The sequence below is a fragment of the Taudactylus pleione genome, unplaced genomic scaffold (assembly GCF_031769625.1).
Source record: "Taudactylus pleione unplaced genomic scaffold, aTauple2 ptg000374l, whole genome shotgun sequence".
NCBI lineage: Eukaryota > Metazoa > Chordata > Amphibia > Anura > Myobatrachidae > Taudactylus > Taudactylus pleione.
The window spans coordinates 1,000,498-1,144,676 of NW_028284775.1; the positions used below are offsets into that span (position 1 = coordinate 1,000,498).

The 144,179-nt window shown below is 44.2% G+C and overlaps 2 protein-coding genes across 5 annotated transcripts in view; both read right to left on the minus strand.

The window, feature by feature from the left end:
* Positions 1-22,338: 22,338 nt before the first annotated feature.
* Positions 22,339-104,436, minus strand: EFHC2 (EF-hand domain containing 2). 2 transcript variants are annotated; one of them, XM_088444916.1, is made up of 15 exons: positions 104,364-104,436; positions 90,063-90,251; positions 82,569-82,719; positions 81,678-81,901; positions 75,473-75,724; positions 70,436-70,543; positions 70,032-70,170; positions 56,983-57,148; positions 52,304-52,446; positions 48,775-48,971; positions 34,761-34,894; positions 30,396-30,593; positions 28,855-28,947; positions 27,881-27,980; positions 22,339-22,573 (listed from the first exon to the last, which is right to left on the minus strand). In XM_088444916.1, the coding sequence occupies exons 1-15, from the start codon at positions 104,403-104,405 to the stop codon at positions 22,478-22,480; spliced, it is 2,232 nt and encodes a 743-aa protein (XP_088301042.1). In that variant the 5' UTR covers positions 104,406-104,436; the 3' UTR covers positions 22,339-22,477. The 2 variants fall into 2 exon arrangements, with proteins under 2 accessions (XP_088301042.1, XP_088301043.1); XM_088444917.1 differs by lacking the exon at positions 90,063-90,251 and having other exon boundaries at positions 104,364-104,411.
* Positions 104,437-137,555: 33,119 nt separating this feature from the next.
* FUNDC1 (FUN14 domain containing 1) overlaps positions 137,556-144,179 on the minus strand; it is a 12,962-nt gene continuing 6,338 nt past the window's right edge. For all 3 annotated transcript variants that reach the window (XM_088444931.1, XM_088444929.1, XM_088444930.1), the window contains exons 3-5: positions 142,532-142,607; positions 140,862-140,990; positions 137,556-138,208 (exon numbers count right to left, since the gene is read on the minus strand). In XM_088444931.1, coding sequence (XP_088301057.1) covers positions 138,131-138,208; positions 140,862-140,990; positions 142,532-142,607 — 283 coding nt within the window. In that variant the 3' untranslated portion in view covers positions 137,556-138,130. The remainder of the gene's footprint in view (positions 138,209-140,861; positions 140,991-142,531; positions 142,608-144,179) is intronic.

Here is a 144,179-nt window from a genome sequence, read left to right on the forward strand (position 1 = left end):
CCCTAGCACGGTTGAGAATCTGGGCTGATTTAGAGGTGAACATATTTAAAACAATGGGTACAAGCGCCCGATATTTTTAATCTGATTACCGCCGGGGGAAGCAGATCAGAATTGCATACACACGGGGGATGTAGTTGGCATCTCGGCGGTAGGGATGCCGACGCTCAGAATACATGCACCGGAATCCCGACAGCAGTCAGAAATCTTACGCTAGAATCCCGACGGTAAGTATTAGAGTTAGCTTTAGGATTAGGCACTAGGGGGAGGGCAAGGGTTAGGCTGCAGGGGGGGGGGAGTTAGGGTTAGGCTGTGGGGGGGTTAGGGTTAGGCTGCGGGGGGAGGGGTTAGAGTTAGGCTGCGGGCAAAGTGAGTTAAAGGAGGGTTTAGGGCTAGGCTGCTTACCTTTGGGTGGTGTGGGGAGGACTGCTGCTGTCTGGTTGGACCTGGAAGGTAGTTGGGATTGTGACTGTTCAGATGATGCTGTTGGTTTTCTGGTCGCTGGGATCCCATACCCTGATTCTTCCCATAATAACCTATTCCTCTAGTCTTCCCCTATAATGCCCCCTATTTTTCCAGTCTCCCCCTATTTCTGCTGTGTCTCCCTATTCCATTCATCTACACTATTCATCCTGTCTCCCCCCTATTCTCCCCCCACCCCCCAGTTTCTCCTGTTTTTCTAATTTTTTGTACTGATTCTGCACTTATCTTACCACATAGGAGATGTACTAAGCTCTGGAAAGTGATAAATTGGAAAGTGATAAACTACCAGCCAATCAGCTACTAACTATCAAGTTACAGGCTGTGTTTGAAAAATGACAGTTAGGACCTGATTGGCTGTTAGTTTATCACTTTATAATTTATCACTTTCCAGAGCTTAGCCATCTGCCCCTGAGAGGTAAACTAGCTGTTGTGGTCGGTGTTGTTTCTCCCTTTTCCCCCTTTTCTCCTGTACCTTGCCCTCCTTTCCATGCATTTTACCCCCTTCCCCATTTCTGTGTGTCTCCATCCACATGTCCTATCCCTTATATGGCTCTCTCCATTCCCCCTTTCCCTATCATTCTCTCTTTACCCTGTTCCTCAACTATCTATCCCCTTCTTGCCCCATCTCTCTTTTCTTTCTCTTTACCACCTCCATATTCCTCTTCCACTCTTAGCTGGTCTTGTCCTGTTCTGCTGCAGCTCCCTTTACTTAAAGGTGGGAGGGAAATTGCGTAGACCCACTGTGCTGTGCTCCAGACAAATTGACAGGCACGGCTGGAGGTGTAGAGAAAGGGAGCTGGTCCGGCTCTTTATGCTTACATAGGCTCGACAGATTGAGAGGCAGACAACAGTTCAGGTGGGAGGTGTGTAGGGCATGACTGGATGGATTTACAGACGTGGCTGGTGAGAGCTGGGTAGCACATCCTCAATTATGTGTGTGTGGCAGCTGTGCCGGCCAATAAGAGGGCAGTATTTCTCTTAATCTCATCTTCCTTCCCCCACCCATTGGCTGTTCTGTTGTTAAGAAGGGGAGAGATGGGGCTGTATACACACACTTAGCAGCATTATTATATAGATTTTGATTTATTTAACAGTAGTTGACAAAATAGCATTCATCATCCAATATAAAATAATACATTTTCTTAATGATTAAACTGTTTAGCATATTTATAAATGGAAGTATTTATGTTGTTTGATCATTTTTAAATCAGGCTTCCTTTTTGGTCTAAGTACACTTAAGTAGATACTAGAATAAAGAGAAAAGCTGGAAGACTTCTGAAGCACTTTAAATTGACAAATAAGACAATTATACTCCATGTTTCCATTTAATTGGACTAAATGGCATTGATAGTAAAACTGAGAAAAGTCAGCATAACTGTTCATATGCTATTAATATCCTTTGTGGAACAATATGGTCTATCTAGATTGGAACACTGTGTTATAAATGTCAGCATACAAAAAGTGTTGGAAAACAGATGGAATGATATTGATGTGGGAAACAGCATTAATCTGTCAGGTCCAACATTAGGAGACTGTTCATTTATTTCAGCAAATATAAGCGTCAGTGAAAGCTGCAATGGGATTTATTGGGACAATACTGAGTATTGATTGTTGCTCTGTCTCTGACACAGATACAGTTATGCAGTGAATTCATTATCTAACTACATGATTTTAAAGAGGTAGATAGATAATGTAATGGTTTAAGATAAAGAGGTGCCATAGCCAAAGTAACTACTGAGAGAGTTCTGTGTTTAAAGATTTGTCCACATTTTTGACCAGAGTCTTCCTATTTTTAAAATTATACTACGGCACAGTGCCACCTCTAGTAATCTCAGTTACTCAGTAACCTATCTATAGGGGATCACTACCAAATAGTCAGGGCCAGCGCAAGGTTTCTAGGCACCCTAGGCAGTTACAGAATAGCACCCCTGCTCCCCCCAGTACTCTAAACCCAGCCCCACACATCATACACATAACCAGTCCCCATCCCATCCCCTTCGTCGTACACAGTCACAAGTCAGACTTGTGGCTGGGAAAAGACGCGCAAGCATACTACAAAAATACAATTTGTGGCTGAAAAAAGCCATAATCTTTCTTTATGTCTGATTCTGAATAGGGTTCTTAATATTTAAAGATAATTAGAAAAACAGACATGTCTAGCTACTATATAAAAGCGAAAATGTGTCCTTCTACCCTTCTGTCTTTCTATACAAATCCACAGTTTACAAGCCAAGATCGTGAAATTTTACATACGAGTATTAAAACACGGCTTAGGCAACTAAAAAAATGTGAAATCAAAATGAATTACTGTTCATTTTTAATTAATTAAAAAACACAATTTTTGCTGGACGGTCATTGTGGGGCCTTGCACTCAGTACTGCTATCTGCTGCCTCCAGTGATGATATTTAAGAACTTTCTTATCTCTACTATCTTTCTTTTCTAGCTACTTACTACATAAAAGCGAAAATTTGTCCTTCTGTCTTTCTATATAAATCCACAGTTTACAAGCCACGATCGTGAAATTTTACATACAAGTGTATTAAAACACGGCAGAGGCAAGTAAAAAAATTTGAAATCAAAATTAATTACTGTTAATTTTTAATTAATGAAAAACCACAATTTTTGCATAGCATTCACCCTCTACAGGTCAGGTACAGAATTACAAAAGGATTTAGCTTATCTACTATTTTTTCTTTTCTATCTTCTCTACTAAATCGAAATTAATTACTGTTACTTTTTAATTAATTAAAAAACACAATTTTTGCATAGCATTAACCCTCTACCGATCAGGTACGGAATTACAAAAGGATATAGCTTATCTACTATTTTTTCTTTTCTATCTTCTGTACTATATCAAAGCAAAAATTTGTCAATCTGTACTTCTTTCTTTCTATACAAATCCACAGTTTACAAGCGAAGATCATGACATTTTACATACCAGCATATTAAAACACGGTGGAGGCAACTACAAAAATGTTAAATCTAAATTAATTACTGTTAATTTTTAATTAATTTAAAACCACAATTTTTGCTGGACGCTCATTTGTGGGGCCTCACGGCATATGAGTAAGGCCTCGGAGCAAGCGTTTTGTGTTGTCATGTTTTGTCATCATCTTAATGTTTATTATCGAAGAGAGCTTTAGCAAGCTTTGCCAGCATTTTCAGCTCTCTGACTATACCAAATTATGCAACAAGATTTACTTCTTCCAACTGTGTGAAAATGATGACTTTGCAAGGACCCTGCTGTACTGTGAGCTTCCAAAATATTACACATGGAATGCTTCTCCCAAAGTTTTTCTGCCCAGAAAACAGGGAGTCGCTGTAGATGGTCATCCTGGTATCAGAGCGACAGAAGCTCTTGGCCATGTTTACACTGTACATCTTACACATTTTGAATGCTTCTATCTCCGAAGTTTGCTTTACACCGTTACAAGTTCTACTTCCTTCGAAGATCTTAGGACTGTTGATGGGGAAGTTTGTCACACTTTTCGTGAGGCCTGCCTAAGGAGAGGTTGGTTGGAGGATGATGTGTAAACAAACATTCTTAAAATCCCGGGCAACGGCAGGTACTCTAGTTAGTGTTAAGTAATAGCAAATAAAGTTGATTAATAATAAAATATACAGTACACTCTCATAAGCCTAGGGAAAAAAAATATATAAATCAATATACAGTGCAAGAAGTCCCAACAAAGCAAATGTTGGATTAGTGATAAATATATTACTATTGTACTCTTCAAATTGATTCCTGCTCCACCTATGTGAGTACTGGGTAGCGAAGAGGGATCTCTTCATCTCCCTCTATGTACATGCATGAACTCAGTTCACACATATGTTGTAACACTTTCCTTGCTACCAATTAGCAGAGAAAGTGGCAGTGTAGTGTAGCAGACTTCTGGCTGCACTAATAATAATACATAACTCACAGGGGCATTTTTAAGAGAGGAGGGGGTCCGTGTGCAGATTCAATGCGGGTCCCCTCTCTCTGGCGGTTCTGCGGTGCAGTAGATTCTGGCTTAGTGTCAGAATCTACTGCGCATGCGCAAGTCACCGGGAAAGTGGCCACCACCATTTTCCCTGTGATTTTTGCTGCTCTACAGTGCAGCATTGCCGGCTTGGTGCTGTAGAGCAGCGCTTTGGACAGGTAAGTATTAGGCGTGCCAAATGGTAAAAAGGGCGTTTAATGGGAGTGCATAATTAGTAAAGGAGTGTCATCAACCACGTCACTTGGTTGTCTTTTAGCCTGAACTGCTCACAGTGATAGCGGTAAGAAAAACCTACCACAAGCACTGCGAGCATTTCAGATGCCTTTCGATGTACCCGATCAATCTAATAAATACCGGAGATGACATGTGTTGCGAATGGCAAAGGGTCGTCTTTACAAAATAGCGAGCGCATTTTTCGTTCGCTCGCTCAGACATAGAGGCGTCAACAAACCGCAAAGAGCGGGCGCTCAATTTAAATAGCCGGCCCCTTTTTTGGAGCGACCGTCCGCAAATAGCATCCGGCTCTGAATCAGGCCCTCAGTGCGCTACCGACAGCCAGACAGAGAGGAGTGGGCCCAGGACGGAGATTGCACACAAGCCCCCTCCTCTGTTAAAATGCCCCTGAGGGGGAGCTTCTTTATGATGACTGAGAGGGAAGGAATGGGAGGTCCGGAGCAGAAAGCAGGGGTCATGGCAGCACTGACTACATCACAGCACTCTACAGACATGTAGCCATGTGGCCAAGCTGAGCTTTCTGCTAGTGGTGCTCATTATGCTTAGGTCCCATATTGAACAACAAATACATTTTAATGCTGGTACCCAATGTACATAGCATTTCTTAAAAAAGTGCATGGCGGAATTTATTGAAAGTCACATGATCATATCAGTTTGTTATCATGTAGAAGCAATAACTATAGATATCAAACTTAAAACAATGTACAAAGAGGGATTTGATCACTCATGTTGTTGATAGCCCTGTCAGCATTAGTCTGTGATCTACAATTGAGGCTTCAGGCCATGACCTCCGTCTCCTGCTTCATGGGCATAAATGACAGTTTTGTGGTGATGCAGTTTGAACACGTCAGCAGAAGGGCCATCATTCATTGCTTGGGGCCTCTCAGCATGAGGTATGCCCAGATGTCACTGCACATACATGTCTAGGACACACATGTTATGCAGGAGTATATACTAGATGCTCATAGTTTTCATTAGAAGTTGACAATGGCATTAGCTAATGAGACTATTGTAAAAAATGACATTAGACTGCTGTGTGAAATGTTTTCCTATTCAAACAACTAGTGGCATTTTCTCTCTACCTTTATAAAGCCTTTTAAGTAAAAAGTTAAAAACAGTGATGGTTGCGTGTATGCTATACAAATATTGCAATTCAATATGTGTCTCCCAAACTGAGTGCTGTGGCACGGGCATTTGCAGGGGGCCACAGGTTGGTGGTCCCGAACCAAATCAAATTATATATGTTCAATGTGTTTGGCAAAACCCGTATTGGTGGCTGACAATCATAAAATATGTGGACAAAGAACCATAACCTGTCCTCCACCACATAACTGAACATAAGGGTGATGGGTAAGCACAATTTACCTCATTTATCATTTTTGCTGACCTTCTCCAAAACAAACTTTGACGTGGGGGTGCCATGAAAAATATTCTGGTGCCATGATACAAGAAAGTTTGGGGACCACTGCTTCAGAACCTTTGTGAGTGAAGAATATAAATATATTAAAATGTGATTAGTGTCTGTCATTCTGCAGCCTTCATGGATTTGAAGATAGGCTATATCAATTATACCATTCTGAGACTATTCCTTAACTGTTTCCCTTTCTGGGCTGTACTCTGTAGGGTACAATAAAAGTAAAATACTTGCACAATTCTACAAAGATCATAACACTTAACATAACTGAGAAATGCATTGAGTAATTTAAAGGCAGTCATTGAAAGAGACAGATGATCTCTATTGACTGTGGACTATCTACACAAGAAATGATTAATAGCCTTTGGTCTGAGAATATAAGAAAATGGAAGACATATTTTACAGCTGCATAGAGGTCTAGGGCAAACTGATTAGCCATTCACAAATCATACTGGCGGGCAACATTGATTTAAAGGTGCATTATCTAGGAAACAGTCTTACCCCTGTAAATATGCCCTTCATGTTTATTTTTTGAGAATACTCTAATTAATTAGAGAGCTTCAGCAGAATGTTGTCATTGCTTCTAGACTATAAAGACTATTTACAACTGCCACATGTGTTAGCAAATCAGGTGATGTGGCATGTACTATGTTTATTTGCAAAAGACTTATCTTTAAACATCTTTATTTTTACTAGTGTTGTCTAGCACATCTGTCAGATGGGACATATTTGTGTGGGTGCAGCCTAACCTTTGATCTCATGGTTAGGAGACTATGGCCAACTTTTCAGTTCTTACTGTCTCCTCATTTAGCAGGCAGATCATTTTGAAAAAATAATTTCCGTCAGAAAAAAAAAAATCTCCTTAAAGTAACAAAGCTGGTCATTTGGCTGTTCTGTTTGGCACTGGTGTGTTGTTAAATGAAGGACTGTCAGATTTGAGAGAAGAGCATGACTTTGCAAGCCAATAATTTTACTGTGTCACATGTTAATATGATGATATACAGATGTGTCCTCATACACTGCTGCTCAAGTCGCGGCAAATAGCCCCTCTCAGCGTGCCAGGTCCCGTGCCTTTTTTGGCTGAAAATGCGTCTTAGTTGCAAAGCGATGCTACCAAGATGTACTAGGAGACACTTGTATATCTGTGCGACTGAGTCTCCTGGTACATATTCTGCAGTCTCCTGGTGCATCTTAGTTGCATCGCATTGCTACTAAAGCTGGGTGCACCCTAGACGACCGGCAAATCTTGCAGATGGTCGGGGTGATTTACGTCCACCCCGGACAATACAAGATTGCCGGTACACACTAGAAGATTTACTGAGCGATGGAACAATGTTGTTGCGTTGATCAGTAATATACACAGCACCACATACGATATCTTCAGATTAGCCTGCACTGCAGGCACAACTGAAGATGAGATGAGTGACGCACAGGAGCACGTACAGTCAGGGCCATCTCTTCCATTGGGCTTATCGGGCAGTTGCCCAAGGGCCCAAGCTTCAAGGGGCCCGCCAGCCCCCCTGCAGCAGCGTCCAGTTGGTAAATGTTTTTTTTTTTTTAAGCACTATGTCACAATCCGCCAGCCCCCCCATTTGAGCGACCCTCCCGCGGTTGGCGAGAACTCACAGCCGTTATTAAACTGTGCTGTCCACGACTTCCGCTAGCGCCAGTCAGACAGAGTCTCTCTGAGAGACAACTGCTGATTGCTTACCTAGGTGCGTGAGCCGAAGCAGCTCCGCCCAGGCCAGCTGTTGCTGGCTCCTTCGAGTGTGCCACTCAGCCACCTGCCGCGTATCTGCTCCGTCTCTGGTGCCGGACTGAATCTGATCACTGAAGGATCCGTGACCCGTCCGGTCCGTCATCGCCTCCGAGTCCTCACGAGTCAGGTGGGTCATGACTTCTCAGCCAGGCGAGCTACTGCCTCCCGACCCGACAGGTATTAAGAGCCAGACTGTTTTCCGTGACAGGGTCTCTGACTGGCCATTGGATTTGGGAATGGATGTTACATTCTCCACTCCCACTAAAAATAAAAATAAAAAGTGCAATAAATACCACCAGGCTAGAATATGATGGCACCAACACGGGCACCAGGCTCTCTTGTTTACTATATGGTGGCTGTGTCATATCATTGTTCTGGGCAGCATATGTATAAAGGTTTTATTTTATTGACCATTTTAATTTTTTTACCTGAATGGGTGGAAGGGGCCCCAGTGCATTGCTTTACCCAGGGCCCACACTGCTGTTAAGACAGCCCTGTGTACAGTAATAGTGCATACACACTAGTCGATGTAAATGATTTGTTGTTCCAATTTGTATTAAAACTTCAAATCATCCAATTTATCGTCTAGCGTGTACCCACCTTAAGATCCATTTTTTGCCAAAAAAATAAGCTCAGCGTAAGTAGGGTCGCACAGGACCTGGCGGCTCACTCACACCAGGCATCTTGCACTGCATGGTGTATTAGGCTAGGTGTACAAGGACACATCAGTATATGCAAACTGCATTACCCCATCCCAACCTTGTGGTTGTAATAGCTTCTGTATTTTTCTGAATTAGTCAATCTATTGCAAATTGCTTATTCTGTTAAAAAGAGAGGGAAGAAGTCCCTCCCAAATATGATAGTGGGACTACACTGCCAAACTTGTAATAGTTGTCAGAGTGTACTGCTCCCTCTTACCAGTTCTTCTAGCTTTGATTGCCTGATGCTGACCCTGAAGGGCACCGCTGAGCCACCTGACAAACATAATAAATGGGATGATGTCTGTGGTTTGTCGGTCATTGGAATGCAGTCTGTGTGGTACAGCGGACACTGGAATGCTGTCTGTGCTGTATGGTGGCCATTGGAATGCAGGATGTGCTGCATGGCAGACACTACAATGATGTCTGTTTTGTTTGGCGGTCACTGCAATGCTGTCTGTATTTTATGGTGGTCACTCTGTTTGCTGTATAGTATTGTGAATATTCGTATGTAACACATGGTGGTCGTATAAGGAACCTAGGGGGTGCCTTTTGCTCCAATTTCATTTAATCTCTTTGACTGCAATATCATTTTACGGTAGGAGGCCCTCTCTAACAAAGGCAGAATAGATGTGTGCACCAGGACAGTACGGTCAGATATTCTATAATGTATTACCAACAACACGATGGGCTATCAATTATCTGTACCCACTGGGGAGCAAGAGCAATATTATGTAGTTTTGCTTAGGGTGCCTAGATACTTTGCACTGACTGATAGCCATGTATTAAGCTCAGTTGCTGCTTAACCAAAACCTGGAATATTGGGAATCTGTTTGGAAAAGATATAGATACTATTCACCTCCTGCAAAGCCAAGCTATAAGTGACACTGCTACAAGAACAGTACAGAAATCTCTCAAGCAATGAATGTCAACTAACCAGGATGTCACGATCCTGACTCATTTTTGCCTATTTTCCTGTTTTACCTCGGCTGTGTTGTTCCAGCTAGCTCTGAGGTTTGATTGCACTGTGACCGCACATCACTTCTGGATGACGAAAAGGTCCGCCTGCACTGCACATCGCATCCAGCTGGCTATGAGGTCTGTCTACATGGTTCCTGCTCTGTGCTCTCAGTGTGTTTACTCAGCCATGTTGGATTCAGTCACATGACTCTCCTCCACGATTCAGAGTGCTGCTCTCAGACCAGCTGATCCAATCCCTGGGGATCACCCCTATAAATTCCATTTCCTAACTGGCCTCCATTGCCAGTACAACGTCGCTTCTGCTGAAGTTACAGCTCTGTGCTGCAACTCATCATCATCGGTACCAAACCGATCCAGTACTGCAATTCATCATCATCTGTCCCAAACCGATCTAGTACCTGGTCCTAACCAATCAAGTTCATAAATTCTTCAACTTGGCACTCTTATCAATTAAGTTATTCAATTCATCAACATCGGTCCCAACTGATCAAGTTCATCAATTCATTAACATCAGATTCAATTCCATCAAGTTCTTCAAATCATCAACATTGGTCTCAAACCGAACCAGTGCTCAATTCAGCATTATCGGTCCCAATCCGATTCTGCTTATTCATTCAGTATTATTTATTCAGCTCCATTCCAACCTGCTGTATTTTGGTTTCTGGTATTTTAGAGAGCGACTGTCTGTGAAGCATTTGCATGTTAATTAGGCATTTGAGGCCAGGAAGATGTTATTACTGACCAAACACATTTCTTTAACTTCAATGCACACCAGGTGGTATCCTGTGTGCTTGTATGTAGAATTCGCTGTGAAAATAACCAATTGATTAAGTTATTTTAATGAATTGTGTATCTTCTGGATCATCATCAGTGCCACAAACTTGTGAGTAACAGCTCTTGTCAGAGCAACAACATCATTCTGCTTCAAGATTCTGCCTGAGTTTTTTGCCTGCTGAAAACCTGTGAATACAGATACAAATAACACTCCAGTCTGTTCCCCAGCTGTCCTGCATTGAACCCAGCACCCGGAATGAAAGCTTAGCCTCATTGCCTGCAGTCCTGATCTATACTAAGCAGTCAGGAAGAAACAGCCATAGTTACTAGCAAAGAGGTACTGTAGCAGCTATACCAATTACCCAGAAGTACTGTAAGTGATTCCCTGTGGTAGTTGCAGCAACTACTCTCCTACAATGAGTGCGTAGTAAGCACTTGTCGCCTCTGCTGACAGTTAAGAAACCCTAAAACCAGTTTTAAACTATCGATGAGAGGTTCAGTTTTGCTGAAAACCAAACACATCCGAACTTGCATGTCTCAAATCGAGGTAAAACAACATAATGCCGTAAATGTCAGATCGTTCACGCTTTGGATTGCATATAAGTCCCTCCCTGTCTCTTCCTACTCCACCCTTAAGCAGCTATGTCTTTGTGGGTGGGCTGCTTAGGTATGTGTAAAAAAATGTGAAAAAATGGTTCCCCCTACCCCCCTCCAAAAACAGCCCCAGACCTCTCAGCCTGGGCTTGGTTTGGAAAATAGGGATGAAAAAAACGTTGTGTGGTTCCCCCGATCCAGGTGCGTAACTAGTTCTTTGGGGGCCCCATAGCCAAGGTACACTGTCCGCTGCTGCCCGGAAGTCGTTAAGTTAAAATAAAGGATAACAAACAAAATAAAAAAGTCTGCACAGTGCAGTGGATTGGTTGCTGGGCCGGCAGGCCGCCTAAGCCACCGGGCCCCATAGCAAGCACACCCCTTGCACCGTCTATAGTTACGCCAGTGCCCCTATCCTCCAATAAGCTGCACTGGGCTATACCAGCCGTAGGGATATTGTCATAATGATATTTTCCAATACCAGACGAGGCTCAGAGGTCCAGGGCTGGTTAAAAAAAAATAATAACTATTTCGCTGCTACCAGCAGCATCTAAAGTAGGTATATTTCTATTAAGCTTTTCATTTTAGGCTATTGGTTCTTGAATTATGAAAACTGTATATAGGCCCGTATTCAATTAGCTGCGAAAAGTCAGAATCCGTGAAAAAGTATCACCGATTGCGACTCTTCGCCTGTTGGAAAAGTATCGCCGTATTCAATTGCATCCGCTTTTCGCGTACGCGAAAACGCAATGCAATGTAATAGGCGAAAAAGATCCGCCTCTGAATAGGTGGAGAAAAGAAGTGCAACATTTTTGTTTGGGGTGCAAAGGTGGGGAAACCACTCAGAACCCTTGGGACAGCCCCCCAAAGGAGAACTGCATAAAAAACATAAAAAAACCTTAAGAACGCCCCAAATAAGTACTTTGAATTTGCGAAAAAGTGCAAAGTGGGGGGACAAGTTCGCAAACTAGCGAAATAAGGTACTGGGGGTGCACTAAGAAGGGTGAAGTGTTTTGGGGATTGTAGGTGCTTTTTTGGGGTGCAAACTAACTTTATTTAAAAGTTCACTTTATAGACATTAAAACATACTAGCACCCATTTTCAGGTACCCCAAATTTGACAGGACTACTTATTTTCTCCAAAAAATACTGCTTTATGCTATTCTTCACCAACTGTGCAAATACGCCAATTAGCGGCAATTGTGTGAACTATAGTACCCCAAATAGTTTTATTAGGGCTAATCGGGCACTACTACATTGATCCCCAATGTTTCTGCATCTTTTTGGGGGGTTCAGGCTGATTTCCCCAATTCTGACACCACTTTTCGCCTGTTCTGACTTCACATATCTCTGTTTTCGCGCTTTTGGAATTGAATAGGGCGAATGGTGGGTACAAGCACAATAAGTTTCCGCGGCTAATATACGTGATGTAGGCAAAAAGTACGGCATGCAAAACTTTATAGTGTACGCGAAACTAATTGAATACGGGCCATAGTTGTATAGTTCATTAAACTGCCATTCTGTCTGCCACTGCAATGCCACTATATGTTTCTTTTAAACTGTCATGCGTTTGTGCTGCTGTTCTGTCGCTTAGTTTAGCCAGCCAGTTCGCTGCAGCCTTTGGCCAATATGGGTGAAAACAATATTGTAAGCCGTGAGGTGGTCCATATTGACTGGAAATGAATGTTATTGATGTTATTAACACTGTAGGTACAAAAACAAATCCACATTACATGATTTTAGCTGTTTTATCAATTTTTTAAAGAAATCCAGATCAAAAACAAAACTTTTGAGGACAGCTTTGTCAAAACTAAAACACGATAATGATTTAGAAGAAAAACTAAAACACGGGTATGGTCTGTGCACTCCTCTATTTCTATCTAGTAGCTGCAGGGTGTTGGGTACAGGATCCTGGCGGTCAGAATCCCGACGTTCACAATGCCGGCTGCGGAATCCTGACTGTGAAAATTCCGATGTATATTGGTGAGTATTCTAACTCTTACCCTAACCCTCCCCCTAACCCTAATCCACCCCTTCTGCAGCCTAACCGTCCTCTTTGACAACCTAACACTCTCCTCCCGCAGCCTAACCCTAAACCTCCCATCCCACAGCCTAACTCTAACCCTAGTGCTAAACCCAACCCTAATCCTAATACTTACCGTCGGGATTCCGGAGCCGGTATTCTAATGATCGTCGGGATTCCGAAGCCGGCATTCTGACCGTCGGGATCCTGACTAGATTGCGCTGCAGACAGAGTTGCACATAATTTCAGGTTATAACTGGTGACAACAGTGAAGAGATAAAATAGACAGGGTGGTGGAGTAAACTCATCCTGTCACAAGCAGCCTTCCATTTTATTTTCAGGGTGGCAAACAAGATAAAAGTAAATATCCAATTTCCCCTTGGTGCTCGCTAGCACTAATCTAACACTGTCTCTAAGATTCATTAGTTTCTCCATCGTTGATCACCCAACCCACAGGTAACACAAGCTCTACCTAGGTACCTACTAGACTCACTTGGTAAATTACTGACTTTGCACTTTGTTTATAATATATATATATATATATATATATATATATATATATATATATACAGATCCCACCAACATGATTGGACACACTCAATCACATGACCGTGCATTATTTCCCAACGCCCGCACACCTCACGCCTGATCTGCTTTTCACTATTATCAAAACCTCATCACAGCTGTATCAATCCACAAGTGTAGACAATAACATCTCTCACAGAGGCACTGCTCACAGAAAAGCAGCGTATCATTGCCTGACTGACAGAAATACACATTTCTGCTAGAAAAATTTCAAAAAAGGACCTGACACTAATCTTCCCCAAAGATTGACTTGTGCAATGGTGATCTATTCACCTTCGACAGGACTTATCTGAGCAGCCACTTCAGAATCCAGCGCAGCAAACAGTGAGCAGACATACCAGCCCTGACCTTGAAGAAGTGTTAAGCACTTCCTGCCAGTATAATTCACTGTTCAACACGTTTTCTTTCCAAAATGAACCACTCCTAAATTGACAGTAGTCATTAATGTTCAAATGTTTAGACAGCTAATTCTGAATGTTCAACTGTTTTATTCACCTACAGTACTCTTATCCAGTTATGTTTATTCATTTAAAATATGTAAATTAAACAGCCTATTCTGAACTATTTTTTCCTTCTATTCTATATCTGTTTCACCCTAAATCATCTCCACATAGAACTGTTTTATCACAACAGGGGCTATATTATAATATATTGTGACAAGAATCACATAGACTGGGTAAAATCCACAGAAGCTTGATTTTCTCACCACAAGCAGGTATACAGGCAAGATGTTACAGGCTTTTACACATTCTTCTAAACAGCAATATAGTTCTTTTAGTGGACTCACAGGTCCAGAATCCCTAACACTAGCAAACCCCCACGCCCATAACCTGGACGACCACCTCACCTTCAGGATCATCATCCCTGTGCACAAAGACCATTTTTAAAGCTAGCTAACAGTTACTAATCAGCCTAGCTGCAGTTCATCTCTGACCTGAAAGAAAACCTGGACTGGATCGATGTTCAACTGCTGTTCCACATTTAAACCAGTGAAGTCCTGCTGTCCCTGTCACAATATATATAAATATATATATATTGTGATAGGATCACTGGTAAAGTGGTCTGTGACAGGGACATTTATCCCAGATTCCTGTCCTATGTGTTTAAAATCCCCAGGAGAAAGTCTGCAGTGTAGCAGGCTTGAGTTTCGGCTTTTTGAAAAGCCGGTTTGGGACCTGGGGGTTGTGGGTGAGAGGAGAGGGAGGGCTCCATCCACGGCCACTCCAGGTTTTGGTTCTCGTAGCCTGGTAACAGGTTGTTAGGATTTCCACCTGAGAGTGGCCAATATAAGCCTAGTGTGTTGAAGGCTGATTGTCTCACCTGGGAGAGCAGACAGGGAGTTTGCTCAGAGACACTTGGAAACCTAACTGTGAGTGTTGTGCTGTGCTTTGTTGCTGGCGAGGGTATTAGGCCCTGCCAGGTTCTGGTAGTGAGAGAACTACCTTTGAAGTTAGTGCCCCGACAGGGCTAGGATTTATATTCATGTTTTCTTTATGTTTCTGACATTGTACAATAAAGACTGGCGCCGACCAGCTTGTACTTGCATCCAGACTGGTGTGCTGCTTCCCTGCTGCTGTCTGTGTGTGTAAGGAAGGAGTCCTCTACCCAGGAGAGGGACCCCCTAACCTAACTGTGTCACAATATGGTGGAGAATGCGGGCAACCACACACACTAAAGTTGCAGCAAGAGGAAAACTTTCCATTTAAAAATTAAAGGGACAGACACCCAATTTGTGAGTGTGGAAATAACACTGTGTCCTTGGAGTCCCATAGAGGAGGCATCAGCCAATGCTCAGAGAGGCAAGGTTCAGCTTCCAATCTACACCCCAGGACAAAATGGAGGAAATTATTAAGGTCTTGCTCCAAGCTACAGCAGCTCAGCAGGAAGCTACCAGGGCTCAGCAGGAGACTAACAGACTTCAACAGGTCTCCATTGAGGAAAACAGCCAGGTCATAAAAGAGGTGATACAGCACCTGGTCGCCCGACCCAGCGATGTTAATACTGGTCCTCCCACCCCCACTCACTCCGTACGAGCCAGTCACTTCCTCCAAAAGATGACTTCGGGCGATGATGTGGAGGCCTATCTCGCCGCATTTGAAAGAACGTCCGAAAGGGAGAGTTGGCCCAAGGAGCAGTGGGCAAGTCTGGTGGCACCTTTTTTGTCTGGGGAGCCACAAAAAGCAAATTTCGACTTATGCCTGGCTGATGCCAAGGACTATAAAAAACTAAAACAGGAGATCCTAACTCACTTGGGAGTCACCACCTTTGTTTGTGCCCAACTGGTCCACCGCTGGGAGTTCCATATGGACAAGCCTCCACGTTCACAGATGCATGACCTCGTCCATCTGTCCTCAAAATGGCCACAGGCCTAGACGCTGACGGGACCACAGATCGTGGAAAGGGTCGTGATGGACCGGTACCTGCGATCATTACCCACGACTCTGCACAAGTGGGTGAGCCATGCAGACCCTAAGACCGCGGACCAGTTGGTCAAGCTAGTGGAGAGGTACGTGACGGCTGAGGAGCTGAGTATGCCCCACCAAGCCCTGATGGCGCACCGGCGAACTCCCACAGACACTGGTAAGACTGTTCCAGGGGAGAAGGGTGCTGGGCGGTGGAATGTACCTAAGACTGAGGGTGTAGAACCTGGAGACAGGCCTGCCAGGCCAGGAAGGTTCTTGCCCCGTAAACGACTAGACATTAATATGATTCAGTGTTTCCAGTGTGGTGACTTCGGCCATATTTCCGCTAATTGTTCACTTACAACTGAACCTATGCAATGTGATACTGCTCATGTCTACCGCAGGGCGTCTTTCTTTGCACAGACAGCCTGTACGGCTGACCGGCAGGCTGAAACTGATAAGCACATGTGTGTACTCACTGTAGGTGGCAACCGAGTAGAGGCACTGTTAGACTTTGGTAGCTTGGTGACACTTATAAAAGCTGAGCTGGTGAACCCCTTGAGGCATACAGGGAAAACTGTTGGTGTGACCTGCATACATGGGGATACTCGATATTATGTTACTGCCGAGGTGAACATCGAGACACCATGTGGTTCTGCTATAGTTTCTGTGGCTTTGGTGCCTGGTCTGATGTACGATGCAATATTGGGGAGAGACTTTGCTCACTTCTGGAAGTTGTGGGAAAGTCGTTTTGTTCCAGAAGTGAACAACCCCGGTCCATTTGAGAAGGTTGTCGATGTAGTGGAGGAGGGAGTTTCTTCTGAGTCAGAGTTATTCCCTTTTTCTACTATGATTGGCGATATAGAGAATGCGGAGCGTGACGGTGGCCCGCCAACTGATGTGCCTACCATTGAGGTGGGATGTGTTGTTGGGCCAGGTGATCGTCTGCCTGATTTAGAGGTCAGAAGAGAGGTCTTTGCCGTGGAGCAGTTGAATGACCCTACTTTGGTAAAAGTCAGGGAGAATGTAAAGGTAGTTGATGGTAAACCCGTAGACCCTGATAGTCCTTTGTCCTATCCCCACATGGCAATGTGTCAGGATTTATCCTGCCCTGAGTGTCAGTATCATGCTCCCAGACCACATTTTAAGGGTCCACTAGTTCCATTGCCTATTATAGAGGTGCCGATAGTGAGAGAGCACCTGGAACAGGCTCAACAGGCACAGCAGAGGGTATACAACCGCAATGCTCGGTTACGCAGCTTTGCTCCTGGGGACAGAGTGTTAGTATTGGTTCCCACTGTGGAAAATAAACTTTTGGCTAAATGGCAAGGCCCCTTTGAAATCTTAGAAAGAGTGGGACAGGTCAATTACAAAGTTTACCAGCCGGGGAAAAGAAAGTCGGAACAGATATACCATAAAAATCTGTTAAAGCCCTGGAAAGATAGAATGGTACTGTCGGCCGTCCGAGCCCCTCCAGTAAGTCCAGGGCCCTTAGTTCCCGAAGTGACAGTGGCAAAAACCCTGTCGGCAATTCAACAACGAGAGGTCAAGGAGTTTCTGGTTAGAAATAGGGTGCTGTTCTCTGACGTACCTGGGAAAACCTCGGTCGTTAAACATGACATCATCACTGACCCAGGGGTTAAAGTTAATCTAAAGCCCTATAGGTTACCAGAAGCACCAAGAGCATCGGTGTCGAAAGAAATTAAAAATATGCTAGAGTTAGGGGTTATTGAAGTATCACATAGTGAATGGTCAAGTCCCATTGTGTTGATTCCAAAGCCCGACGGGAGTGTGCGTTTCTGCAATGACTTCCGAAAGTTAAACAGTGTTTTAAAATTCGATGCCTACCCGGTGCCACAGTGGAGAAGGAGGCGTTGGCCATAAAGTGGGCGTTAGAGGCTCTCAGGTACTACTTGGTTGGTAGAAAGTTCAAATTGATCACTGACCATGCCCCTTTGAAGTGGATGTCCGAAAATAAGGACAGTAATGCGTGAATTACGAGATGGTTCTTGGCGTTACAAACTTTTAAATTTTCAGTGGAACACAGGCCAGGGGACCTGTTGTCTAAAGCAGACGCGTTGTCACGCGTTCATTGTTTGGGGGCTTCAGTTGTTCCGCCCCATAGGTCGAAACAAAGGGGGGGGGATATGTGATAGGATCATTGGTAAAGTGGTCTGTGACAGGGACATTTATCCCAGATTCCTGTCCTATGTGTTTAAAATCCCCAAGAGAAAGTCTGCAGTGTAGCAGGCTTGAGTTTCGGCTTTTTGAAAAGCCGGTTTGGGACCTGGGGGTTGTGGGTGAGAGGAGAGGGAGGGCTCCATCCACGGCCACTCCAGGTTTTGGTTCTCGCAGCCTGGTAACAGGTTGTTAGGATTTCCACCTGAGAGTGGCCAATATAAGCCTAGTGTGTTGAAGGCTGATTGTCTCACCTGGGAGAGCAGACAGGGAGTTTGCTCAGAGACACTTGGAAACCTAACTGTGAGTGTTGTGCTGTGCTTTGTTGCTGGCGAGGGTATTAGGCCCTGCCAGGTTCTGGTAGTGAGGGAACTACCTGTGAAGTTAGTGCCCCGACAGGGCTAGGATTTATATTTATGTTTTCTTTAGATTTCTGACATTGTACAATAAAGACTGGCGCCGACCAGCTTGTACTTGCATCCAGACTGGTGTGCTGCTTCCCTGCTGCTGTGTGTGTGTGTGTAAGGAAGGAGTCCTCTACCCAGGAGAGGGACCCCCTAACCTAACTGTGTCACAATATATATATATATATATATATATATACACACCACTTGTGTGTGCGGTCGCACTCTGATATACACACGCCTTGGGTGGTTGAACACAAGATTTGCATATATCAAAGTGTGACCACACACCAGGAGTGGTATATCTATTACATAAATATATGTGTGTGTGTCATTAATTGCATGTTACAGCTGCGCTTTTTAAAGTGCAGTTTGCTCAGCATACTAGCCATAGATGGTGGGTTTGTCCAACATAGTAACCATGACCTTGAGGAATTGACCTGCCCTATACTCACCACCAGGCTTGGGAAGAATATATAATTCTGCATACTATAAAACTGAATGAATCTGTGTTGTGCAGGTAGTTGTGTTAACTAATATACAGAGATAAAAATAAATACATTTACATGAAACATTCCAGTGCATCTTATGGTGTGTTGTATTTTATAATATGAAATATATAGTACATGCCTGTGTAACGCCACAGTCATTATGAAACTATAAAAATGTGGTTGTTTTTTTTTTAATGCACAGGTGAATGACAAACTTGCAAAGAGGGCAAATTATTTGCTGTTGGGCAACTAATGGTGGTAATATGGCAACCAAAGATTGCTAGCAAATAACAGACTCACATGACACTAAGGACCTCATTCAGAGTCGGTCGTTGCGGCCGCTCGGTCGTAAGGGAAAAGGGGCCGGATATGCAAATGAAGCGCTCGCAAGTTGCGTCGTTAAGATGGGATCGTTAGCTGGACGAGCGAGGGGAGGATGCGGTCGTAAGACTAAAAGCACGCCCTCTTCTCGTTCGCAATACATGTCATCTCTGGGCATATAAGGGTTAATCGAGACCATCGGAGCTGGTCGTAGAGCTTAAGGTTGTCCATACCCTCTCTTAAGCACTACGATGAAGTCAGTGTATAAACCTCCCATGTCACATGTGCCATGACACTACTTTGTTAATTATGCACTCCCATAAAACGCCGTTTGCATAAGGCACGCCTGCGTTCGGATCTCCACTCCCCCGTTCACAAGCACTTTCCCCTGTTACCACCCACAAACGCCTCATCCTGTCACTCAAACTAACAACCTGGCCAAGTTGAAGGAGAGAGAAATTTCAGATCGCAACAGCTAGTTTGCGCACGCGCATTGCGAAACTTATGCATGCGCTGTTTTGCGAACATCGCTGGGTACGACCGAGCGGCCGCTTACGACCGACTCTGAATGAGGTCCAAACTCCCTGCAACAAACACAGAAAAAGGGCCATGAATAGAAAAAAGGTAAATAAAATAAAACTTCATGTAGACAATCTATGCGCAGTTGTTAAGTTAACTTGAATACTCTAATGTTTTATTTATATAAATGTCAGTATTTTCCACAAAACTATACTTACTTTCTTCTAATCATACTGTACTTGCTACAGATCCCAATTTATCGGCTACATGGGAGGGGTTACCTTTGGTTAATCTGTAAATAGCAGCACTAGAGAACTATGCATGGAAAATCAGGAGGTGTTGGGGAAAAGTAACGCAAATGAAGATAAGATCAGGGCTGTATACATACTACATAAATAAGCAATAACGGCAGGGAAACATGATGTAACCTTTATAATTTTCCCAATGTTGTTGATTTGGCATGACTTCAGAGCCACCACACTGTTATAAAACAGAACCTTTACTTTACAGATGTGTTTCATCAACTTGAGACAAATTTTATACAGAGAATCTTTGTGTTTTGAAGAGAGTACAAAATAAAGCCTTAAACCAAGAACATGCAAATTGACTACGGGCTCATTTTAAAACATTTCAAACAAACAATAAAACTTTCTAACTTGCTCAACTATATATCCATGAAAAGATGTTGTTTATTCCTTGTGAAATCCATTATTCATTTTTAAGAGCCATCAGTAACAGCTCTGCTTATATAATATATATATCACACACACAGAGGGCCTGATTCAGAGGTGGACAGATACGCATGCCTCCCAATGCTTACTGCTGGGGAATGCAGATCGGAAGTGCATGGAGATCCGGGATCAGGGTCTGTGTGGAAAGATACAGTTCCACTGACATCCGGCGGACAAATTCCGTCTGACATTTTGAGCAACCATAAGATTGTACAAGCAGTTCGACGGTGTGTTCAATGTCCAACCGATGGTGTGACTTTTTGCGAACCATGGCAGATTAGAGCCGCGGTGGTGCACATCTCAGTGGACAGGCCATTGGCTGCAGCATTAGCAAATATTTGCAGTATTGGCTGCGAGCTACTGCATATCCGCCAACCTTTGAATCAGGCCCAGAATCCTTATAAACGATTTAAGCACCAATTTACAATGTGTTATAGGTCTATATTAGATCAAGTGTGCACACGGGCCATTTAACGCATTGTCCCATCTGCTGTGCAGCACAGCAGATGAGACGAAGCAATGATCGACACCATACTGCTAAGTGCAGCATGGAACTACACGCTGCGCCGTCATCCACTCTGGACAAAGATAGCTCATTATTACCTGCCAGGCCCCATGTAGCATCCTATGTAGCTCCAGTAAAGAGTCTATAAGGATTTGGGGCCTGATTCATTACCAACTGCAATAGGGATTACGCACACAGTCTCACCGAGATAGTATGCTAATCAATTGCAATCGCTGTCCTGTCGCAGCATAAGGTAAGGAAAACCACTTTACCTTACACACATCCGTTATGCTAAGCAAGACTGCAAAACCATTGGTACTATCAAGTACCATTGCAGCCTCACGCACACTTGCACAAGCCCTGACCTTACTCAGAAATTGGTAACTTCCACGCATGCTATCAGGCATCAGGCTGCATAGGGCATCACAGTGGCTAATTTATGCACGCCCCTGCAACGGCGTTCAAACACCCTGGCACGCCTGAGTTTCGCCGACTACACCTACGTCACCTCTCACAAACGGCACTTCCTGTCAATCACTCTGCAATGCATCTGCGTAGTCACTGCGATCGCAGTCCCGATCGCACTGGCCGGTTCGCGGACGCGCACTGCGATGAATACGCTAGCGCAGAACGCAACACTCGGCAAATTGTGTGTGTAATCGCAGTTGCGATCGGTAGTGATACAGGCCCTTGGTCCTCTCTTGCTGAGAGCTGCAGTGTAATACGGACATCCAGCTGCAGGTAATGGGTTAGGGTTCTCAGCCATGCATCCTCCTATTTGTTACACGTGGGTAGAAATTAGAGGGGCTCACTCCACAGTGGACAACTCTTTTGTAGGCAAATATGTTATTATGTATAAGATTTTTGCATCATTATTCATACTGAAAATAGATGGTTTTTGTTTGTTTTTAAGCTTACAGTTAGTTTTTTATCGTAATCTGAAATGCTGATTTGACTAAAGAAAAGTCAGTTTTTTAATAGAAAGCAAAAAAAAAGAAAAAAATATAGAAAATACACAAAGTATGCAGGTTATTTTGTTATGTCTTAGATTAGTACACTGACTACAAATGGAAATTCTGGCCTGGGGTTGTCAAGAGAATACAATTATATCTAAAATGTTTTGAAAATAAAACATTAGATTATTTTCTTATTAATGGACACAGAGAACGCAAACTAAAGGTCAACATCTCCATATGATTTTATCTGTCACATTACAAACAATAACATCATACAGGAGGAACCAGGTTATCTTCTAAGATCTTTTATTTTGCTCCCCAAAACAGCAGTACACGCATTCATTAGTACATTGATGTCTTTCCATACCATGTTCTAATGAGAGACACACAGGAAATACAGAAGAAAGGGATGAATTACAGAGCAGAGAACATGAAAATGGCTGTAGGTTTATTCTTGGGAACCAAACAGATCATCAAGAAGAAGTAAGTAGTTCACGCTGTTTACTGCATTGCTTGTAGCTTGTCCACTCCACTCAGCATCAAACTGAAAATAAAGGGGGAGAAGTGCCTTGTTCATTATTTTAGTAGAAAACAAAGAATATACTCAGAATATGATGGTATAAATTATACAGGGCATGGACAGCTACTCAGTTCTTGACCACACGCCATACTTTCTCCTTGGCACTGATATCTCCATCTTCTGTTCCACTGAACAAAGTACTAGGACTATTGTAACATGGACTATTATAACAAGGGCTGCCACATGTATATCTGGGAGACAAGTCAATAGTATGTAATATATTTAATATATGGCAATTCCAGGGGCACAACATTGAGCTCCAGTTCATTATGCACAGTCACTATTGAGCCTAATCCTACACCACACATTCCTTCCCTAAGGCTACTGTACCTTTTCTCTGGCCTATTACTCTGCACGCATAGAACTAAGCAGTTCACTGGTAGGCAGAACATGTGTTCATGGGATGTGGTTATAATACTGACAGCCGGGATGCTGGCGCTTATAATGCCGGCGCCGGCATCCCGATAGTAAGGACTGGGGTTATGAGGAGGGTTAGGGTTTAGGGTTAGGCACTAGGGGGAGGGTTAGGCAATAGGGGGGGAGGGTTAGGCACTAGGGGGGGAGGGTTAGGTTTAGAGTGCGTGGAGGGGGAGGTTAGGTTTAGGCAGAGGGGAGGGAGGGGTAGGGGGAGGGTTAGCTTCATGTTCAGTCATGTTTATATTTATATTATCATTTATTTATATGGCGCCACAGCGCCTCACAAAGCATAAACAAATAGGTGACCAGCGACTTACAGTACAATACAAGACAAGGACATGTATAATATACTGTACATTGCTACATTAGTGACCATAACACCCACATAAGCAGCAGAGCATAAGCAACCAAGTGTTAGGTGCCCTAGTGGGGAGTAATAAGTAGATGAAAGTAAAAGTAGAGAAAAGCACAAGAGGGTAGAGGGCCCTGCTCGTAAGAGCTTACATTCTAAAAGGGAGGGGCAGACAAACAGGTGTGACACAGATGGGATAGGTGGGGAGGGAGGAGCATGTAGCAGAAAGTTAGGATGACAGCTGGAAGGCTATAATGAAGTAGTGGGTCTTGAGAGCTTGTTTGAATGATTGTAGAGAGGTGCAGAGTCTGATGGGGAGAGGGAGAGAGTTCCAAAGGTGGGGAGCATCATGAGCAAAATCTTGGCAGCAGGAGTGGGAGGAAAGGAGTTTACTGAAGACACTCGAATAATTGTTTAGTCAGCTTTACCTGCTGCATATGCCATTCTATGTTACATTTATTAAAGGCTTTGTTAGTGACAGGAACACTAATTGTGGTCCTGCTAGGTGTATTTTGCCTTAAATGATTGCACAATACATATGAAGTGATAAAAGGTGTGCATAGTCTGTCTATTGAGCATGACCAGAAAATGATATAACATGGACACACATGATAAGCCATGATGAAAATATATTTATACTGTATGTTCAAATAGTACTGAAACTCTGTTTCTTAGTTGGGCTTACATTTGAGACAATAATAGTGTAGAGAATCCTAAAACCTCTGATATCAGTTGTCACAATTGTGTCCCAGGATTAGAAGGGAATGAGTTACACATTCATTCCAAACTGCTCACAGTCTGTATATTTTCCACCATACAACTAACGGACAAAACCAATTAAATCATGGTGTGCTTTTTACATCTTATGTCTGTATGTTTACTCCTTTTAAAATAATATGAACACTAAAATGTACAAAATGACTGCAAAAGCCGTAAACCTGTGGAATGCACTCCCACAAGAACTGGTATTGGCAGACACTATAGATAAATTTAAGAAATGACTGGACATATTTATAACAGAAGGTGACATACAGGGCTACTGGCATTAATAACACATTACAGTATGATGACCAGGGAACTGTCCAATCGCCAGTATGGGGTAAAGAAGGAATTTCTCCCCTCCTAGGGCAAACTGCTTTATGGGTGTTTTTTTCATAGTCTGGGTTTTTATCAGTGTGAAAGGTTGAATTTGACGTACATACTGTATACCTCTTCTCAACCTAGACAAATCATCGACTGTAACTGGAGGGAAGATGGTTTCCCCAAAATATATGGTTTGGGTGTTTCGCTGTAGGAGCAGTCAGGCCGAGATTTCTGTATGTGCTACTTTCATATTTTATTTAATAAAAGGTTGCATACAATACAAAAGCAAAAAGAAATGACATTGTAAAATTCAATAGCATTGAAGGTTTTACAATGATATCAGTACAACAACAAGGAAACATAATATATAAAGAAGAACATGGAGGGGAAGGGAGAAGGAGTTAGGAGGGAGTTGCCACGTCTAGAGGGTAAATTTACTAATAGTCAATTTTAATGGATTAAAAATTCAATATAAATCTATCTAAATCGCTGTTGTGTTTCCGGGGATAAATCACACATTTACTAACAGACAGTTTTTAATATTGATTTTTAAGTGTTAGTACATGTGCAATCTAGATCGATTTTTAATTGATTAAAATCAATTAAAATAAACCTTTAGTAAAAATTTACCTCTTGGTCTACAAATTAGGAAACCAGTGGGAGATTGCTTAGTGCCAATTAAAAACGCGTCAGGTTGTAGCGGTTCAGAGTATCCTTAGTGTGTAAGGTCAAGTAGAGTGACTTTATGAAAAGATAATAGATGATATCTCCGGCACTGAGAGGGGAATGGTATAAGAGTGTCAGTGACACTATAGAACAGTGGTTCTCAAACTCGGTCCTCAGGACCCCACACAGTTCACATTTTCCAGGTCACCCAGCAGGTGCACAGGTGTAGTCATTACTCACTGACACATTTTAAAAGATCCACAGGTGGCGCTAATTATTTCACTTGTTATTCTGTGAGGAGACCTGGAAAACATGCACTGTTTGGGGTCCTGAGGACCAGGTTTGAGAACCTGTGCTATAGAATATAACTAAACAATCCCTTACTCCTCGTGTAAAAGGAATGTAATATGATAATGATGTGTAATATGCCATTTAATTTAATAAAAATATTTGAAATGATACATGCCTTTCTCATTTTGCATTGCAGCTCACTCACTGAGCAAGAGGTGTGACCCTCTATATATGAGGCTGTGATGGTTTTCTGAACAAAGGGCCTGATTCAGAGCCGCTTGTAAGCGGCCGCTCGTTCGCTCCGAGCAATGTTCGCACATCTGCGCATGCGTATGGGTCGTAATGCGCATGCGCCAACCAGTCAGTGCGGTCGGAAATCGAGCGCTCGCAAAATAGCGAGTGCCTGCTAATTTGAGGCGTTTGTGGGTGGTAACAGGGGAAGGTGCTTGAAAACGGGGAGTGGTGATCCGAACGCAGGCATGCCAAACGGTCAAAACGGGCGTTTTAAGGGTGTGCATAATTAACAAAGCAGCGTCATCAACCACGTCACTTGGTTGTTTCTTAGCCCGAACTGTTCGCATGATTGCGGTAGGAAAATCCTACCACAAGCACTGCGAGCAGTTCAGATGCCTTTCGATGTACTCGATTAATCAAGTAGCGGAGATGACGTAGGATGCGAGCGGCCAAGGGACGTCTTTACAAAATAGCGAGCGCATGTTTCGTTCGCTCGCTCGCTCAGACATAGAGGCGTCAACAGACCGCTAAGAGCGAGCGCTCAATTTAAATAGCCGGCCCCTTTTTCTGAACGAGCGAGCACAAATAGCGTCCGGCTCTGAATCAGGCCCAAAGTCCCACTATTACTAATTAGCTCTTGTAGATGAGGAGTAAAGGATTCCTTAGTCACATCCTATAGTGTCACTGACAATCTTATACCATTCCCCTCTCAGCGCTGGAGATACCTTTTATCTTAGCTCCATATCCTGGGGTTCAGTTGGGAAACCACTATCTCTCATTAGGCTGCAAAGAGAGGATTCTTTCTTGGCGCCACCCATAACAACATTTTATGAAAAGAGCCACGGGGCCCATACCTGAGTGATGGCGATTTCTTTGACGTATAAATGTTATGAGATCTTTTCCATGTGCGCTATATAACATGTATGTCCTATATGTGCTATTTTGATGTTATCAGAATGAGACAATTGAAGTTTAATGTGATTTTTAGAACATCTAGTAGGCTGGGGCCACTGCGCATGCGCACGCCGGAGCCGACGTGCGCATGCGCGAGACCCAGCTAGCGACGGGCGCTCCGTCGCTCCGGGTCTCGCACCAAAAGGGGGCGGCTGTCGATTTTGATCGACAGCTCGCACCGTTTTGGAGGCGGGCAGGGGGGGTGGCTGGCCAAACGGAGGCGTTCCCGACGGAACGCCTGCTGTTTGGGGGCGGCCCCACTGACTTCACGAGTGATGTCAGTGGCGAGCTTCCGGCTTTATTAAGAACCAGAAGCTCACTGGGGCATGCGGGAATGAGACCCTACCGCAAGGGTCTCGTTGCAAGCCCCGATGGTCGCGATGGTCGAGACCATCGCGAGCATCACCTGGCCGCTCGCAATAGCTGTGGGTGGTCACCCACAGCTATGCGAGCGGCCTGGAGGCTGCACCAAAAAAAAGCCCTGATTCAGAGCGAGTGCTCTTTCAGAGCGTCCGGCTCTGAATCAGGCCCAGAGTCCAGAGACTAGGTGGCATCATAAAGGTGACAGTAGTGAGGCTGCACCGAGGGCCTCACTACTGTCTTGTCATATGACTTGTCACCTTGTCCTCATCCATGGTGCAAAACACCCCCAGGAATTTTTTTTTAATAAATAAAATATTTAAATATATTTTTAAAAATACTTTTTAAACTTTATTAACTAAAAATAAAACAACAATTTATGAGCGGTTAATTGACTAATTTATATGATTGTAAGTGTATATGTTTTGTTATTCTTGTGCATAAACAACATGACACTACAGAACACAACATACCCTGTTGTAACAGCATGTGTAATCAATAACAGCACACCAAAACATGATGAGCAACTCATACAATAAACCTGCATTTATTATATTTCTTACTATAACATACCAATGCTGTTAATGTGTCTCAATTCTATACATGACAGAAGTAATAACTAGGCATATAATAAATAAAATGTAATTTGCAATGTATGTTATATTGACAGGATGAACATGTTAACTTTGTAATGTTTTAACTAGATATGAGATTGTATAACAATGGTGATTCCTAGCTTATTGTTCAAGCTATGGCAGTGGTTTAATCCCAAGTACCATAGATTTGTTTTGCTAATTGTTATGTTGCTAAGCATATTGCATAGGTCAAAATACCATACAAGCCTGTAATAGGAACAATACACTTCGGCAGAGCAGGCAGAAGGCACACGTACGGAACAGTCCCTTTCAGTTTACCTTAATTGGTGTAGCCTGTCGTACTGTACTTGGATTTTCTCTCCAGTTAAGACCAGACACCAGTTTGACATAATTAATTTGACCATCATTTTCTTCATGTCTGTGTAAAGCAAAAATACATATTTAAGTTCTGCACAAAACGGGTGCAACCTTGTGTCAATGAATACATATTTGACTATGGACATCGGAGCCTATCCAACATCAAGACCAATGAATGTTACAGAGGCCAGGTCTACAGTTTCATTACTTTTTTTTCCGCTATCTGATTTAGTACCAAGCTCAGAAACTTCACAAACTAGAAACACATGTGAACACTGTGCAGTTGTTGCTTACTACACATATTTAGTTACATTTGTTGACATGGCGCGTTTGTTACACTGTTGGGAGACTAGTGTCTCTTTGTACTGTTTTCACTCTCTCATCACTTTCTTCTCTGCGTCTTATTGACTCATGTTTTTATAATATTCCATGCCTATACATAACAAGAGAACCATTTGTCTCCCATGTACGTTTCAAGTAATGTTGTCCACAATGCATATTGAGATTATTTTATGAACTACAAAATAAAATGATCCATTCTGTATTCATTTCATACTGTATGTCTATCTTACAATGCCAGTTTCCTAAAGGGATATATGTCTCATTATCAATATTTTCTGTAGTCTTTTTATAATAAATGGCACCATGTAAAAGGTACTTTCCCAGCCAGTAGCATATTTGAGGGGCTGTAAAAGAAGCTCAGATTCACTACAACCAGGTTCAGTGACCATAACATGATGGGAATAATAGCGTAGCGAGGTGCTCTCAGTTTCCATCCTGTGTGATACTCAGATGCAGCAAAGTGCAGCTGGAAGTCATTGTATCTTATAGGCAAGTAGGACATTCTGGTACACTTAGCATACTGATTCTTGCATTGTGTCATATAGATCAGTAACAGATCAGATATTTCCTGAAATTAAATTGAAATAACTTACTTTTCAAGTATTACTCGAAGGACATCGTCTGCTAAGGGTAATTTGAAGGCTTTGCAAATTGTTCTAGTTTCTTGGAGTGGAAGCAAGCCTTTCCTACAAGCAGTGAATATAAATGAAAGTTTGATAAAATATATTGAATTAAATAATTCATGAGTTGCCTATATTTTATATGTGAAAGGGTATACTTAGTGGAGGTATTTTCTTTTTTGGAACATAAGATTTTCAGTAATTTTATTGAAGAAAGCAGAACAAATACATACAGTATATATAGATAATAGCTTTCACTTAGTGCTGTACAATAAGAGTACATACAGATTCAAGTATATTAAACTCAGGCATTCTTTTAGCATCTTACATATATTACATTCTAGTAATATTAGCTATTACTATTAATAACATATGCAAATGAAATATCTTGTAGTTTAGCTTTAGTGGCTAATCAAATAATAAATATCAAAATCCACCTTTATCTACAGTAAAAATAGAAACTTACTTTATCAAACAATAAGACCTGTATTCAATTTGAGGCGAAAAGGCGTTTTCTTGTGTTTTTGGCGGAAAATTTTCGCCGATGACGTCATTTTTGCCTGTTTTAACTTTACTCTGTATTGAATTTGGAAGACTTTTCGCCTAGTCGGAAAGTCAATGCAATGTAATAGGCGGAAAAGTTTCCTCTATGAATAGCAGGCGGAAAAAAGTGCAGAATTGGGGTTTTGGGGTGCAACGTTGCGGGAACCCCAGTGCAGCCTTTAGACAGTCCCCCAAAGGTAAACTGCGTCAAAAATTTTTTTGAAAAAGACTTAAGAACACCCCAAAAAATCACTTTGAATTTGGGGGCGAAAAAAAAAATGTTGGGGGACAAAGTTAAAAACTAGACAACTTGACTCTGCGGGGTCCCCAAGTATGCCTCAGAAGTTTTTTTCATTGCAGGGGCTTGCGGCAGGTGGATTTTTCACGATTTTTTAAACTTAACTTTAGCAAATGTAAAATATGCTGGCCCCCATTTTCAAGTACCCCAAATTTGCTGGGATAAGTTATTTTCTGCAAATAAAAATCCTGAATATTATTCTGCACCACTTATACAAAAACGCTATTTAGCAGCTATGGAGCCCGTTTAAAAACACCAAATAGCAAGCCAAATCGGGGGGGTACCATAGAGAACCCCCAAGTCAGAGCATCTTTTGGGGGGTGTCAGGCTGATTTCCCCAAATCTGACAGTACTTTCCGCTTGTTTAAGTTTCACCGGGTCCCTTTCTCGCCTACCTTCAAATTGAATATGGCGATACGCAGGCACGCGCGCGATACTTTTGTGCCTGCAAAACTGGCGAAGTAGGCGAAAAGTCCTGGGAGGCGAAAAAGTATCGTGGGTCCGCTCAAATTGAATACGGCTGTATTAAGTATAAGTGTTAAAACAGGGACATGCAACTTAGGGCACTTTATCTGTTTTGAAGCTATACCTCCCAAAATGCACAGCTACGTCTACAATATGATTGGCTTCCGTCCCCTATAAATGAAAGCCTTGCCAATGAATTTGTTTTTACCTTTCACGATCATTGTAAACAAAGGCATCAGAAAGTTTTCCAAAGTTTTCAAATGACTTTTTCTTCAGTTGTTCTTGGGCAACAGCCATCAGAAGACCTAAATCAACTTCTGGCTTCTCTCTTATACTGTAGTAGCGTCCGACAGTCATTATTTCATGCTCCGTTAGTTTTCTGTCTGAAATATCTACAATGACATTTCTAGGGAGAAAATAAACAAAATGTATAATTCTTTTTTCCAGTGAAAATTATAGATCAGTCATTATAATCTACAGGCTAATGGTATATTAAGCTTGCCCCGGAAAGTTCAGCAGGTGGGTCTGTAATCTTCTTTTTACTTTTCAAAACTAAATAAAGAAGTAGTTTTGGTTAACATGCAAAAAAGTGATAATGCACAAAATAGTCTATATAACACACAGCAGAATAGCCTTTATAATTCTTATTAGGGTATACTGTTCTCAGGACTATGTCTCACTATTAAAAGAACATGGTGTACTATGTAGTCACTGCTTATATTTATTTATCCTTATACAGGTTTTAAAGCCAGTACACTACATGACAACATTTAATTTGACAAATGAGTTTAGTATGAAGAACTAAATTTGTGCAGATGACTCTACAACTTCATTCAAACAAAACAACTGTTCCACATTTGCTGATTTACTATATATATATATATATATATACGAACACATTCATACATACATATATGCAAACATACATAAATACATACAGATGTGTCCTCATACACTATTGCTGCAGTCGTGCCGATCAGCCCTTCTCGGTGTGCCAGGTCCTGTGCGGTTCGACTTGCACTGAGTGTCTTTTTTGCATCTTTTTCACCTCAAAATGTATCTTTCACCTGAAAATGTATCTTGTATATCTGTGTGCGACTGAGTCTGAATCTGTATATGAAGTGTTACAATGCAGCAGCCGTGGCTTTCTTTGCATGCCAAGTGCTGTTGTGCTTTGTATACACACAGATACACAAGTGTTGCATATAAAAGTAATTAGTGCAGTCTTGTGATGCCAATTCCGAATAAGATGCATTTCTGGGCGAAAAAGACGAAAAAAAGTTGCACAAGACTTGGTGGCTTACTCGCGTCATGGCGTACTGAGGCTAGGTGTATGAGGACACATCTATATACCTGGAGATTGTCTCACAGCCCCAGCGTTCATCTGGGTCTTTGATATAAATCATGGGTATTTTACCAGTTACAGTACAAAGCAGTCAATATGCATGTAACATTCAACCAATGGCACATGAGATTTGAAGCAAAATCTCTCTGATTTACTGAAATATCAAAGGCAAAGGCTAGTGCTTTACCAAAACTGGCCCATAAATGAGTCTAGAGGTAATATTTACTAAAGTGCGGGGTTTTAGAAGTGGAGTTGTTGCCCATAGCAACCAATCTGAACCCACTGTAAAATCTCCAGGGGCACCCAATCTTTTGCTGCACTGGGAAGAAGCTTATTTTAAGTTTGAATTTATAATATGAATTTGGTAATGGACAATTTTAATATCCTATTGATAATTCCCTCCATGCAAAAGAAAACTGCACTGCATGTATGAAATGGAAGTGGGACATTGTGTCCTGCTCCTCCTTTTACACAGAGCATTGCACAAAGTCAGTCTGAAGCAACTCTCTGTATGCCAGGGAAGGACAGAAAAAGAAAGCTGGTTGTTTAAAAGAGGAAACTGCCTGTAACCGAGCCAAGTTGAATTTAGAATTACTGTAGTACAATGGCCTGTAGAGGAAGAATGTGAGAGCTGCATTACCACCCAGAAGAGAAGATATGACCCAGCCAAATAGTTGTTGGGCTTTTTTTTTTTAGGCAAAAACTATTGTTGCATGTCATCCTAGCCACAGCTGCCCATGCTGGTGGCATGTCTCTGTCTCCTTGTTTTTACTTGTTATATTCTTCTCCACTGTAAACACCTACCTTGTTATAGAGCCTCACAAAGGGTTCCTTTTATTGACTATAATTAGCTGCAAAGAAAGATGTATGGTACAGTAGGTGGAGATCTACATAACCTGAGGTAATTAAAACTGCTATGGGTCTGAGGTAGTGTCTTCACATCTCTGGATACACTTAGGGATATTGCACTACACCTGCTACATTTTAAAACTCACAATTTTTGACACAACCACCAAAACAATTAAAGCTGGCAGATGTTTCCATCTGTACGATGGCGCATAGCCCAGCGGCAGCTGTAGCTAATCCTGAAATCCGTTTGCAACCGTTCAAATGAGGGCAGACATAACGTCAGAAATCTGCCGGACCACCAGCATCAGTAGCAATTTATATACAGTATTATTATGGTGAGAATGACAAATGTTTCTCTAGTCGTCTCTCAAATCATAATTTGACACAGATGTTTCTGAATTCAATCAGGGTGTCATCATAGTTTCCGTAGAGCAGGAGGTCAAATGTAGAAAGCCAACAACATTACCAACACCTTAGATTAAAAAAAAAAATCCTTTCTCTGTTTGTGAGAAAGTCTCTGGTTATGATCTGTGCTGTGCCGCTGAGAGCTGGTCTAGTCTAGGTGGGGTTATGGCTGAATGAATTAAAGCCCTTGATTGTGCCTTGACAAAAAATGTGTATACAGTATGTTAAATGTATTTATATTTATTGATTCTTGGTGCATTAATAAGATATACAGACCTATTTATCAAATGGAGAAAAGCTAAATCCCTTCCAATCTATGAAAGGTTGCCATGTCCGTAGAAGTGCTATCACCCCTGGCAGCCCCAGCCTGAATACTTATTTGCTGGATCTCGCTGGTCAAAGCTTCCTCTTGATTTGCAGCTTATCTAAACAGGATCACCATGGAACAAGCAGAGACAGTAGAAGAATATTAATGTGAAAATGCTTTATTATTTAAATAAACCATTTTCTTCCCATGGGGTATTGATCAGTATTTTTTTTTCTGCTTTCTATTATATGTAATTTTAATTTTTTAACAAATGGAAATGAAAGCCAAAGTCCAGAGTTTCAGTTCAAATGCGAATGTTTCCTGCGAATTGGAAAGTTAACTCTCGCCCATCATGGCAATGTTGTATCATAAGGAAGAGTAAAATTAGAACAGTGAAGTTGATTTAAAAATAATCTGACAATAGTTCAAAAGATATTTTGGTTATTATGGTCTCATTACAATCTAGGCCCAGGGACTAGGAACCAGAATGAATAGGTTCAGACAGAGAACGTTAAGAGATATACTGTAACTTTATACATCTGATTCCAGAACGTTGGAAGTGTACTGTAAGAAAGATACAATGGGGCAAATGTATGAAGCTCGTGGAAGTGATAAAGTGGAGAGAAATATACGACCAACCAATCAGCTCCCAACTGTAATTTTTCAGACACAGCCTGTAACATGACAGTTAGGAGCTGAGTGGATGGTCGTTTATCACTCTCCACTTCCCAGAGCTTCATACATCTGCCCCAATATGAGGTGGTAAGTAGAAAAGTAAGCATCCATTAAATACATGCTTATACATTACCTCACCTGAAAATGATAAATAATAAAATAATATTAATGATAATATTGTATAACAAATATACATATAAAGTGTTACTATATTTTAATATATTTAAATGTAAATAGAGCCAGAAATATTTAAAGTCACATTTTAAAAGTCACAAATATTTGACCATGATGGAAAATGATACCATACAACAAGACTAAATTTAATTCTAATCCCCATTCATGAAATTTAAGATATGTTTTTTAAGTTCTGTCGCAGATCCCTAATTGACATACTGGACTGCTGAGCATTTAAAGTACTGTCCATGGAATTCACCATCTTCCCACAATAGATAACTAAGGTGAAAGAGCTAAAAAAGATATTCGTAAGTAAAGGCCTAACAAATTCATATTACAAGATTGTGCTAAAAATGATTCAGGATAGAGACCTTTAAAATGATCATGATAAAGGGGCTTGTAGCAACAAGTGTTAGTAGCTGTTCAAAGATTCTCTAAGTGATGACATTTTGGACATATATATATGAAATGTCAATTGCTACGTGTTGCACTACATACAAGAGTTATGGCTTATGAATACTTAGGAAATGCAGCTGTGAATACACTACAAAAAAACAGGCTGATGCTGTACGGAGGACGATTAATTCATCCCATAGCTTCCTAAATCATGATGAGAGATCAGACCTCTCAGCACAGTATTCTAAATAGAGAAATGTTCGAAACCAAAGAGAGGCAAGCGTAACCTCTCCAGCAATTCCGGTCACTATGAAGTCATCGCCCACATAGTAAAAGCATTTCTGTGATAGACTTCCTTAAAAAGTGATAAATATAGCACATACTAGGAGCACACAGCCATGTTTTGCATTCACATACTATACCTTAATGTTTCATAGGTGATCTCATTTCTGTTTCCAGCATCATTAGCGGCAAAGAGTTGCTTGATTTCTCTGACTTTTGATTGGCCGATACTCCTTAGCTTGCTTTTAATTGAAGCAATATCAGCCACAGGGAACTGAAAAAAGAAATAATGTAAAGATACTTGTGAGTTTCATCTGTAAAACTGTATGTCATAGATATGTACATAAGCGCCATATTATTTACAGTACAGCGAACTTCTCAACATTTATCCCTTTACCTCATAAATGCACTTGATCACTGATGTTGGCCATGGATAATAAATGAATAACAATAAAATACTATTGTTGCTAATTTGTAAGGCGGCATTTGCACTATGCAGTGAGGAAAATGGGACACACACAACCAACAGCGGCTCCTATAACCTTAGATGCCTGCCACTGCCTATGCTGCAGCAGCCCTAAAGGAGGAGAGAAGGGGAAGGAGCTTGGCAGGCTGGGTCCTGGTGCTTGTACAATGGATCTGTCAGGTGACCGGACAGGTGCATGCGCACAAGTGGTGGTGGGACCGTGCCAGCACATATCTCCGGCTTCTAGGGACTATATCGGCTGCAGCCCCTAGAAGTCAGGTAGGACAGTTGCAGAGACTGCCTGTCCTGTGTGTGATTGGCAGGTGGCGCTTCCAGTGAGAAGCCGCTGCCAGTCACAGTGTAGCCAGTGTTGTCACAGACTGCAACTGGCTCACTGAAGTGGCGGATTTTACTGGAGGGCTGCAGCCCTGCAACCCCTCGGTAAAATCCACAACTGCATACAAGAGTGATATATAAGAAGGGATATTTGTCAATAGGAAATCAGGACCTCATTCAGACCCGCTCGTTAGATGCGTTCGCTCGCTCGATACGTATGCAGATTTGGGAAGGCAAGCGATCGCACGGCAAGGCATTAGCACGTCCACTATTATTATTATCCTTTATTTATATGGCACCACAAGGGTTCCGCAACGCCTCACAGAGTACATAGACAAATGAGCAAATACGAAAACAACAACTTACAGTACAAAACAATGCAGGATAAGAACATAGGGCCTGATACAGAGGCGCTCGCAAAAAGCGAGCGCTCGCTCTGAATCAGGGTCGGGCGCTGGTTTTTTTAGTTGCGGCCTCCTGGCTGCTCGCATAGCTGTGGATGACCACCCACAGCTATTGCGAGCAGCCAGGATGATGGTCGCAATGGTCAAGACCATCGCAACAATCGCGCTTGCGACAAGACCCTTGTGGTAGGGTCTCGTGGCCGCAAGCCCCAGAGAGCTTCTGGCTCTATTAGAGCCAGAAGCTCTCTCACTGACATCACGGGTGATGTCAGTGGGGCCGCCCACAAACGGCAGTCGTTCGCTTGGGAACGCCTCCGTTTGTGAAGCCACCCCCGGCCACGCCTACAAAACGGGGCGAGCTGTCGATCAACATCGACAGTCGCCCCTTTTGTAGTGAGTCACGGAGCGAGTGCTTTTTGCGCTCGCTCCGGGGCTCGCGCACGCCGCACTGGGCCACCATCGGCCCGCTTGCGAGTGCTATGCGCTTGCGAGCGCTATGCACTTGCGAGCGGGTCTGAATTAGGCCCATAGTTTTATAATCATTTCTGCAATAGCAATCATGACACCCAGAATAAACAGTAGGGCGTCAGCTACCAAGTATTTGGTGCCCTTGTGGGGTGTTTGGAGTAGATGATCGTATAAATGAGGGAAGGAGAAGCACATAAGGGAAGAGGGCCCTGCTCGTGAGAGCTTACATTCTAAAGGGGAGGGGCATACAGACAGGGGTGACACAGATAGGATAGACAGTGAGGAAGAAGCATGTAAGCAGCAGGTTAGGATGAGAGCTGAACGGCTTTGAAGTAATGGGTCTTGAGAGCTCGTTTGAAGATTTGTAGAGAGGTGGAGAGTCTAAAAGGGAGAGGGAGAGAAATCCAGGGGAAGGGAGCAAAACGGGCGAGATCTTGGAGGCGGGAGTGGGTGGAAGTAGTCAGTAGGCAAGAGAGGCGGCATGCATTTGTAGGAAAGGGAGGGAGTTTAGTGTGATGAAGATTAAAGTGTAGTGAGATGATAGGCAGAAGAGGGTGGGTGCAGAACTTAGTGGTGGGGTAGTAGGACCATTGTGGGGGAGAAAAGAATGAAAGTGGAGTAACAGAAGAAGAGGGGAAGGGAAGCAGACAGAGGAAAGGAGACAAGGGGAGGAAGAAGTGGAGGAGACTAGGGGGAAAGGATAGAGGTGGGAACAGGGAGCCGAATAAAGGATTAGGTAGGCACTGAGTAAAGGGAGAAATTGAAGAAAACATGGTCATGGTGTGGAAGAGGTAAGAACGGGGAGGAAAACTGGAAGTAGGAATAGTGTCTGTATGAGAACAGCAGTGTTAAAGATTTTGTAAAAATGCTGGTGAAAGGACACTGTTGGTGAATATGTATGCTCGATTCCAAAAGTTTTTTTTATTTTTTATTTTATTGAAGGGAATATATGGGATCTAATGGGTTTAGAAAGTTAGTAATAAAATAAGAGAGACTGTATTAGTTCGAAGTTGTGAGGCTAGGCAAAAAGCAATGGTAAATCAGATCGTATATGCAAGGTTAAAGAGGTTACTTGGCATTGATATAAATATAAAGTTAGTTTTTAGTGAAAAAAAGTGAGGGAGCACAAATAGTAGCAAGTAGCGTGGTAATTTATTTGCAATGATCAACTAAGGAGTTCAGTGTTGCATGTCCTGGTTATGCAGGCAGCAGGTGTTTGTTGTGACAAGGTAGCGAACTCACACTTGCTGCTCCATAGGTGTCCATATGCAGTGATGATGGTAGTTTAGTTTTGGATGATGAAATGTTCTCCTTCTGTTTTCCTTCGGTTTAACGCCGGTGTAACACTGACATTTTCCCTAAATTCTATTTTACACTTGTGAAATCTGCACTTATTACAATCTGCTAACTACAGCCATAGACTACAGCCTAGTGAATGATATTTAAGTAGATATGTAGCCAATTGTGCACCCTAATTAATAACAATCCCCCACTGGCCAGCCAATACAAACATAGCAATAAAATGGCTTAAACAAACATGTAGCACATACCAAACATGTAGGACTTAAGACCAATCATGCCTACACTCAATCTAAAGACTGGAGATAGTACTTTATATACAATAAAATATTATAAGGCACCAGCAGACTTCAGATAACAATTGCTGATTACCTAAATATATAATTCAAATAAAGCAGCACATCAGGAGTACTGTTCTGCAGCAGAGTTCAGATAACAATTGCTGATTACCTAAATATAAGCTTGTCTTGCGTGCGATCGCATTGTGTATGCAGACACCCACCAGCTTGTCTTAAGACGCCCAGTTGCGCACGTCATCTCCAGGAAGTGTATGCAACCATCAAGTACCATCGGATGTGATCGCAGCGCTTGTGGCTGACCATACCCTGCTGCAAGCACTTCAGTGTAAAATCCAGCCAGGAGATGTGTACTATGACGCTGTCTGTAAATTATGAATGTCTCTGAAATGGCGCTGAGACGCTCAGGCACGCCTGCGTTCGCACTTCCACTCCACTGTTTCTAGCAGCCAGCCCGTCACTACTCACAAACGGCTTCTCCTGTCACTCACTCTGCCGGGCTGTCTATGTGCAGCGAGCGAACGCTTCCCGATCTCTCGCAGTGGTTCGCGCATGCACACTGCGATGCATACACATGTGTAAAACGCAAAAATCGGCTGGTTTGTGAACAAACGCATCCTAGCGAGCGGATCTGAATCAGGTCCTCAGTTCCTGAATCTCTAATTTACTGTCCTGAGCCAAAATGTATTTTAAAGTCTCTTTTGAGTTGCGTCTTCTCTAAATTCTATATATATATGTATATATATTGTATATCTAATATATAAAATTGTTTTTCTATAGCTCCACCCCTAGTAGCTCCACTCACAGTTCCTGTACCTATTTTTCCAGGAAATTAGCCCTGCATATAAGGTAAACAATATAAACACAGATAATGTAATAGCCTGTGGGTCGCAGGTACAGACGAAAGGCTGGTGATTCAGCCAGTGGATTTAAAGCGGCAAAAATGTTAATTATTGCTACTTTCATTAATTGCCTCTTTAAATATACTGGCAAAATTGACACAATCACGCCTGTGTCTGCAACCTGCAGGCTGTTACATAAGGATCATAGGGTGTAAAGGGCCCTGCACATGAGACAGTTTAATTGGTAGAGGGCATAGCTGAAACAAGAGTGATAGTGGGTCAGATAGGAGACTGGGGCAGTTGTGTTGGGGCATTAGTGTGGGTAGTATGGGAGTAGAATAAGCTCTAATAATGAGATGGGTTTTCACTTTGCTTTCTAGTATATTTTTTCAACTATTGCTAATCAGTCCAGATTTCATGTAGATAATTGTTTACAGTATTTTGAGGTTCTTCATTCTCCAACTGCTGAAAGATAGCGGGGGGGGGGGAGGGATTATATAGATGGCAGTGTTTATGTTGTCTTTATGGAGGAAAGATAAGGCTTGTAGATCTGGGGGAGATGTATCAGACCTTTGAGGTAGATCAGCATCTAACTATCATTTTATAGACTGGGCTAGATAAACGATAGCTAGAAGCTGATTGGTAACTGTGGGCAACTTCTCCACTATATCGCTCTCAAAGGTTATACATCTCCCCTCTAGGCCACTGTTATTACATGAGAATATAAACGACAGTTAACAAATTTGGAGCCGGTTACTGGTGTCTGACTAGGGTTACAGCCCCTACTGTTTATTATACCCCTTTTACACCAGAGCAAAAACCTGGGTTTTTGCTGGGTTTACCCAGGTCACAGCTCAGTGTAAAAGGGTCCCTGAAAAATAACCCAGGTCAAGTGACCCAGCAATCCAGCCCAGGTAGCTACCAGGGTTGGACCCAGGATGGATCTGGGTAATGGTGCAGTGTAAACGGTGCAACCCGGGTTAAATGACCTGGGTCATGCCTAAAATGAGCTGATTGGTTGTTGTGGGGTATTCACCTCCCACTTTTTATGATCTCACAGGTTTAGCATGGCAGACCTGAGTTCAGTGTGAACAGGGCTGACCTGGGAGTAACCCAGATCGAAGGTGCAGTGTAAATGGGTCTGACCTGGGTCTGACCAGAGTTGGAACTATGTCCAAAAACCCAGGTCGGACCTGGGTTTTTGGTGGAAAAGAGGTATTAGTCTTCATCCCCTGCTTGTCTTTTTGTCTTGTTTAGAATTGGGAATAGAATAATGCACAAGAGCAGTTCATGAGATGAGGGAGTTAATCCTGTAGCAGACAGTGACCCATTAGTGACTGAGTAGTTGCGGACAGAAGTGCAGGTGGCAGGGGCAGTGCCATGAAGTGCGGAGGGTAATGGAGGAAATCAGGAAGCCACAGACAGATTCATAGCTAAAGGAAGGAATAAGGTCTTCCTACAGCACTTTAGTAATGTAATATTGTATAGACACTGGCAGATTTATTGGCAGTTTAATTGATATATCGTGTGTGTGTGTCGGCCAGTGTGTACAGACGATATGTCTGTGAACGCCGTCGTTCACAAAGACATATCGCGTTAGCTGTGCTGCACAGCCGATGGCAGATATATCTGCAGATATACTTGTACATTGTGTTGTGTGTACGGGAGGTCAGCCGACCACCAGTACACTTGCTGCAGAGGTCGGGGGTGACTGACATCACAACTGTGCGGCACATGTAAATACCCACCCAGATGTGATGTCGGGCACGACCTCCTAGTGTGTACCCACCTTAAGACTCCTGAACTGAGCAGATTCTTGTGTCATAACTCACCAGTATATTATAACTCACCAGTATATCATAATTCACCAGTATACATTTTTTAATACATTATGGGTTGTTTATGTGATGAAGAATATGTTGGTCTTCATGACAGGTCACCATGAAATGACTGCTTTAATGTTTCTCTGGTTCTAATTGAGATTACATTTAAAATATACCACAAAATTCTACACCAACTGCTCATAGAGCATAACCATAAATGCTTTTTCATTCAATAAATGAACTGAACAGCTAGATTCAGCAATCATTTGGATTAAATATATTTTGAGGTTTTCTAGTAATAGTTTTCAAAAGCTACCACATATTTGACTGTAAAACTGCATTTGCCTCAGCTACACTAAACCTGCATAACAGTAACAATTCTGTCCTTCTCGTACCATTCCTTATACTAGCTCTCCACCTAGTGGTATTTATTGGCCAATTCAGAAAAGCATCTTTTTTTTTTGTTCTGTCAATTTGAGGGTTGAGCCAATATTATAAAAATGAAAAGCCACATCTATCTGTATTATTCATCTATGGTGTGCAAGTCCACACTGTCTCTGAAATGTTACTGTGCATAACAGTGAGATCCGACTAGAGAAACCTCTTGCTGTATTCATTAAAACGCTCTTTTCTACTCCAATCCTCAAGTACCACCAACAGGTCATGTTTTCAGAATTTCCGTCAGTGAAAGCAGGTGGGATAATTACTGACTAAGCAAAATAGTGTAACTCACCTTTGCATGATTAAAGAAATCCTAAAAGCATAACATGTTCAGTGTACTTGGGAGCTTATTCAGATCCGGACGCTAAGCTGCGCTCTCATGCAGCTAAAAGGGTCCGGGTATGCAAATGCTGCGATCGCACTGTCTGGTGAAAGGACGTCCTGTATGCCTTAGAGAGGCACGCCGCAGTATAAAGACGCCCACCTTTCTTTCATAGCCCACGTCATCTCCAGGAAGTGTGTGATTAATCGGTGACATCGAGAGCCATCGGAGCTGCACGCAGCGCTTGAGGTAGACCCTACCCCACCGCAAGCACTGCCATCATTGCAGACTGAAATACAACCAAGTGACGGGTTCAATGACGCTACTTTGCTAATTATGCACACCCATAAAACTCAGTTTTGACGGACAGACACGCCTGTGTTCACAGCACAACTCCGCGGTTCACAAGCACCTTCCCCTGTTACCACCCACGAACGGCACATTCTGTCACTCAAAGTAGTGGCCAGTCTGTGTACTACGAGCGCACGATTCCCGGCCGCAGTGACTGGTTTGCGCAAATGTGCGATAATCGCCCATAGCATGCGCTCGCAGCTTAGCGAACAAGTCTGAATCAGGCCCTTTGTGTCTGCCTCAGGCTCTCAGCTAATTAGTGATAACAATGCTAATTATTGGCTTGTTGCACAGTGAAGAGTGAGACTAAAGGTGGGAACATACTATACAGATATATCTGCAGATGATGGTTGTTCGTACACACTGAACAACCATCATCTGTGCCTGCCCGCAGGTCCCAGCGACCAGGGGGCGTGTCCCGGTGGGCAGGGGCGTGTCCTGCCCCCCTCCTCGCGACTGCCACTGTGTGTGTACGGGCGGTCTGCCAACCGCCCGTATACACCTGCCAATGGACAGTTAAGTCTGCAGACTGTGCAGCACAGCCAATGCGATATGTCGGTGAATGCCGATGTTCACCGACATATCGTGGGTACACACTGCCCGACGGGCAGCAGATACATTGGCCGATCAATTGATCGGCCAATATATCTGTCAGTGTGTACCCAGCTTAAAGGTGGGTACACACCTGACAGATATATCTGCAGATAGAGTGATCTGCAGATATATCTGCAGATGATGGTCGTTCATACACACTGAACGGCCATCATCTGCTTGTGCCCTCGGGTCCCGGCGGTCGGGGGGCGTGACCCGGTGGGCGTGTCGGGGGCGTGTCCTGCCCCCCTCCTCATGGCTGCCGCTGTGTATGGGCGGTCTGCAGACCGCCCGTACACACTTGCTGATGGAGAGATATGTCTGCAGAAATATCTGTCCATCGGCTGTGCAGCACAGCCAATGCGATATGTCGGTGAAAGACGATGTTCACAGATATATCGCTGGTACACACTGGCCAACGGGCAGCAGATATTTTGGCTGATCAATTGATCGGCCAATATATCTGTCAGTGTGTACCCAGCTTAAAGGTGGGTACACACCTGACAGATATATCTGCAGATAGAGTGATCTGCAGATATATCTGCAGATGATGGTCGTTCATACACACTGAACGGCCATCATCTGCTTGTGCCCTCGGGTCCCGGCGGTCGGGGGGCGTGTCCTGCCCCCCTCCTCATGGCTGCCGCTGTGTATGGGCGGTCTGCAGACCGCCCGTACACACTTGCTGATGGAGAGATATGTCTGCAGAAATATCTGTCCATCGGCTGTGCAGCACAGCCAATGCGATATGTCGGTGAAAGACGATGTTCACAGATATATCGCTGGTACACACTGGCCAACGGGCAGCAGATATTTTGGCTGATCAATTGATCGGCCAATGTATCTGTCAGTGTGTACCCAGCATAAGGGAAATATAAATAAAAATTACATATCTGGTGACAGTGTTCCTTTACCGTATGGTAAGAACTACTGTACCTCCGAGGTAACATTGCTAATTTGGGATGGTTAGTTTCAATTTTTGAAAATAAATCTATTTATGGTTGAAAATTGTCTATAACAAAGGCAGAATGATAAAAATATACTTAATAGAGTGATTAACAGAAAATTAAAAAATTTGGTAAAGGTATGGATAATGGGGGTGATTCAGCAAGGATCGCAATTGCAAAGCTGCAGGCAGGCTGTAGATAGGATGTAGTGCACGCAGGCAGCTTTGCAATTCCGTCCTTGCTATTATGCAAATGCAGCAGGAGGTGTATGACACCCTCTGCTTCATTTGCGATCCCAGCACTGCGATGGAGGTCGCAGGCTGGGATCATCATCGCGACCATCGGTGGTCAATGGTCGCGATGTTGGACGGCGCTGGGCCGCCAGCCAGCTGAGTAAGCCTCAGCTTACTCAGGCTGGCCGGCTTGCAAGACCAGGACACTGCATTAGTCGACGTAGTCCCTGGCCTTGCCACTCCTGGAAAACGGGATGGACATGCCCCCATTTCTGGGAAAGCAGGCTGACTCCGCCCCCACACCCCCTTACTCAGGCAGCTTTGCAATTCTGTCCTTGCTATTATGCAAATGCAGCAGGAGATATATAACACTGCATTTGCGATCCCAGCACTGCGACAGAGGTTGTAGGCTGGGATCACTATTGCAACCATCGGTGGTCGATGGGCGCGATGTTGGATGGCGCTGGGCCGCCAACCAGTTGTGTGAGCTTCGGCTTGCGAGGCCAGGACACTGTGTTGGTCGACGCAGTCCCTGGGCTTGTCACTCCCGGGAAAGCGGGGTGGACACGCCCATGTTCCCGGGAATGCCGGCCGCCCCTGCACCGCCCCTTAGATGCCTCTGCCTGTCTATCAAACAGAGGCACAGAAGGGGCTGCATGTGACTAAGCAGGACCCATTCTGCACACTCGGATCCTGCACACTCACAGAATGGGTCCTGCGCATGCGCAGATTCCCGATAATCAGGAATCTGCGATCAGCGGGGCACTGCTGAATCAGTCCCAGTATCTTGTAATTAAGTCTGTACAATTGTTTAAGGATAACATTTTTGTTTCGACTATAAAGTTTGAATAACTAAAGCTGTATTGAAAAGTATTGTTAAATGTAACTAATTAGACTTACACTGAAGTGTAAATATTCATTGATAGCAGCATTGCCATTTTAACGTATAGGCACATTGGGCAGTTGCACAGGGCCTAACGATTCTAGGAGCCTTCAGGCAGGGGCAGGCTGGGCCAAGGGGCGTCTACATGGAGTGTACGGCCGCATGCTCTGTGCATAGGGCAGCAAGCTGAGGGGCAGGCAGAGAAAAATGCCTCTCGACAGCTCTGATAGTGAATTACACACAATCAGAGCAGCCAGACAGCATTCTCTACCTATCTCCCAGCCTGCAGCCACACAGCTGGATTTAGGGGGTGGGCTCAGGGGTGCAGGTGCAGAGCAGGAACTACAATGTGAACTGGAGAAGAGAAGAGGGATGTGGAATTCGTAAACCTCACTTTACATCATGTAAGTTTATTTTATTGACGGTTTACATTTGTATTCCCGTGAATGAGTGGGTAGGGGCCCCAGTGGAATACTACAATACGGTTAAGCAGCATGGAGAATTATTGGAGTGCATAAAGTGCCGTAACACGGCACCCTTTGAACGCATGAGGTCATGACGTCGCGCCGAGGGAGTGGGGCTACCAGCGCCAGGAAGTCCAGCACTGTCTGAAGAGTCCTCAAGAGGCTTCAGGCTGCTATAGAATTTGCAGGTTGCATGCCTAGAGCGTCCAAAGGATGCTATGGGCGGCACTGCGGCAGCGATACTGGCTGCAGGATGCTGTAAAGCTGGATGCTTAATGAGACACGTAAACTGAACATAAACATGTAAATGTACTTTTTGAAGAGCAAGAAAGGTACTGTACATGTTTTTTGGTATTTTTTTTTTTAATTGCAAAACTAAAAATAATGAGTGGAACTCATGGGAATACTGGGCCTAATTCAGACCCGCTCGCGAGCGCTGAGCGCTCGCAAGCGGGTCGATGTTGGCCAAGTGCGCATGCGCACGATGGAGGCAGCTGTCGTGCGCATGCGCGAGACCCGAATAACGACGGCCAAGCCGTCGTTATGGGTCTCGCACCAAAGGGGGTGTGCTGTCGATGGTGAGTGACAGGCTGCCCAGACGGAGGCGTTCCCATGGGAACGCCTACCGTCTGGGGCCGGCCCCACTGACATCACAAGTGATGTCAGTGGGAGTGCTTTTGGCTCTGATAGAGCCAAAAGCACTCCAGGGCTTGCGGCAATGAGACCCTAACGCAAGGATCTCGTCGCAAGCCCGATGGTCGCAATGGTCTTGACCATCGCGACCATCATTTTGGCCGCTCGCTATAGCTGTGGGTGGTCACCCACAGCTATGCAAGCGGCCAGGAGGCAGCTCTTAAATTCAGAGGGACAGCCCTGATTCAGAGAGCGAGCGTTCTGTCAGAGCGTCCGGCTCTGAATAAGGGCCACTGTTAAGAAACAGTGAGTACATTCTATAAACTGATAGCTAGTAGTCCGGTTTAGTTTGGTGAAACCCGGTGCGCACTCTGACTATCCCTACGCGCCGGAGGACCACCAGTGCCCAAAATGTGGGTGTGGTCTAAAATAAAGGGTGTGGCCTCTCTGGGGATCCCGACCACTTCGCTCTGGGAAGGGGCAGCTCAGCATCGCCGAAATTGCTGGGTTGCCCCCTGACACTGAGTTGTCAGCACTGTCAGCTCCGCTTCTATGAAAGGAGCCTGATGCTGCAGGAGAATGTCACACTGCAGCATGACTCCTGTCACTGCAGAGAACCCAGCATTTTGGTGTCACCCCCTCCGAGGATGACACCCGGGTGCGGCCCACACCCCCCGCATGACGCCACTGGCTAGTAGCTTGATTGGTTGCTATGGGCAACTTTTCCATCTGTTCTCTTAAAGAGTTTGATACTGTACATCTTCCCCATGTAGATTTTCTAACTGTACCTATTCATCAGCAGGTAAATCTCTTATTCTGTGTACCTTATAGAAGGGCACACCCATTTTGTAATGTGTGAAGTTGATTTACTTGCCCTTAAAGCAAAATGGCTTAAAAAAAAAAGTCCAACATTATAACAATGAAAAAACAAGTTTTAGTGTTAGAGAAATGGCACGTATTTCTCCATGCCAAACATAAATTGAAATGATAAATGTCTATATTTGAAAACGCGGTTAAGGAATTAAATTAGCTGTTTCTGGGCAGAAAAAAAATGCATTAATAAACCATGGAATGTCGTGGAGAATAAATTGCAACGTTTGGCCTGCTATGCTGCCTGGTGATGTTTTTATAGATTGTGAATATTTTAAGATAAAGTATATAAACTTTTCTTATCTTGTTAACTTTCTAGCCAAGCTCAACTTTCAGATGATGTTTAGGATTTTTGAGTGGTTATTTTTAACTGTCACATTTGAGCCAATGTCAATGCCTTGGGTAAGAGCTGATGTGGAATGCTGATGTGGAATGGAGTTATGTGGCATATTATGTTACCTGGTATGGGATAGCTAAAATTGTTTCCCAAGCATATTTTTTAATTTATTAAAATTGTTTTGCTTTTTTTATTATTTTGTTAGGGAATTCATGTTATTCAACATAAAAATGTTTTTGTTTCTATGAAAATAAAATGTAATTATTTCAATGTGCTCTTTTTAAGCACCTTTTACCAGGGTCGGAGCACCTTCTGTTCTAGTTATTTTTTATCATACATAATTTTGGGTAGGCCAATATGAACCAACTGGTAGCCAATCAGAGCACTACAACATTCGTAGCACAAGTGTGCAGCCAATCAGAGTATTAGAGCCATCAGGTAACAGTCAACTGAAAATTTGTTGAAAATGTAGTAGACTGAGTGGTAGATGGGCTCTGTAACAGTGACTAATAAATATGTTGCCTACTGTAAGTCCCCTTTACGGCAGGAACAGCAGTGACACTGGACCTCTCTCAGAGTTGGACGCAAACGTCCAGAGGAAAACAGCTGCATTATACAACCTAATCTCAGCTTGCAACAGATTCCAGTGACCAACTCTGCATACCGACGCCTATCTTAATCCTGATGTTGTAAGACTGACCCCCGCCATCCCGATCGTTGTATGCCGGGTAGGTATAACACTTAGCCCGGGGACTGGGGGGGGTAGGTTTAGGGACCCTCGGGGAAACTTATGGTTAGGCACCCCACCGGGGAAGGTTAGGGTTAGGCTAGGGGAAGGGGGGGTTAGGGTCAGGCACCACCAGGGGGAGGTTAGGGTTAGACACCCCTGGGAGGGTTAGGTTTAGGGTATGGGGAGGGGGGCTTAGGTTTAGGCACCTCTGGGGGGAGGTTAGGGTTAGCCACTAGGGGGGGGGTTAGTGTTAGGCTCCCCTAAGGGAGGGTTAGGGTTGGGAGGGTAGAGGGGTGGGTTAGGATACTAACCACCAGGCGTCGGGATCTTCTGCTGTCGGCCTTCCACTGTCGGGATTTGAACCGGCGGCTATTGAGCCGTCGGTCTTTCAATCCTATTCCTCTCATACAACTAATAGTAGCAGGTGAGCCAGGAATGCCACAGGAGGTATGGTCTCACTGTGAGCACAGAAATGCTAAAAAGATAATTCACATTATAGTAAATGGCAGGAAGTGTAGAAGAGAAGTAGCAAGGGGTATGCGAGCGGTGCCTGCCACACAGAGTGCAGAGCCCTGCGGACGGCACAGTCACTCACCCACAGTCACTGCATTTGGCTAGCAGGGTGCCTGGAATGGTACCCTGCAGCCAAAATGTCTGCAGCAGTGCCGCCTGGAGCGTCCTTAGGATGCTTCAGACGTGCACACCGCTGCCCTTACAGTCCCCCGAAGCATCCTGAGAATGCTCCGGACATTGCTGTCATTCCCTGTGATTGTGGCCCTGCCCCCTCGGCAAGACGTCATGCGGAGGAAGCGTGCCCTGCACCGGGCGCCAGAACACACAGTTACGTAACCAAGTCACTTGGCGAGAATATAAAACTGACCTATTAAAACTAATAAGCATTTGGATAACCTTACACTTCCGAAACAGTGTAAGAAAGATACTTTGTTTTTTTTAAACTAAGTATTCAGTACACTACAATCTTGCTTTTAAATCACAGCGGCAGCAGTTTTATATCACTTGCATTACTGGGTGTGTCTTAGATGCAGTTGACCAATCCAACGCAGTCTGCGACAGTCATCATCATCATCCGATTATAACTAGCACCAGGGTTTGAGTCATCTCTCTCCAAACAGGAATATTTGAGCTTTTTCTGCAGCCATTTTAGCAGATTCATATTGACAGTTCTAATTGGCCACTGGTCATTTCTACTTTAATATTGTTTTAACAGATAATCCACAATCTCTAGCCATCAACTGTGTACATAGCAGCTTACTGTACATCTGTGTTACAGTTGTCTTCATCATCAGCACCTGAGCAGTCTGAAGCTTATGGCATTGGTAATTAGGAATAAATCCAAATGAGAATAGTTAAATAAAATAATGAAAGAATATTTCAAACAAATTAAATATTATGCTGACCTCGTTTACATTCTTCTCCATGTAGTTGAATACATATTCATCTGCATCTACTAAAATAAAGTTGTGTCCATGAAAATTCACCCTGGCTCCAACAAACAGGTCTGCAGCTTTGAAGTAATCAGACAGTTCGCTTTTGAATAACTCTTGTCCAGGTTTCTTAACACGACACCTTTCCAAAAACTTGCCACCCAGGACTCCTAAAAACATTATTGTGCAAACAAAATAAACAATGAGCACAATGAAGTGGTGTGATAAAAGACAAGTAGCTGCTTCTAACATTTTGCAGTCAATATATAGTTGGATCAAGTCAATACAATCCATTTTTTATTAAATATATGTATCTACAAAGCAGAGTTTACGATCATAATCATAGCTGGAGTGAGGTTAGCAGCGCTCCAGTCCAGTCAGATACTGTGAGCCATACTGGAAGGGCTGTAACTAGGGGTGTGCGAGGGTGCCGCCGATCACAGCGCAGGACACCGCCCCAAAGGACAGGGTTGTATGTAAGCTCTAGTGGAAATCCATCTCAGTTAAGCTACTGGACACAATGGGGGCGATTCAATTTAGTGTCAACTGAATAGCGCCTGCCGGGAGGGAGCTCTCGGAGCTATTTAATTCAGCGCGCTGTTTAGTCCGACCAATGATTTTTCCTGGCATCCTCCTGAGGGTGCCAGGAGAAATCCGACCAAAGTGCCGGGTGCAGGGCCGTTTTCAAGCTTAGCATGGCGCTAACAGCCTTGCAGCCGGCACTTTAGTCGGAGAATGCTAGTTCTTGCGACTAAACACTCAGGTTAAGTCATGAGAACCGACATTCTCCGACTTAAATACTTCCCGTCAGAGTAAACATTGCGGTGAATTGAATTGCTCCAGGATCTCCCTCCAGGCGCTATTCAGCTCCCGGTGAATTGAATCGAATGTGTCATCATACAATGTGGCTTCAGTCACACTGAATAGCCCCTCTTAGCTTGCCAGGTCCCTGGACAACTCGTCCGTGCTGAGCGTCTTTCTCGCTTGAAACGTGTGTATTATTCGCATAAAATAACTTGGATCAACAAAACTACATTGCACTGATCAAATTGATGTGCGACATTTGTACATCTGCGTTCGAATGAGTCTGAATCTGTGTAAAAATGATGTGAGCGGCCACAGCTTTTTCTCATTCCAAGTTCCGTTTTTAATCTGCGACTTTGTACATATGTAAAACCAATTCCTGTGCGGTTAGTGTCGCAGCCCAGCGTCTCTAGTACACTGTGAGAGGCTTTTCGCTGCATCTGCAATGAGTATAAGATGCAAAAATTAAAGTGAAGCATAGTACTCTACTCCTGTCGGAGCGTCTTACGCTGTATACACGTGTACCATCTCTGTTTCTCCACTGGTGAGCTCCACTGCATCTGTGAGCATGTGGCCAGCAGAGAGCATGATGTCCAATGACAAATATTGAGCACACACTTACTGTGCGCGGGCCACTGACTACAGGAGTTACTATGATGATTGTGGCAAATGATCAAATGTGCTACTAAACTTCTAAGTACCGGATGTAATGTATGGACATCACTCAGACAACTGATGAAATTACGTGGGGACTTTAAGTGCCAAACACTGATTAAATATTAAGAAGACATAACGGGTCTGATGTAGAGTGAGCACTATGCCATTTGCATAGCATATCTTGCGCAAATTCTCAGAGCAGCAGGCACACACATATGTGCTCATGTAGATTTGTGTGACTCTGACACTTATACCTGGACAGGTCGTACAGGGTGTTCTATTGTAGTACAGTACAGATGTGTTTGCGGAATCATCAACCCATTCAGCCTGGAAAAGATGAACGCTTGAGGAAAGTCGCATTATTTACAGGTGACCAGGAGCAGATACACATAGCAGATGATGACAGTTCCCAGCACTAACAAACTGCTTCTAATTAGCTGCTTGTGAATGCTCTGCTGATGCTGATTGGTGATATTTTTGTGGCTCTGACATTTATTATGTTATGTTGTGTGCGTGTTTAGGCTTTTTTTTTTTAATACACGAGACACAGTTGTTTGGTTGTATTACAGAGGTTTATTTAAGTTCTATGGATAAATAGCGAATGTGTTTGTTGCACATAAAATAAATGGTTTAAGACACGGGCACAAGTGGGAGGTGTAAATGTAATGTAAACCAGCTACATACAGTATGCTCCCCAGTAACATTTCAACACTTTGTATATGGTCGCAATTGGGTGTTTTTTTAGTTAATGCAATTTGTGCCTGCTAATTGGGGCACAATTGCCTTATATGAATGTCCTGCTCAAAGGCAACAGTCTCATTCTCCTGTGAAAATGATGATCTTGCCTCTACACCATTGGTGTTTGCAGGAGCTGGAATAGGGGGTGCCGCAATGGCCCCTCTAACCCACTCGCTCATGGACTACAAACTCCAGGGGAGTAGATGAAAAGAATAGTCAAACAAACTAGATCAATCACTAAGAATTACAATGGAAGCTCAGGTAGGAACTGGAAGCTCAGGAAGGAATTTAAAGGCAAATGGGGCTTCACACTTTGGCGCACCTGCCCTGCGTGTCACTATGGATGCCACAGTCGCTCTCCAACAGCCGCCGAGGAATGGCCATCAGTGTGGTTACCATCAATGACAATATAGCAAGTCGCCATCAATGGTTACCAACTATGCAACCGATGGTCATCCCTTTGTTTTTTTGACTAACTAGTCTGTGGGCCACTCAGAACTTGGGGACGGGGCTTCATGGGTGTCAGGGGAAGAGCTATGCTCCGTGTCCTGGCACCTTGTAAAATAAAATAAAAAACATTTGGTTATGCTTTGCCACCGATGGAGGGAAACCATCTGGTTGTCCCCCATCGACGGTAAAAGCATTCAACATAGCCCATAAACCATCGATGATTATGAATCATTGATGGTCAATGGCCATCCCTAGAGCAGAGAGACTTGCCGACAGCCCCCACAGCTGCTGGGGAGCAGGCAGCGGGGAAACATCACTTGGATGGACTCTGGCCAGTAGGAGGCCAGTGCACGCTGTAGTCCTGCAGCCACCCAGAGACACCCAGCGCCGCCAGACCCGGTAAGAGGGAGCCGGGCTCCGGCGTGTTGTGACCAGTCTCTGAGTGGGGGGGATATGGGCCTATTGCAAAATACTGTTGCCGGTTCCTGTGCATGCCTATGCTCGTCACTGACTTTAAAACAACTACAGTAAGTGTTAACCCACCTAAAAAGAGCTACCATGGGGGATCTATACTGTCACACCTCATCATATCTCTACAATCAAACATTATCATCCACTAAAGAAACACTAGGAAAAAAAAAGACAGCTGTGGTGGGCAAAACATTGATTATTTTATGTTGTACTTTCTTATATCACTATCATTGTTTAGTTAGTTAGTTGTTTTATTAGGGTCAAAGCATGATAAATGCCTAGCATGTTACTGAAAGTAACAAATTACCAAGCTATACATTTTCAGCAGTAATTAGTTCTACATATGGTTATTAAAACCAGTAAAACAGTTTAGCGATAATACCTGAGTTTCGTTGTGTGGGCTCAAACACAACTATGGTGTCATCACTTAAGAAATAGGAGATGATGAACTTTCTTTCTTTATCAATTGGATTGTCACTGATAAGTTTTGCAACAAACCTAAGAATATTGCTTTCCAGACCATTCCTGGTGAGAGAGAAATGAGAAGGAAGTTAGATACATAAGTCAGAACATGCACAGTACTTGCAAAATAATAATACACTGGCTGAACATGTCAATATATGCATGTAGGTATGTATGTATGTATAAGTTGAAGCTTGAGTTCACTCTCATAGTAAGCTCCAAATATATCAAATTAACAACATATAGATACAAATTCCAGGGGCATTGTGAAACAACCGTGCCCTTGCATGTTGATGCTCATACACGTGGATGTTTGTAGTGGTATGCTTCCTTATTCTACAGTCACCAAGTGATGAATACAGAGTGTACAGTCCTTAAAATAGTGATCTAATGCTCAATAATAAGACCACATCATCAATTCTCACCTGAACGTTGGGAAGACCCTGGAGACAGCAATCTGTTTTTGGCCAATATGCCATTAGTTGATGCCTGCCTCATCAATACAGTAAGAGAGGAATGCAATTAGAGGTGTTAACTTTGCCTCGATGGAAAAGGGAGGTAGCCTTGGGCTTTATCGCCTGAGGCTATTCAATTAGTCTCCTTTTTTCACCCGAGCCCCCTTTTAACGAGTGTTAAAAAGGGGTATTAAGTGCAGTTAACGAGTGTTAAAAAGGGGTATTAAGTGCAGTTCCGTGAAAAGTTCATGGACCTATGCATTAACTGGGTGTTTTCACCCGTTAACTGTACACTTATAGGGATAAACCTGCAGGTTTAAAACAGTTTTGACTATAATAGACAGTAAGTATGTAGCTAAGTATAAAATTAATAAAAAAAAACATTAAAAAAATAACATACAGTGTTGGCATAAGATCATATAGACCAAAAAATAAAATAAAACACAAGAAAAAATTTTAATATTTCTCTCTGATAAGTAAAACTGGATGCCTTTCACAGCTCCTTGCCGCTTTCTCAAGCAGTAAAATCAACTGTTATTTATGCTGAGTTTACCATTTCTACTTAATTAATCTGTGACAGTCTTGTGGCTCCTCCCAGATACTGAATATGTGCTCTCCCTAAATGGGTGAGTAAGGTAATACCTAGTTACAGCTGTGTGTCATAGACACATATTTTATATTTGTACCCTCCAAGCACCCAGAGAGTACTCTTGTATTTCAATTTGTGCCATAAGGGTTGAGGAAACCCTTATATCACCATAGGCTGCAAGTACAGGATACCCTTTGACGCTGCCCATACCCCCTGAATCTCACTCTAAAATTTAAGTCTGGAACCTGACCACTAGAGGAGGGGACAGGCCATCAGGCAGTGGGGCCCACTGGGGATTTCCCCTGTACCCCTGTGGGCCAGTCCGACCCTGGATAGAGGCAGTCAATGAAGCTGATCAAGAGCTGCATGCCTCAGAGGAAAAGCTGATACTGTACGTTTCTGACATCAGTACTCTTGTTTTGTGATGGTTAAACAGTGGATGGTGTGTATAGGCACAAAGATGACAGCTGTGTGAATGGATGCAGAAATCAGTAGGACACTGAGATGATCAGGGCAGTCCAATGTGTGACCAGTTAGAAAAACAGTTAAAAAGCAGAAAACCAATACAGTTTTTCATCTCTGATTCGATGCAAAATAGTTGATCAAAACTTTAAGGCATTTCCTTAATTCATGAGAATTTATTGCAGCTTGCTCAGCAACGTAAATAAATAATAGATTAAAATATAAGATACCTGCCACACAAATTTGACCCTTTCTTTCTCAACTTCATTAGTATTAAATAATATAACAATATCATATTTAGTATTAAGGTACTGGTACTAATTAGGGAATATAACCAATGGAAATCATACAGTTGGCTCTTAGCCATGACTTTACAACAAAGTTCATAGGATGTGTACATCTTTAGCCACAAAGAGCTTTCAAAATCATCACAGCCACCAGTGATTGTGTGCCAAGCAGAAAAGCTGTTATACTGATACAAAAGTGAAACACACACTTTTTGCTGTCTGTCCTAAATGAACCCCAGAGTCTACTGTTGGATGAGTCAGAAGATCAAGCCAGTTCAGTCATCTACTAAGGTAGGCATATTCTAAGCAGCATTGTCACTCTATCACTAAAATGCCTTAGCCGTGAGATTTCACTTACAAAAATAGAGCAGACAAAAGTTTAAAAGAGACAAAAATAATAGTCTTTGTATTATGTGAATATGAAGCTTACTCCTGAAGCCAAACCAGGCCACTTGTACTTGTCAATCAATTAATTTTCCACAGCAATGTGAGCCAAACAACTTCACTCAACAAGGTAATTGTATTACAAAGTAGCTGCAAACACCAAAATAAACAACATGAATAATGAATTTATATGTTTGCACTTAGTGTGACAGAAACAATAGATCATATATATTTAGGAACAAAGGGCCTGATTCAGAGCCGCTCGTAAGCAGCAGTACGCTCGTTCCGAGCGATATTCGCCGATCTGCGCATGCGTACGGTTTATAATACGGATGCGCGAACCAGTCAGTGCGGACGAAAATCGTTTGTTCGCTAAATAGTGAATGCCTGCTATTTTGAGTGACAGGAGGAGGCGTATGTGGGTGGTAACAGGGGAAGGTGCTTGAAAACGGGGAGTGGAATTAAGAACGCAGGCGTGCTTAAAGGTCAAAACGGGCGTTTTATGGGTGTGCATAATTAAAACAGCAGCGTCATTGACCACGTCACCTGGTTGCTTTATAGTCAGAACTGCTCGCAATATAGTGGTAGGAAAAACCAACCACAAGAATAGCGAGCAGTTCATACGCTGTTCGATGTACTCGATTAATCTAATAAATAGTGGACATGACGTATGATGCTAGCGGCCAGGGGGCGTATTTTTCAAATAAACGTCCGCATGTTTTGTTCGCTCGTTCAGACATGGAGGCGTCAACAGACCGCAAAGAGCGAACGGTTCATTTGAATAGCCACCCCCTTTTTCTGAACGAGCGAGCGCTATATGCGTCTGGCTCTGAATCCCTAATATTATGTCTGAAATTGGAGAGTGTCATACGATTGCTGTTGAGAACAGGGATGGCTAAAATTCTCACACAAGCAAAATGATTGTGTTAGTGCGTGAGTGTGTGAGTGCGTGAGTGTGTGAGGGGCCACAGTCAAACATTCTCAGTGAAAATGTTTTTTTTTATTTTTTTTATTTTAGAAATTCATAAAAAACATTATAGAAAATATAATTTTGGCAAAGCGTCTACGTAGGTAAAAAGTGCCTCTAGGTATGGTTAAAAAGTGTCTATACAGGGTTAATGCATGTATCGGGAAATACCGCAAAAGCTATTCATGGAGGGGAAAAAAAAAAAAAATAGGAAAAGCAGATTTTTCAAACGCAAGCTGCCACAAGATGCCATCCAGATTGCTTTTAGTGTTTTACATACAAATCACCAATAACCACGCGCGGCAGAGAAAACATACAGATAAAGGTGGCTGCAACGGCTGCTTTCCGGCCTGTGATATGTAGTTAGAATAAAAGTAAAAGAAGAAACGGGCCCCCCCCCCTTTATCTAGAGATAACCTGCCCAATGTTGTGCATACTAAGGTAATAATAATTAAAATTGCACCTTCTTGTAAATATTATGTGGTATGCAATAATAAATTAGTGCCCTCTTTTAAAGTATAGAAAATATAGTGCCCCCAAATAAAATGGCTTATAAAATATTGCACCCTTATAAATACTGTACTGCTTTATTAGTACAGTAATTATTGCACATAAACAAAACAAAACAAAATGTACTGGCAGAAAAAAATTAAAAAATTCCTAATTTGGGGCCTGATTCAGTCAGGATAGCAACTGCGATCGCGGCTGTTATTATGCCCGTAGTCTCACTGTGATGATATGCTAATCCATTGCGATCACTATGCCGCCGCAGCACAAAATAAGGACGCCCACCTTACCTTACACACATCCGAATACTTTGCAAGTCTGTGAACGCATCAGTAACATTGAGTACAATCGCAGCCTCACGCACACTTGCACAAGGTCAGACCTAACTCAGGAATTGCTAACCGAATTGCACGCAGTGGAAGCCCAAGCTGCATATGGCATCGCAGTGCCTAATTTATGCACGCCCCTGCAATGGCGTTCCAATGCACTGGCACGCCTGCGTTTCGCCGACCACCCACGTCACCTCCCCAAACTGTACTTCCTGTCAATCACTCTGCGATGGGTCTGCATAGTCACTGCGATCGCAGTGGCTGTTCGTGCACATGCAGTGTGATGCATACGCATGCACAGAACGTAACAATCGGCCGATTGGGTGCGTAATCGCAGTTGCGATCCTTGGTGAATCAGACCCTTAATAATTACCCGTTTCCTGATTCCCAGCTTAATCCAATGTAGTCCAATGAGAGTTGAAATATAAAATAAACATAACACATAAACCAAACCCCCAGCAGTGCAATGATATAAAATCAGAGAGTCCGATTTGTTAATAATCGGACAGCCAATCAGGTGCTTTGTCTTATCTCCAAGATACACAGCCAATCAGGACTTTGGTGGACTTTAAAAAGCATAATGGATTCAATGAATTATGAATTAAAGTAACCACCCTACCTGTCTTTTTCCATAAATTTTATGAAATCCCGCTGTGGTGGTTTTGGAAGCAGTCCCAAACAAGAGCAAAGAGAATCTTCCTCAGAACCAAAACCATTGTATGGTGGAATCTGCTTCTCAACTCTTACAGGTTGGGGAGTTTTGTGCTGAATCGGAGTGAAGTCATCTGCAAGGTAAAATAAAATGTAATGCTTAAAAACGAACATCAAACAGTAAAATAATAAACAAGCCAGTGGAGGATGCTGTAGTAATACAGCATTAGGAAGTGTATTTAGTTAAAATTTAACATTTACCAACAGAGAGCACATGAGATGTATGAAACCTTATACATTTTATTTCCTCTGGTTCCCCATACAGTTCTCGGTAAGATAAGAGTGCATGCTGGCAATACTGTAATTTTAGGGTGGAGGTGACAGGGAGGGAGACTGGATAGAAGACTGGATAGGAGAACTCAAGTGAGGCACCAAGGTCATGGGCTTGGCAAACTGAGTAAATAGTGGAGATATTGACGATGAGGGAGTTATCATTATTATTATTATTATTAATTTTATTTATAGGGCGCCACAAGTGTTCCGCAGCGCCGTACACAGGGCAATACAATAAGTTAATACAGGGTAAAACAGTACATTACAAATAGCACTAAAGATCTCCACACTGATACAATGTGTGCAATGTACAGCGTCAGCTGAAACCTGTATGAGTCAGCGTGGGCACAAATAACGGGTCTAGTTTGTCTGAAAAAACAAAAACATAAGGAGGATGTGTGGCAGGTGTGCAGGAAAAGTAGGTGTTGAGAACAAGATGGAGGAGGTCCCTGAACATGGAGCTTACAGTTTAAAGGGAAGGTAGAGACAAACGGAAGACATAAGGAGTGAGCCAGTTTAAGGGGAGCTAAGGGCAAAAAGCAAGAGTAAGAGAATTGGAGAGAGCAAAGGAGTGAGGTAGACATGGTTAAGTGGTAGACGGCTATGCTTTTATGAACAGGTGGGGTTTCAGTGCCCGCTTGAAGCAATCCAAGCTGGGGTACAGTCTGATGGAACAAGGGAGATCGTTTCAATGGTGGGGGAAGCTCAGGAGAAATCTTGAATTCTGGAGCGAGATGTTGTAACCAGAGCGTAGGAAAGGCGGTGGTCATTGGACAACCGGAGAGGGCACGAGGAAGTGTTTAAGGAGATGACGTTGGGGATCTAGGAAGCTGTGGAGTTGGAGAGGGCCTTTTACGTGATAGTTAGGAGTCTGAAAAGGATTTTGTCGGGGAAGGGGAGCCAGTGAAAAGCTTTACAGAGAGGGGAGGCAGATGTGGAGAGGCGGGAGAAGAAGATAAGTCTAGCTGCAGCGTTTAATATAGATTGGAGAGGAGCAAGATGGAAGTGGGGGAGTCCAGTGAGGAGAAGGTTGCAGTAGTCAAGACAAGAGATGATAAGTGAGTGGACAATGGTTTTGGTGGCATCCTGGGAGAGAAGGGGTCTGATTCGAGCGATGACTCCCAGGCAGTGGAGTTGGGGAACAGAATGACTCCCAGGCAGTGGAGTTGGGGAACAGAGGAGATTGTGGTGTTGTTAACAGTAATAGAGAGGTCGGGAGGCAAGGAGATTCTAGATGGAGGAAAGACAATGAGTTCAGTTTTGGCCATATTGAGTTTGAGAAAGCACTTGGACATCCAGGAGGAGATGGCAAAAAGGTAAATAGACACCCTAGAGAGAAGGGAAGGTGAGAGGTCTTGAGAATAGATAAGCTGAGTTTCATCAGTATAGAGGTGAGACTGGTGGCCCATAGGAAGGATGGATGGAGTGGAAATAGAGGTAGGAGTTGAACCAAGAAAGGACGGTGTCAGAGAGGTCCATGGTTTGAAGGGTGCACAGTAGTAGAGGGTGTCAAAGGCTGCAGAGAGGTCTAGAAGGATAAGGAGAGAGAAGTGGCCTCTGGATTTGGCTGAGAGAAGATTGTTGGTGACTTTGGTAAGGGAAGGTTTAATGGAGTGGAGGGGGTGGAAGCCATATAGGAGAGGATCAAGGATATAGTTGTCTGAGAGGTAGCAGGTGAGATGGTTTTAGACAAGCCGTTCAAGGAGTTGAAGGGAGTTGGTATCTCTGGGAGGAGTGAAGATGATTAGCTTAAATATGTTAAGCTTTATGTAGCATTGGGGCATCTATGTGGACATAGCACAGAGACAATTAGTTATAAATGCATAGCAAAGAAGGGGAGAGTCAGGTGAGAAAGATTTAGTAGTTATGACAGTAGAAATGGTACCAAAGAATGAATGAGTGAATTAGTTCACCGAGAGTAAAGATGCACATTAATAATCGAGCCTTCTAGGACCCCAGCAGATAATGGGGTGGTTGGGAGAATGTGACAGAGGTAGAGACACTAACAAACAGTTCTTTCTATTGGTAAGAAAAGAGCCTTTTGAGAACAGTGTCATGAAGGCCAATAAAGTGAAGGGTGTGCGGGAGAAGAGGGTGATCAACAGTGTAAAAAGCAGCAAAGAGGCCCAAGATGACAAGTGTGCCACAGTGACCACTAGGTCATTATTACTGTTTTTCTCACGTCTGGACCTCATTGGTGAGCCTCATCTGCTAACTTTTTATGTGCGACTGTATTCTATGTGATGTGCAGCTCTGACTATCTGCTGCCTTAATAAACAATGATGATACCTTCAAACAAACTATTTTCACCATGGCCAAATGAAAAGCTGATGTAAAAAAAAACAACATCTATGAAATAATTAACTCACAGGTTTTTAAAACGGAAAAATAAATGGGTAACACAAGAGCAGAAAATAAGCTGCTTGACAGACTCTACATTTAGATGTAGCAAAAGGTCTGTATTTGCCCCATTTCTCCTGGCTGTACTAAACACAGCTACTGTATTATGTGCAGCTCCTGAAAATGTCATGCAAGCCATCACAATTGAACTGCACTATTCACGTTAAGGGTTAATGATTTGACATTTAGATGAAATTATTTGAAAGGAATGTCAGTAGTCTGCACTGTACTGCAGCTGTGGGGCTCCAAGAACCTTATCGAAACCAGAGCTGCAGGGTATAGGAAATAAATTTGGTGTATAATACAATATTTATGTTAATAAGCATTTACTGTAATTCAAAACACAACAGAGAACGGATAACATCAGAATGTGTAAAACTGGATAACGGTTATGTTTACATACTTTCTGGAAATGTATTACATCTTACTGGAATACATGTAAATAGTATGCCACCTAGTGTTCATTGCCAGAACTACAGGTCTACTACAGTAATGCAGTGGTTCCCACACTTTTCCCGCACTTTATCGAATCACGACGCCCTATAGAATCAGCATTTTTTCCACGGCACCCCTGCGCCAAAAGTTTCTTACTGAGAAATTCAGCAAAAATTAAATGAAGTAAACAGTGCATATATGTCACCCTTAGGTTCAGTTATGTGGTGGCTGACAGGGCTGCACTTCTTTTTGTCCACATATAATTTGATTGGCAGTCATTAGCACTGGTTTTGCCTATCACACTGACTAAATATAATTTTATTTGGCACTGGACCACCAACCCGAGGAACCCCTGCAAGTTTGGGAACCACAGATAAAATGTAATTATAATACATATTTTAAAACATAATTTTAAACATTTAACACATTTTATAAATATAGATAATATTTTCAGAAACAACTTCTCTTATAAAATATTGACTAAATAAATATAAAATGCAAAACTGATTTTACTTTCATTATGAAAGTACAATGGGGGAGATGTACTAACTAAGCACTGGAACGTGATAAATTGGAAAGTGATAAACTACCAGCCACTCAGCTCCTAACTGTCATGTTACAGGCTGTGTTTGAAAAATGACAGGAGCTGATTAGTTGGTAGATTATCACTCTCCAAGTTATCAGTTTCCAGAGCTTAATACATCTGCCCCATAATGACTTTCAAAAATTGCTTAATAATATTATAACAGAAATAATCCAGCAAATACTGTAATTACTATAATTACAGAATATTGACATTTGAGAAAAAAAATAATAATTTTGTTGTCCATTATCAATGTTAATCTAGTAAGGAAAATTCCTCTGTTACATAGAGCACTGGATGACACAATTTTAATCCAGGTTTTAAAAAATGATATTACCCAGTTGAACAATATATTTTTGCAGTGTATTAATCAGTACTAGGTGAAAATGTATTTCACTATAATACTGTATTTCACTATTATACTGTATGCAAAGGGCCTCATTTGAAAATGGTACAATAGCCAAAGCACAGTGTATACTCACCTTTGGCGAAACTGAGCAGCGGTCCACTTATAATTCCACCTAAGAACATGGATTTGTGTCTGCTGGTGTGTGGCTGACTGAGGCCCTGATTCAGACCCGCTCGCTGCCGGAGGCAGCTTGCAGGTCTGTAGGGTGTTTTGTTTTTTTTCTGTCCGGCCTCCTGGCCGCTCGCTAAGCTGTGGGGGACCACCCACAGCTTTAGCGAGCGGCCAGGTGATGGTCGCGACCATTGCGACCATCGGGGCTTGCGACGAGACCCTTGTGGTAGGGTCTCGTCTGCCGCAAGCCCCAGTGAGCTTCCGGCTCTATTAGAGCCAGAAGCTACCCACTGACATCACTCGTGATGTCAGTGGGGCCACCCCCAAACGGCAGATGTTCCTTCGGGAACGCCTCCGTTTGGCCAGCCACCCACCCCTCCTGACCCGCCTACCAAACGGGGTGAGCCGTCAATCAACATCGACAGCAGCTCCTTTTGGATGTGAGCGCTGGTGCAAGTGATTTCTCACTCGCTCCAGGGTTCGCGCACGCCGCGCGTGCGGTCTGCGCGCCCATCGACCCACTTGCGAGCGCATAGCGCTTGCGAGCGGGTCTGAATCAGGCACTGAGTGCACTCCTTGCCAAGTATAGAGTAGGCACAAACTAATTTTAATTAAAAAAAAAAAAAATATATATATATATATATATATATATATATATACATGTTTGGCTCCTCCCTCCTCAGGATCCGCCCTGTCCACCAGATTCTTGCCTTGTGTGGACTGAAATGTGCTCTCAGCATATCCAACTGCTGGACTGGGAGTAGGATGTTGGACTGTGAAAACAGAGCCCAGTGCCACACTAACAGCACATCACAGGCATGGAGGATAATAGGAAAGGCACTTTGTGTCATTCCTACAAGTCAGCAGCCTGCGCTCAATCTGGGGGCACTGCAGGGAGGATGAAAACACTGAATGAAGGGGGCAGCACATTTCTGATTATGTCATAGAGTGAGGAGTGAGGATCGGCAGGGTCAGGGAACACATCTGCAAGTGGCTGGGATTGCTCAGACCCTTCAGTAGACTATTATATAAAACACCAGTATAAAATGGAGCACTTAGTACATGCAATGTTGCTCTATTATGCTTACAATGTGAGGACAGTAGAATATTTTTTGTGTCCTTGATAAGGATGTCTAAATGAATGCAGTATCCATATGGATAGAGATATCTTACTATGGGTAGTGAGCTGCCTTTAATATGGGATAACAAGACTTGCATGGGTAAATACATTGTAGAAACAAATGTTCATGTATATGATCTCACATAACTAAAAAAGTGTATAAAGATAGTCTAATATTAGAAGTTCAAATACTATATAGAGTCGTCAAGTAAGAAAATCTTGTAGAACCAACAGCGTAGATGGACTCACTTGCAAGAAATTGGAGATCCTGTAGGCTTCTATAGTTTTATTTCAAGGAAAAGAGGGGAAGGAAGACATGAACATAGTGCTAGACAAGCCCCTGAGTGCTGCTAGACACCGCCTCTGGTGATAGGGATGGACATCGGAAGCTCATAATCAAATGATGGCTGGGCTTCCAATATCGAAACTTTCTATGTGATGGTATTTAACCATTGCAGCAAAAGTATTTGATGGCAAAAAGTAGTCAAATGATTTGCGCATGCAAAATACCCATATAGTGCGGCTGGCAGGGGAAGGGACTGGGGGCGGGATGGGGAGGAGACAGGTGCGGGGCCCGGAGTAGTGACAGAACAGGTCACACCTCTATTGCAGACAGAAACAGCTTCCAACGATCAAGATGCCCAATGCAGAGAGCTGCAGCCAGGGACGGCTCGGTTCTCAGCATTTTTTAAAAAAAAGGCAACCATCGCAACACCATCGGACCATTACCATTCGATGGCAGCAAACATCGAATGGTAAAAACTAGGGGTGAGCGGGTTCGGATTTCTGAAATCCGAACCCCCCCGAGCCCCCCCGATCCGAGTCAGGCTCGACTTTTCCCGCCTGACTCGGATCTGAAATCGAGGCAAAACGTCATCATCCCGCCTTCCGAGTCTCGCGGGTTTTGGATCCTATATAAGGTACCCGCGTCGGCGCCATTTTCTCACTCGGCTGTGGACAGTGAAGAGGGAGGGTGGGAGTTAGGGCTGGCTGGGCTGTGTAGTGTAGTGTAGTGCTGCTGTTGTCCACTACTTCAAAGTCCATAGGGGCTGGCTGTGTTGTGCTGTGCTGCTGTTGTTAATAGGGGCTGTGTCCACTACTTCAAAGTCCATAGGGGCTGGCTGGACTGTGTTGTGCAGTCAGTTCTCCATAGGGGCTGTGTCCACTCCAAAGTCCTGTGCAGTGTCCCAGTCCTAAAGGGGTGCTGTAGTGTTGTCCAGGGGGTGCTCTGTCCATCAGGGGTGCTCCCCCCAAGTGCTAAAAAAATAATATATTTTCTGTGTTTGTGAATTGTGTGCGCAGTAGCCGCACGTGCATCAACAAAGTAGTGCCAAGCGTGCGCCTGTGTCATAAGTAAAGGGCCGGCTGGCTTGACCGTTAAAGGGTGCTGTAACCCCCAAAGTACACTCCAGTCCAAACCAAAAAAAAAATTATTTTCTGTGTTTGTGAATTGTGTGCGCAGTAGCCGCACGTGCATCAACAAAGTAGTGCCAAGCGTGCGCCTGTGTCATAAGTAAAGGGCCGGCTGGCTTGACCGTTAAAGGGTGCTGTAACCCCCAAAGTACACTCCAGTCCAAACCAAAAAAAAAATTATTTTCTGTGTTTGTGAATTGTGTGCGCAGTAGCCGCACGTGCATCAACAAAGTAGTGCCAAGCGTGTGCCTGTGTCATAAGTAAAGGGCCGGCTGGCTTGACCGTTAAAGGGTGCTGTAACCCCCAAAGTACACTCCAGTCCAAACCAAAAAAAAAAATATTTTCTGTGTTTGTGAATTGTGTGCGCAGTAGCCGCACGTGCATCAACAAAGTAGTGCCAAGCGTGCGCCTGTGTCATAAGTAAAGGGCCGGCAGGCTTGACCGTTAAAGGGTGCTGTAACCCCCAAAGTACACTCCAGTCCAAACCAAAGAAAAAAATATTTTCTGTGTTTGTGAATTGTGTGCGCTGTAGCCGCACATGCATCAACAAAGTAGTGCCAAGCGTGCGCCTGTGTCATAAGTAAAGGGCCGGCTGGCTTGACCGTTAAAGGGTGCTGTAACCCCCAAAGTACACTCCAGTCCAAACCAAAAAAAAAAATATTTTCTGTGTTTGTGAATTGTGTGCGCTGTAGCCGCACATGCATCAACAAAGTAGTGCCAAGCGTGCGCCTGTGTCATAAGTAAAGGGCCGGCTGGCTTGACCGTTAAAGGGTGCTGTAACCCCCAAAGTACACTCCAGTCCAAACCAAAAAAAAAAATATTTTCTGTGTTTGTGAATTGTGTGCGCAGTAGCCGCACGTGCATCAACAAAGTAGTGCCAAGCGTGCGCTTGTGTCATAAGTAAAGGGCCGGCTGACTTGACCGTTAAAGGGTGCTGTAACCCCCAAAGTACACTCCAGTCCAAACCAAAAAAAAAATTATTTTCTGTGTTTGTGAATTGTGTGCGCAGTAGCCGCACGTGCTTCAACAAAGTAGTGCCAAGCGTGCGCCTGTGTCATAAGTAAAGGGCCGGCTGGCTTGACCGTTAAAGGGTGCTGTAACCCCCAAAGTACACTCCAGTCCAAACCAAATAAAAAAATATTTTCTGTGTTTGTGAATTGTGTGCGCAGTAGCCGCACGTGCATCAACAAAGTAGTGCCAAGCGTGCGCCTGTGTCATAAGTAAAGGGCCGGCTGGCTTGACCGTTAAATGGTGCTGTAACCCCCAAAGTACACTCCAAACCAAATAAAAAAATATTTTCTGTGTTTGTGAATTGTGTGCGCAGTAGCCGCACGTGCATCAACAAAGTAGTGCCAAGCGTGCGCCTGTGTCATAAGTAAAGGGCCGGCTGGCTTGACCGTTAAAGGGTGCTGTAACCCCCAAAGTACACGCCAAACAAAATAAAAAAATATTTTCTGTGTTTGTGAATTGTGTGCGCAGTAGCCGCACGTGCATCAACAAAGGAGGAGCGCCAAGCGTGCGCCTGTGTCCCATAAGTAAAGGGCCGGCTGGCTCATTTCTTAAAGGGTGGTGTAACCCACAAAGTGCACTATCCAGCAAAAATAAAAAAATATTTTCTGTGTTTCTTAGCCGCACGTATATATCAAATCGATATAACATAAATGGAGGACCAAACTTTCTCCGATAAAAATAAAATAGAGAAAGATCAAGAACCACTTCCTCCTAGTGCTGAAGCTGCTCCCACTAGTCATGACATAGACGATAACATGCCATCAACATCGTCTGCCAAGGCCGATGCCCAATGTCATAGTAGAAGCCACATATAATCCCAAATGACAAAGTTCAGGAAAATGACCTTAAAAAAACCATTTAAATAATCTGAAGAGAAACGTAAACTTGCCAATATGCCATTTATGACACGGAGTGGCAAGGAACGGCTAAGGTCTTTCCCTATGACTAGTGTGTGTCATACTAGTATGACTAGTATGTTCATGACTAGTGGTTCAGCTTCACATGACGATGGAAGCCCTCCTCCCGCTAAAAAAATCAAACGAGTTAAGCTGGCAAAAGCACAGCAAAGAACTGTGCGTTCTAAGAAGATATCACAAATCCCCAAGGAGAGTCCAAGTGTGGTGGCGGTTGCGATGCCTGACCTTCCCAGCACTGGACGGGAAGAGGTGGCTCTTTCCACCATTTGCACGCCCCCTGCAAGTGCTGAAAGGAGCACCCACAGTCCACTTGCTGATATGCAAATTGAAGATGTCACTGTTGAAGTACAACAGGATGAGGATACTGGTGTAGCTGGCGCTGAGGAGGAAGTTGGCGAGGAGGATTCTGATGGTGATGTGGTTTGTTTAAATCAGGCTCCGGGGGAGACAGTTGTTGTCCGTGGGATGAAAAAGCCCATCACGGTCATGCCTGGGCAGAAGACCAAACATGCCACCTCTTTGGTCTGGCAATATTTCTATCCAAATCCGGACAACAACTGTCTTGCCATATGTACCATATGTAAACGTAGAATAAGTAGGGGTAGGGACGTTAACCACCTAGGAACATCCTCCCTTATACGGCACCTGCAGCGCATTCATAATAAGTTACTGTCAAGTTCAGAAACTTTGGCTAACACCATAAGCAGTCCAGGGACACCTAAATCCCATTGTCCTGTTGTATCCAAGCGCCTGCAAACCACACCGTCAACTCCCTCCTCGTCAATTTCCTCCTTAGTCAGGATCGGAAGTAGTCCTGCAGGCCATGTCACTGGCATGACTGACTCTCCTATCCGGGATTCCTCCGGAGGATCCTGCATTGCTATGCCTCCTGCTGCCGCTGCTGCTGTTGCTGCTTCTGGGAGTCGTTCATCATCCCAGAGAGGAAGTAGGAACACCACTACTTTTACTAAACAATTGACCCTCCAACAGTCCTTTAAGTACGACAGCAGTCATCCTGAAGCAAAACGTATAACTGAGGCCTTGACTGCTATGTTGGTGTTAGACGTGCGTCCAGTATCCGCCATTAGTGCAGTGGGATTTAGACAATTGATGGAGGTAGTGTGTCCCCAGTTCCAAATCCCATCTAGATTCCACTTCACTAGGCAGGCGATACCGAGACTGTACAGAAACGTCAACAAAAGTGTCCTCAGTGTCCTGAAAAATGCCGTTGTACCCAATGTCCACTTAACCACGGACATGTGGATAAGTGGAACAGGGCAGACTAAGGACTATATGACTGTGACAGCCCACTGGGTAGATGTATCACCTTACGCAGCAACAGCAGCAGCGTCACCAGTAGCAGCATCTCAGAAACGCCAGCTCGTTCCAAGGCAGGCTACGCTGTGTATCACCGGTTTCAGTAAGAGGCACACCGCCGACAACCTCTTAGAGAAACTGAGGGAAATCATCGCCTAGTGGCTTACCCCACTTAGACTCTCCTGGGGATTTGTGATATCTGACAACGCCACCAATATTGTGCGGGCATTACATCTGGGCAAATTCTAGCATGTCCCATGTTTTGCTCACACAATAAACTTGGTGGTGCAGAATTTTCTGAAAAGCGACAGGGACGTGCAGGAGACGCTTTGGGTGGCCCGAAAAATTTCTGCCCACTTTCGCCATTCAGCGACTGCGTGCTGAAGACTGGAGCGCCAGCAAACACTCTTGAACCTGCCCCGCCAACATCTGAAGCAAGAGGTTGTGACGCGGTGGAACTCAACCCTCTATATGCTTCAGAGGATGGAGGGGCAGCAAAAGGCCATTCAAGCCTATACATCCACCTATGACATAGGCAAAAGAGGGGGTATGCACCTGACTCAAGCGCAGTGGAGAATGATTTCCGTGTTGTGCAAGGTTCTCCAGCCCTTCGAACTTGCCACACGTGAAGTCAGTTCAGACACTGCCAGCTTGAGTCAGGTCATTCCCCTCATCAGGCTTTTGCAGAAGCAGCTGGAGAAAGTGAAGGAGGAGCTAAGACAGAGCGATTCCGCTCGGCATGTGGGACTTGTGGATGAAGCCCTTCTTTCGCTTTGCCAGGATTCCAGGGTAGTCAATCTGTTGAAATCAGACCACTACATTTTGGCCACCATGCTCGATCCTAGGTTTAAAGCCTATGTGGTGTCTGTCTTTCCGGCCGACACAAGCCTGCAGAGGTGCAAAGACCTGCTGGTGAAAACACTGTCAGCTGAAGCGGAACGTGACACATCAACAGCTCCTTCTTCATTTTCTCCCGCAACTGGGGCTGCCAGGAAAAAACTTAGGTATCCTAAGCAACCCGCTGGCGGTGATGCAGGGCAGGCAGGACCAAGTTTGGACATCTGGTCCAGACTGAAGGACCTGGCAACAATTTCTGACATGTCTACTGTCACTGCATATGATACTGTCACCATTGACAGAATGGTGGAGGATTACATCGGTGACAGCATCCAAGTAGGCATGTCAGACAGTCCGTACCTGTACTGGCAGGAAAAAGAGGCAATTTGGAGGCCCCTGTACAAACTGGCTCTATTTTACCTGAGTTTCCCCCCCTCCAGTGTGTACTCCGAAAGAGTGTTTAGTGCAGCCGGGAACCTTGTCAGCGAAAGGCGTAGGAGGTTGCTTCCACAAAATGTGGAGAAGATGATGTTCATAAAAATTAATTATCAACTCTTCCAGGGAGACCAGCCTCCAGAACGTACAGAGGGACCTGTGGTGGTGGATTCCAGCGGGGACGAGTTAATACTCTGTGAGGATGAGGATGTACACAACACTGAAGAGGGTGAGGAATCGGTGGATGAGGATGAGGACGACATCTTGCCTCCGTAGAGCCAGTTTGTGCAGGGACAGATTAATTGCCAGCTTGTTTTGTGGGGGCCCAAACGAAGCAATCATTTCAGCCACAGTCGTGTGGCAGACCCTGGCGCTGAAATGATTGGTTTGTTAAAGTGTGCATGTCCTGTTTAAACAACATAAGGGTGGGTGGGAGGGCCCAAGAACAACTCCATCTTGCACCTCTTTTTTTTCTTTGAATTATGTACTGTTTGGGGCCTAGTTTTTCAAACTGCCATCCTATCTGCCACTGCAGTGTCACTCCTAGATGGGCCACGTGTTTGTGCCGCCCACTCGTGTCGCTTAGCATAGTCATCCATCTACCTCGGTGCAACCTTTTGGACATAAAAACACTATTGTGAGGTGTGAGGTGTTCAGAATAGACTGGAAATGAGTGGAAATTAAGGTTTTTGAGGTTAATAATAGCATAGGAGCAGAAAAATCAACACATTCTGTGATTTTAGCTGTTTTTATGCTTTTTTAAAAAAAAATACAGATCCAAAACACAAAACCCAGAACCCAAAACACCGAAGGGTGGTTTTGGCAAAACCAATCCAGATCCAAAACACGAAGAAAGATCCAGATCCAAAACCAAAACACAAAACACGAAAAGTGGCCGGTGCACACCCCTAGTAAAAACACTACCATCAAATGAAAAACATCAATGGTCAGCAAACGTCAACCATTGTTTCCATCCCTATCGGGTGGTGTTCTCCAGCGGCACAGAGGACCTCATTCAGAGTCGGTCGTAGCGGCCGCACGGTCGTACGCCACCGATGTTCGCTAAACTGGGCATGCGGAAAGTTCGCAATGCGCGTGCGCAAACTAGCTGCTACGATCAGAAATTTCTCTCTCCTTGAACACAGCCAGGTCGGTAGTTTGAGTGACAGAATGGGTGCTTGAAAACGGGGGAGTGGAGATCCGAACGCAGGCGTGCCTAATTATGAGAACGGCGTTTTATGGGAGTGCATAATTAACAAAGTAGTGTCATGGCACACATGACATGGGTGGTGTGTACACTGACCTGATCGTAGTGTTTAAGAGAGGGTATGGTCAACCTTAAGCTCTACGACCAGTTTCGATGGTTCCCGATGGTCTCGATTAATCCTTATATGCCCGGAGATGACATGTAATGCGTATTTTTTTGTCTTCCGGCCGCTTCCTCCACTTGGTCGGCCAGCTACCGATCCGATCTTAAGGACGCAACTTGGGAGTGCATAATTTGCATATCCGGCCCCTTTTCCCGTACGACCGTGCGGCCGCAACGACCGACTCTGAATGAGGTCCAGAGTATCTAGATTTAGATTTCCTTGAGGGCACGCCTTTATGAAAAGTGATGCGCGCGCCTATGTTCTGTACATGGAGTAAGTATATAGTACAGCTTCAAGAATTAACAGTATTTGTCTAGTTGTCTTACCAATTCCATATTTTGCTCTGTAATAATTCTTGGTAAATTCATCACAGTCACATAAGATTATATTTCTCCCCCATGCACTGATTGCAGCTCCAATTGTCAGATCACAGTCTTTGTAAAACTCCTGATCCACAGCCCCTGTCTGTAAACAAATGAATGCATAATTAATACTAATGAACTACTCTCTGTTATTTAACGAAGCCTAAAATTGACCTTACTTGGAAATAACAAGTTTCTATTGCTCCCTTGCTCCAAAGCTGCCACTATGTTACATGAATCTAACATCTACTATTTCAGTACTTACGGATACACAACATCTAAGTTTGCAATTGTCAAAGTACAAACTTATCTATGACATTCACGGTTATTTTATAAACATAATAGGCACAAAAATATCATCACCTTACCTTCCGATTATCCAGAATGTAACGACCTCCGTGTCCCAAAGGGCCGAAAACATTCAGGACAGTGCGTGCAGTGATCTCTCCAGGTTTATACATTTTGGGTGAGCCATTCTGTGATAGGAGATGAGTTTGTTTACACTGAGCAGTTATACAGAAACATTGCATGTTTTCTGCAATATCTGGTAAAGCTGTGCACATTGCTATTATATATTTAAAAACAAAGTTCTATACCAATGTTAAACAAACATGGGAAAAAACAAGCACACTCCTCAGCAAGCACCTCTTATGCACTGATCACCTGCTATGCTACTTGAGAAGCAGGTGGTAATTTTGCAGAACCATACTTACTACATAATATAACATAGCTGGACACGGTTTAATCCGCGCCCAGTTTTTATGTTACTGATATGGCTCCCACATATGAACAGCAAAACCACAAAGTAATACACAAATACATTTAATATATTATGGAGATTTAAAACACATGACAGCACAGTGTTTGCACTGTTCTTTCTTTGTGCATGTCTTAAGCTAGGTATACGCTATACTATCTATCGTCCGATATATCGTTAACATACACATTGGAACAATATATCTTACACATTGTATAGTGTGTATGCCAAATCCAATGTTCGTGGAATCGTCCCATCTGCTGTGCTGCACATCAGATGGGACGATTCCAAGGCCGATGCAGTGCTGTTACATGAAAATATAACGATACATCAAGCCATCATATGGTGGATCGTGTACTGTGTACAATGACAAGATGTATCGTTACATTGCAGGCAATAGAGCAATTGCTGGGTCATTGGGAACCAGGTAAGAACATCGCTGCTCCATTGATACATCATGTCTCCAGTATAGATCCAAAAATTGCAAAGCAACTTGCATGATCAATGCCCATCCCTAGTACTAACTTTCTGGCAGGCTAATGATAAATCACCTTGTCAAAGCCGGATAATTGGCTGAGACAGAACCTGTTAAAATTAAAACTCCATTTGTGCGAATGGCAACGAGATGCCATTTTGCGAATGGCCGCCCAACGCCATTTTAGCGAATCCCACAATATCAGTACATACGGCGATGCTATTATTTAGCGTTGCGCGATTCCCACGCAATAGAACAACGTTAAAAATACTCATTATATAAATACATACATTTACTAAAACATATAACATAAACAACCCTGCAAAACACGTACCACGGTGTACTTCACAAACATGTAGATGCACAACGCTAACTAGCGTCTTTCCTTAATATCCTTACACTTACACGGTGCACACTTACATAGAAAGGTTCCCTAGCATAAAGGTTAATATTCAAGGTTATATTCATTATTAATTATGTAATAAAGCAACTGTATTTAGATCTCAGGTTTAGTACATGATAAGCAGACCGTGTTTGGTGCCATTCTGAACCACTGTTTATTTGCAGATTTCAGGTTCCATCGGCGAGAAAATCGCAACATGCGTCTGCAAATTATGGATCATAAAGAGTTAGGCATTGAAATGTACTCTGTAATGTAGCCAGTTTAGACTTGTTCTTCGGCGGGAAAACGGACACAAAGAACTGTTGGAGGTTGAACTATTACAATACAAACTGACCTATGAACTGTATCATAACAGAAGAACCAGGAAGAAGAACCAATGGGATTATGCCAACTTGTTCTATTGTTTTGCCTATCTCTGTAAGGGTTTATAATTTATATGCAAGCACCCTGGACCTGGTAGTTACTCATCTTTTCTTTGCTGTTGACGGAGGTTTCATAGTTGATGTCAGGAATCTGGATTCAGAGCGCATGTGTATGTATTCGACTGTACCTAGTGATTGTATAATCTGTTTGCGCTAATTGTATTTAGATCACAGCGTGTAACTATCTGCTTTTTGGTGAATAATATCTTTTTTGTGCTTTGGAACCACAATCCAAGTCTGGAAAGCAATTATTTCTTGTGCGACCTATAACGCTAAATAGAGACATTTAGGGTGTATAGATAAGTAGGAATTCATAACCTATAACCAGCAAACAGGTTATGATAACCTGTCCGGTCTGTGTTATAATCTTACAAGCCATATCTAAATTTGATGGTTTCTGTGCAAGTTTCCTTGATTACCCTGTATTTAGAGATTGTCTTTAAAAGTATTAGAAAATATGGGGTGTATTTATTTAACCTGAACAGAAACCTATCAAACAGTCAAATAGTCATATATCAGCTTTAGCATGTTCTGTGTAGTGTGACTAAAAATAGAAAGCTTTGCTACCCCAACCTAATTTATGAGTGTTGTTCACAATTGAGACCCCTATTTTCCAATCAGAGAGTCTCCCAACATTAGCAGACAACACTAGATGAAAGAAATACAGCTGCAAAATAGTGGATAAACAAAGGAAAGGTGTCAGAGTTCAGCTGAGGATCGGCCGTCCCTTACCGTCCCACCGGCTTCCTCTGACTTCCCGGGCAGTCGGGTGGCTGGCGCGGCGACGTGGGAGGAGCTGAGCATTCACCCTGTAGCTATGGTGTCAGGCGACCCGGTGAGCAGGGATCGCAGTTTCCATCATGGGCGCCGCCATGACACTTTCCCTGAGTGGCCCGGCTGGTCAGCTGACGCTGTGAGCCTATCAGCAGGCTTCCAGGGGTATATATCCGGCTCCTGTGCTCCAGGTAGTTGCCTGAACAATCATTGTCGCCGCTAGTGTAACTAGAGGAGTCTCGTTCCAGGTTCCCGTGCTTCCAGTGTGTTTCTTCCAGAGCTTCTGAGCCATCTCACCACAGTGCCTTTACTATCAACAGCCTGTGTGAAAGCTAACCTCCATCTCTCCACAGTGCCTTTACTAATCAACAGCCTGTGTGCAATTTTAACCTCCATCTCACCACAGTGCCTTTACTAATCAACAGCCTGTGTGCAAGTTTAACCTCCATCTCACCACAGTGCCTTTACTAATCAACAGCATGCGTGCAAGTTTAACCTCCATCTCACCACAGTGCCTTTACTAATCAACAGCCTGTGTGCAAGTTAACCCTCCATCTCATCACAGTGCTTTACCATCATAGCCTGTGTGCAAGTTAACCCTTCATCTCACCGCAGTGCTTTTACCATCACAGCCTGTGTGCAAGTTAACCCTTCATCTCATCGCAGAGCTTTTACCATCACAGCCTGTTTGCAAGTTAACCCTTCATCTCATCGCAGTGCTTTCACCATCACAGCCTGTGTGCAGGTTAACCCGTCATCTCATCGCAGAGCTTTTACCATCACAGCCTGTTTGCAAGTTAACCCTTCATCTCATCGCAGTGCTTTCACCATCACAGCCTGTGTGCAGGTTAACCCTTCATCTCGTTGCACCCTATTGCATGATCTCCGGCCGGCAATCCGGTATATACTTCGTGGGATAGCCAGCTGTTACCTCAGCCTATTAATAAATCTCCACACCTCTCTAGCCAGCACCTCAAGTGCCTTTCTCCAGCCAGGAGTTCTATCCCACTTCCCACGTGCCTATTCCAGGCATTACCCTTGGGCCACGGGTGTTTTGATTCTCTTTTCCCTGCAGGCCTTGGTCACCAAGTCAAAGGACCGCGACCTGCTTACAGGGAGCCACACAAGCCCATATCCCGCTTGGAGGGGTCACTGGCGAACACCTCCTTGTGAGTTAGACTCCGCACCATTGACTAGGTCTAGCCAACAACCAAGACTTGTGGATGCGGAGATCATACGTCCAGGCCCCTCGCCTTCGCCTCCTCCCGCAGCCTCAGACCTCGGCTTTCAAAAACCCGCCTCCCAGCGTGACAAAAGGGCTAGAGATACAATATAACAAATAGTGGTCAACAGACAAAATGGAGACAACAGGGGGAAAAAAGTTTCTAGAAGTGTCTAGGGATGGCATTAGCCACTGTAGCCTATGTGCTACATTCTGCAAACATTACTGGGAGAGGTCTCTTCTGGCAATGGCTACCGCACATGTGGTCAGCAGACTTTGCATGCACAGTAGCACTACGGAGGCAAAAACCAGAAGTTACAGGAAGTGACCTCTAATGTGATCACTTCTAAGACATCGCAGGGACAATCTCATATCGGTGCATGTGGTTTTTATACATTGCTGCAAATGATCATTTCTTATTGCCGCGAATAGCAGCGATAAGATATTACAATTATCGGGGCTATAATCTATTATGGAAGAGCCCACTTTCCACTATTGTTCAGTTGTAACGTAGCATACTGGGCCACACTGTTCTGTTATCCATACATAGATTTTGCTAGATGATTTGTACTGCAACTGGTTACATCATTTCAATTTTGGCATGTAAAGGTGCCCACAAACATAGCGATCTGCACACGATCCCAAGATGTGTGCGATGTCCCCTGAACTCTCCCCCGGCAGCTCCCCGGCAGTCCTACTCACAATTTGGAGTAAAACATGTCCATTCTGACTTAAGATCTATCGTGCATCCAGTGCATTGTATCCCAGTTTGGCAAATCTGCCCTACAGCACGACAGATCTGAAGATGCGATGTACGACGAGCGGGGACGCGCATTGGCATCGTGATCGTGAGTGAACACTCACGATTTGCCCATATTTTACATGATTTGTCGTCACGATTCGTCGAAAACGCCCAAATCGGGTACAATATCACTATGTGTGTGGGCAGCTTTAGATAATAATTTATTAGGAACTGATATCACTTTGAAAGTACAATTTCAAGTTGAAAAAGGTCTGCTGTATGTGCATAATGAATTCAGTTAGCTAATGTAATATAATTACAACACAACATAGCTGTACTGTTACAATGCTGGATAAGAGTATACGAGAGATCATTTTATTTTGCATGGTTTGGATTATGTTGCTTTAATGTAAAATATTCCGGTTAATCCCCACCCCACCATGTCCCCTCCACACTCCCTCCCTGCTGACTCCCCCACTAAAACAGAAAAACTCATACATATGGCAGGAGAACCTACACAATGACTAACACAATGATACAAAACATTATAAAGAACTACACATATGATTGTGTCATACAGTGAGGTTACATATTTCATGCTATTATTCACCTTGGGCAATTTTCCTCTGTGCAGAAAGACTGGAACATATTCTCGGCCACAGTTTGGTGGTATGACCTCTACGATTTCCACAGTGTCATCAGCCAGAAAATAATGTAATATAAGCGTTCTTTGGTCTCCAAAAGCTGAAGGTGTGTCATCCCAAAAGCAGTAAAACCGCAAAACATGTCTGTCATAATCCAGGAATTGTTTAAGAGTATCTACTCGTTCGTAAGGGCGTAATGGCTTCAGATTATCCTCCATCTACAATGAAAGTATAATTCTTAGAAAATGTCCATTATTTTATTGGAGACTTGGGGGGTAAATTTACTAAGAATTGAGTTTGATCAATTTTTTTTTTCTTCAACTCGATTAGCATCGCCGAAACTTGGGTGATTTGAGGCTCCTGAAACTCACAAATTTACTAAGAAGGGAGTTTAGCTGAGAGTGAGATGGCCGATGGTGAAGCAGATCAAGATATCTTCTCCCGAGTAGCAAGTTTTGAAGGAGATTACTCACCCGAGATTGCAGTGTTTTCTCTCTGCAAAACTCTCCCGAACAAGCAGCCTGCACATATCAGTGAGATATGTGAAGGCTGCTTGTGTTAGTGTTCCCGCTGTTTTAGCGGGGCGCAGTGCCCTGCCAGATTTCTGAAGTGCAGAACGCGCCCTGCCGTATTTCTGAAGGGCAGAATGCGCCCTGCCCTCCAGCGCGGCGGCCCGCTGAGACAGCCTGCGGGTTCTGTCTCCACCCGCGGGTCGCTGTGTCCCGCGGGTGGTCAAAACGGCGGCGCAGCGGTCACAGCCGGTGAATGGACACCGGGCGCATGCGCCCGGCATCCATTCACAGTGACCGCAGCGCTTGGGGGCGGCCCGGCATGTCCGTTAGTGCCGGGCACGCCCCAGGAGTGGCGAAAAGGGGACGCGTCATACAGACACGCCCCCTTTTCTTTGACCACGCCACCTTTTCGGGCGCGCGCTCGCCTAAGGCGCGCGCAAAAGTGCCCTAACTCTGGGTCCGGCACCCTGCCTCACACCGGACCTAGAGTGAGCACTATGTGTGTTGTAGCTGTAAAAAACAGGTTAAATGTCAAAAAAATAAAAATAATGTAGGGCCCCCCCAAAAAAAAGCATAACCAGCCCCGGACTGCACAGTCAGTCCTGGTTCCTAACATTACGGGGAACAAAACGTGTAGGGTTCCCCCGTAGTTTAGGAACCAGCACCTGGCTGCAGGGCCTGTCCTGGTTTTAAATATAGGTGGTAAAAAATGCATAGGGGTCCCCCTATATTTAAAACCAGCACCAGACCCAAACCAACTGGGGTGTAATGCCACAGCCAGGAGACCCTATTACCGGGTCTCCAGGGCCAAAGCATTAGCACCCCAAGCCGGTCATCCAAAGCCAGGGATCTCAGGGGAGCATCCAGGGGTCTTGGCTAAATAAACAAATGGAACCCGATCTAACTGTAGAGTGCCGCTGATTGGCTCTGGCTCCTGACTCACTGACCAGCCCACGTGGGAACTGTCAGGAGCAGGAGCCAATTAGCAGCCGCTCTACAGTTAGCGGCCGCCGATTGGCTGCCGGCTCCTGACAGTTCACACTGATCAGTCAGGAGCCGGGTAGTGGTGTATGTGGTCACACACATACACCGTTACAGTAAGTATATGGATCAGGTTCCATTTTTTTATTTTGCCAAGACCCCTGGATGCTACGGAGACCAGCACGAGGATGGAGGTGAGTATACAATCTTTATTCCAGGTACTCCAAAAGGATTCTACGGGGACAAGGGGACAGACCAGCTGGCAGCAGGTAAGTATGTGTGAGTGAGGTAGGTAGGTGTGTAATAAAGTTTTACTGTATACGGTGTGTGTGTGCTGTGGTTTTTCTAACTATTTATTTTACAGTGGAGGTACGAGTGCCGGCCACCTGCTGGCACTTGTAGTTCCACAAGTGCCAAAGGACAGGTGAAATACAATAGTTCCCACAGCGGTGGGGGGAAGAGCCCCAGGCTTCAGACCAAGCCTGGGGTTTCGGGAGAGGGGGGAACCCCTTCTTGGGGGGGTTCCCACCTCCTCTGAGATACCTGGCTTGGGCTGACCGGCTTAGGGTGCTAATGCTTTGGGCCTGGAGACCCGGTAATAGGGTCTCCTGGCTGTGGCATTACACCCCGGTCGGTTTGGGTCTAGTGCTGGTCTTAAATATAAGGGGACCGTAGGCATTTTCCCCCCTATATTTAAAACCAGCACTGGCCCTGGTGATGGTTCCTAAATTACGGTGGAACCCTACATGTGTTGTTCCCCCTAATTTTAGGAATCAGGACTCGCTGAGCCCTCCGGGATGGTTATGCTTTTTGGGAAGAACCCTACGTCATTTTTTTTTTTATTATTTAACCCTTCACTTACCATATACAGGCAGAAACATACATGGATCACACTGGTCTGTGTATGTTTCTGCCAAACTCGCAGCTTACAGGCAGGTGAATTAATTTCACAAATTTTTACAGGACTGTTGTCCGTTCTCATTAGAGTTTATAAACTCTCATCTTGGTAAATTCTCAAATCCTATCTTCACTAGTGAAAAGTTACGCGAGTTTAGTCCATGGTGAAGTGAAGAGAGTTTGCTAACTCTCCAGTATTTTCCCATAGCAAAGGAGATTTTTCTCCCGAGTTTGTCACTAGTAAATTTGCGAGTGGAAAAAAATGCCCAAACTCTCCAGAGATTGCTAACTCGACCAAACTCGAATCTTAGTAAATTTACCCGTAGGAATAATGCCCATCTGAATCATGCATTATATTATTTATCAAACCAATTCTCTTCACTTTACTGTGCTTCAAATGTTGGTAAAAGATAAGTAACAATGGGTCAGATTCAGAATTGTACGCTATGGTGATGTTCACACAGCTGATTTTTTGCTACTGCACATGCGCGAAACGCAGAGAAAAGTCTCACTGCACACGCACAAGCTGTAGGTCTACACTGCATTTGCAATGTCTTCGTGATCACAAAGTCCTAAGCAGACATCTGCGATCCATGGGTGGAGTCCAGGAGATGGCCGAAAGTGTTCACAAAAAGGAGGCCGGTCTGTGGGCGTAATGTGGGAGTTCCGAGTGTGTGTTCCAACTGTGGTCCCAATTGCAAAACCATAGTCTCAGAGGCTGTTTTTAGAGAGAAAGTTGACCAGGAAGCTGCACAGCCCAAGACCCAATGGAGGAGTAGATGTGCGTTCAATGTGGCGTAGATGTGGTGTGTTCTCAAGAGGATCTGCTCACAATGCAGATTGAGGAAGGGGGTGTAGCAACATTTGCACAGTCCACCACACACTACAGATATGTCCTTGTTCATCTAGCATCAATACGCCATGCATCACAATATGCCCGGTGTGAGTGAGTGCCAGGTCCCTTGCAACTGTGATAACTTCGGGTGTCTTCTTTTGCCAAAAATGTGATGCCGTGCGACTAGGACGCGCCAGGAGACTGTGCAAAAGATTCTGTAAACGGAACATGACGTGGAAAAAAGCCATGCCTGCGGCATTGTAGCACTTTGCATGCTTATTCAGAGACTCAGTCGCACACAGATATATAAGAGTTGCATATTAGATTAATCAGCGCAGTCTCCTTGTGCGTTCTAGTTGCATTGCATTGTGACTTAGATGCATTTTCAGAAAAAAAAAAATTGTAAAAAACACGCCTGGTGCCAGCAGAGTCTCCCGGGACCAGGAGCGCCGAGAGGGGCTGTTTGGCGCGACTGCAGCAAAGACGAGTGAGGGCACATCTGTATTTCATTCGGGGTGTTTGTTGGCATGCATTAGCATATTTTCGCACGTAAATTGCGATCGCAGCTGAGAATGCATTAGCGTACAACTCTGAATCAGGACCTATGTGCTATTACCTATCTCAATCTGGGGAGATGTATCGAATCTTGGAGAGAGATAAATTCAAGAAATATAAAGTACCAAGCAATCAGCTCCTGTCATTTAACAGGCGCTGTTATCCATAAACCTATGGGAGGGAGTACAGAGATTCAGTAACATAAGCTTGGCTCAGATGTGGATGCTAATGCATGCATGGTTGCAATTTATGCTGTAATATGCAAATACTAGTTTCAGGACTCCCCTTGTGTACTAGTGTGCGCCAGAAAGTGCAAGCCCTGAAGGTACCACTTTCACTGATTGTGGACAGCACAGATCCATCAATGGTCACAAATTCCTCACCATCGGTGCCCCATCATTATCACCATCGGCACTTACGCCATTGTTTCCTTCTGAACTTGCTCTAAACATGACATCCATGGCAACGGCTCCATGTTTGGGAACGCAGCTGCAGTCACTGATACGCCCGTGACACTCCCATTACATGCCCATGAGATGGCCTTTTTTTGCTTTCACTTAAGGCCACCTCCCAGTCACCTTCCAGGAAGCCTGTGGTCTTGCTCCACAAGCTCCAACGGGAGCGATCCTGTACGCAACAGTAGACTCTGCATACAGTTTGTGTAACAGGGGTTAAAGTGGGCCGGAATGGGGCGGAACTGTGTTCCGCCACTTCTATTTGGAGACGAAACCAGTTTCGCCTCTTCCAACCCACCTAAACCCGGCGCCGCAGGGAGGCTCCATTTGCAGGGTGCCTGCTGAGATTTTGTTACCAGTGGTCGCCCAGCTCCCTCCCCGCAGCGACAGCGGCAGCCAGAGGCTGGAGCTCACTCATGAGCTGCGGCTTCCGGGTCCCACTGTGTGCAGTGCACTATGGGAGAGACGTCATGACGTCTCTCCCATAGTTCAGACTGAGGAGCAGCCAGGCGGACCAGACAGCATCGGATGCGGCAGCGGGGTATTATTTTTTTTTCTTTTTGTGTAAGCGGCTTCACAATAGGGGCCATTACTACAGGGGGCATTACTCAGGGGGCACTACTACTGGGGGCATTACTCAGGGAGCACTACTACAGGGGGCATTACTCAGGGGGCACTACTGCTGGGGGCATTACTCAGGAAGCACTACTATTGGGAGAATTACTCAGGGGGTATTACTATGGGCACAACTATTGGGCGCACTATTACAGGGGGATTACTAATGGGGGCATTGCATAGGGGGCACCACTACTCAGGTGGCACTACTACTGGGGGCATTACTAAAGAGGGGCATTACTATTGGGGGGCACTACTACTGGGTGCACTACTACAGGGGGCATTACTACTAGGGGCACTACTATTGGGCGCACTATTACAGGGGGATTACTAATGGGGGCATTGCATAGGGGGCACCACTACTGTGGGCTCTGCATAAGGGGCACTACCACTGTGGGTACTGCATAAGGGTCACCACTACTGAGGGTACTGCATAAGGGGCACTACAACTACTGTGGGCTCTGCATATGGGGCACTACCACTGTGGGCCCTGTATAAGGGGCACTACCACTACCACTACTGGGTGCACTGCATAAGGGGCACCACTACAGAGGGCACTGCATAAGGGGTACTACCACTACTGTGGGCTCTGCATAAGGGGTACTACCACTGTGGGCACTGCATAAGGGGCACTACCACTACTGGGGACACTGCATAAGGGGCACCACTACAGTGGGCATTATATGTAAGGGGCACTACTGCTGTGGGCATTGTATAAGGGGCCCTACTACTGTGGGTATTGTATAAGGGACACTACTACTGTGGGCATTGTGTATAAGGGGCATAAATGTGGGCATTGTGTAAAAGGGGCACTGCTGTGTGTCATACATGAATAAGAGAAACTACTATGTGGTGTAATGTGAATCAAGAATGTGCTACTGTGTAGCCTAATTTGTATCGGGAATACTATTATGTGACCACGCCCCTTTCTTTTGAGACCACGCCCCTTTTTTGATGGCGCGTGTTGTCCCTTTATTGATATTGCACCGAGGTGGGGCTGTGAGTTCCACCATTTCTCTAGGACCACTTTAAGCACTACTGTAAAGCATGCGTTGTAGGGATTTTTGGCACTTTTTATGCAAACGCAGTAGCAAATAATCACATTGCGTCCATCTCTGTGTCAAGACCATAGTCACATTTTTTTCTGTAATATGGGAAACTATGTAAACATTAACCATATTTGTAATTTAGAAAAGTCCAATTTCAACCATAAATACATCTAAATTGTCCTTTGTGTTGTTACTGACTTCACTGGTTATCCAAAACGTGTAAAACTGACGGTAAATAAACATTGGAGCACGATGTTGCTGTAGATCTTTACCTGCTTGCGCATTGATGAGTAGGCGTCTGCTGGAATAGACCCCTGTGGATTTATTCTGATCCCAAGTTTTCTTAGGAAGTTTCTAGTAAACGCATCACAGTTTACTATGTTGAAGGTTCTTGAATAAAAGACAATGTCCATATTGATGTTAAAATGGTCCACAGTGTAAAACTGGTCATTGTCAGGAGGTGGAAGTGGAATCCGATGGCGTCTGATTATTGTCCCTATATTGAATAAAACAAAGGAAGTCATTTTAGTTTTTTATTATATAACACTGTTTATTGTACTGTGGGGTTAAAGGCCGAGAGATACTGATTGCAATGTTGGGTAAAATAAATATACCTACTGCGGTAACAATTTAGACAACATATGATTATATAAAGACTATCAATTGTTGAGGAGAACATTGCAGGAAAAAGTTATTGGGAAAATTACTAAATGATTTATGAAATGCAATTATTACTGTCCCACTGGTCTAAATAAGCAGTGGTTTCCAAACTGGGTGCTGCAGGGCACTTGTAGGGGTGCCATGGGTTGATGGTCCAGGACTAAATCCATTTATTTATGGTCAATGTGATAGACCAAACCAATGTTGTTGGCTGCCAATTATAAAATATGTGGACAAACAGAAGCTCAACCCTGCCCACCACCACATAACTAAACCTAAGGATGACACATACTGTATCAGCACAATTTAATTAATTTAATAATTTTTTTCTGAATTTCTCCATAAGAACCTTTTGCCCTAGGGGTGCCGTGAAAAAAATGCTGACACTATAGGGCACCGTGATTCAAGAAGGTTTGGGAACCACTGAAATACACTATTGTAAGAGTAATCTTACTAGAAAAAAAAACACAATCTTATCTTACCAACTTTCAATGTCTACATACCCTGTGGAATTCCGCTGTTTTTCATCTGGGGTTCTACCACTTGAATCGTGTCATCTTCAAGGTAGAAATATATTTTACACTGCCTTGTTCGGTAGGTCTCCTCTCTTCTCTCATGAACTTCCTCTTGAAAATATGCATCAAATGAAAGAACCTGAAAGAGATAAAAAATATATTATTGTGATTAAGGTAAAATGTTTGATTTTAATGATCGGGACATTTTAATGAAGAATTACTCTTGTAGACATGATACATGATTTGTAGAATCCTTCAAGTAAAGTATATAAGTGTCTGAGGACAGTGATGGCTTATGCTGGTGTCGAAGCTGGATAATTGGCTGAGACAAGATCAGCTTAAAATTAGATCGTAACGACGCCATCTTGCGACTGGCCGCATGACGCCATCTTGAAAATGAGATCGCAAGACGCCATTTTGCGAATGGCCGCCCAGCGCCATTTTAGCTAAACTCACACTTAAGTACATATGGCGATGTTACTATTAGCATCAAGCGATTGCATCTTTCACTATTTCTCATACACACATAAACACGCACAATTGCGCTGTTAACTAGTCGCACATTAGCGAATGCATAAAATTCTGTATGAAAATGCTGTTTAGTAGCCTCATGCGCACGCATCTGCCCCAAGTTAACTACCGTCTTTCTATCAAACCCCACATACTTACACATTACATATTTATATACAAGGTTCCATAAGCTTTAAAGTATAAGATTCAAGTTTGTTCATTTATTATAATTGCTGTGAAATAAAGTAATTTAGTAGCTCTGGTTTAATACATGATAAGTATGTTGTGCTTGGTATTATACTGATCTGCACCCTCTCAACAGCTTCCCGGTATCATCGCTGGGAAGATCGCAACATGCATCCGCAACTTATGGACCGCAGAGACTTAAAGCACCGAAATGTACATGATATGACCAACTGTTTAGATTTGCATGAGGCGGGAAACAGAGGCAACCAGCTGTCGGAGGCTGGACTGTGTCTATTTGAATCAACCTGTTAAATGCTCTGTAACAGATGCGTCCCCTTTGGGAACCAATGGCATCAGCGACAAGCCTCTCCTTTATGTTGCCTATTTCTGTGAGGGTATAAATGTGTGTGTTGTGACCCCAGTCTGGAGTCTTCTTGCTGAATGCTGATTGACAGAGGTTTCTTGCTGATGCCAGGATCTGGTCCAGAGCGTGTGCGTATGTATAACTGTACTTGGGTCTGTATAATTTCTTTGCGCTAAATTGTACTTAGATCATAGCGTGTAACTGACTGTACTTTTACTTGAATAATACTTTGTGCTTTGGAAACACAGGTTCAAGGTCTAAAGTCTTTATTTAATGTATGACTGCATACGCAAATAGCGTCAAACTTAGAGGTGTATAGAGGTTCAAAGTCAGTATCATTACTGGGTACACACTTGGCCACATATTGTACGTTCTATCAATGACCGATATATCATGAGTGCATCGGCAGGTGTGTACACCCAATATGTCTGAACGACGACGTTCACAGACATATCAGGTTGGCCCTGTAGCACAGCTGATGCCGACATATCTGAAAGATATATCAGTGCATCTGGTTGTGTGTACGGGTGACCCGCGACCACCTGTACATTTGCTGCAGGGAACTGCCGACACTGACATCTAAACTGAGTGGGCAAATTTAAATGTTCGCCCGGTTGTGATGTCAGGCCAGACACATCAAGTGGCTGATTGGTAAGTACAGGTTGAGTCTCCTGTATCCAAATATTCCAAAATACGGATTAATTTGGCATGACTGAGATAATGAAACCTTTGATTTTTGATGGTTCAATGTACACAAACTTTATCTAAGACACAAATTATTAAAAATATTGTATAAAATTACCTTCAGGCTGTGTGTATAAGGTGTATATGAAACATAAATGAATTTAATTTCTGTACACAAACTTTGCTTGAGCAACAAAATTATTGAAAATATTGTATAAAATGACCTGCAGGTTGTGTGTATAATGTGTATATAAAACATAAATGCATTCTGTGTGTCCCATTCCCAAGATATTTCATTATGATATGCAATTATTCCAAAATACGGAATATTCCGTTATCCAAAATACCCCTGGTCCCAAGCATTTTGGATATGGGACACTCAACCTGTATATAGCTTTACCAATCAGGCACTCTGGCGGCGGATTGGTCTGCTGACCTATCCTTCGTCAAAGTCAGTACCGAGCCTTAAGATCACATAAGGCTGGTTACAATGATTAAGTCATGATTCAGTAAGCAGATGAACCCTTTAGAACCACAGCCTGAGAATCAGATGATGCTAACTAATTTAAGTCATTTAGGGGGGAATTGAATTAGCCGCAGTTATTTACCGCGGGGTCATTGATGCCCTGGGACTATACAATTAGCCCCAAAGGTATCCTGCAGGTTGCACTTAACAGGGATTTATTTCCGGTTCTGATCTGACCTGAAAAGAAATACCCGATAAATTGCCTATTAACAGGTGAAGAGACCCTGTAGACGCAAATGTCAATGAACTTATCACAGATCCTATGTGTTATTGCCTGTTAACGGGTCTCAGGTGAAAAACGGGCTCAAATTGAATAGTCCCGGACGTTAAAGCCCAAGGCTACCACCCATTTTCACACCTGTTAAATTAACGGATCTAATTGAATCCCCTTACAGTGTACAGAGAAAATACCTGTCAAAGGGGTAAATACAAATGCAAAAGAAAAAAATGCAATCAGAGCTCTATCATGAAATAATAAAATGCATACAAATAAATAGATGTTAGGTTAGAAAGTGTAATCAACTAAATAACTACTATAGATATGTATTATGTTACAGCAACTGAGTATAATTGAATAATGTTTGTTTATTGCAGAGTAAATATAAGTTACATATATTTAAAGCAAGAATCCGTCTCATGTGACTTCTAGACAGTCCCCTTTGTAGAGGAGGATTTTAGGGCAAGGGAAGAGGGTTAGGGACAATTTAGAATTACGCTCACCCCCAGGGCACATAATATGCTCTAATTGGAAGCAGTCATGTCCCCAGAGAGATTTTACTATGACCCTTTCTCAGCGGCTGTCCTGATCCCCCCACCTCAAATGTTTTGAGGTATACCCATGGACTACTGGATGGACTCATCAGCCCAAGATGAGTCACATGACACTCTCTATAAGACTACATGTATTATGTGCACAGACGTTTTATCTGAGGGGACCCTTGTGCAACCTCTGTTTGGGGCTTCCCCTTCACACTGGTACATTCGCAGTGAAGACATTCTGCCAGGATCCTGGCTTTGTGATCTACTGCCAGGTACGTGCAGTCAGCGTAGGCAGGAGAGGCAGAGCCTCCCCTGTCATACTCCTGAAATTTGATATAAAAATTATTAGAATAATACAAAGTAGATATTTATAACTTATAAACATCTTCTTTGTTTATTGTAATCATTTTTATAGATAACACTCACCAGCATTGTGGAGCTCCCTGGGACTACAGGCTGACGAGAGATGAGGCAGCAACAGCCCAGCCTCACTTCTGTATAGTCAGACATTGCTTGCAGAGCTGAGAGCGGGGTCACACCATGGGTAGAAAGAAAGCTAAAAAAGACATGCCTCTGAGTATAGGGGGCATGCCTAGAGCACTGATGGACACCTTGAATATGTCATCCAAGTGACCAGGAAGTGCAGTGCAGTGTTTAGAGATTGGAGCTCAGCAACAAGAGAAGACACAGTGATGCAGGTAGGAGAAATAAATGGACACTGACGCTTAGTGTAGTGAGGGAAGAGTTACAGTGAGAAGTCGGTGAGACAGGCTCCCAGCACTCAGACCCATCTCCATGTGTGCCTCCCCAGCCATTGACCTCACCGCACGTCACTGTCTACTGGCAACGTGGCAGGTGGCTTAGCATACATTTGCAAATTTGTATAACTAAGTTTTCTGCATGTAGAGTATTACTGCAGTGTGCTAGCAGAACTCTTGTGGGTTTTTTTCTTGTCTAATTAACCCCTCCCTTACAAGCACCTTTGGTAAAGTAATAAATTGACTGAGCAATTTGTATATCGAAGGTACAGAATAAACAAAAATTAAATAATATTTCAGTATTATGTCCATGATGCAGAGTGCCACCTACAGGTGCAACAAAATGTAGAGGTCTATAGTGTTCCCTCTAGCTCCGGCGGGAGGCAGGGCGCCCTTTATTTTAACACATCAGTGTATACAATAAGGCCTATAAAAGGTTTGCTTTATGCATAAAAAGACCATTGTGATCCTGATGAGGGAATTGCTGATCCATTCCTTGCTGATATTTCCTGAATGTTAGATGATTTATGTATGTTGGATAACCTTCAAAATAAAAGATAACCCCAGAAGAAGTCTTGTCAGACAAAAAGCGTAGGGTTACATTTAATTTAAGATTCATTTTGGAGCAAGCAACCGGAAAAATCATGTCCCTGAAAGGGTGAAAAATTGTATGACGAATTGCCAAACTGTATATGATTTTATACTCTGTAAAAGTACTATTCTAATAAATTGTGGTCATAAGAAAGTTTTTTTTATTATTTTAGGTTGCCTATAATAATATATTTGTATCAATTGTATGGGCTTTTCATGCAGACAAATGAACAAGTAGACCAAGTAGTCGGTTAACATCTATAACCATCTTTCAGTTTAATATATAACCTAAGATTTTAAGAAAATAGCACCCACTCCAAACTTTGTAAACATATTACTATTGGGTGATCATACTCTATTATTATTCTGCGATACCAGGGCCAAATGTGGGCTTTTATTTCAAAGACAGAGAGATGTGACGACGAAGGGGAGACAGTATTGGAGTAACGGGAAAGAGAAAGGGATGGGAGGAAGAGGGGAGAGATGGGAAGAAGAGAGAAAGAACAACAGAGAGATGGGAGGAGGAGGTGAGAGAGATGGGAGGAAGAGGTGAGAGATTGGAAGAAGAGTGGGAGAACAATAGAGAGATGGGAGGAGGAGGTGAGAGAGATGGGAGGAAGAGGTGAGAGATGGGAAGAAGAGAGGAAGAACAACAGAGAGATGGGAGGAGGAGGTGAGAGAGATGGGAGGAGGAGGTGAGAGAGATGGGAGGAAGAGGTGAGAGATTGGAAGAAGAGTGGGAGAACAACAGAGAGATGGGAGGAGGAGGTGAGAGAGATGGGAGGAAGAAGTGAGAGATGGGAAGAAGAGAGGAAGAACAACAGAGAGATTGGAGGAGGAGGAGGAGGAGGAGGAGGAGGAGGAGAAGAGAAAGAGATGGGAGGAAGAGGTGAGAGATGGGAAGAAGAGGGGGAGAACAACAGAGAGATTGGGGAGGAGGAGGAGAGAGAGATGGGAGGAAGAGGTGAGAGATGGGAAGAAGAGAGGAAGAACAACAGAGAGATTGGAGGAGGAGGTGAGAGAGATGGGAGGAAGAGGTGAGAGATGGGAAGAAGAGAGGAAGAACAACAGAGAGATAAGAGGAGGTGAGAGAGATGGGAGGAAGAGGTGAGAGATGGGAAGAAGAGAGGAAGAACAACTGAGAGATTGGAGGAGGAGGAGGAGGAGGAGGAGGAGGAGGAGGAGGAGGAGAAGAAGAGAAAGAGATGGGAGGAAGAGGTGAGAGATGGGAAGAAGAGAGGAAGAACAACAGAGAGATGGGAAGAGGAGGTGAGAGAGATGGGAGGAAGAGGTGAGAGATGGGAAGAAGAGAGGAAGAACAACAGAGAGATTGGAGGAGGAGGAGGAGGAGGAGGAGGAGAAGAGAAAGAGATGGGAGGAAGAGGTGAGAGATGGGAAGAAGAGGGGGAGAACAACAGAGAGATGGGAGGAGGAGGTGAGAGAGAGATGGGAGGAATACAGCAAAAGAGAGAGATGGCAGGAAGTGGGGGATTGGAAAGAGATGAGGGGAGATGAGGCAGAACGAGTGGGAAAAAACTGCAACTCCGTGAACAACAGCTAATGACCCTATGAATGACGGGGCCAGTGGCTACAATACTAGTTCAATATAAAATACTTCTTCTTATATATAAGGCTATCAACAAAACAACACTAACATACATCTCTTCAATTTTTTTTAATTATCTCCCAACTCGACCCTTCCTCTATGCACAATATCTGCCTCTCTCATCCAAATTTATTACCTGCTTCCATTCATGGTAACAGGATATTTGTTGGGAATGCCCTACCTCACACAACAAGACTTTCTTCTAGATTTTAAACCTAGACGCATTCCCTGAAAACGTATCTTTTTAGACAAGCTGATCAAATTCCATAACCAACCACGTAACTTCCATCATTAACCTTATTCTACCCAATTACCTCTCTTCTACGCAGTTCACACAAAACTTACAGTTGTTCTCTTTCTACACTCACACAACCCTCTGACCTCAGGCTAAATCTGCTGTGTGAATGGATCATATAGCCCAGCAAAAACCTTTTACCTTTGCAATCTGGCTGCACCAATATACAATTTGTGGATGTAGTCATAATGTCGACAGGAATACGCAGGCGCTATATATAATAAATGTTAATAAATAGTAATAAATAGCAGTCAGTAGCCAGAGTAGAATAGAGCTAAAGGAATCTAAAATTAGGAAACCTAAAAAACACCTTATAATATGAATTTCAAATAAGTCCCAGTGGCAAACGCAGGATTTTGAAAGGGGGGTTTCCAAATAATCGCCCGCCCGCCCCCCCCCCCCAGCAGTAGAATAATATGGCATCTGGCTGCATTAAAAAAAAAAAAATACTGGGACTCCCAGCCCCCGTCACCCTACCTTCCCCCCCCCCAGCAGTAGAATAATATGGCACATGGCTGCAGTCACACAAAAAAAAAAAAAACTGGGACTCCCAGCCCGTCCCCCACCCCCCACAGCAGCAGTATAGCAGACTGGCAGTGGAATATGGCAGTGCCTACCCTACCCCCCCCTCCAGCAATGGATGGCACCTGGGTGCAGTCACAAAAAAAAAAAATACTGGGACTCCCAGCCCGCTCCCCACCCCCCACAGCAGCAGTATAGCAGACAGTCTGGAAGTGGAATTATATGGCAGTGCCAGGGGGGGGGGAGCGGGCGGGCGGCGGGGGCTGGGAGTCCGATTAATACTCGGACTCCCAGCCCCCGCCGCCGGCCTGCCCGCAAGATCCCCGGCACTCCCCCGACACATACTGGCCGCAGGATCAACAATTCAGCGGCCGGGCCACTTACATCTTACGGCCGCCGCCCGGGGGCCGAACTCTGCAGGTACGGAGGCGCGGCAGACAGTCCACAGCGGCGCTGAGTGGAGTCACGGTGCCTGCCTGGGAACTGGCTGGGAAGGGCTTGCGCGCTGCAGCTCCCCCTACAGCCAGCCCAGGCAGTGTCACAGTCTTCCTGAAAAAAAAATGTTTTAAGCAGCGCTGCTCGCCGGGTCGAACAGGGGGGGTTTCCAGGGACTCGGAAACCCCCCCTGCGTGCGCGGGTGCTCTTAGTTCATATAAGTAAAATGAAAACATACATACAAACCTGTTTGTCAAATGCTACCCAAGATGGAGAATCGCTGCCCACTCCTGGGGGATATACACTGATGTTAGGCTTTAATTTCTGTCCACTAAGAGGCTCTCCCCCTATTCCTGGCTTTTCTTCTCCCAGCAACATAGAGATGTCATTGCAGTAGCCGAAGTGTTGAGACTTGTGGAACTTTTCTTTCCCTAACTGAAAATACAAATTATGTGTTATATATAGATATAAACTGTAGATGGCATAAGGCACCTTCTCTGTATCTTGTTAAGAAATATATTTATTCAAATATGCTAAACAATTACATTTAAAATAACTGTAGTTTCAAGTCAGAAGACTGTATTTGAAGTATTTAGGCCCAGATTTATCAAAGAGTGATATTCTTGTTATCACTCTTTACTAATCCTAAATGGTGCTCCAACCAATCATTTTTTAAACACATGACAGTTAGGATCTGATTGGTTGGAGCATCATTTAAGATTAGTAACAACAAGAATATCACTTGCTGATAAATCTGGGTCTATTTATTAAACTAGATTTGCTGCCAATGAGGCTTGGCACATTTTTTATGTAGTGTGGCTATCATTTGCAATGCAGTCCATAAACCTCTCTATGGAGAGAGCCATAACTGGCAATTTACCAAGATCTGGCTAATGCCATGATGGTGTTAGCCCATTGCAGCCTATGGGCTACAATATCACAATTTTTGGGGATAGGGTTAACCAATTTTATTCATCTCTGATAGGTGATAATCATACACCACTATGAATATGACCTATCTGTGGGGGGGAATTCAATTAGCCCCGATAAATTATCGGGGGGAAAAAAGGGAGGTAATCTCGGCTTTCTCATCCGAGGCTATTCAATTATGCTCCCTTCACCTGTGTTAACGCCTGTTGAATGAATGGATTAAGGTACGTTAACTCAGCTTAACAGGTGTTAACACCCGGAATCCGTGAAAAGTTAATGGATTTGGGCGTTAAGTGGTTGTTATCCCCTGATAACAACACATTTATCTGGTATTTCTTTTCGGGTCTCATGAGACCCGAAAAGAAATCCCTGTTAAGTAGGGCTAATTCAATAGCCCCTGGCGTTCAATTAGAAAGCGGTAAACTACAGCGGCTAATTGAATCTTGCCCTTTATGTCATGCCTATATGTGGGCATGAAGCTGTATTCCATAAGAACTGAGAGTGCCCCTGCCCCTACCTAAAGCATCTCCTACCCACCTCTCGGTTGGCTCCCAAATAGAGCAGTTTCATAAAAGCTATCTTGGATTCAAAACAAGGCTGCCTCTTCCCTGGGAGCCAGCTGAGCTGCTGGGAGAAGACAATAGTAGTGGTCAGATCAGCAGTCTATGCCCCAAGGAGGAAGGGTGGGGGTGTGTGTGTAAGGCATGCTGACTATGGGCCTGATTCAGACCCGCTCACAAGCGCTATGCGCTCGCAAGCGGGTCGATTGTTAGGCAGTGCGAACTGCGCGTGCGCAAGCCCCGGAGCGAGCGCACAAAGCAAAGTTGATCGGCAGCTCGCCCCGTTTGGAAGGCGGGGCGGGGGGGTGGCTGGGCAAACGGAGGCGTTCCTGCAGGAACGCCTGCCGTTTGTGGGCGGCCCTACTGACATCACTCGTGATGTCAGTAGGTGGACTTCCTGCTCTATTAGATCAGGAAGTCCACTGGGGCTTGCGGCAACGAGACCCTACCACAAGGGTCTTGTCGTAAGCCCGATGGTCGCGATGGTCTTGACCATCGCAATCATCACCTGGCCGCAGCTATGTGAGCGGCCAAGAGGCCACAACTAAAAAAACAAGCGCCCGCCCTGATTCAGAGTGAGCGATCGCTTTTTGCGAGCGTCTCTGAATCAGGGCCTATGGGCCTAATTCAGACCCGCTTGCGAGTGCTGAGCTCTTGCAAGCGAGTAGATGTTGGGTCAGTGCACATGCACACGATGGAGGCGGCTCCGTCGTGCGCATGCGCGAGACCCGGCTAGCGACGGGCAAGCCGTCGCTCTGGGTCTCACTACAAAGGGGGCGTGCTGTCGATGGTGAGTGACAGCACGCCTCCTTTGTTGGGCGTGCTGGAGGCATGGCTGCCCAGACGGAGGCGTTTCCATGGGAACGCCTACCGTCAGGGGCCGGCCCCACTGACATCACAAGTGATGTCAGTGGGAGTGCTTTCGGCTCTGATAGAACCGAAAGCACTCCAGGGCTTGCGGCAGACGAGACCCTACCACAAGGGTCTCGTTGCAAGCCCGATGGTCGCGATGGTCTTGACCATCGCGACCATCTTCCTGGCCGCTCGCTATAGCTGTGGGTGGTCACCCACAGCTATACGAGCGGCCAGGAGGTCGCTCTCAAAGTGAAGAAGGACGGCCCTGATTCAGAGCGAGCGCTCTGTCAGAACGTCCGGCTCTGAATCAGGGCCTATGTCCGGGATAGGGAAAACAGCCTATGTACCACACACCCTCTGAGGCTATGTTTGCTGAAATATTTAGGATTTTGGATATTATTTTCCTATCTCGTGCATGTCTATAAGTTTATCTCTAATGTCTTAGAATGGTCTGTTGACTTCATTTTCGAAGCTTTCCTTCAGATTCATATTATTACCAATGTTATTTGAATTATGGGTCTTTTATCCATAAAAGCTGACCTGTTTAATGATTTACAGTTAGAAGCTAATTGAAAGCCAATTGTTAGGGTAATATCTTTTCAGGGGTTGAATACTTCTGCAATCCACATTTAGTATTTTTTTATAATCTGCAGACAAATAATAAATGAGGAGTTTGAAAATGTACTTTAGAGTATACTGCAGTATACTAGAATACTTTAGAGTATACTAGTGTGCTGTGGGCGGTTGTGAAGTGTGCCGTGGCGGTCACACATTATAGAACAGCAGAGTGCAGACTGGGCTGCCGCTGAGCTCCTCTGGGAGGCTCAGGCGCGCCCTGGCCGTGACCTGCCTAGACGCAAGCCAGTCCGCCTGCTTCGACCCCCCCCCCCGAGTTCCGCCTTCCCACCCACCCGCCTGACTGCCTGCTCGCCTGCACTGTGTGAGAGACAGTTTTTTGTTTTTTTTGGTGGTTGATATTTTTATGTGGGGACCAACCAATTTTGTGGGGAGCAATGTGTTTTGTTTTTGTTTCTGTGGGGGCCAGCCATGGCTATTTTTTTTTTTGTGAGGAGCAATGTATTTTTTGTTGTTGTGGGGAACAATGTGTGTTTTATTTCTCTGGAGACAATGTAGTGTGTTTTATTCCTGTGGAGGTCAATGTAGTGTGTTTTATATCTCTTGGGCCAATGTATGTGTGTTTTATTCCTGTGGAGGCCAATGTAGTGTGTTTTATTACTGTGGGGGCCAATGTATGTGTGTTTTATTTCTCTGGAGCCAATGTATGTGTGTTTTATTTCTCTGGAGACAATGTGTGTGCGTTTTATTCCTGTGGGGGCCAATGTAGTGTTTTATTTCTCTGGGGCCAATGTAGTGTGTTTTATTTCTCTGGGGCAAATGTAGTGTGTTTTATTTCTCTGGGGCCAATGTAGTGAGTTTTATTCCTGTGGAGGCCAATGTAGTGTGTTTTATTACTGTGGGGGCCAATGTATGTGTTTTATTTCTCTGGAGACAATGGCCTTCATTCAGAGGCGGCTGTACGGTCTACGACCGCCTCGATGTTTGTCAAGTGCGCATGCGGAGTCGATGTTGATTGACAGCTCGCCCTGTTTGGAAGGCGGGCCGGGGGGTGGCAGCTCAAACGGAGGCGTTCCCATGGGAACGCCTACCGTTTGGGGGAGGCCCCACTGACATCACTAGTGATGTCAGTGGAGAGCTTCCGGCTCTGACAGAGCCAGAAGCTCTCCAGGGCTTACGACAACTGAGACCCTAACCTACGGTCTCGTCGTAAGCCCCGATGGTCGCGATGGTCTCTGACCATCGCGACCATCACCCTAGCGGTCGTTGCATCCTCCGACCGCCTCTGAATGGGGCCCAATGTGTGTGCATTTTATTCCTGTGGGGGCCAATGTAGTGTTTTATTTCTCACTTACATACTGCGTAATGCTGGGTACACACTTGGTGATATATCGTTCGTTCTATCGATGAGCAATATATCGCGAGTGCATCGACGTGTGTGTACACCTATGTCTGTGAATGACATCGGTCACAAACATATCAGGTCTGCTCTGCAGCACAGCTTTCAGATATTATGCATCTGCATGTGTGTATAGGCGACCCGCTGACCGTCCATACACTTGCTGTAGGGACCGCCAACACTGCTGTCTCAACGGGGCGGGCAAATTTAAATGCCCGTCCAGTTGTGACTTCAGCCCAGTCAGATTGAGCGGCCGATTGGGAAATGTGTATATGTAATGCCCCATAAATATGCCCCATTCATTGGTGACAGTGGGGAGAACTGTAGATGGCTCACGAGCTGGCACGCGGTTAGAGAGACTGGGACCCGCAGCAGGTGAAGACCCAACAGGAGGGGATAAAAGACTCACCGGTGGTTGGTCGTCAGTTGGGAGAGCCGGATGAGGATCGGAGCTGCACTGTTATATATATATATACAGCACATCGTCTAGTTCAGTGGTTCTCAAACTCGGTCCTCAGTACCCCACACAGTTCATGTTTTGCAGATCACCCAGCTGCGCACAGGTGTATTCACTACTCACTGACACATTTTAAAAGAGCCACATGTGGAGCTAATATCTCACTTGTGATTCTGTGAGGAGACATTGAAAACATGCACTGTTTGGGGTCCTGAGGACCGAGTTTGAGAACCTGTGGTCTATTGTGTATGAGCCCTAAGGCAGCCTCAGCAGAAGTGACACCAGTAACCCGCCCCTTTAGTCGGGGCAGATAGGGAGACTTGGGGGTATATTTACTAATGTGCGGGTTTTTAGAAGTGGTTTTGTTGCCCATAGCAACCAATCAGATTCTACTTAACATTTATCTAGCACCTTCTAGAAGGTAATAGCTAGAATCTGACTGATTGCTATGGGCAACAAAACCACTTCTAAAAACCCGCACCTTAGTAAATATACCCCTTTGCAGCAGTGATTGACAGATGAGAGAGCTGTACAGAATAGCAGCTGCTGGCAACTGATGCAGATCAGGAGCTGCCTGGGAGCTGATTAACAGGAGAAGTACAGGAAACCCACTCTTTATTAACTACTTGTCCAAAATACTACTACCCTCACTGACTTCATTAGTGCAGAGAGGAAGAGAGCAGCTGTGAGGGACACAACTCCACAAAGTAACATTGTGCAGCTCAGACTGCAGATACACTATATTAATGGAGGATTCACACGTTAATAGATTCTACATTGAAGGTCAGGATCAGGATTCTATTGATAAAAATAAGCAATCTCCTATGTGCACCGACAAAAGATTTCAAGAGTAAGGGTAATGACTGTTGGAAGAAGGTTATTTAGGGTATTTATGGCTATGGCTTAATGCAGAGCCGGCCCTAGGCATAGGTAACCTAAGCAAATGTCTAGGGGCATCCAAGCCTGCCTAGGGCCGGCAGAAGTTTGGGGCAGGCACAGCCGGGGCACCTGCTGCCGGGTGGTCAGAAACTCTGGCAGTTGTTATTGCTGCTGCGCATCATCCACAATTGAAGCTAAGCTAACAGGCCAGGGTGATGGGTGCTGTGCTAGGTGATCGGTGCTGTGATCTGTGCTGTGCTGGGAGAGCGGTGAGGGGTGCTAAAAGCACAGTATAATGGAGGATGGGGCCACAGCAAAGCGATACCCTGGCCCTTCCAGGAGGCCACACCCCTTTTCAGAATCCCTCTGGGAGGGGCAGAAGGGTCACCACCCAAACTCTTGCCTAGGGCACTAATTTGGCTGTGGCCGGCTCTGGCTTTATGGCTATGACTTGCCACTTCAGCCTGCCTGGACTATGCAGATATTGAAGCCACCATGCTCAATCTATGCTCAGCTCGGCACTGTGGGCCTGATTCAGAGCCGCTCGCTCTGGGCGAGCTGTCACTCAACATCGACAGCTCGCCCCCTTTGGTGCGAGACCAGGATCGTCAGATTGCCCGTCACTTGCCGGGTCTCGCGCATGCGCACTACGGAGATGGCTCCGTCGTGCGCATGCGCTGTGGGCCACCATCGACCCGGTTGCGAGCGCCCAGCGCTTGCGACCGGGTCTGAATCAGGCCCTGTGTGTATTCCTGCAGACAGGCTCAGCCTGCTGGACTCCGCAAAGGCCCATGGGAGGAGGATCTGCTGTTGCTGGGCATGCGCAACAGCCCTCCTCCAGCGACCATTTTTGTTACTGTCCATTGTCTCTGCTCCCCACTCCCGCTGCTGCCGGCTGTATGAGCTGCCACCCAATTGGAGCTGAGCTGAGAGCTCCAATCATGGTAGAACAGCCAGAGCAGAGCCCCCGGCAGTGTCCGTCTGTCCCGGTCCTGCCGCTGCCCGCTGTCAAGCTCGGCTGGCCCTAGACTTGGAATGCCCAAATAGGTATTTGCCTAGTTTACCTATGCCTAGGGCCGGATCTGCTTCTTCTAAATGTGTATCTAGCATAAGTGTAGTTTGTTATACAGACAAAACTGCTCAGAATTATATTTGTTCAGATTTCTTAAAGTGACATTAGGAAATTATCAGTTTACTTAATTTAAAATGTTTTTATGCTGTTTCATGCTATAAGAAAAAAAGATGATATTATTGTAAATGTATTGAAAATGATACTTGGAAGATAAACCACGCCCAGAAATCTGTGAGATAGCCATGTGATACCTGTGTTTCCATTTTCAAGAAATGTATTTACTTTTAATAGTTTTACCAGTTTTTATAAATTAAGTATATAATTCAGATCAAAATATACCACCTTTGATTGATTTTCACACAAACCTCCCCTATCCCTCCCCTGTGCCTAGTACATCAGTGGAGGACTATCAGCAGTGGTCCAAAACATTGATCTCAAGCCATTTTGCATGATGGCACTTACACCTGAATCTCTAATCAGGGCCAGCCCCAGCACAAATTTTTTGGTAAGCGAGTATATGTTTTGGCGCCCCCCTATGCAGTGCCCCTTTTACAGTGCCCCCGGTAGTGGTCCCCCCTGTGCAGTGCCCCTTGTGCCCCCCAGTAGTAAGCCCCTTATATAGTGCCCCTTGTAGTAGTCCCACTATGCAGTGCCCCCAGTAGTGGTAACCCCTTGGAGTGTTCACAGTAGCAGCCCCCCCCTGCAGTAGAGACTCACGTAATAAAAAAAAAAAAAAAACACTTACCTGAAATCCCGCTCCTGCTTCTGGTCCCGCCGCCGCTATCAGCTCCTCCTTCCGTCCTCCCGCGCCAGGCCGCTTTGCATTATGGAAGAGACGTCATGATGTCATGACGTCTCTCCCATTATCCACTGCGGGAGCCGGAAGAGCCGGCGCCGGCGGCTGTGTGTTTGTGCTGTGTAGCGCTGACCGAACTCCGTCCGGTCAGCGCTACACACGCGGTGCAGCTGTGTCACAGAGACACAGGGCCTGATTCAGAGCCGGACGCTATTTGCGCTCGCTCGGTCAGAAAAAGAGGCCGGCTATTTAAATTTAGCACTCGCTCTTTGCGGTCTGTTGACGCCTCTATGTCTGAGCGAGCGAACGAAACATGCGCTCGCTATTTTGTAAAGACGCCCCCTGGCCGCTCGCATCCTACATCATCTCCGCTATTTATTTGATTAATCGAGTACATCGAAAGGCATCTGAACTGCTCGCAGTGCTTGTGGTAGGTTTATCCTACCGCAATCATGCGAACAGTTCAGGGTAAGAGACAACCAAGTGACGTGGTCGATGACGCTGCTTTGTTAATTATGCACACCCTTAAAACGCCCGTTTTGACCAATTGGCACGCCTGCGTTCGCATCTCCACTCCCCATTTTCAAGCACCTTCCCCTGTTACCACCCACAAACGCCTCACCCTGTCACTCAAATTAGCAGGCACTCGCTATTTGGCGAGCGCTCGATTTCCGACTGCAATGACTGGTTGGCGCATGCGCATTACAACCCATACACATGCGCAGTTGTGCGAACATGGCTTGGAGCGAACGAGCGGCCGCATACGAGCGGCTTTGAATCAGGCCCACAGTCTGCCCGCGGCCCGCATGGTACGCAGCTGAGGCGCCCTCCTATGTGGCGCTCTACTCAGCTGCGTACCATGCGTAATGGGAGAACCGGCCCTGTCTCTAATGCATCCTGAGCAAGTGCAAGCTCTGGGAGCGCTGCCCCCCTCGCCTTCCCCTTTTGCTGTTTATTACTAGCAGGCTAGAGGCGGGGGCAACATCCACTGATTCCCAAATTGTGAGTGTAGTTTTTGGCTATGATGTCACAGGCAGCACTAGTGTATCAGTGATATAGTCACACATCAGCCGACAGCTTCACATATAATAAAGTGCCGGCTTCTTATCCGCTATACTGTGTGGGTGCTGTGGGGGGGAAGCAGTCGGGAAGCCAACAGACGTAATCCCGACCGCCGGCTTCCCGACTGTCTAATCCCGGCAAGGCACTAATGACAGGCGTCGAATTAGGATGAGTGACATTATGCCAAACATTCAGTGTTTTAGGGCCTCCTAACAATTAGCGCCATAGGTAACCCCCAGCGTAGTGCAGGTCCTGCCCTCTGACGCACAATGTGCTAATGCTGCTGAAATAGCACATTACATAATAAAATAGATGTAAACAGAATGTAGTTTATTTTGTTTATTAACAAAGGTATCAACTAATAGACATGATTAACTGTAATAAATCCTTTGTGACCCAGCTATAAAGAGCACTATGCCTTTGTATAACATTAATATAATAAACTGTACTGAATACAGGTTGAGTCTCCCATATCCAAAATGCTTGGGACCAGGGGTATTTTGGATATCGGAATATTCCGTATTTTGGAATAATTGCATAGCATATTGAAATGTCTTAGGAAAAGGGCCCAAATCTAAACACAGAATACATTTATGATATATATACACCTTATACACACATCCTGCAGGTAATTTTATGCAATATTTTCAATAATTTGGTGGCTCAAACAAAGTTTGTGTACATATATGAAATTCATGTATGTGTCATATACACCTTATACACACAGCCTATTGGTCATTTTATACTTTATTTTTAATAGTTTTGTGCCTTAAACAAAGTTTGTGTACATTAAAACATCAAAAATCAAAGTTTTCACTATCTCAGTCATGCCAAAAATATTCCGTATTTCGGAATATTCCGTATTTCGGAATATTTGGATATGGGAGACTCAACCTGTACTTGTATTTCCAACTGTTGTATCCTGACAATATTGAGATAAATTACCATTTGTGTTACATTTATAGCAGCATATCAGCTGATTTTGATTGATCATCTTACCAATGAGTAGAATGTCAGTATATGGATATGGCAGTGTGCATTACATTTTAATGACTGCTTTTCAAAAGATCTGTAACCTTACACAAAGTTGGATCATGGCAAATTACCAGCTAAAGCTAAATGTGCGTTTTGTTCTTTATGGTCATATACAGATAGAGCAAAATAGAAATAATTACAAATATTTTAGTAGATGTCTGAAGTATAGACAAGTTATTATACAGTACTTGTATGCAAACATTTATCTAAGTGTAAAGGTCATGAAACAGAGAGAGAGATAGATGGTCTTATTCCCAGGTGGTCTATTTCTTCCACAAAACCTGGAAAAGTCTGCTCAGCAAGCTGCGCTAAATGGTGCATTTTTTTGGTGCATACTACGCCTGCAGGGAGTCAGGATAAGCCGATGTTATATAGGGAAAATTAAATGTAGTTTAGCAGGGTCTGCTAATATATGTTACACAGCCTAGCACCACTCATATTCACACTGTGTTTCCCAGTGACAACTGTAGTACACCTACAATCTACAAACAACATGGTGAATTATTCTAATTGTATACAGCAGCCTAGAAGTGAGAGTTTGCTCTGAGGAACTAAAGATAGAAAATGTTGCCAGATATATACAGCAGTCATAGATGGATATCATATGTATAAATCTATACAATCTGATTAAGTATCCACCTTGCTGCGGGGGATACTTATCACCAGAGCAATTCCGCAATGCTCCAGTTGCTCCAAAAAGCAGCTGTCCCCACAATTAGTAACACTGCTACAGAAGGAGTACCGTTACTTACCTCCCCCCTGGCCGGCTTCTGCGCACGTGTGACTGGAGGCCATGCATGCATTAAGCCCAGGGCCGTTTCTAGGGGCAGACGACCCGTGCAATCGCACGGGGCGCGTCGCCTCCGACCTCTGCAGCAGAAACAGCCTGTTAACTGCCGGGCGCCCGCTGAGATTCAGTTACCAGCGGGCGCCCGGCACAGCAGAGCAGAGCAGCCGGAGAGACGGAGGCTCCGGCTCCCTGCTCCCCCAGTGTGCACTATGGGAGGATGTCATGACGTCTTTCCCATAGTGCAGAGGAGCAGCCGAGCGGACGCCGGAGCAGGACTGAAGGTAAGTATTAGTGTTTTTTTTTTTTATGTGCAGGCAGCCTGGGGACATTACTCTGGGGGCCTTCTGCTGGGGGAGACACCATTACTGGGGGCACCCGGGCACTACTACTGGGGACATTACTCAGGGGGCACTTCTACTGGGGGCATTGCTTAGGAGGTACCACTACTGGGGGCATTACTCAGGGCCCAGGAGCACTACTACTGGGGGCACTACTACTTGGGGCTTTACTACTTTAGGCACTACTACAAAGGGAGCATTACTATTGGGGGCACTAATACAGGGGCATTAATACTGGGGACACTATTACAGGGGGCATTACTATTTCGGGCAATACAACTGGGGACACTACTACTGGGGCACTAAAACAGGGACCATTACTATTGGGGGCATTACTGATGGGGGCATAACTACAGGGGGCACTACTAATGGTGGCATGGCATAGGGGGCACCACTCCTGGGGGCACTACTACTGGGTGTACTGCATAAAGGGCACCACTACTGTGAGCTCTGCATAAGTTGCACTACCACTGTGGGCAATGCATAAGGGGCATAAATACAGGGGACACTGCATATGGGGACAACTACAGGGGGCACTGCATAATGGGCACTTTTGCCTGAGAGCCAGTGGGGGGGAAGCCTAAGACCTGTCAGGATGGAATAGTAAGTTAGGGGGCTGGAATGAAGTGTGTATTATGTGATTCTTGTTTTTTCAATGTGTTTTATGTGGTTCTGGATTTAATAATGTATTTGAGGTAGATGTGGTTTTAAAACGTAGTTTATGTGCCTCTGGCTTTTCCAATATATTTTATGTGGAAGTGGTTTGTTGCAGTGTATTTTATGTGGATCTGGCTTGTATTTCCAATGTGCTGGGTTCGCTCCCAACGCGACTAAAAACGAGTGTGATGCAAGGTCATACTTCTGCAAATGTCACACCAAAGGCATGCACACAGAAATGCGGCGTGGGCTTGTGACAGCTAGGCCACACCCCATTTTTTGAGCGCGCATGCTGTCTGTCTTTTGTTTGGCTACATATATTTTTCAGCGCTTTGCCTCTGACAGGATAGCCACCCCTGTACTCAGTAGTCACAATGGCTGTCATTCTGTGGTCTTTCCAGAACACACTCCCTTACTGTGATACCACACCCCCTCACGATAAGGCCACGCCCACTCCACAATATTACTGCTTCGAGGGGGGGGGGCGCATTTTGACTGCTCGCACTGGGAGCCTCAAACCCTAGAAACTGCCCTGATTAAGCCGCTGGGTATGCAGTTAGAGGCGGCAGAGGGATCCACTCGAATCCCTCTTCATATCCCGGAAATCCTGTCCATAGGAAGGAGCGGGGTATCGAGCAAGCACAAGAACAAGCACACTCAGAAAACATTGTCTTTGGTGTCTCCTGAATACGTAACGGGCAATTTAAGGGTTCTATTCATCATCACTTAATTTCTACAAAAGCAGATGAAAATGAAAATTTTCACCTACTTTTTTAGAAATTAATTTTTTGGGGGGCCAATCATCACAAAGGTAACGCAGGAGATATAACAGATATCTCCTGCTTTCACTCCCGATGTGGCCCACTGTCCCCATACACAAGTATGGGGACCTAAATTCATCAAGCTCCGAAAATACAAAAACAATATTTTCGGAGCTTGACTTCAGGAGCATTCACCATCTTCAGATGGCATTTGCTCAAAAACCCCCGCTCCTTCCCTAGGGTGAGCAGTCCCGGGTTGCAAAGATCGATCCTTTTGGATCCCTCCGCCCCTGTCTGGCTCCTTCAGTTGGACACTAGAGCTTTGTGTGCCTCAGTGAACTCAGGTGCAATAGCATGCTAAGGGGTCTATTTACTGAGCAGTGTTAGGAGAAAGAGTGAAAAGTGATAAGAAAGTGATAAGGTGCCAGCCAATCAGCTCCCAACTGTCATTTTTCAAACACAGCCTGTGAGATGACAGTTGGGAGCTGATTGGCTGGCACCTTATCACTTTCTTATCACTTTTCACTCTGAGTCAGACTGGGCAGTGCTAAGTCTCACTGCTACTTTCGTACATGTTGTGGCAAATATTAAATGCTATGTTTTTATTATTTTGGTAATAGTGTTCTTGGAAGACTGCACAATAAACCCAAGAATAATTAATAACAATAAATTATCCATGATAAATGAGGTATTTTAGTATTTAGATACTCTGAATAGAACCCTTTCAAAATATATTTCTGTAATAGTTCAATTCAAAATGCTACACATGAGTATCTAGACCGTTCCTGTTATACCCCTTTTACACCAGAGCAAAAACCAGGGTTTTTGCTGGGTCTACCCGGGTCACAGCTCAGTGTAAAAGGGTCACTGAAAAATAACCTGGGTCAAGTGACCCTGCAATCCAACCCAGGTAGCTTCCAGGGTTGGACCCAGGATGGACCCAGGTAATGGTGCAGTGTAAACGGTGCAACCCAGGTTATCTGACCTGGATCATGCCTAAAATGAGCGGATTGGTGGTTGTCGAGCATTCACCTCCCACTTTTTATGACCTCACAGGTTTAGCAGGGCAGACCTGAGTTCAGTGTGAACAGGGCTGACCTGGGAGTAACCCAGATCAAAGGTGCAGTGTAAATGGGTCTGACCTGGGTCGGACCAGGGTTGGAACCATGTCCAAAAACCCAGGTCGGACCTGGGTTTTTGGTGGAAAAGAGGTATTACAGACCAATTAGAGCACAAGAGGTGGAAGAAACTTATCTCACTTGTACCCCTTTCAGACATCTCGAGAATCCCGGGAATTTGGCCATCCTCGGCCAAATTCCCGGGTACCCGAGTCTGTCTGAAAGGTACCAGGGTTTTTCCCGGAACTTAAATCCCGGGAAATTACCCTGCTTCTGTCTGAATGGTGCTACCCGGAAATTTACTACTCCCGGGCAGCACCAAGCAGCTTTTACATTGACAATGAGTTGACAGCACTCTGCGCTGCTGCTCATTACAATGAGTTGGCAGTGCAGAGCGTCTCTGCACTGCTACTCATCACTCCCCGCACCGGTGGCTGTGGCGCTGACAAACGAGTCAGCGACCATGGCCGGGTCCTCACACCGGCGCTGGAGACCGCCGGTGGTTTGCAGCCACAGCGGGCCGCCCGCACTCCCGCTGGACCGCCAGGGTAGATAGGAGTTATTATATTATAAATAGGAGTTATTTTATTAACTATTTAATAGAGGCTGCACTTTGATTGGATGGCTGCCTGCTGCATGATGATGACATCATCAGCGGCAGCCGGAGAGGGGATAGGTTAGGAAGAGCAGAGGAGAGGCAGGTAATATTTAAAACTAAAAAACCTGGCTTATGTCTGAAAGGGGCCTACCTGGGAATTTCCCGGGTAGACACTGCAGTGTGAAAGGGGGGTCTCAACCAAATACCCGGGAATTTGCACAGGAGAAATTCCCGGGTCTGAGCAGGAAATTTCCCGGGTTGTATGTCTGAAAGGGGTATTGGTGGCAAACTAGCCCAGTAGTGTATAAAAAAGTAACAAAACCCTCTACTTTTACCTCCATTTTATACCCCAAAATGTATCTGTGTAGGTAAAGGAGCTGCCTGTTTCTAATACAATATGGAGTTATTTTACCCCCATTATAAGGAACTTTAATTTCTACCTTTTGTTTGTTCAAAATGTATAGAACTCCCCATAGAGATGGAAGAAATGTGCAACAAAAGCTACCTATTATAATTCTCAAATCACTGGAACAATAGGAACTACATCAGGGATACTGTTTACACAGAACAGTTAATATCTTAGCATATCACATACATTGAAATCCACATACAGTTCTATATTATCTACTACAGGTATAAAGCAACACATACAACTTATACATACATTCCTATTAAAGGAGTTTCCTGGCAGGAGAGGTAGAGCCATGATGGTGATCAGAGGTCCTTGTCAGTCTCTGTGGAAACAAACTCCGGTCCGATGTAACCACTGAGCTGCCGCTTCCATGGAGACCGCATTGTTTCCACCTCTGTTACCTAGTAACAGCTCAGCTTATGGTGAAAGCTTTTTTTTTTTTTTTTTTTTTTTTACTGTATAACTTTATTTAGCGATTAAAACACTGCCAATAGCCTTAAATGTCTTGTATTGCAAATGGTAGTTATTATGTTTTAGAAGAACTTGAAAGAGTTCCTATCAGAAATGATCACTGTTACTTTGTCATTTAAAATAAAATTTAGCATAACATTAAACAAAATACGAAGCATATCAATTTATTGGAAAACAATCCATGACCATTTAGCAGCGGAGAGCTGACAGTATATCTTTAATCCTCTTCGTTATAACGTTTTAATAATTTAAAAGAATAATTACAGTATATTTCAAACTATGAAATATGGGAACTAAATATGTACTACTTACTGAAGAAGGGTGTGCTGGGAATTGTAGTTCCAAGAGAAGGCAAAGCATTGCTGCCTACTTCCTGGTGCTATTGCTGTTGATGAATTTGAATTTGTGTTGCTTATCAGCCAGATCTTTTCTCCATGTGTCTCCATAAACCCTGTATTTTAATTAATAACAGGAACGTGGATCATGTGCACATTATGAGACTGTACAGGGATATTATTTGTATAATTTAATGCCATTATTCAGTTAATTACGGGGATTACATGTCATTGAAAATGTGCTGGACGTTGATCATTTAATATAAATATATGAAACAAACTAATACAATGTGCAGCATCATACAAGTGTACGGTTTACTGTTAGTTTTATGAAAAAATAAACAAAATGATACCATATTAGTTTGAAACTATGTAAATAATCTAAACAAAATCACTGTCATAAACTCTTTAGCCAGTAGTGTGGCTTTCAACCATCACTTAGGGGTAGGGATGTGCAGGCTCGGATAGGTTCGAGTTTGCACGTTGAGTTCGGATTTTTCCCTCCAAAAAAACGGAACTCAGAAAGAGGCAAAACGTCATCTTGCATGGACGAACATCATCATTCCTGGACAAAAGTCCAGGAATGATGATGTTTGTCCATGCAAGATGACGTTTTGCCTCTTTCTGAGTTCTGTTTTTTCGAACCTATCCGAGCCTGCACATCTCTTCTTAGGGGCCTATTCATCATCACTTAATTTTTACAAAAGCAGGTGAAAATTAACAGTTTCAGCTGCAATTGTAGAAATTTAGTGTCTGGGCCATTCAGCAAGAAGATAGGATATCTCCTGCTTACCTTTCCGCTGTCCCCATACTAGTATGGGGACAGAATTAATCAAGCTCCGAAAACACAATATTTTCGGAGCTTGATTGCGGGAGCATTTGCCATCTTCAGATGGCGAATGCTTCCGCTACCCGCTCCTTTCCTATGGGAAGGAGTCCCAGGTTGTGAAAAGGGATCCTTTTGGATCCCTCTGCAGCTGTCCGACTCTTTTCGCTGGACGTCGGGGCTCTTGTGCGCATGCATGGCCTTTAGGTCATGCATGCGATCTAGTGTCACTGCTCCGAAAGGAGCAGTGAAGGAAGCTCGCAGGGACAACTTTTTTCCGCATCAGCTGTCTCCTCGCCGGAGCAATGATGAATTGCTTCGGCATCCACAGCGAGTTAGAAGACGCTCGCAGGGACAAATTTTTCTGCATCAGCTGTCTCCGCGCCGGAGCAGTAATGAATTGCTTCGGTGTCCACGGCGAGTTAGAATGTTAATTATAGGGGTCTGTTCGGACCCCGATAATTAACATCATGAATAGACACTTAAAAGATAATTCAAATTACTTACTGTCTTTAATAAAATAATATAGTGATTGTTAAAAGCTGGACAACTTACCATGCATCCTGACTTGCTGCTTAGGTCATCCGGGAAATGTCGGTGTGCTAGAGGGGGTTGATGGGAGGGGAGTAAAGTCAGGAGCCCTGGGGTAAGTGGTGCTGTAGATCGCATCACCACCATTTGCTATACATGTCATTTAGCTCCAGACTGATGACTACCGCAAAAATACCAGGGCCGTAACTAGGGTAGTGTGGCCGATGCCATCGCACAGAGCAGGGGGCGCTGTTTGGGCCTATCAAATTTCTGTTTATTATCATTCTTGCTTATAGCTTCCTCTTATTTCATCCCCTGCATCTTCTGGCCTCTCCTATCTCTTCCCTGGCCCTTCCCCATGAGGCCATGGCCCTTTTTTGGGTGCATTATGTCCCTTTGAAAAATGAGGGGGGCGCCAATGCTCTTTCTGGCACAGGGCACCAAAAAGTCTAGTTACAGCTCTGAAAAAGACGGTGTACTCTTTCAGGTGTCCAGGAGAGTGCCATAAAATTTGGGAGTCCCACTGACATTCCTGGAGAGTAGACAATGTACTAACTCCCTGGTGTACATCTGTGCGTCTGAATATACAAGGACTCAGACGCCCACTGTTATCATCCATAGGTGCTGAAATACAGTCATAGGTCACACCATTGAAACTTGCACCAGCCCTGTGGCAAAGTATGGCCTCCTATGGTAGTGGTCGAGCATCGGTGTACGCAACCACTTTCACCAACACGCCCACGGCACTCCTATAATACGTCCATAAAACGAATTATCCCCGTGTATCTGTTTAGCCAGAAACCAGTCACTGTCCAGGAACGCCCAGCACTTTTCCAAGACATTTCTGAGGTTGTGTGACGCGATCACGACAGCGCCTTTGTGCGCCTCAGTGTAACGCATGCGCTGTAGGAGTTTTTAGGGATTTTCGCACATGCGCAGTAACAAAGAAATCACTTAACTATACGAACATTGGGGGTGTGGTATTGTATTCACTAACATATGGAATAATGTCCCTGTTGGTCCTCAACTGAACTGGACAGTGTGATTAATAAATTCCTATCTAGAGGCTACAAATTGAGCACATTGCGTGAACAAAAGAAAGAGGTTTTGGCGATACCCAGGCCTCAGTTGCTATCACCCCAAGTGAGGACCAACAGGGACATTATTCCATATGTTAGTGAATACAATACCACCAGCCCGGTTTTGCCAAGGGCAACCAGGGCTTTATGGCCCATTGTCTCTACTGACCGAGACTTAAAGTGCTTTAAAGATAAGCGGCCTATGCCTTGTTTCACTCGTGGAAGGAATATCAAGGACATGGTTGTCCATACGGACATCACCAATTTTTCCAAGATTCCAGGCCCCCAGAATTTTCTTTCGAAGGCACCTGGCTGTTACAAGTGCCTCCGTTGCACTACATGTCACAATATGATCACGGGCCCTACGTTCAAGCATCCTCACACTGAGCAACAATTTAACATCAGGCATGTTCTGACCTGCACGTCCACGTTTGTTGTATATATTATTATCTGCCCTTGCGGTCAATATTACGTAGGGAAAACCATCAGGTCCCTACGTGAGAGGATGGCATTACACCGCTCAGCCATTAAGGTGGCCTTGAATGGGAAGAATTCGGACCAGCCCGTAGCCCGGCATTTTGCGGAGCATAAGCATGACCTGGTGCAATTTCGACATATTATAATTGACCATGTGCCTCAGTCCCTGAGGGGGGGTGACCGTGCCAACAAGCTCCTTCAAATGGAAGCCAAATGGATGTACCTTTTGAACACTATCAGCCCTAATGGGCTGAATGAAAGAATCACGTGGAGTGTGTTCTGAGCATCTGGACTACATACTTGGATCCCTGAGTTGACCTGGCCTTGTACACTTTTGAACTATTGAATTAGTCCTGCATTTTGTTGGCCCTTTTGTGTATTCTCTTTGGCTAATTATCCATCACACTGGGTGCATTGCCCAGTTAGCTGTGCTGATGATACATAGTTATCCCTTGTGAATTGTTGGTCTTGTCCCCCTGACCTCTAAGTTAAGACTAGCCAGAGTCTATAGACGTCATTGTTTCACTGTCTCCGCTATACTTATCTCTCCTTATGCCCTCGAGTTATGCATTTCGCGCTTTGGGTGGTGGTTTCAATTATTTTATTTCACTGTAGTTTGGTGTTTTATTCACAGTGTATGTGCGCTGTTTATCACCGGCTATTGCTTACTATACAGACCGGCTGGCGTCCCTGGTAACCCGGACAACCGGGCGTCGCGAGCGGGGTGACGTCATCATCCAGGGTCTCTGCAGCCGCGCACACCCTTTCGGCTTCCTGACACGCTTCCTACACTGGCGGGCTTCTTGGTGGTATATAAGGTAAGACTTGTCTTTATTTCTTGTTCACTTACCTTGACAAAGGGGCGCTGTGGCCCCGAAACGTTGGTCGATGTTCCTGACTTTGGAATAAAACAATGTCCTTTTTCTAACTGCTGCTAAGTCTCAGAGTGCCACTATTTTTCGTTCTATGTATATATATATATATATATATAAATATGTTTATATAATATATATATATATTATTTTTTTTACAGCTCCACCCACAGTTTCCAAACCTAGTTTTCCAGAAGAATAGCCCTGCTTGTATATGTATATATTTATATACTTTATCATTCATTTTATATACATGCTGTCGAAGCTGGATAATTGGCTGAGACAAGATCAGCTTAAAAGTAGATCGTAAAGACGCCATCTTGCGACTGGCCACAAGACGCCATTTTAGAAAATGAGATCGCAAGACGCCATTTTGCGAATGGCCGCCCAGCGCCATTTTAGCTAAACTCACACTTAAGTACATATGGCGATGTTACTATTAGCATCATGCGATTGCATCTTACACCATTTCTCATACACACATATATACGCACAATTGCGCTGTTAACTAGTCGCATATTAGCGAATGCATAAGATCCTATATGAAAACACTGTTTGTTAGTTTCATGCGCAATCATCTACCCCAAGTTAACTAGCATCTTTATATCAAACCCCAAATACTTACACAGTACATATTCACATAAAAGGTCTCATAAGCTTTAAAGTATAAGATTCAAGTTTGTTCATTTATTATAATTGCTGTGAAATAAAGGTTATTTGGTAGCTAAGGTTTAATACATGATAAGTAAGTCATGTTTGATATTATACTGATCTGCACTCTTTCAACAGCATTCTGGTATCGTCAGTGTGAAGATCGCAACATGCATTCTCAACTTATGGAACGCAGACTTAAAGCACCGAAATGTACATTATATGACCAACTGTTAGGATGTGCATGAGGCAGGAAACCAGAGACAACCAGTTGTTAGAGGCTGGACTGTGTCTATTTGAATCAACCTGTTAAATGCTCTGCAACAGATGCATCCTCCTTGGGAACCAATGGCATCAGTGACAAGCCTCTCTATTGTGTTGTCTGTTTCTGTGAGAGTATAAACGTGTGTGTTGTGACCCCAGTCTGAGTCTTCTTGCTGAAAGCTGATAGACGGGGGTTTCTTGCTGATACCTACATCTGGTCCAGAGCGCTGCGTATGTATAACTGTACTTGGGTCTGTATAATTCTTTGCGCTAAATTGTACTTAGATCATAGCGTGTAACTGACTGTACTTTTACTTGAAATATCACTTTGTGCTTTGGAACCACAGGTTCAAGGTCTGGAGTCTTTATTTACTATATGACTGCGTACGCAAAATAGCGTCATCCTTAGAGGTTTATTGGCAGGATATTAGAAGGTATAGGCAGGATATTAGAAGGTATAGGCAGGAGTGTATAGAGGTTCTAATTCAATATCCTTAGTTGGGGGCTCATAGTGAAGTCACGTACCTACTCAAACCGCACATACGGTTATCGATATCTCACCAAAGGGTGGAGTGGCCACATTCAGGGTTTACCTGCAACCGCTCGATGCTGAGAAATCGCTACCCATTTTCGTGTGAGCCAGGGACGCTGACTAGAATCCAGGGACAAGAGAGGAAAAAGTTTGTTTTCCTTTGTTGATAGAACCTTATGTTTAGAGGGGTGCTGCAGTATTGAGCATGTGGCTGAGTCGCAGTTTTGCACACAGTCAAGACGCACTTTTGTGTACGCAGCTAAAGGTTGTCATATGGTTGTGTGGTAGTCGCATTATTGTGTATGCGACTGGTCGCACAATAGCGTATACGTACTACTGGTTGTGCTGCCACGTGTTTAAACAAAGCCGTTGAGGTTTACATTTTTCAATTGTTATCAATATCTGGGTTAACGTGTATTTTTCTGCGCAGGAAAAAAGTGTGTAACAGTGAGTATTTGTTGGTAGGGGTAACTTGTTCCCTAAAGTTAGAGGTACCGTATGACCGTTCTATACACAGTAGCAGGTGTACATGTTGTCTTTGTTGTAGAGAGGTGCGTGGAAGTAGCCGACTTAAACTTCCATAGGTGTGGAAGTTGCCTTCTTAAATCTTATCCGGGTGTGTGGAGTAGCCTTCTTCAAATCTTCACAGGTGTGTGGGCGCTGCCGTTTAAATTGTCCACAGGTAAGTGAAAGTATCTTGACTGTCTTTCACCAGTTTAAATCTTTATTGAAAAACGTAGGAGTTGTCTCAAGATGGGAGCCACACAAGCAATAGAGATGTTAGACAATGATGTGCTGCTAATGGAAGCGCCGCTTGGATCGGCCCGTCGTATTATGCATACTAAGTACAGTACTTATGCAATAAGGTATTGTGATGTATGGTTTAAAATGACGATGAAGAGTGTTAGACCGTTTCCCAGAATTGGTAGTTTTGATAAAGATGTATTGGATAATGTCCGGGATCACATCAGTCTGATGCACTCCCGAGAGAAAAAGGTAAAATATTATGAATGTTTAAAGTTGTGGCAGCATGAAGGGGATGCGTGGCTTAAAAATGCGCAAGCGACGCAAACTAGCGTTGCGAGCGCAGTGCCAGAGAATACATCCGCAACGCTAAATTGCAATGCGGGCGAGCCGCAAAATGGCGCGCACATGCAGCAAGGTAGCATTGTGGAAAGTATTGCCAGAAGTTCACGTGCACCACCTCCACCTTATGTGGATGGAGGTGCAAGTACAGTTATCAAAAATACCCATAAATATGTAACAAGCAATTTGTACCCTCTCTTAAGCAACCATAAAGAAAATGTTCATGATGTGGATGATGAGCCTATTGTAATGTCTGCCATTTCCCATGCTATACAGATGATAGATGCTGCACCACAACAATCACGAGTGGTGCTGCCATCTTCATCGGTAACAGCAAGTGAAGTGCTAACACCCTCTGCACCCGTGGAGGAAGTTGTTAATACCATACGTAGTAGCAACAGATTAAACCCCCAGCCAGGTAACAAGGTCAAAGGTAGCAGCGCTGCCGGTCTGCATCCCTTTCGGACAATAACCATTCCGAATGGAAATGCAGATGCGAACGGTGTAGTGCCCACGAGGGAAGTGGTAATGCATTGTCCTTGGACAAGAGCAGAACTAAATTCCATCATAAATGATTTCCCTGATCCCAAAAAGTAACTAGCCAAATGTCAAAGATTTTTGAGGAATTTGGGTAGTTCTCATGAACCAACTAATAAAGATTGGCGTGTGGTGTTAAGGGCCTGTCTACCACGCAATACCGACGTGACAAAATTTATCACGGATTGTGTATTGGATGGTGACGTTCCCTTAACAGACCAAGTAAACCAAGGTAACATTTCCCGCATTGTAACTCAATTGGGTATATATTTCCCAGTAGTAGTTAACTGGAACAAAATTTTCACCATAAAGCAAAAGGAGAGTGAATCTGCAGAAGATTTTTGCGACCGGGCTCTGCAGGCTATCACCCAGTACACTGGATTAGAGGATATTAAAGATAGCACTCACCACAGGGGAATGATAGTCACCATACTCATGGACGGTCTTAAAGAGAACCTAAAGACCCGGGTTCAGACCTCGCAGCCTGACTGGAGGGGAGTCACAATAGATACACTCATAGAATCTGCCATAGAACATAATAAAAACATCTCAAAGAGAGAGACCCAGAGTGAAAAACTAATGGCGGTCAGTATCCAAGCTCTGGAAGGAATGACGGTAACATCACAGCCAACAGACACACTTGCATCTACACACACACTTACACCTGAACAGTTATATGCCCTCACTAATCCCACGCAACAGCAAACAGCTCTATTCCACTAACCCTACACAACCACAGGTCCCATACTACTCACAAACTTCATACCCCCCACAATACCTTTATCCTCCATATTCCTACCCATATCCATCACCTTTTCCCCCTGCTTAAACCTCACAACAACCCGTGTCTTCATCCGATCCACGAACATGTTTTAATTGTAACCAGCCAGGACATTTAAGTAGAAACTGCAGAGCAAAAAGGGTAGGGACCCCCAAATCAGGGAAAACCTGAATATCCCCATAAGGGATATGCACAGAGACCAGCAAATGTCCAACAGGCACCAGCCCCAATAGTAGCCGTTAATGCTTTATTGGAGAATGGAAGCCAACGCTAGGGGTCAGGTCATACCTGTAGTCTACAGATAGTCAGGTTAACGGGAAGTACTAGGGAAGAACTGGTCATGATGGTTGATGTAGCTGGTACTAAATATCCTTTTCTTGTAGACACAGGGGCGACCAGGTCAGTGATAAAATCTACCGTTAATTTACAGGTGACCAACGAGACAATACCAACAATGGGTGTAACAGGTAAAGTGGAACGTTATCCTTTAACAAAATCCACAGAGGTTACTATCGGACCGCTGCATACCAGGCATTCTTTCCTTCTGGCTGCTGCGGCTCCTACTAACCTGCTGGGTAGAGATTTGTCATGTAAGATGGGATGTGTCATATATTGCACTCCTGATGGTGTATTTCTAGATATCCCAGAGAGAGTTGCGCACAAGGTGTGGGATATGTTGGACACTCCCCAAAGGATAATGTATCACTCTACCAGTTTAAATGAAAATCCATCTAAGGTAGATGAAATGTTATCCCAAATTCCAGATTCCCTTTGGACGAAGGATGGACAGGACACTGGATTAATGGCAAACGTAAGCCCCGTAATGGTAAATTTTAAAGGCGGTAGCGAAGCTCCAAAAATTCCCCAGTACCCACTAAAACAGGAGGTAGAATTAGGGGTTTTTCCAATAATTGAGCGATTATTGCAACAGGGAATTTTAGTTCGTACAGCTAGTGTAGCCAATAGTCCCATCTTTCTGGTGAAGAAGAGTGGTGGGAGGGGTTATAGGCTGGTACAGGACCTTAGAGGTGTTAATAAGGTAGTAGAGAGCCAATTCCCCGTAGTGCCAAATCCAGCTGTCATTCTTATGCAGATCCAACCAAATGCAACCCATTTCACTGTCATTGACCTCTGTTCTGCTTTCTTCTCTGTGCCTCTACACCCTGACTGTCAGTATTTATTCGCATTCACATACAGAGGTGTACAATATATATGGACCCGATTGCCCCAAGGTTTCATAGACAGCCCCAGTATCTTCTCCTAGGCATTGCACGACTGTTTACAATCTTTTCAACCTGCCAATGGATCTGTTCTAATTCAATATGTGGACGATTTATTGCTATGTTCTGATTCGTTTATGTCATGTTTGAATGATACTAAACTTTTGTTGCTTCATCTCTCGCCTACATGGCACAAGGTTGCTAAGGACAAACTACAGCCGTGCCAATCCAGAGTAAAATATTTGGGACACTGCCTAACTCAGGGGTTATGACATCTCACAAATGACAGAATACAGGCCATGCAGAACATGACACTGCCGCAGAATCAACAGCAAATTCATACCTTCTTGGGAATGTGTGGATACTGTAGAATGTGGATCCCAGGTTTTTCTATTTTGGCCTTGCCTTTACAGGACTTAGGACCTCATTCAGAGTCGGACGAAGTGGCCGCACGGTCGTACGGGAAAAGGGGCGTGATATTCAAATGATTCCCTCTCAAGTTGCGTCCCTAAGTTCGGATCGGTAGCTGGCCGACCAAGGGGAGGAAGCGGTCGGAATTCAAAAAAATACGCTCCCTTCTTGTACGCATTGCACGTCATCTCCGGGCATATAAGGATTAATCGAGACCATCGGGAACCATCGAAACTGGTCATAGATCTTAAGGTTGACCATACCCTCTCTTAAGCTCTACGATCATGTCAGTGTAAAAACCTCCTATGTCACATGTGCCATGATGCTACTTTGTTAATTATGCCCTCCCATAAACCGTATGCACTCCCATAAAATGCCGTTTGCATAATTAGGCACGCCTGCGTTCAGATCTCCACTCCCCCGTTTTCACGCGCCTTCCCCTGTTACCACCCACAAACGCCTCATTCTGTCACTCAAACTACCGACCTGGCTGTGTTCTAGGAGAGAGAAATTTCTGATCGTAGCGGCTAGTTTGCGCACGCGCATTGCGAACTTTACGCATGCGCAGTATAGCGAACATCGGTGGCGTACAACAGTGCGGCCGCAATGACCAACTCTGAATGAGGTCCTTAGTCTCTTCCTCAAAGCCCGATCGTGTCATACACACAGAGGAATCAGAGCAGGCTTTCCTTAATCTTAAGGATAGTCTGACAAAAGCACCTGCATTGGGAATACCTGATTATGAAAAACCTTTTGATTTGTATTGTACGGAAGCCGATGGTTGTGCTGCAGGTGTCCTCACACAAAAACATGGTGATGCCAGTAGGCCCGTAGCATACTACAGTGCCCAATTGGACACTGTGGCAAGATCACTCCCCACCTGTTTGAGAAGTGTAGCAGCTACTGCTCTATTGGTGAGTAAAAGTGAGGACGTAGTATTGGGTCATGATATGATTGTCTACACTCCCCACGCTGTATCTGCTCTGCTGAGCTCTGCTCAAACCAGACACGTCTCCTCGGCTAGGTTTACCAAATGGGAACTAGCTCTAATTGCACCTACAAACATCACTGTTAAACGTTGTAGTACGCTGAATCCAGCAATGTATTTACCATATGTACAACATGATGTACAAAGGGTGGAAGGGGACGAGTTGCTGGCGGGAGGTGAGTTCAGCGGACATAATGATGAACATGATTGTATGGAATATCTAAATCAGACCTTTAGTGCTAGACCTGACATACATGACACACCTTTAGAGAATGTAAATGTGACTTTTTACATGGATGGGAGCTGTCATAGACAAACATACACAGGTGAGTTATGTACAGGTTATGCTGTTGTAAATGACACAGACATCATAGAAGCTGAACCTCTTGGTCCTCCTCACTCAGCCCAGGTGGCAGAGTTAGTAGCACTAACAAGAGCGTGTGAATTGGCAGCAGGCAAGTCTGCTAACATTTACACTGACTCTAGGTATGCGTTCGGGGTGGTGGATGATTTCGGGGCTCTATGGCGAGAAATGTTATGACAGCAGCAGGCACACCAGTTGCACATTCCCGACACATAAAACATCTTTTAGAAGCAATCCAACTGCCCAAAGCGGTGGCAGTAATTAAGTGTAAAGCCCATACATGTGAGGATGATCCAGTGTCACCGGGCAACAACAGAGCCCATGAAGCTGCAAAATGGGCAGCAGGGTTAAAAATGTTTTCTCCAACTGAAAAAATTATGTCTTTTCAAACAATTGATATCCTGAAATTAGTTGAGATGCAAAATGTGTGTTCAACTCAGGAAAAGTCCATCTGGAAATCCAAGGGATGTGGGCAAGAGTCCTCCGGGCTCTGGAGGGACGGACTAGGTAAACCAGTAGCCCCCAAAGCATATTACCCCAGCCTGGCTGAGGCAGCCCACGGTCTGACTCATCTGGGAAAACAAGGTATGTGTAAATTGGTGAGGGCATACTGGTGCGCACCAGGTTTTTCTTCCCAAGCAGAAAAGAGAGCAATTTCCTATCTGACCTGCTTGAGGAAGAACATAGGGAAAGCGATCCCTACCGAACCGTCCCACATTCCACCGACTGATGGACCTTTCCAGGTGATCCAATTACCACCTGCAGGAATCTCAAGTATGTATTGGTGTGCACTGACGTATTTTCTAATTGGGTTGAGGCCTACCCAGCGGCCACTAATACTGCTGCATTTACTGCCAAGAAAATAGTTCAGAATTTGTATGCAGATACGGTATCCCTAAAATCATCGAGAGTGACATGGGTACTCATTTCACAGGTGATTTTTTTCAAAATATGTGTAAGCTGATGGGTATTAATAGCCGACTTCACACCCCCTACCAACCGCAAGCCAGTGCCAAGAGTAGAGAGGATGAACGGGACTATTAAAAATAAGTTAAGTAAAATCATGGCAGAGACTGGACTAGGTTGGCCAGAAGCATTACCGTTGGTCCTGCATAGTATAAGGACCACTCCCAGACCCCCTCTAAATCTGTCTCCCTTTGAAATACTGTCCAGTAGACAACCTCATTTGATTATAAGTCCACAGGAAGACTTGAAAGGTAACAACGAGGTAACTGTAAGGTATCTTATATCAATGAGTAAGCAGTTATAACAGCAACAGCAGAAACTGAAATTGTTGTCCAATGATATACCTGAAACTAACTGTCATGATGTTGAACCATGAGAATATGTTATGATCAGAAATTTCTTGCATTCAGGTTGTTTGACTGATTGGTGGGAAGGTCCATACCAGGTGCTGCTGACAAGTACTACATCTTTGAAGGTGGCTGAGAGAGATACCTGGGTCCATTCCACTCACTGCAAAAAGGTCAATCAACCGGTGGAGAAACAAGTCGGAGACAAGGCTAATAGCGTGGACCTGTCGATCGCGAACTTGTTCCGGGAGGATTGAAAAGGTCGTAGTAAGATACCTGAACTAAAAGAAATTTGCAGGTCTTGTTGTGGCAATGGACGTGCCTGATGTGTTCATTTTCATATTCTCTTTTAGAGTGTTCACCATTCTGGTTGGTTCTGGGATATCCGATTTATGTGATGGGGGACCAATTGAGGAGATGGGAGCTGATGACAGTGCTGATGGAGTGGAATCAGGAGGAGTGCTATGCCAATCAGGGGAGTGTCTGACCAATCTTAGTACTGTTATTGTTAAGAGAGCTGTTATTCCGGATACTCGGGGACGGTGTGGAAGTTTATCGTCTGAAGATTCCTGTATTTGTGAGCTTTGTGGGTCCCTAGTTGATGAGAACTGTATTTTACGGTGCCAGCCTAAAATATAACCTGTACTGGGGTGGGTATCCTTTAGAGGATTATCATAGCGTGGTAGGCAAAGTGTTAAACCAATCTAATTGCCGGGTGTGTTCACATGTGCCACAGGGACAGCATAATGTAGGGTTGGTGCCATTTCCACTGAATATCACTGAAATTTTAAAATTGCAAAAAGGGAAAACATTGGATGGAAAATTCCTCTCATCCAAACCACCTCATTTCACACTCTATCAATTCCAAGTAGATAGATCACTTTTGTGTTTAAACATAACCAACCCCAATAAACCCGAGAGTTGGGAAGTGACAGGGAATAATCAGATGATGACCTTCTCACAGAGAGCTGATAATGAGTCCATAAACCATGATCTGTTACACTCAATTAAATCTAGTGGGAAACATTTTAGGTACTGGTACACATTGAGTTCCACCAAAGAAATTATTGGTAAGGTACCAGATGGTTATTGTGCTAAAATAATACAACCAGAAACTTGCATATATCAGATGGAAGAGCCTGAGATAGGAATTTTGCAAGGGAAATGTGTTTAATGATAATGATGCATACCATCCCTTATGTTCTCCCTGATAATGTGTATTTTATATGTGGAAGAAAGGAGTATAAGTGGCTCTCCCCGAGTTGTGAAGGTTTGTGTTACCTGGGAAGAGTAGTCCCAGAAGTTATGACCCTCACACATGTAGAAATGCTCGGTATCCATAAAAACACACCATCACCATATCTTCACACGCAGTATGAACACAGAGGCAAACGAAATATGATACCTGGTGACGTGCATAAAGCCACTCAGTTAATTAGTGAGACAACTGGCTTCCAAGTTTTAGTCGCACTGGATCCCACCAGGATCGCTTGGGGTGCATTAAATTTTAGATATATTCAGGAACTTGCTAAATTAATAGATTATATCACCGAGATGTATGATGACACATTCAGGTATACAGGGAGAGAATTGCAAGCGTACAAGAAAGAACTGGTGCAACACAGGCTAGTGTTAAATTATTTAATTGCTGTTACTGGAGGGTACTGCGTAACTTTGGCCACCCAATTTGGAGTAAAATGTTGCACCTATGTCACCAATGATACCAGCGACCCCAAGGAGGTGATAGACCAGAAGATGGATGAAATTCTGCAGCTAAAATGGGAATTTCGTAAGAACCATAATGCTTCAGTGGCTGAAGTAGGGGAGAAGATAGAAGGATGGGTCTCATGGTTGAACCCAGTGAAATGGTTCTCAGGCCTAGGGGAATGGGTCCAGGAAGTGATCGCCAGCATAGGCAAATTCTTGATCCTTATACTGATTGTCATCATAATTATTGGCCTATGTGTCCGGTGTGTTCCTATTGTGTTGAAGTGTGGAAAATGTAAAAATAGAGTAAAACGAAAGAACGAAATTATGATGGTGGTCAGTAATGACAATATGAATACCGAGTTAAATATAGGACTGCATTACAACCCTGAACTCGGAAATACCATCATTTAATGTATTATATTTAGACCTGTATAGAATGTATTATTGAAATGTTATTTTTAAAACACCTCAGATAATGTAAAGTCTCAAATTCCCCTTCAAGACTGCCTTTATAGGACTGGTGTATCCCCACACCTTTCACATGATCTTCCAAGATCCGCGGTGTGCGTATAATAATAGTTTTATGTCCCCTCTTAGAGACACATTATTGATGGATTAAGAACCACCTTGTGCCATCCCATAATAACACTAAATAATATATAAATGTAAGCCTAAATTAATTTTTAAAATCATATTGTGATAGCATGTTGTTCGCTATCAAAGGGTGGACTGTCGAAGCTGGATAATTGGCTGAGACAAGATCAACTTAAAATTAGATCGTAAAGATGCCATCTTGCGACTGGCCGCAAGACGCCATTTTCGAAAATGAGATCGCAAGACGCCATTTTGCGAATGGCCGCCCAGCGCCATTTTAGCTAAACTCACACTTAAGTACATATGGCGATGTTACTATTAGCATAATGCGATTTCATCTTACACCATTTCTCATACACACATAAATACGCACAATTGCGCTGTTAACTAGTCGCATATTAGCGAATGCATAAGATCCTATATGAAAACGCTGTTTGTTAGCTTCATGCGCACGCATCTACCCCAAGTTAACTAGTGTCTTTATATCAAACCCCAAATACTTACACAGTACATATTCACATAAAAGGTCTCATAAGCTTTAAAGTATAAGATTCAAGTCTGTTCATTTATTATAATTGCTGTGAAATAAAGGTTATTTGGTAGCTAAGGTTTAATACATGATAAGTAAGTCATGTTTGATATTATACTGATCTACACTCTTTCAACAGCATTCTGGTATCGTCACTGTGAAGATCGCAACATGTATTCTCAACTTATGGACCGCAGAGACTTAAAGCACCGAAATGTACATTATATGAACAACTGTTAGGATGTGCATGAGGCAGGAAACCAGAGACAACCAGTTGTTAGAGGCTGGACTGTGTCTATTTGAATCAACCTGTTAAATGCTCTGCAACAGATGCAACCTCCTTGGGAACCAATGGCATCAGCGACAAGCCTCTCTATTGTGTTGTCTGTTTCTGTGAGAGTATAAACGTGTGTGTTGTGACCCCAGTCTGAGTCTTCTTGCTGAATGCTGATTGACGGGGGTTTCTTGCTGATACCTACATCTGGTCCAGAGCGCTGCGTATGTATAACTGTACTTGGGTCTTTATAATTATTTGGGCTAAATTGTATTTAGATCATAGCGTGTAACTGACTGTACTTTTACTTGAAATATAACTTTGTGCTTTGGAACCACAGGTTCAAGGTCTGGAGTCTTTATTTACTATATGACTGCGTACGCAAAATAGCGTCATCCTTAGAGGTTTATAGGCAGGATATTAGAAGGTATAGGCAGGATATTAGAAGGTATAGGCAGGAGTGTATAGAGGTTCTAATTCAATATCCTTAATGCTTAGTGATCATAAAAGCATTAGCTATTCAGAATTTGACAAGGCTGTCCAGTCACAGTATATCTTCATGTTGTTGTTGGCAGATTATGGGCCTGATTCTGAATCATACGCAATCCACACGCAATGCAGATGTTCAAGTAGATGAGCGATTATTTGCAAGTGCGCACGTGCTAAAATATCAGAAAACCCCTACAAGGCATGCGTTACCCACTATGTAAGGTGCTGTTGAGATCGGTATCAGAAGTGTGGCAGAATAATGATGGATGTTCCTGGGCAGTGGCTACTAGTACACACAAACATGGTCCATTCAGTAAACATATTATGGGAGAGCCGTGAGCATGTCAATGCAATCAGGTGCCTTCACAGACACAAAGCAGCAAGCATAGGATGCTACGGTCAGACAGAGAACATACGCAGAGCAGCGTGTATGCAGAGGTAGAATAGATGCTGTATAGCATCTATTGAGAGTACGGGGGGGAGCCCGGGGGCTGCCCAGCATCTCGGAGATGCTGGGCACGCCCCATTAGTGATGTAACCCGGGGCGTGTCATCTGGCCACGCCCCCTTTTCGGGCGTGCATGTCGCGACTCCATCCCAGCAAATGTTGGGAGGTATGAGAGAAGCGGCACCTGCCATAGGTACCCTCGGGATTGTGTGTCTATTCGACATTAGAATGGTTGACATTGTACTCCTGCGATTCAGGTGTCTGGAGGAGGGGGTATATTGGTGAAAAACCTCTCTGGGTGGACCAGGGGCATTTCTAGAGAGGAGGGGCCTGTGTGCAGTCTCCAACACGGGCCCCCTCCTCTCCGCCCGGCAGCGCACTGAGGTGTGCGCGGCCAGCGCCGGAGTTATAGACTATGGGCACTAGAGTGTGCCCAGAGTCTATAGTGTATGCACAGGTAACAGGGAAAAAGTCCCTGTACTACGCATGCGCAAACGACAGGAAAATGGCCGCCTCGGCCAATGTCTTAGGAAAAGGGCCCAAATCTAAACACATAATGCATTTATGATTCTTATTCACCTTATACACACAGCCTGAAAGTAATTTTATACAATATTCTCAATAATTTTGCGGTTCAAACAAAGTTTGTGTAAATACATGAAATTAATGTGTTTCATATACACATTATACACAAAGCCTATAGGTAATTTTATACTTTATTTTTAATAATTTTGTGCCTTAAACAAAGTTTGTGTACATTGAACCATAAAAAAACAAAGGTTTCACTTTTTCAGTCATGCTGAAAATAATCCGTATATCGGAATATTTGGATATGGGAGACTCAACCTGTATTGGGCCAAATGTAATAGGGCGAGAGTTTAAAAAATGTGAGTGATAGTAGTAAACTGCCACACTTTTTAAACTCGCCAAATGTAATAGAGCCTGAGAACATGCAAACCATACATGCCTACCCTCCCGGTTTTCGCGGGAGGCTCCCGATTTTTCGGGTAACCCCCCGCACCCCCGGAAGGGTAGGCATTTCTCCCGCATTCTACCCACTTCCTAGTGAAGTGGGCAGAATGAGAATAACCGCAGCGATCGCGGGTCTCCGTGAAGGGGGCGGGGCTTAGGATGTGATTCTGCATGAATCACAGCATTAGGCCCCGCCCCTATGTAAATTTTATCCAATCGCGGCAGTTTTGCCGCGAGGGGGCGGGGCTTAACGCGGATCGTTAGGCCCCGCCCCCATCGGCCCCTTGCTGCTTCTCTTACCCGGGCTTCTCCCGGGAAGAGATTGTTGAAAGTAGGTAACTATGATGCAAACTCAAATGTTTTTAGACTCAAAAAACGTCACATTTTCTAAACTCTCACCCTATTACATTTGGCCCATGGTGTGAAAAAAAACAACAAGTTAATGATTGTAAAATGAGCTGCTGACCAAGACAGGTACGACAGAACAATTTAGCCTCTACTACAAGGCAAACTTTATATTTAGAGAAATATTGCACTCGTCATAGGTTTAAAATAAAAGGAAAAAAAAAAAGTAATAAAAAAAAGTAGTTTGAATACTCAATATAAAAGAGGTGGTACAGAATACAATAATTCAAACTTAACTTGAAAACAGTCATTGAAAATAAGATAATAATAATAAAACAACATCTTTTCAAATACTCTCCCTTCATCGGACGGGGCGGATTAAGAAAGGAGTCATGTTTCAGGCGACTTCTCTAATCTGCATGAGCAAATCTTTTGGAAAATGCTCAACATGCCATTTTCACTGTGATTTCTAATGCTGCAGCGTTGACGCGGGACTCCGGAGAGGTATGTAGAATTATATGGGTGCAGGGTGTGCAGTGTGGGTCCCCCTGCACCGCACACCCTGCATCCAATATAGGAGTGCCAATGTCCTTAATGCATTTAAGGTTGCAGCAGACATTTAGAGGGGTATTCAATATGAAACGTAAACTTCGCTGTCGAAGTTTACGTTTCATATCGGAGCTTTTACCTGCGTTAAAGTATCGGGCGTGCGCCCGCGCATCCCCGTATTCAATATGAAACTAACGAAAACGGGAGCCTGCGAAGTGGGAATTGCGTAAAGTCACGAAATTTTCCTTAAAAAAATTGTAGGACCCCCCTAAAGTTGTAAAAACATGGGGGATCACTATGGGTACCCCCGTTTTAGCCTTTAAATGAAAGTCGGGGATTTAAATAGCCGCAGCAGGTGTTTTTTTTTTACATTGAAGAAGTGATGCAGAAGAGCATTTAGGTTATTTTTTTCGTTTTTTTAAGTGGTCCCAACAAATTTGGGGTACATGAAAATGGGTACTAGCATATTTTGATGTCCCTAAAGTAAGTTTTAAAAAATTCTGCAATTGTGCACCTGCCGCTATAAATCTATTATAGAAAACACCTGCCGCATACTTGCAGAATAGCCCTGAACCTATTTCCCTATTGTTAAACAATTTTTTCCCATTTTTTTTTTCACCCCAATTTTTAAATTAATTTTTTGGGGTGTCCCTATTTTTTTTAAAACTTTTTTTGACACAGTTCTTTTTTAAATGTCATTCCCAGGGGTGCAGGCTATTTTTTTTTAAGCCTAATTCTGCACTTTTTTTCAACACCTATTCAATGGTGAAAAGTTATCCCCGTTTTTTATCAAAGACTTTTCGAACCTGAGAAAAGTCTTTGAAATTGAATATGGTGTAAAACTCAAACCTGCGATAATGACGTCATAGGTGCGATATTAACGCAAAAACTGAGTTTTCGCTCCCATATTGAATACCCCTGTTAGTGATCTAATTTCTGGTCAGCTGGGAAAATATGTGAAGGGTGTAAAAGACAGGCAGATATTAGTGTAGTAGTTAAGGGTCAAGATAGTGTATACTTTTAAAGAGTGCCAAATACTTGCACACCAAAGTAATAATCAAATCTGTTTATAATGAAACTGAGGTTCTGGGCTTCCTTTGTCCCTTGGATTTATGCAGTATAAGGACCTTCATCGGCTCCAGTATATAAGACGACAAGAGAAGAAAAACACATCACACTTATAAGTAGACATACTTTCTAGTAACGTACCCAATCTGCGTTAGGAGTTGTAGACTAAATTAAAGCAAATTGTTGCCTTACACTAACTGCTGAGAAATAAGAAGCTAAATCAGTGCATTTTTCCTCTTTTTGTTAGGTTCACCCTGTTTTCTATATTTTATCACTTCCCTGATCCAATTTAACACCTCAGAAATCTAGAATACACTTGGTTATACTAAAACATAAAAATTATATTTGGTGGCCAATAGAGAAAATGGAAATATATGGGTGATGTGCGGTGAGGTGAGGCAGTGCCTATCCTGTTACATAATTCAGTATACTCCAGAGTTTTGAATATAAAAAGTATAAGGAAAATGTAAAGAAAATATTATAAATATCTTTTTTGTATTATTCTAATATTTTTTATAGTCAAAACTCTGCAGTAAAATGTGTATGGCAGGTGAGGCACTGCCTCCCTTGTCTACCTTTTCCAAACATCCCTGATCAAAACTCACCAAATTTCCATCACTTTATACTGCTGCACCTTTGTATAATGCCCACATGTATCCTCTGGTTCATATATGTGTCTGTAAATCTGGCTCTGATACTAGCCAATGCCTCCCCAGCCATTTACCTCACCACACGTCACTGGGTGAGACACGTCTTGAAGCGTATGAAGATAACTAGTGAGCTAGTGTAACTGAATGATCCTGTAATTACTTCACTTCTCATGAACAAGTATTCTTATCACTGATAAAACAAAATTACCATATTCAAGGGTATTCAGTTTTATTCTATAATAACTAATAATTAAAGCATTACTTTTGCTTGTGATATTTACATAAAAAGATGATTATAACCTTAGCTTAGCACCCACTTCACTCCCTCTTCCAACAGAACACAAACAAAACCTGCAGGTAATTCCATTAATTCAGATGTAGACATAAAACTGGTGATGCAACAATTGCTTCAGTAAAGCCTTTCACAAGAACACATCAATATTGTTGGTTTCCACTTACCAGGTTTCATTGAAGCGTATCATGATGAAGACATAATTTATAATGGCACACAGCCACCTGCAATTTTTTTTTTAACTCAGCTCTTGTGAAACAGGTCCAGATGCATGTTAGGCTAATTGTCCAATGCTGGCCACACATCAATCAGCCAGATTGATTGGGTGTTTGGCCAAATGGTTTCGCAGACGGCTGGTAGTGTTTGCAAAATTCAATTGCTGCTCCATTAGGGCACGTACTGCTGCCAGTGACAGGTATTTCTTCTTACCCCCTTCCTGAGGAGGCGAGCAGAAATGTCCGATAAATCCTGATTGTGGGCACCCTAACCTGGAGTTTAGACGGGAAGAGCGTGATAATTAATGGGTGTCCAAAACAATTGAATTGCAACATTGGGTGCCCATTAATTACTGTGACATAAGAAACAATTGAATCACTTCCATAGAGTCTTCGAAAGTCAATATTAAAAGCAGATCTGCAGATCTGGCAGATTATCACACAATAAGATCTCAGTGGCTGACCAGATTAAACTATATTGACAACGGTTTTGTATTTATTTAAGTACATTATTGGTAAATGAATGATTTTTATACTGCTTTTCCACCTAAGTCCAGCGTCTGATCCGAGATTTGGAACACAGTACCTCTTTTCCACTATGACACCAATCTGGGTTATTTCAGCATCGGCGCCATTCACACTTCACATGGGTGCAGTGGAACACTTCTCCCGGCGCTTGGAGATGACATCATCTCCAAGCGCTGAGAAACCAAGAAGACCCCATGCTGTAAACGGGACCCAGGTAAGACAAATTATATGCCAGATAAGCCACAGTGCCTACCTGATTACTTGCCAGCCCAGACATATTCACGATAGGGGGAGGTCCCCCGATGCATGTCTAGTGAAAAGGTACTAGGCCCCACATCCTCAGACCTTCATCATCTGAGAATTCCCCACTCAGGCATTGCGTACAGCACAACTGACAGAGGAGAAGCATGTCATACCCCTTTCCCACCAAAATTCCGGGTCTGACCCAGAGTTAGAACAGGGTTCCTATCCGGATCAGACCTGGAATTTAGCCGGCTCCGACTCGGGATATTCCCGAGTCGGCGCCGCTCACACCGCAGTCAGGTCTGCATAGACCAGGCTTTTCTGGCGTGAAAGTGGACGCTTGGAGATGACGCCATCTCCAAGCGCCACTGAAGCCGGACCAATTGGCCAGCTTGCGGCGCACTGCAGGTCATCAAGACCCAGAGTGCGTTGTTCTCACAGCAGGGTTTCATGGGTTGCGCCCGTGTTAAACCCTATTTACCTGGGTTGGATTGCCGTGTCACTCGACCCGGCGATCCAACTCTCACCCCTTTTACACCAAGGAGCTGCCTGGGTTAACCTTGCAATAACCCGGGTTTTAGCTCCAGTGTAAAAGGGGTATAAGTGTCAGTGCTGCTCAGTCACAGGCAGTGATTATGGTGCTGGCATACCTCTCAACACGACCCATTCCAGGAAGGACAAAATACCCTGTTCCTGAACGTCCCCCTTTAATTTATGATTGCAATCACCTTTATCGATTAACTGGTTCAACACAGGTGACTGCAGTCATAAATTAAGAGGGAAGTCCAGCAACAGAACATTTTGTCCCTCCGGGAATGGGTCATGTTGGGAGGTATGATCTAGGCTGTCACATAACTCTCTATCACTGACAGGAAAGAGGGTGTTTTCTGTACATTCCCAGAATAGCTGGCGATCCATGTAGAGTCTCTGAGAAAAAGTAAAACACTAAACAGGGAGATGTATCATAGCTTTCAGAAAGATAAAGTGGTTGCCCATAGCAACACATCAGCTGTTATTTTGTAGATATAAATGATAGCTAGATGCTGATTATTTGTTATGGCCAAGTTCAAGTCACAAACTTCCTGTGGGTGTAGATCCAGTATAATGCAGGATGCTTAAAAATATTAAGCTAAAGTCTGCATCAACAGCAATATCTGTATCTCAACTGGTAAAAATGCCGGTTTATAGCTTGGACCTTATTTATCAATGGGTGTTACCATTCAAAACGCGTGTTAAAACTTGTTGCGTATGATAATGGTGCTCCAGCCAATCAGCTCCCAACTGTCATTTTTCGAGAGAGAGAGAGAGAAAGAAAAAAAACACACAAGGTGGCAGGGCAGAGAAGATGGGTCCTAGGGGAGGGGGAGGATACAGGACAAGGTGGCAGGGTAGAGAGGAATGGTCCCAGGAGAGATACAGAAGAGAGGGGTACAAGGTGGCAGGGCTGAGAGGAAGGGTCTTAGGAGAGAGAGGATACGGGACATGGTGACATACACTTACCAATCGTCAGATTGGTCGGGTGAACGGCCAACATCTCGACCTAGTGTGTACCCAGCTTAACTGAAATTGCAGGGTGTTTTGTCATGTACAGCCTGATCTCAAGATGAATAATGTCATGTCAGTTTCCACCAATAAAATGCAAGCGAAAAACAATGGAAGTAAAAACAGAAATAGAGAGGGGGACAAGACTGAGGGAGAAAGAAAAACAACCACCCCTGCACAAAAGGAAGAGAGAGGAGGAATAAACCCTGAACAATGGCTAGCTCCATAGTGAATGACAGGTCCAAAATACTAGTCACTTAGGGGTCTATTTATTAAGCAATGAAAAGTGTGGAGAAGTGAACCAGTGAAGAAGTTGCCCATAGCAACCAATCAGCTCCTACCTATTATTTTATACACTGCACTTGATAAATACTACTTGAAAGCTGATTGGTTGCTCTGGGAAACGTCTTCACTGCTTGATAAATAGACCCCATAATATTTGTGCTGTAACCTTAAGTGCTGGATTCTGTTTGTTCATTGTCTATTTCCTAAGAATTGATCTATGCTTTTCCAGTTGGTGGTAACACCACAATTTAGAACCTAGGGCAATAATTTGTTTCAAATACCATCATCATACAGTAAGTAAGTGCATATCTTGCACCAGGAGTTGAGCACCAATAGGAGAAATAATTCATGACATGTACAGGAATGTCTGTTTCCAGGTCTACCTCAGTCCCATTTGTTAAGCCATGTCCCCGTCCCCCCCTCCTCCTCCTCCTCCTCCTCAAAAGTCAGTCACTATGTACCATCTGGTGGTGTCTTTTTTTTAATTTTTTTTTTCTTCATCTGATCAGCTCTACCTGATTTAAAATGAAACGTACACAAATAATATAACAGAGTGACCGCGCTAAATAGTGACCTGCAGGTTAGGTAACTTTGAAATCATACGTGCTTGAGAATTCTCATATTTCCCTATTTGGGATTTAGCAACCTAGTTCATTTTCCATTCGTTGATTCACAATTGATTCATTGATCTTTTTAACCTTTTTTGTCTGCATCTATCTCAGTATATACATTTTTTCATATTATAGGAGTTATTTATGATCTTCATTGACAATATTTATCTTTCTTAATATGTAATGTTGATTCAATTTTATCTCCAGTAAATATGTTTCTTATACATCTACCTTGTGATAGGATAATTAAGTGTGATCTTCTATATACACTGTCCATCCATTTTCTCTCAAAAATCCAATACAGTTTGTGCTATCACCATCTTTTCCTTTGATTTAAAATGAAAGCTATTTTTTTTGTAATGGTTGTCTTTGGTAAAAATAAGAATTCTTTTACTATGCAGATATCAGAATTCTTTGAAGGATACAGCTTAAATTCTTTTTCCTGCCTACAATTTTTAATTTAAACAGGCATTTCGATAGGTTACTAGGATTCTAGCATTTATTTTTAGGCTTACTGGCTGTCTAGAAAATAATGTTGGCATAACTTTTAAAGCTTAAGTTAATTGTGTTATTTGGACAAGTCTCAGGCACTGTGAAAGTTATGTACAAACTGATAGATATATTGCCCATTCCATTGAATGGGCGATATATCTATAGTGCATCGCCGGGTGTGTATAGCGAATATGTCCGTGAATGACGTAGTTCACAGACATATCCGATATACTGTGCAACACAGCAGATGGCTGGTGTGTACGAATGACCCACTGATTGCCCGTACACAAGCTGTGGGACCCGGTGGTGATTAACAGCTGAACTTGGAGGCGGGGGGAGGAGAAGGGGTGCAATTTAAATGCCCACCCAATGGAGCTGTAAAGCCCGGCACATCGGGCAGACGAATTAGTAAGTGTATATACACTTACCAATCGTCAGATAAGTCGGCTGAACGGCCAATAACCAGCTTAACTGAAATTGTAGGGTGTTTTGCCATGTACAGCCTGATATCAAGATGGATATGGTCATGTCAGTTTCCACCAACTAAATGCCAGTGAAAAACAATGGAAGTAAAAATAGAAAGCCTACTATACAGTGGTTGCACGAGTATGCACAACCTTTTATAATGTGGCTGTAGTCATGTTCAGAATTAATCACATCAAAATCATGTTCAAAAAGGTAATTAGAATACACGCCAGCAGTGACAGGGATTGTAATTGCGCACCCCCAGCGCGCACACACACACAAAAAAAAACAAGATATCTTAAGAACTTACCTTTGTTATCTCTGTTTCTACGAAGTCCATAGGGTCCACAGGGTTGACCTTGGGGGTATAGCTGGATCTGGATCCATGGGCACCACGCAGTTAAAGCTTTAGCTGCTCCCAGGATGCACTTGGGTCCGTCCTCCTCTATACCCCGCCCCCGAGCCACAGCACCTCAGTTGGTAAGCAGCCAAGGCCGAAGGAGGAGACTAAACAGAGAGAAGGGAGACTGGAACACACAAGAAACCATACTCACAGAAATGGGAGACGGAAAACCGGTGACCAGCCACACAGCCCATTTGAAGCTAGGTGCGTCAGGGCGGGCGTCCTGTGGTCCCTATGGACTTCGTAGAAACAGAGATAACAAAGGTAAGTTCGTACCATATCTCTCTTGTTTTCTACTTCAGGGTCCATAGGGGTCCACAGGGTTGACCTTGGGGATGTCCCAAAGCAGTTTAACTAAGTGTGGGGACGCTCCTGTGCTGAAAGGAGCACCCGGCGCCCAAAGGATGCATCCTGAGAGGCGAAGGTGTCAAACGCATAGAACCTCAAAAACGTTTGAATTGAAGACCAAGTGACCGCCTTACACAGCTGAACAGCAGAGGCGCCATGTCTAGCAGCCCAAGAGGGACCCACAGAACGAGTGGAATGAGCCTTAACAGAGGCTGGCACAGGTAAACCCTCCTGTGCATAAGCCTAACAAATAACGGAACGAAGCAAAACGGGCTAACGTTTGTTTGTTGGCAGGCCAACCCCTCTTGTGAAAACCAAAGAGGATAAACAAGGAATCAGACTTCCTAACCGAAGCCGTCCGGTCCACATAAATTCTAAGCGCCCGGACCACATCTAAGGAAGTCTCACCAGCTGAAAGATCAGGGGACTGAAAAGCTGGCACAAGTTCCTGAGTAATGTGGAACTTCGAGACCACTTTGGGCAAAAACTCAGGACGAGTGCGGAGCACCGCTCTGTCCTGGTGAAAAATCAGGAAAGGAGGGCGACAGGAAAGCGCCCCCAATTCAGACACCCTCCTGGCCGAAGCAATTGCCAGGAGAAAAACAGTCTTAAATGTCAGCCACTTGAGCTGTGTGACCATCCGGCAGTATTGCAATCCGCCGTTGAAACCACACGGACAAGGCGGACACATGAACCTTCAGAGATGCAAGGCGTAAGCCGAGGTCCAATCCTGATTGAAGAAATTCCAAGATCCTAGAAACTCGGAACACCTGAGGATCATAATGTCTGGACTCACACCACTGAAAGTAAGTGTGCCACACCCTGTGATAAATCCGTGCTGAAGCAGGCTTGCGTGCCCCGAGCATGGTACCAATAACCGAACTGGAGAAGCCCCGAGACCTCAAGACGGCTGTCTCAAGAGCCACGCCGTCAAAGACAGCCGACCCAGATCCGGGTAAAGGCAGGGCCCCTGAGACAACAGGTCCCGACGCTGAGGAAGAAGGTACGGAGCGTCGATGGAGAGGCTCCTGAGATCGGAGTACCAAGGACGTCTGGGCCACGCCGGAGCCACCAGCACGAGCGTGCCGCCGTCCTGCTTGAATTTTTCTGCAGAACCCGAGGAAGTAGGGATATCGGAGGAAATAGATACGCCAGGTGAAACGTCCATTTCACCGACAGCGCGTCCACCAGACTTGCGCCTGCGTCTCTTGTCCTTGACCCGTAAACGGGCAACTTGTGATTGTGACGGGAGGCCATCAAGTCCAGCTCCGGCAGTCCCCACCTGTCCACGAGTAGCTGAAACGACCATTCCCCGGGATGCATGTCGTGACTGCTGAGGAAGTCCGCTTCCCAATTGAGGACTCCAGGGATGAAGACTGCCGAGATCGCTGGAATGTGACCCTCCGCCCAAATCAGGATGCGACACCTCCGACATCGCTGCCCGACTGCGAGTTCCTCCTTGGTGGTTGATATACGCCACCGTGGTGGCGTTGTCGGACTGCACCTGTACCGCCCTTCCGTGAAGAGCGGGGCCGGACGACTGCAGGGCCCTGTATACTGCCCGCAGTTCCAGGATGTTGATGGGAAGAAGTGCTTCTTCCGCAGACCAACGACCCTGGAGAGACAATGAGCCGGTCACTGCCCCCCACCCCCGGAGACTGGCATCCGTCGTGAGCAGGACCCAGTCTGGGATCCAAAAGGGGCGCCCCTCGACCAGATGAGCTGTCTGAAGCCACCAAGCCAAAGATTGCCGAACGTCCGGAGACAACACCAGCACCTGAGAGCGGATCCGGTGAGGCAACCCGTTCCATTCCGATAGAATCAGCCCCTGCAGGGGCCGGGAATAGAACTGGGCAAATTCCACCATGTTGAATGTCGATACCATGGACCCCAGAACTCTCATAGCCGAATGGACCGACAGGCGGCAACTGCTCAGACAACTGCGTATCCGCAGCTGTAGGGAGGCGACCTTCTCCGGAGTCAGGAAGATCCTTTGCTGACGCGAATCCAGCAGGGCTCCCAAATGAACCATCCGCTGTTATGGAATCAGGGAGGACTTTTTACAATTTATCAACCACCCGTGTGCTTGCAGGCAAGCGATCGTCAGGTGGAGATGTTGAAGCAGTACCTCTGGGGAGCTCGCCAGCAACAGGAGGTCGTCCAGATACGGCAGCAGCCGTACATTCTGGTTCCGAAGATGTGCGGCCATGACCGCCATAATCTTCGTGAACACCCTCGGTGCCGTGGAGAGACCAAAGGGTAGCGCCCGGAACTGATAGTGGTGTTGAAGGATAGCGAACCTGAGATACCGTTGGTGCGAAGGTGCTATCGGAACATGGAGGTAGGAGTCCTGGATATCCAGGGACACCATGTAATCCCCCGGTTCCATCGCCAGAATGATGGAACGTAACGTTTCCATCCTGAACTTGGGAACTCTGAGGCATTTGTTTAGAGACTTCAAGTTGAGGATAGGGCGATGAGAACCATTGGGTTTCTGCACCAGAAACAGAGACGAATAATACCCCGTCCCTCGTTGTGATTGAGGAACGGGAAGAATGACCCCTGCTTTCAGCAAGGACTCTATAGCCTCCTGAATCTGTAACGCCTTGGTCTTGTCCTGAGAAGGACTCGTGCAGAAAAACTGGTGGGGTGGTCTGTGCCGAAAAGACAGGGCGTACCCCGGGGAGACCACTTCTCGAACCCAGGCATCCGTGGTGGTATTGTGCCAGCACTGGGCAAATCGAAGAAGTCTGCCTCCCACTCTGAGGTCCCCCAGAGGGAGGCCCGTCCCATCAGGCCGCAGGTTTATCTTCCTGCTTGGAAGAAGGGCGCCGAGCACTCCAGGCTTGCTTCTTGGGTTTAGAGGCAGTCTTACTCGCTGACTGTCTCGGGAAGGACTGACCTTTTGCCTTACCCTGAACCCGAAAGGAACGAAAAGCCGAACTCCGAACCTTAGCAGGCAGTGCCGACAAAGGGAGGAAAGCCGACTTGGATTTAGCCAGGGTATCCACTATTTTGTCCAAGTCCGGACCAAATAGTAATTCCCCATTGAAAGGTAAGGCCTCCAGGCCTTTCTTTGAATCAGAGTCCGCTCTCCAGGACCGCAACCATAAGGATCGGCGGGCAGACACGGCTGCAGCCGATACCCGCGAAGTCAGCAAACTAGCATCTAAAGAGGCTTCCCCAATGTAAGAAGCAGTGTCCCTCATCTGACCCAACAACGCCCTCTGGACATCCGGAGCGTCGTCCGGGAAGGTATCTTCCAATGCATTGGCCCACCCCTCAATGGCCTTGGCCACCCAGGAGATGACCATGGACGGTCGGGCCACCGCCCCGGAGAGGGAGTAAATAGACTTTAAGCAAGTCTCAACTTTCCTGTCCGTGGGATCCTTCAGCGTGGATATAGACGGTAATGGCAAAGTAGAGCTCCTTATTAAACGGGTGACATGGGAATCCACCGCCGGTGGAGTTTCCCATTTTTTACAATGTGCCTCAGGGAAGGGATAATTAGAAGCCAACCGCTTCTGAGGAAGGAATCTCTTACTGGGCGTCTGCCAAGCTACCACCATATGATCCGTCAACTGATCCGACAGGGGAAACACCGCAGAAGCCACCTTAGTTTTTTTTAAACTAGGATACTTCGACTTAGGAGCCGGTGCCTCATCCTCTATAAGAAGAATGGCTCGCACCGCCCTAACCAGTGCTCGCATATTAATGGACGACTTGGTATCCATTTCCTGGACCGAGGCGTCAGAGTCAGTGTCATCAGGGACCTCCCCATCATCTGAGGAACCCTCTGAGTCGATACCTGAGCCGCCCGCGCCATGAGTGGGCGTTTTGAAACCCTAGAAGGCATGTCAGTCTGCAACATTGACTGAAAAGCCGAGGATGTGGCCGCCAAATTTTGCACGGAGTTGGAGAGCACATCCACCCAGGGTGGAGGAGTCGCCATAGGGGCCTGAAAAGGTACCGCAGGCTGCTGCGGCACAGGGGAAGCCTGTATATACATAGGCAACCCCGTATATGGACCCACAGACTGAGACCCAGGAGGACTCCGCAACAACTGCGGGACACCCGGGGAATGGGGGATGGTCGGCTGGGGTAACGCCCTAGTAGGGAGAGCAGTCGGGACCGACAGACGGTCCGCAATAGACACCAGCACTTGAGAAAACATCGCCCACGGTGGTTCCTGCATCAGAGAAGGTCTGGATGGGCCAGGAGCCACCTGGCACCGACTACACAGGCCATCCTGTGACAAATCCTCCCTATCCACTCCTGCAGAACAGCGTCCGCAGGAGGCCAACACCGGAGCCACTGAGCACTCAACCTCCTCGTCTGACATGACAGAATATATTATATAGTCAAAAAATATATCTGGCAACAGGGCAGAAGAAAACGCACTCACCGGTGTGCTGAACAACAGCCCACAATATGGCACTGTGTAGCACACAACTGTATGTGACGAACCTCACAAATACGTGATTTATATAGGTGAGGTCTGTAGAAACTCCCCTCCCCCACACACCTGTAGAGCTTGCAGGAGAAGTAAAGGGATAGGTATAAGCTGACAGTAAGCGGAAAATAAGCAGACAGGCAGCACTAGCAAAAGTCACATACCATGCAGAGAAGATATACTCACTGCACCTTTCCACTACAATCAACATGCCCAGATTCAGTGTCTGGGAGGGCTATAGTGCTGTGTACGCCGTCCTTAAATCGGGGGAGAGGTACACAGGGGGACAGGTCCGCGTGCTCCCTGAGATCTGCGTTGCCACAGAGAAAATGGCCACCAGAGACCTCAGAGGAGGAGTGGCGAAGAGTCTGCAGTTCAGCGACGCCAGACTGCGTGCTGAAAGGCGCGCTGAGCTGAGGGGAGGAGCCGCAAGACAGGGCTAGCCTATTAACTCCAGGGCTTGCCGGCTTCCCGCTTGCCAATATATCCCTGGTGGTCTAGTGGTCCCACGGGGTATTCCTCCTCAGAGGGGGAGCCTGCCGCCACCGCTAGCGGCCCCCGGTCTGTCCCCTAGGACCGGGGGCAAAGGACTGCATGTGCAGGCAATACCCGCGAGCAGACGCTAATCGGCGACTCGCGGCTTACCTTATCCCCGGCGACTCCGGCAGCAGTCCAGGGAGGGACCCAGAGTCCGGCTAGTACGGACTCTGCCCCCCCCCCCCCCCCCCCCCGCCGCAATCCCCAATGCAGTACTGGCGTCGCTGCGCCAGCGGGGAAGGAGAGCGGCAGCGTGGGCGTCTGCATAGACAGCCCGTCGCTGCCACACTAGAGCCTCTGTTTTAAAAGAAAAATCTAACAGGCTCTTTTTTTTTTCTTTTTAAATAGAAAGCTTTTGGGGGCTGCTCCTCCGGCCGGGCACCAACTCAAACTGAGGTGCTGTGGCTCGGGGGCGGGGTATAGAGGAGGACGGACCCAAGTGCATCCTGGGAGCAGCTAAAGCTTTAACTGCATGGTGCCCATGGATCCAGATCCAGCTATACCCCCAAGGTCAACCCTGTGGACCCCTATGGACCCTGAAGTAGAAAAAAATAATAATCAGCTGTTCCAGTAGGATTTTCTTGCAGTTATCTTGGTTGCATCATACTCTGACAGCTACAATGAATTCAAATTGTCTATGGGATCTAATTTTTATTACATCAATCAGGAGAGGGTAATACAAGAATTCCAAAAGCCTTACATGTACCATGGAACACTGAAGACACATTAATAGATGAAAATGTAGCACAACATAGACATTGCCAAGATCAGGACAAAGATAAAACTTATCAGGGAAGCAACCAAAAGGTCTACGGCTATAATAGAAGAACTGCCGGAAATATTTGTAAGCAACTGTTCACTCCCTACATTCTGTATGACAACAATCTCCCTCTTTATTACCTTCTGCACGTCTGGGCCATTTGGTCCGGTGGTAAGAATGAAACCATTTGTCACAAAAAAGTACAACCAAATCCACCAAAATTTTTCAAATATTAAAAAAATTTTTTAAACACCACAAACCGTGTGGGAAAATATCTTATGTTCTAAGGAGACCAAAGTTTAATGTGTTAGCCTTAATTCTAGATGCTTGGGGTAGACAACACAGCTCATTACCCAAAGAACACTATACAGTACCTACTGTACAACATTACGCACTTTGGAATTCCTCTTCACCTGGGACAGGGCCTATAGTCAGAATAGAGGGATTAATTATTTAATTCCAAAGGGATTCTGGCATGAAACCAGGGGGGAAAGCAGAAGATGAAAACCAAACTCACCTTCCAACATCATAACGATTCAAGTTACATATACAGGTCAAAAAATTAACAGAATTTATCTTTATTTCAGACCTCACATCACAAAAACTTGCAATATCATTAAGGGTGTGTAGACTTTTATATCCACTGGAAAATGATGTGCCTAAATATAAGCAAGCAAATTTCTCCAAGAGTTAGAAAATTGATGGTTCCGAAGTTCTAGTCCATCTCCTAAGAAAATATTTTGATTAAAACAACCCACTTACAAGTGCCTGTGAGAGAGCTCCCAAAGCCACTAAGCAATGGGCAGCAAGAGAGATCCCAATAACTCTCACAAGACTAACAGTTCTGCAATACAGTATATGAGTATGGGTGGGTACACACTAGAACGACCGGCAATCTTGCCCCGGACCATGCAAGATTGCCAGTACAGCTAGGAAGTTTTAAACAACGGAATGATCACTCGTTCCGTCCTTCACTAAACTACAAAGCCCTGCATGCTCACATGATATCGCATGTGACCCGCTGGAGCACGCAATTGGGTGTACACACTGCACAATATGTCCGATTTATCGTTCCGATTTGCCCAAATCGGGCAGATATCATGCAAGTGTGTACCCGGCCTAACAGTCTGGCAGCAAATTAAAGTGTAGCTGATTCATTCTACTACCTAGCTATCGACTTCATCAGTACCTCCATCCCTCAAAGTGAAGACCTGGCCCCATCATGCAAAAGCTGTAGCTTAGAATAGCCAGAGAGAGACCTTGAATGGATTTGGTCAAGCTGTAATTGCAATATATTTAACAGCTGGCTTGAAAGAGCAATTAACCTATAAGATGTAGTAGACAACACTTCACATGGTTAGTTGTCCAATGTATGCCTTTAAGAACGTTTACCCAATATGTTCTCTGGTTTTAATTATACGAGAGGTAGGTCCTTTTTTATTTAGTGCTTAAAAGCTTTTTCTAATTAATCGTGCAATAATTTGTCCCACCCTCTAGAGCACATCGGAGAAAGACAGTTTGCTCTAATTTCTACCTTAGTGGAAAAACCCAAGGATCGCAAAAGAGCTCTTAGTCACAAATTAAATTAAGTAGATGAGTGCATGTGGCTGCATTTATCTGCTGATTGCTACATCCATAAAGGGCATTAGTATCATCACTGCAGATACTAATCACCTTGGGAGCGACTATAATAACTGCAAATTCAGAAACTGCAGAACTGAGGTTAGAGTCCTTTTGCTTAATATATAAGCTGTTATGCATTTATAAATATGTTTAATGTATTAGAATGGAGTAAAAAACATACTTCATGATTGCATGCAAATAAAGACATCCTTTGCATACAAACTGTAACTATTGACTTATTACATCATAGGGCACATTGTGATAAAGAAAAGCTACACAGTATAAAATTATAATTTTACATTTTATTTTGCAAGTTCTACCTAGTATATTTCTGTAGAATGATCTATTGCATTGAGTGATTTGTTTTTTTGTTTTTTTTTATCTTGTAAGAGTAACATTCACCAAGGAGGCGTGGATTGCCAATTACAGTACATAGTTTTGGCACTAGTTAGGGAGCAAAACACGCAGTTAAATAAATATAAAAAGTACACTTATGAAGTAACACTAACATAACCATTTATAGAACTATTGTGATGACATAAAAATCACAAAGAAAAAATAAAATGCAAAACCTAATACAAACCTGCATCTGAAATCAACTACAGTCAGTTGATGAATACAAGTAACAATGTTTTTGTATAAGGTACACAAAGTTCAGTGTGTAGAAGTGTGTGCAGGCTACACCGTTCTTTGCAAGCACTCTCTATAGGTAAGCATTCACAAGAAAACTGCCCTAGGAAAAAGAAAAAACAACAAGCCATCTTTGTTTGCAGCCAGGTATTTTCCATTATCTTCATTTTCACAGCCAATCTTCCGTTCTATGTGATATTTCTCAACTTGCCCCTCATCTCAGCTTCCTAAGAGGCAAGACCTAATAAGAAGCCTCCAACAAATCCCCCAGACACAACAATGTTCTGCTTGATAAAATCTGATGACTGAAAGAAATAAAACAAACAAAAACCAAATGCAATTTGACCATTAATGAAATCAATAAGAAACAGGGCTATTGTAACATTCCAAACAGACTAAATGTTTACTTTCTTATGACACATTGTGCCCTTATGCTGGGTACACACCTGGCAGATCTATCTGCTGACGATCAGGTAAGCCATACACACTTAAGCTGGCCATACACGGTGCAATAGGGACCGTGCGACAGGGGATCCGACGTCCGACATATTGGGCGGTCCCCACACATGGTGCAATCGGGTGGCTGGCCACCCGATATGCCGGCTCCCCGCTCCTCCTCCCGCATAGCGCCGCATGGGATCGCACATCGCATTCCCTGATCAACTGAACCTGCATTAAGATCAGGGGGTGCGCTGTACGACCCCAGGGGTGCGCGCACGGTGCGACATCAGGCCCATACACTGTGTGAAATAGCAGCCAAATCGTACCAATCAGTCGGATCGCCTGCTTTATCACACAGTCTATAGGGGCCTTAAATGATACGTTTCTTTAAATATAAAGTATCTTCTGGTGTTTTTCATAAGCCATTTATATCAGCCAGTGAGATCTGTGTGTTATCATTGCCCGTAAATATGACAAGTTTGTTCCGGCTTCCTCCTATAGTACAAAATCAGACTAGCAGGTGGACTGGCTGCATAAAATTCTGTGTGTGAGATTTTAGGCCCCATTGGAACAATGCTGGATATACAGTGTTGCTGAATAGCTTGGCTAAATAGAAATAAAAAGATATCATCATAGGTGACAAACATTTACCTGACAGGTCTAAAGGCCTTGATGAAAAACAAAAAAATGCTATATAAACGGATGCATTTAGGTGAACTATAAATTAAAATATTCTATGGATAAGAGACATTTTAGGTATCAAAGCACAAAACCAAAAAATAAAACAGACCCTCAGTGCTGGAGAGGCAGACGGGAACAAGAATTAAAATGAAAAATCAAAATTGAATAAGCATAATTCCATTTCAAGCAGCTGCAGCACAGTGGCAAGCCAAAAGACTAAATATAGATATAAAAACTAGAAAGCTGCAGTCAGAAATAATGATCCCATGATCTACTATTACTGATAATCACACTAATTGCACAAGAAACTTCATATGGGATGGGTACGAAATGCCGGCGTTCGGAATCCTGGCAGTCAAAATCCCGAGGCCGGCATCCCAACAGTTGACTAAACCTAACCTCCCCCTCCCCGCACCCTAAACCTGCCTCTAGTGCCTCCCCCCGCTACTTACCTTCGGGATTCCGGCAGTTGGTATGCAGATGCCAGGATTCTGACAGGTATGACAGTCGCAATCAGCGACACTTGTTTGCGGATCTTGGCTTTTTGCTTCGGGCCTAAGAGGTATATTTAGTGCAGGTTTTTAGAAGTGGAGATGTTGCCCATAGCAACCAATCAGGATATACTTAACATTTATCTAGCACCTTACAGAAAATAATAGCTAGAATCTGATTGGTTGCTATGGGCAATATCTCCACTTCTAAAAACCCAAACTTCAGTAAATATACCCCTAACCCTTTGAGGAAATTGCTAGTGGAGAAGAAACATGTCAGAGACTGTTTTTAATCTGTATACCAACTATGGATTTAACAATACTCCACTATGCACTTTGGATTTAACATTATTTCACTATGCACTTTGGATTTAACATTACTTTAATGCACAGATCACAAGCTTCTTGCTTACACTGAATTACCTCTTTACATCAGGTACCTAGAATACAAGCTGAATCACAGGCTGGGGTAGACACCATTCAGATCCTAAGGGACCATTCAAATTGGACAGCATCACTTGCTAGACTGTCTTGCTCACAGCTACACATTTATAAACAGACATACTATTGCGCATGTGTTCCTTGCCGATACCACCCATAAGCTATCCTACCAGGACTACTTATATATTATATCAGGCCAGATAGATGCTCTTTGACAGTAGCATCTAAGGTAAGAATATACATTTGTAATTTTGGAAAGCGTATAAGGGTTTATTGTGCAATTAGTAGTATTATTGTTTTAGAAAAAAATTTAAAGTTTGTTTTCACCAAGATCAAAGGACTTTTTTTTTTTTTTAATATCAACGGAGGAGAGTATAGAAAAAAATAAAATGTGTATTGTATCCATATACTCATTTAATAGTTTAAGAAATGGGGATGTAGTTAGGAAGTAGACTGTCGAAATGCAGACCGCCGGCTTCCCGACACTGAAATCTCGGCATGGGACTAAATGACAGGCGTCTAAATACCAACGCCCATCATTATCCCCACGCCGAAATGCCTACGCCCGGCACACCGATCTGTAGGTAAGTCGGGTGTCAGGAGAGGACAGCCGGGGGGGAAGGGACTTAGGGTCAAACACAGCACCCCCCGGGAGGGTTAGGTCTAGGCATCCCTGGGGGAGGTTAGGATTAGGCTCAAATGGAGGGTTGGGTTGGGTTTTGGGGGGTGGGGGGGGGTTAGAGTAGTTACTTACCTTAGTCGCGATCTTCATCTGCCGGCCTTCCGGAATCAGGATTTGATCCGCTGGGCTGAGGTCCGGCAGTTATACAGACCGATTCCTAAGAAATTATAGACAGAGATACACATGCAGGGTATATGTGAAGTACAAACTATTGTTTCATACCTCTTCAATTAAGGTACTAATTTCTGGTGCAGATTTATTTGCCTGCTTCTTTATCTTCCTCTTTGCCTTGGTTACATCATTTTCAACTCTCTTCCAATCTATTTGTACATAACCCCCATGGCTTGCAATCTGGAAATACAAAGCCTTGAATGAGGGTCAATGAAACAGATGCAGCAGCATTAAGTGGAGAATTTGGTCCATAGTGTGGTGGTGTGCTGTAACAATTTTCACACAGATTACATTTTCAAGGATGAGCCAGCATTGAGCACCTTGCTCATCTGCAAAGAATGGTCATCACATTGATGAGAGAATTAAAGAGCATCATCCAAATATATAAATTACAACATTAAATTATATAAATACAATTATGTGACAACATGTAACTTATTTTAGACTAAAAGAATTTTGGGAAAAAAACAATGACAAAGGGAGACTTCAAACACAGTGAATGTTCCTTGCAGACAAGCCAATATTTCAGTGAATCAGTGAAGTACAGTCAGGTCCATAAATATTGGGACATTGACAGAATTTTCATATTTTGGCCTCTATTCACCACCACAATGGCTTTGAAATGAAACAAACAAGATGTGATTTAACTGCAGACTTTCAGATTTAATTTGAGGGTAATTACATCCAAATCGGGTGAACGGTGTAGGAATTACAACAGTTTCAATATGTGCCTCCCACTTTTTAAGGGACCAAAAGTAATGGGACTATCAACTCAAGCATATCATATCAAGCATACAAGTTGCCACTCCCTAAGGCAGTGGATCCCAAAATGGGTTCTGCAGCGCACTTGCTCGGCTGGTGTGGTCCAAAATCCAGTTATTTATGGCTGTCATTTCTGTAGGCTTGGCTGTGTGCTGCAATTTACACAGGCTAACTGCTTAGTGTGAGACTATGCATTCCTGCCCCCTCCTGCATTTACCATCTGCTTCTTAGACACAAAGTCCTGGCAGACCTCAATGTAACATGACTTGTAGGCTCTCAGTCAATCATTTTGTTGAAATATCAGGAAATGGGACATGTTAGCATGTGTGGTTCTTGTGACTTTTGTCACTTTATCTGTGACAAAGCAACAAAATTAGATTGAGTCTTTTTAGGAACATAAATATTATATGTACTAAATTGGGCATATAATAAAATGCTCAAGCAGGCTCACAATCTAATTGTGAAACTGGAGCCTTAAATTACCCCAAATCAACTTTTTCGTTAGTTTAGGCACCCCAGTTTTAAAGTATTTTTTAATTTTTGCTTTTATCATTTTTATGAAAAAAAAATTAAAGTGGCCCCAAAACAGCCATTTGACACCATTTAAAAACCTATAGTACTTTCCTTAGGCCCACTAACAGCCTTCTGTATGATTCTGCTAACAATATAGTCACTTTTTTGGAGGTCCAGGATGGTTCCTACTTTTTCATGCCCTTCTCTCAAGTTGCATGCTATAGAAAATTCACACAAGTTGGCATTTCTAATTGGATTGAGCATATCTTGGGAGCGAGCATTCATGTGTAGTGTGCGAGTTTCATTAAACAAACTCACACCTAATTGGATTGGCCAATAGGTGTCACTATGTAAAAAAAAAATTGAAATTATAAATTTGAACATACGAAAAACATTGCGATTTCCAAATTGCTGAAACAGTTGTATTTTATGTATTAGTCCATTACCTGAAGCAGAAGAAAGCCGCCGCCAACAGCGGTAGCAGCAAGTTTCCCAACCTTCTGGAACAAAAAGCCTGCACACCTACAAATAAGAATTACATTAAACCATAAGAACTTGTGAGAAAATTGCACATACTTCATAACTATTTTGTATTTTTACAGAAAAAAAAAGTCACAAGAATTTCGAACCAATTTAAAAAAAAAAAAGCATAAATAAAAATATTACACATAATAACAACAGCAACTTAATCTGGCTGCAGAGTCTCTATAAATTCAGAATCTATGGTTCCTAGACACTGAATTGCTGTACACAGTGCTCACAATTAATGTAATTTCCAGTTCAATGGGGAAGATTAGACTTCAACAATGAGCAAAGCAAATCCTGTGAAGTCACAAGAGTGACATCAGAAATTCAGCAGACAACCACAAGATAACAAGAGATATGGTACGAACTTACCTTTGTTATCTCTTTTTCTACGAGGCCCATAAGGTCCACAGGGTTGACCTTGGGGTATAGCTGGATCTGGATCCACGGGCACCACGCAGTTAAAGCTTTTGCTGCTCCCAGGATGCACTGGGTCCATCCTCCTCTATACCCTGCCCAGGCACCTCAGTTGGTAAGTAGCCAAGGCCGGAGGAGGAAAAAACAGAGAGAAGGAAGACTGGAACACACAAGAACCATACTCACAGAAAGGGAGACGGAAAACCAGTGACCAGCCACAAAACACATATGAAGCCAGGTGAGTCAGGGCGGGCACCCTGTGGACCCTATGGACCTCGTAGAAACAGAGATAACAAAAGGTAAGTTCTTACCATATCACTTGTTTTCTACTTCAGGTTCCATAGGGGAACCTGTGGATGTCCCAAAGCAGTACAACTAAGGTTGACCTTGTGGATGTCCCAAAGCAGTACAACTAAGGGTGGGGATGCTCCTGCGCTGAAAGGAGAACTCGGCGCCCGAAGGATGCATCCTGAGAGGCGAAGGTGTCAAACGCATAGAACCTTAGAAAAGTCTGTATGGAAGACCAGGTGTCCGCCTTACACAACTGAACAGCCGAGGCGCCACGGCCAGCAGCCCAGGAGGGACCCACAGACCGAGTGGAATGATCCTTAACAGAGGCCGGAACAGGTAAATCCTCCTGTGAATAAGCCTCACAAATAACCAAACGAAGCCAACGGGCAAAAGTTTGTTTGTTGGCAGGCCAACCCCTCTTGTGAAAACCAAAGAGGACGAACAAAGAATCAGACTTCCGAATTTAACTAGTCCGGTCCACATAAACTGAGAGCACGGACAACATCTAAGGAAGCCTCACCAGCCGAGAGATCAGGTGACTGAAATGCCGGTACAACCATCTCCTGATTAATGTGGAACTTCGAGACCACCTTAGGAAGAAAACCCAGACGTGTGCGAAGCATTGCCCTGTCCTGGTGAAAAATCAGAAAAGGAGAACGGCAAGAAAGCACGCCTAATCCTGACACTCTTCTGGCCGAAGCAATTGCCAGGAGAAAAAAAAAAAGTCTTAACTTGAGTTCCACCGACTCAAGGGGTTCAAAAGGAGGACCCTGTAGGGCCCGAAGTACCACTAGCAAATCCCAAGGAGCCACTGGTGGAACAAAGGGAGGCTGAATCCTGAGAACACCATGGAAATCAGGC

What these genes read in the sequence shown, in the direction of transcription:
- EFHC2 (XM_088444916.1), bottom strand. Translation starts at nt 104,405, where the DNA reads ATGGCTCTACCTCTCCTGCCAGGAAACTCCTTTAATAGGAAT. An exon ending in TGGAGAAGAATGTAAACGAG is followed by an intron (nt 34,895 to 48,774) that starts GTCAGCATAATA and finishes TTCTTTTTTCAG; the next exon opens with TTCCCTGTGGCTGATATTGC. An exon ending in GACAGGCTACACCAATTAAG is followed by an intron (nt 22,574 to 27,880) that starts GTAAACTGAAAG and finishes CTTTATTTTCAG; the next exon opens with TTTGATGCTGAGTGGAGTGG.